Below are 136,756 nucleotides of genomic sequence, written 5' to 3' on the forward strand. Positions count from 1 at the left end.
GGGCAGGATGCTTGTGCAATTGGACTCTTTGTGTGTGTGTGTGTGTGTGTGTGTGTGTGTGTGTGTGTGTGTGTGTGTGTGTGTGTGTGTGTGTGTGTGTGTGTGTGTGTGTGTGTGTGTGTGTGTGTGTGTGTGTGAGAAATGTCATTGCTAGCTTTTAAATTAAAAGCGCACACGATCAGGCACTGGGCTGCTCTGAAATTTCCACAAGTGCCACTCACAGCCCGGCCGTTCTTGTGCGCCTCCGTCAAAAGGAAGGGGTCCATTTTGCTGACACTGGAGATGCTGTTCAGAGTCTTCCAGGGATTAATTCAAGGAGAATCAGTCGAGGCAGAAGAAAAAAAAGAGTTTGGCTTAACAAAACTGCTGTGGAGGAAGAAATGAAAAGCCTCAGGAACAGGAGATGTGGGGTGAAGGAAGGCAGGAGATTTTCCTGGCCATGGTGGGTGTTGGAAACTGAGTAGAGTTTCTGACTTTCCTCAGAGGTCTTCAGGCAGGTGTTGCAGAAAAGGTCCTGGATTCTGCAGAGAAGTTTGGAAAGGAGGCAATGGCTGGATTGGGCCCCACCTTCTCTTGGCCAGGGCCGGGGCTCGTCTGCTCCGGCCAGCCCTCCGGGTATCTCTCCTGGCCCCTTGGAGAGGGGCCTGGTCGGAGGGCACCTTGCCTGAGCCTGGAGCCAAGAGGAGGCACACCTGAGGCCTACCTGGGCTGCCTTGAGCTTGATGCCAGGTGGAGGCGGTAAGACAGAGTCAGGAAGCTTTCTTCCCTCCCCCCTCCCCCTTTATTGGAAGGATTGATTCACAAAGCTGATCTGAAAGAAGGCACCGGAAGGAACAAAAAACTTATTTTGTACCAGTTTTTGCTTTCCCTCCAAGCATCCACTTGCTTTCATCGGGACCTCAAGAGAAGGCAATTGTGGGCTCCAAGCCTCCAGCATGGGGAAAGGAAACGGTGATGCCTGGCCGGAGGTGAGTTGAGCAGCCGTTCAACTTTGCCGGCTGCCTCAATGTCATCCTGCCTGTGTGGTTGCCACGGGCTTCGTGCCATGATTCACAGCTACTGCTTGTTATCGTGAAATGTGAGGTAAAATATCGCCCGGCCTTGAAAAGAGCAGGTGCACCTTAGATGAGCCATGGCATGCCATGTGACAGAGAGACAGACTAGGTTTTGCATCATGAGGGCCAGCTGTCGTTAGAAGGAGGAGCTTCCCCTCCCTGGGCCATCATCATCACGGGAAAGGGGAGCTGCCTCTCACGTTCTCTGTTGTGCTGGAGGCAACTCAGCAACACGTCTTCTTGACTCAATTGCTCCTCAGTCCAGAGTCCGCGGGCTTGAACTTTCCAAGCAGGCTCTGGGCCTCCCGCCTCCAACCAGCATCCCAAAGGCAAAGCCCCGGGGAGTGGGGGATGGGTGGGAAAAGGCAGACGAGGGGAAAGGCACAGGCGCTGCAGGAAATGGAGCAAGGTCGGGGAATGGATCCATTTGGGCTCATGGGGCTGGGATTTGGGGGAGTGAATGAGTGGAAGCTGCTGGGGGGGGGGAGACACACCACTGCAGGTGTCTCCCTGCATTCCTCTGCACCTACATAACCCCCTACACACACACACACACGTACGCACGCACGCACGCGCACGCGCGCACACACACACACACACACACACACACACACACACACACACACACAGAGTATCTGCATGATCTGCAGGTGTCCCTATCAAGGGATCCTTGGAAAGGGGTCGCTTGCTCCAGTACTACACCTGGCTGTCAAGGGGTCTTCTTGTCCAGGGGACCACAGCAGGTTTGTGCCCACAACTGCAATATATAACGTGCCTCCTCTTCCTGCCCCCAGAAACCCTAGACAGCGAGGCTGTGAGATGGGGAGATGTTGTCCACAGAAGGCCGTCTTGCCATTTGCTGAGCCTTTGGTTTTTCTGCTGAGGTCGCCCCCAACACAGCAGAGCCCTCGGACAAGCCTGAAGGCAAGGAAATTTCGGGGGGGGGGGGGGGAGAGAAAATGGTGTTATAGAAACAGCTGACCATCAGAAAAAGAGGGGGGTAGGAAAAACCACAAGAGATCTCAGGCCCCACATCTTCCTGGTTCACAGGCAGGACAGCTAGGATGGCACACAGGTGTTTTAGAGAGACCTCAGGGAGCCCCCTGGAAATAGCTCTTTTTAGCACCTTTCCAGAGGGGCCTCATCCTGACGTCTGCCCGGTCCTCAGCCTTCGGGTGAGCGCCAGCTGGGGCCGGCACCAGCGCCAGCCTTGCCGTGGCTGCTCTGGGCTCCTCCTCATGGGGCAGCGATGTTCTCCCTCTGGCAGCGAATAAAGTGTCTGCAGGAGAACTGGTGACCACGTTTTCAACCCCACGGCATGTGGCAGCCATGGCAAGCTGAGCAGGCCCATTCATGGACAGCAGTGCAAACCAGGCAGGGGGTAGATGCTCTGTGTGTGTGTGTGTGTGTGTGTGTGTGTGGAGATTTTATATTGAAATCTCTTCCATGGGCAGTGAAAATGGAGCTGGCTTCCCAGCTGCTCGGGCATCTGGAGCTGTGCGCGATGGTGCCTCTTGCCTAACAAGAGCGTTCCTAGAAATAACACATCCCAGACAACTCCATCAACTCACCTTGCATTTCTCTGCACTTCTCAGAAGAATGCTTTGGAGCTGGTTAAGCTCCATTACAAAATGAACAGCCTTTTATGCTTTTTAGATGTGTGGATTAATACCCACCCATGAATGGTTGATCTGCTTTCTTTGATAGCATGTCAAGCGCGCAACAAAAGCAGGCCAGGAGGCATCGGTTGGAAAGGTAAGAAACATCACTGTTCACTTGTCGAGGCCATAGATGCCATTTCATGATGCTCAGACGAGGGGAAAGCATGGAGCGTTTCATCTTCAAGAGTATTAGCCAGGCTCAGCCTGATGCTCCATGGCCACCTGAGGCTGGCAGAAATTTCTCCTTTCCTGCTCTGGGTAAAAGTAGATCATCCTCAAGACCACACAATTACCAGTTTGTTTGCTCGCAAGGGAGTCGGCTCGTCCTCAAGGTGCATCAGCGCTGAGTGTCTCCGGGATGTTTTCAGAGTCACGCACAGCAGGCCGAGGATCTGATACTCTTCCTGGGAAGGAGTTTTGAAAAGGTAACAGAATGGTCCAGGGTATCTCACGCTAATGTGATGTGAAATCACCGACCTCTCCACATTGTTGGCAGCTGCATGAGTTCTCCCACCTTTGGGGCTGGAGACACTCCTTGCCTCCCCCACCCCCACCCCCCTCACCCCCCTGGGCCCAGATCTCCTGCCAGTGCAGCCCTTGCACCAATCAATTTCTCCTTCACTGAAGGCCGTTAATTGAAGTGTCGAGGAACCTTTCTCATAGCAGCCACACTCTGCTTGGCAACACAGCTCTTGGCTCAGGCGACTCTGCTGCAAGTGAAGGAAAAGAAGGAAGGAAAGTGGTGGGGGAGGGAGGGAGGGAGAGAAAAAGGCAGGACAACTCGGCCCCAGGACACTCCACGCCGGCTCCCTCCGGCTCCCTCCTGAATCTTGTTGGGAGGGTTTGCGACTTGTGTGAGAGAAGAAGGTTAGGGGGCCCGTCTCTGCCGCGAAGCCGGTCAGCCCCACCATGGACCTGAAATAAACAAGAGAAGCAGTTAAAAGCAGGCAACTATTTTAAGGAAGGACGTTACATCCCAGGTAGAAAAAAAAAGCCTAACCCTAATCCTAACTAGACAAATACACCCTCCAGGAGACAAGAGAGACAGCAAGTGTTTTCCTTGGAGAAGCAGGAAGGGAGGAAGACGAGAGGCCGAGGCTGATAGGCCGGCCCTAAGAAGATGTGTCTCACAAGAGGGGCAGAAGAGAGGGGAGGTCAGAGGGCCAGGCAGGGTAGAGAAGTCTTCTCTGGCCGCCTACGGCCAAATCCTCCTCCCGGTTATTCAGGCCAGACAGAGGCCTTAGAGGAGGAGGCCGGGCTCAGAAATGCCTCCTCGGGTGGCCCTGAGAGTGGGTCACAAGTCTTTCTGCCTTGCTTTCTAGCCAATTTCCTAGATCAAACTCGGATATAAGGGAGAAATCCTGTTTCCTTTTCAGTGACAGGATTTTCTTTAGAGATGCTTGTCTCCATAAACAGATTTGCAAATTAAGCCCCTGTTTTCCTTCTAGTGGCCAATCAAAAAACAAAACAGGTTGGAATGCAAGAGATGGAAGTGAGGGGAAGTATGTATTTTGAGGAACAGATGTCTGTTTGAATGAACCGTTGTCCCTTTTCCAAAAGCCATGCTCAGAAGGTTGCCTATTGCACCCTCCCTGAGTAAAACATTTGCTGTTTCCCTGCCGGTTGACTTAGAGGACGTAGAGGAGTGCCTCAGACTCCCCTCGGGCAGCGGCCGCAGCCGAGCCCCTGGGCTTTCGATGGGCCTTTCCTGTGGCAGGGCTGGTTCTGCTTAAGAATGGGGAGGGGGTGCTTTGGAGAGCAGCCCCTCCTGGAAAGCATGTGGGAGAACTCTTTTTGTGGGGGGGGGGGCAAATGTGGATGGCAGATGATGACAGTCAGCCCAGGATGGAGACTCGCCTCTTTAGCAGAGGAGGAGTGGGGGAGGGCTGTCAGGCAGCCAAGCAAGAAATAATAATGGAAGAAGAAATAATAATGGAAGAGGGGACGCGGGCAATTGCCGTCCTCTCAGCTGATGTCGTGTCCTTGCAAATTGGGAGGCAGCCTCCCTGTCTTGGAGGCTTGCAATCTAGCGGTGGTGGTGGTCGCTGGGAAACAAAGGAGGGAGGCCAAATATTCGGACCTGCTGCTCCTGATGGAAGGATGGTGTGTGGAAGCCAGCAGGAGAGGCAGGAGGTCCCCCCACACACACACTTTGAGGGCTGAAGAAGCACAGTTGGCGCAGAGCCCCAGTGCTGGAGATGGCGGGGCGGAGGTGTTTTCCATGTGAAACATTCGGGGGGGGGGGGAGGGCAGTTCTTTGGGCTTCATCAGAGCGCGTGCCTTGCTGAGCCTCCTTCCAGGCGGGAGGGGTGGGAGGCTTCGAGAGGCACGGGCAAGGCAAGGGCCACGGAACAGGGCTGGGGTGCAGACCTTCGGTGGTCCCCAGAGGGAGGAGGCTAGCCAGATGGAGCACCAGCCCCCCCCCCCCAAGTTATCCTAGCAAGCTCCAAATGACGGGAGTGCTTCCTTTGGGGTGGGAGGGGAGCTAAAGGGTAGGACACATACTGGCTCCAGGGGGCCGACCAGCCCCCCCCCGCCAGCTCCCCTCCCCCACCCCACCCTGCACGGCTTGCACAGCACCATGTGAGCAGCAGCAGCAGCAGCAGCAGGATTTATTTCCCCAAACAGATTAATGCTGCCACACACACACACACACACACACACACACACACACACACACACACACACACACACACACACACACACACACACACACACACACACACACACACACACACACACAGAGAGAGAGAGAGAGAGAGAGAGAGAGAGAGAGAGAGAGAGAGAGAGAGAGAGAGAGAGCTCTTCCACAGTTAGTCACTGCAATATATTGTAATGAAAACAGAAGATTTATTCTTCCATCATTTTATAGCACTTTCCAACATGGGGAGAGAAGTCAGGCTCCGGATTTCCTGAAGAATCACAACCAGCTTGACCCTGCTCTACCGGGGAGGGCTGTTGTGAGGAGGAATGTGGAGGGAATGTGGGGGGGGAGCAACAATGGCAATGGGTGCGGCTGAGGTCAGCCACCTCACTGGACGGTTTGCTTGGGGTGAAGCTGGGGGGGGACTCCTGGAGTTGACTAGAGCCCTCAGGCAGCCTGGAACCCCCCCCCCCCGAGAGTGCCAAGCAGGTTGACGTTGGCCAAACCCTCTTCTAAAGGGCACCTCTTGGAACTGGCTGTCGTGGAGCGTGGCCCCGGCCAGCCTTTCCTTCATGGAGGTCCAGACGCAGGGATCAACCCCCCCCCCCCAATGCCTAACAAGGCGTGTGCTGATGTTCAGTTGCCTTTGTTCCTGGTGAAAAAGGAAAAGGAGGGCGAGGAAGAGGATGGCCCCAGCCTCGGATCAGGCCCAGATCAACCGATGGGGGAGGAGGAGCCTTCAGAGGAAGCCAGTGGCCAGGGCTGCCATTTTCTCTTACGCTGTCTTTAAGAGCCCTTGGAGCTGGAATTCTCATCTGTCTCTAGCATTTCATAAAACGAAATTGCCACGAGACCATTTCCTCTCCAGGGAGCACTTGGCCTCCTTCTTCACCCAGCAACTTCCAGCTAAGGAACCGAGTGTGTCAGAAAGCTTGCCGTTCCTCTCCCCCTCCGACCCCCCCTATAGCCGCCCAGTGCTCCCCCCCCCTCGCTACACATTTTGTTCCACATTTTTGCAGGCTGGTGACCCTGATGAGGTTGGAACGTTGTCTGTTGGAGTTAAGGATCCGGGTGGGTCTTAATGATGCTGACAGCAGTTGCTTTCTGAGGGATGGGGTAGCGGAACCAGCACCCTTTGCAGCAGGTGAAAGGAATGCCACGGCCTTCCCTATGAATTATTCCACCTCCCAGGCTGGATGTCAAAGCAGAAAAATCCTGTTTTATTCGATCTGGAATTTCTCTGGCTGCTGAGCACTTTCACGGCAGCAGTGAGCCAGAGAGAAGTCACGCTGGCTGTGGAAGGTAGAAATGCCCTCTGCTCCTGGCCAGTGCCTGGCGCCAGGCCCTTGGGACCTCTTGCAAAGGGTGGCCTTTTCCCCTCCAAGCAGGTCATGAGATTCCCAGCTGCCTTTCACCCTGAGGCCCCTGACTATTGGACACAAGGATTTGGGGAGGCCACAGGGACTGGACTCAGGTGCAAAGGGACCCTAAGAAAAACAACAGGGTCACCACCCTCTTCCAGGTTTGATAGGTTATGCACAGTCTAGCCTTTTGTTGCATCATCTTGAAAGATGACAAATCATTTTTCTGCCTCAAAAGGAGGCATGCAGCAACCATTGCTGGATGGCAGAACCTTCTGGGTCCCAGATCAAATGACCTCCTGGGATATTTTCTGACTCCGGGGAAAATCCCAGCATAATAACAAGGGTTAGCAATAGGTCTCCATCCAGCTTCCTCTCCTGAACTTTCAAGGGCCTGTGAGAATTCCAGGGAATTCCCTGAATGGGATCAGCCTCCTGACAGTCCCGGCCCGTGGGTGACTTCTTTCTCTGCCGGGACAGGGTGTTGGAGGGGGACAACCACAACCACAACAAAAACCACACCCTTCGGTCAAGAGCAGGGGCCTCTTTTCGGGCACTGGTTCTGATCTACCCCCATAACAGCAGCTGCCCCCACCGCCCTTCTGCACGGCCTGTGGCCAACACAGGGTGGGTGGATGGGTCACTGAGTGGAACTTTTGGGGCTACAGAGGACCTGTCTGGTGTGACCAAAAAGAAGCGCAGCTGGCGGGGCCTGAAGGTGATGCCTGGGGGGAAAGAGGACTACCAGGAGTGCCTGAGAAACGGGAGCATTTCAAAGACTGGAAAACCAAGGGAGCTTCTCCTTGGACATCCGCAGAGGGGGCCCCGGACCTTCGCCCCCGGCCCTATTCGGGTGTCTTTGACCTGCCAAGAATTCCTGGGATGTGTAGAATGGGACAATCCCCCCCCCACTCTCCGGCTTGGGTGTGTGCTGTCCCAGGAGGCAAGGAAACGCCTTGTGAAGTGTGTGTTTGTGTCAAACACCTTGTTTCAGCACACAAGCATATTTGTCGCCTTGCACAAGTGTGTGTGTGTATTTGTGGGAGGGGGGCTCCTGGAGGGGGAGGTACTCACCGGGTAGAGGAGGCCTGTTAATACTCACTGTTAGAACTTGCTGCAAATCAGGACGGCTTGCTCTCCCCGCAGCCACAAAAGGCTGGACCGGAAGGGCAGCAGTAGGGCAGTGGCTCATCCTCTGGAAGCAGGGGTGCTGCACCTGCCACTGCAGGGGGACGTGAGAGGGTGTCCCCTGCTCACTGACTCCTCTCCCAAGACAGAGGCTGCCCTTCCGCCCCCCCCCCCGCACACGCGCACACACTGCCCTTGCTAAGCCACCAAGGTCGCCCAAAGGGAATGCCTGCTGGTGCTGGTGCTGGCACCGGACAGTTTGCTGGCAGGTTGATCGCTTTGTGATTGACTGTAACCCCGTTGGGGTTGTTCTAGAACTCCTCAGAGGCCACGGCGCTGTCAGGGTGGGGGGGGCAGTTTGAGGTGCAAGGCCCCCTCTGCCAAAGGAAGGGGTCCAAGCACAGCGATGCCCAAGTGGGCAGAGGGGTTGCCGTCTACACGGGTCTCCCTCTTCCTTGACCTCTTCTGCACCGAGTCTGAAAATGACCTTTTACTGCTGGACAGCAAGTGGGTGAAGAGCAGAAAGCCAAGCAAGCAGAGGGCAGCTCTTGTTGCAGAAGGGGGGGGCGGGCAGCAAGCGGTTTTGGGAATGTCAGCCCTTGCAGGGGCCAATTTTCATGGGGTCTCTGCGCCTGCACAGCAAGGGTGCAGGCAGCCCATGGAGCTGTTTCACTGCCTCCTGTGAGGCGAGAGCCCCCCCCCCCGAAGTGGAGCCGCCTCTTGGGCTATACACGACCCAGGAAGCTGAAGCGCTGGCCCTGGCACCCCAGTTGGGGGGGGGGGAGGACATCCACGAACCAGAAAGGCCTCCAGCAGGGTCTGGGTTCCGGAAGCCCAGCTGAGGGAGGAGGTTCCGCCTGGAGAAGACGGCGGGTGATCCAACGGCCCTCTTGAAAGGCACCAAGGGGGTGGCGTGGGGAAAAGAGGAGGCCTCTGGCTTGCCCCCAACTCCTGCCACAAGCCGGACTCTAAGCGATGGGTTTGAATGACAGAAAGCAGATTCCACAAGGAAGAACGTCCGGATGCCAAGAGCTGTTCGGCCCTGGAAAGAAGTGCCTCGGAAGACGGAAGAGGTTTCTCCTTGGTGGGAGAAGATTTTGAAGCCGAGTTTGCAAGCCCGGCTCTCAGGGATGACTTTGCTGTGGAGGAAAGGGAGCGGGCCGAGAGGGCTCCCGGGGGGGGGGGCATTCCGCCGCCTCGGGGTTCTTTGAAGGCTGTGGCCAAGCATTAGGAAGACCTTTGGGTGGGGGTGGGGGTGGGGGGGAGAGGCTTGGCTGTGGAATAGAGGGGGGGGCTCTGAGGGTGGTGGCAGGGGCTCTCCCTCGGCCCCTCTGTCCAAAGGCGGCTCTGAGCCCTTCTGTAGCTCCAGGCCAGACCTTGGATTCCCCACCACCCCACCCCCACCCCCACCCCCTCCTGCGGAGCAAGCAGAAGAAAAGGTAGAGGCTGGTCCGGAAAAGATGCCTTTCTCCTCTTTAATTATTCGTCTTGAGAGCAAGTATGTATCCCTTGATGGGAACTCCCGCAGATCATGCGGAGCCATCTTGGCCACGGCTGCCCCACCAAGAAGGCCTGGGCGCTGCCTGTTGCCACCCCCCCCCCACACACACACACACACACCCAGGGGCAACGAGCAGCTGGCCCTTCAGCTGGGACACTTTCCCGCTCCCCTGTGTGGGCAAGAAGCAGCCCCCCTGCATCTGATTATGGGACGGGGTGTCAAGCAGCGCCACCCCCAAAGTGACCCCCTTTCTTTGGGGGGCCACAGGCTCAAGAGTGCCTGGTGCCCTCCTGCCCCACCTTGTCTGGGTGCAGCTGCAAGGCCCTGCCACGGGTGCTGGACACTTCCTGCCCTCCCCCTCAAGGATGCTGAAAAGGGTAAAGAGAGTTGGGGGGGACTTTCCTCCGGCTCCCTTCCCCTCCCCTTCCCCCTCCTGCGTTGGCTGGCGGGCAGATCCCGCTGAAAGGGGGGCGGGGGGGCGCGCGGAGATCTCCCAACCAGCAGCCCTCCTGGGAGCCCCGCAGGCCCTCGACAGCCCCGTCCTCTTCGTTCGACAGGAGGAGCCCCTCGGCTGGTGTTGAGCCTCCGCGTAGAGGAGCAGTCTTCCTCCAGCCAGAGCGAAGTCTGCCCAGGCCCCCTGCGGCCCTGCCCTGCCCTTCCCTCCCCCCCTCCCGGGGCTTCTTCTCGGGCGAGGGCAGCCGCTGAGCTGATGGGGCGCCCGGGCCCGCCTCTCCGCCCTCTGCCCCGAAGAGCGCGCAGCCAGCCCAGCGGAGCCCGAGCGGCCGCCAGGGGGAGGCGGCGCTGCGGAGGTGGAGGACGACGCCGAGGCGGAGGCAGAGGCGGAGGCTCGCCCGGGCTCGGCCTATCCGGTGGCGGCGGGCGCGGCGCTCCTCCTCCGGTTGTTTGCGCTCCGCTGCGCCGCGCGGAGAGAAGAGCGCGGAGGGCGGCGCGCGGTGATGGAGGCGCCTCTGGAGGGGCCTCGCGGCTGGCGGCGGCGCACGTAGCCCAGCGCCGGCTCCCCCGGCCCGGCTGCCGTTGGACTCCGGAGCTTCCCGCCGCAGCGGCGGCAGCAGCAGCAGCCCGCGGTCCTCGCCCTCCGCACCGCCTTGCCTCGCCTCGCTCTGCCTCCTCGCGGGGAGAAGAACCGCCGCTTGCTTCCGCGACCGGCCAAGTTTCCTCGGTGAGTTGGCGGAGGGCGCCCGAGATCTGTCGCAGCCGGCCGGGGCCGGGGCAGCCCTGGGGAGCCGTCGGCGAGGAGGGGGGGGGCCGGGCCCCGCGCTGCTCTCCTGCACGGCGCCGCCGCCGCCCGCTTTCCCTCTCCGGGAGGGAGACCTCTCCACCGAGCCCGCCATGGAGCGGAGCGCCGCCGCCTGCCTGCCTGCCTGCCTGCCTGCCTGAGCTGCAGGTAGAGCGACGCGGCGAGCCCTCCGCCCGCGGCTGCCTGTGTGTATGTGTGTTTGTGTGTGTGTGTGTGGGGGGGGAGTTTGAGGAGCTGGGGTGGCGCTCGCGGCCGAGGGGGCCGGAGGTACGCCAAACCCCGCGCGCCCTCCGCGTCCGGCCGAGGGGCTCCGGCGTGAGGCAGCCGTCGCCGCGGGAGCCGAGTCCCTGGAGGGCTTTTGGCCGAAGCTGCAGCCCGGGGAAGCTTAGGGGGTCTCTCGCCCCCGAGGAGCGGAGGCAGGGGAGGCTAGCGGGGGGGGCGCCCGGCCGCCGCCGCCGCCGCTCTCCGCGCCTCGCCCCGCCGGGGATCCTTTCCCCTCCGAGGCAGGGCTGCGGCTCAACCGAGCCTGCAGCTGGCGCGCCGAGATGCAGCTGCTGCTGCTGCTGAGGCCGCCGAGGGAAGGACGGGGCGAGGGAGGCAGCTCGCTCGCTCGCTCGCTCGCTCGGCGGGCCATTTCGGCGAGATGGCCGAGGCGACCGGCAGGGCGAGCAGCCCCAGCACCCGCGGTTTCAAGCCGGGCGCCCGCCGGAGACTCTCCGCCGCGCCGCCTTGGGTCCGAGGGTCCGGGCTGGCCGGAGGTTGTTCTCGGGTGGCCGGCGGCCGGCGGGCGCGACGTGGCGTCCCCTTCTGCTGCGGCCGGAAGGCAGGCGAGGGATCCCCCGGGACAGCGCAGCCCGCGGACGGTCTGGTCCTCACCCTCGGGCGGGCGGGCGGAGCGGAGCGGTCGCTGCCGCCGAGTCCGTGGCAAGCCGCGCAGATGCCGGGGCTCTGGGGCGCGGGACGGGGGCCGGAGGGTGGGGTGGGGTGGGGGGGCCAGCACGGCAACTGACCACGTTCGTGGGTTCTCGGGACGCGCCCTCCTCGCCCACTTCCTTAGGGAGTCCCCGAATGTCCCCGCGTCTCCAAGCGCGATTCCCGAACGGGGAGGGAAGTCTGGGTGTTGCGGGGAGGGGGAATGTCTCCTCTTGCTGGGCTCGGGGACAGAAGCTGGGTCGGGAAGAGACGAGAAGGAGCAAAGCCTGGACCGTTGCGGGGTTGGGGAGCGGGAGGAGGGAAGGTGGCGCCAGCGCCTCGGGCAGCCCTCCCTCGAGGCCCCGAGCGCACCGGTCCATGGGATGGGGGGGAGACCCTCGCGCCCCCCCCCCGCTCCGCGTCTCTCCGGAGACGGACCCTGGAGCCAGGCCTCGGCCCCCCCTGTTCCCGGGAAGGCGCCCTTGAGCGGGGTTCTCTCCCCTACCTGAGCGTGCGCTCGGGAGCCCCACCTGGCCCCACAAGCGGAATGGCCAGGCCTCCCCCAGCCGGCGGGCCCTGGGGGGGGGAGAGCGGCGGGGGCGGTTGGGGGGCTGAGGCCGAGACTCCCACCCCCCTGCCCCGCGTCAAGGGCTGTCGGGGGAGGCTCTTCCTCACTCCCAGTGGAGCTGGGCGGCCGCCCAGCGCTTGGACAGGTAGCCTCTCATTCTGCGTCAAGGGGCTCCGGCAGCAGGAGGGGTGGGAGGACCCTGAGCCCCCAGGCTGAGGTCTTCAGGCAGCTCGGCCTCTGTGGCGGCGCGGTGGGCCTCCGGCTGCCTCCTTTCCCAAGGGAGGTTATTTTAGTCCCTGTCTTCTGCACAGCCCCTCCCCAAACAGACAGACAGACAGACAGACGGGGACACACACACACACACACACACACACACACACACACACACACACACACACACACACACACACACACACACACGGTCAGTGGCTGTTTACAAGCCAAAGGCCTTCTAGTCAGGAGAGCGCCCCCCCAGGGCAGAGCGGGAGTGTGGGGGCCCTGCTGCTTCCTGCAGCCTCCTGAGTGAGAAGCCCCCTTTGCTGGGCTTGAGCCCTGGGGGTGGGGGCGGGGTGGGGGTTGGGAGCCCCCCCGCTCTTTCACGCAAACCTGACGCGCAAACCTGATGCTCCGCTCAGGCACAGGAGGAGCACAGCACCACCTGTTGCTCTCCCCACCTGTCTCCCTAGGAGACCTGACCTGGAGGCACCCCCCAACCCCAACCCCGTCTGGACCAGGTTTCCCAAGGCCAGGGAAGAGGTGGCTTCCTGTCACATGCTAATAGGGAGCCCATCTCTCTCTTTCTCTCTCTCTCTCTCTCTCTCAAGGGAAGACACGGTGGAGCACATTGCAGCATTAGTTCATATGGAGGGGGTGAGGAGGAAAAAACTGCTTGAAGAAATAGAGAGGGAAGGTGGGTGTTGCTCCTTCCCCCCACCCCACCCTACCCATGGTTGGGCTCACAGTATCCCCTACTGATTTAGAGTCCTAAATGGGGAAGATGGGACCTTCTTGTATTGCAGGGCAGGAAACTCCCAAGTGCTCTGGGTGGCAAACTAGGAGGAGAGACTTTGCCAGGGGTTTTGGCCCACGGCTGCTCCCCCATGGAAAGGTAGCTCAACTCTCGCCCGGGCCCCACGCTGCCTGCCCCGGCCTTCCTGCTTTCCATATGCCGCTGGTCCCCCCCCCCAGTGATCTGCCCCTCTCCCATCTCGCCTGGTTGCTCAGTCCACCCACTGAGGGTTGTGAGGCATATCCCCCCCACTTTCAGCAGACAAGAAGCGTCCACTCCCAAGCTGGCTGATTTGAAGGCCTCTGCAGGTGGCTGGGGCTGCAGGTGTGTGTGTGTGGGGAATGCCCTCCAAGTTCCTGGTTCTGCACCCCAGGTGCTGCTTTGAGCCATCAGATCGGAGGACAAGCAGGGGGGGGGCTTGGCTCCGGGGGTCTGGGTGCCATCAGCCAGCTCCAGTGGGGGCTGAGGAGGAACCAGGTGGCTCGTCTGATGGGACTCCTTTGGGAGCACATGGAGACCCAGACCAGCAGAGGAGCTCTGGCGGAGGGGAGCCCATGGGACCCTGACCTACCTCAGCACAGAGGAACATACCCAGGGGTGCCCTCCGCCCTCTGGGCCCCCGCTGCGGTGCTGCCATCCACACTCATGTTCCCCTCTTCCGACCCCAGGCTCACACCTGCCCTTTTGTCCCTCGGGCTCAGCTTTGACTCCCTTCAGAACTCTAGGAAGGGGGTCTCCCCTCGTTTTGTGGAAGAGTCAGCTCCCTCCCCCCCTCAAAAAAAAGTAGGGACCAAACTCTGGCTTTCTGATGGATTTGAAAGGCCTTCTTGCAAACTCTGTGGCTGTACCGTACATTGCATAACCACCTCTTGCATTGTGCACGTCAGTGTGTTGCTACAGGAAATACTCCTTTGTTGCACTCATTCTGGCTGACGCAAAGGGTTGGAACAGCTGAACTACTGGAATCTCTAAGCAGAGGGGAGGAAGGCAGAAGAGGAGGAGGAGGGGGGGGCTACCAGAATTCGCATAGGGATCTCCTGGGGTCTGAACATTCCTGGTGTCAGGTAGCAAAGCAGATAAAGCTATGAAGCGTGTGCCCATGAATGCGTGAGCGCACCACCACAGAGCACTTACTTGCGAGCAGTCGTTTTGAACGCCTACTGGATTTTGCGTGTCTCCTCCAGGAGGACTCCGTGGCCGAGGGTTGTGCCCTGAGAGGGCTGAGGGCGTCTGCGCGACCTCTTTTCACCTCTACGCTGCATGCATTTCCTGGGAAACTTTTTAAAATCCAGCAGATCCCCAGTGTGGTGGAGCAGAGAGAGCGGTGGACTCAGACTTGGCAGACTTGGAGGGCTTGGATCCCTGCCTGGCCGTGGAGACTCCCTGGTGGTGGGAGGTGGGGGGGGGGGCTGGTGGTAAAACCACTTCTTAAATGTCTCACTGACCTGAAAAGCACTGGCAGTGCCACTAGAAGTTGGTTCCAGCTCAACAGAGTATATGCCCGCAGGTACTTTCGCAAGATCATGCTGCCTCTTTTTATATGCAGAGCAAACCTTCTGATTTTTAAAATACTTTGCAACGTCTTAGGTGCAATGCTGGAGGCGTTCAGGAGAGAACTGGACAACCTTCTTTCAGATATGCTTTGACGGATTCCTGCCTTGAGCAGGAGCTTGGACTCGATGGCCTTATTAGAGGCCCCTTCCGACTCCATGGTTTTAGCATTGCATGAAAAGTGTTAGTTGCCTTTTGGGCTCTACATGAAATAATGAGTCTGGGTTCGGAAGCCCTACTCATTCATTCATTCTTTCTTTCTTTCTTTATCTCCTAGATGTGGTGGAGAGTGACGGGAAGCCAAGCCAGAGCCTGACTTATCCACAGGCTTCCTTCAGGAGTTGGGGACTGCTCACCTTCCAATGGGCCTTTGGGTGACTCAGAAACCTTGGCAGCAGCCAGGATGAGCCCATACCCCTCTCAAGGGCCTTGCATCACTCAGCAGGGGGGTGCTTCTGCTGCTGCCGCCACCGCCTCCACCCCTGCCTCCTAACCATGCTGAAAGTGACCAGACTTTCTCAAGGATCGAAAACATCCCCGTTCTAGTGGGAAGGGATTCGCCAGGATTGCTCTCCATGGTGTCTGCTCTCTTCCAGAGTCTGATCTCTTCCTGCATCTATAAGATCTACAGAGGAATGTTTACAAAGAAATTGGGAAACAGTACAAAGAAGAAAGAGAGTTGCCAAAGCAACAAGGAGCCCGATCCTGCCCACGATCTGGCCCAAGCAAAGAGCCCTAAGCTCTCCAGCGCTTTGAGGAGCACCGTGAAGAAGATCGCCAAGCGCTCCTCCGCCCGCCACTTGTCGAGGGACGCTGACGGGGGCAGCCAAGAGTTCTCCCTCTCCCCCACGTTCAGCTACCGGGTCGCAATCGCCAATGGGCTCCAGAAGAGTGTTCTCCTAGCCCACAAGCATGACGCTCCTCCTCCTCCGGACGTGTCTTCCACCGAGAGCTCCTTTTCGGAGCCCCTGAGTGCCGAAACCACGGGCCTGAGCAGCAGCCGGGAACTTTCCTCCCACGCCATGCCGGTGAGGCGCAACCGCAAGAGCGTGAGCAGCCTCGCCCCTTCTGACGGCAGCTCGGACGGGGAGCGCACCCTGCACAGCCTGAAGCTGGGGGCGCTGCGGAAGTTGCGGAAATGGAAGAAGAGCCAGGAGTGTGTCTCCTCCGACTCGGAGCTGAGCACCTGGAAGAGGTCCTGGGGCCTGCGGAGCAAGTCGCTGGACCGGACGGCCCGCCCGCAGAAGTCCAGCACCCTCGAGCCGGGCTTCAGCTCGACAGGCTGCATCAGCCAAACCCACGACGTGATGGAGATGATCTTCAAGGAGCTTCAGGGCATCAGCCAGATCGAGACGGAGCTCTCGGAACTGCGGGGCCACGTCAACGCCCTGAAGCAGTCCATTGACGAGATCTCCAGCAGCGTGGAGATCGTGCAGAGTGAGATTGAGCAGCTGCGGACAGGTTTCGTGCAGTCCAGGAGGGAGACGCGGGACATACACGATTATATCAAGCGGATCGGGCACTCGGGGAGCAAAACCGGCCTTAGGTTTTTAAACGTGCCCGAGGAGAAGTTTGAAAACCTTGAGCATGTGGTGTACAGAACTTTGGTGGAGAAAATGGGGTTTCCAGAGGCACAGAATTCTGTCAAAATAGAAGTGGCACACCGGATGGGGCAGCCCCGGGAGTGCCCCGGTGCGAAGCCCCGCCCCATCCTGGTTTACTTCGAGACGCCACAGCAGAGAGATTTAGTTCTGAAAAAGTCTTACAAGCTCAAAGGCACTGGGATTGGGATTTCCACTGATATTCTCCCTCACGATGCCAGGGAAAAGAAAGAGCGGACTCTGCCTTCCTCACAGACATACGAAAGTATGGACAGGAAGCTGCTGGCTGTTGACCCCAAAGCTAAGAAGCATGACTGGGAGTCTCCCGACAGCAGTGACAGAGAACTGGAGTCAGATATAAACTGCAATAGTTATGCAAAGATTTCCAAATCGGCGCCCCAGATGAAAAGAAGTCCTGCCAAGGCTCGGGAGGAACCTTTGGACACCCGAGTCCAGAAGGGAGCTTCCGAGGGCAACAGCCCCTCAAGTAAAGTCAGCTACAGCCGAGAGTGCCCCAAAACTGAGGGTCCACGGGAGGAGCCCACGGCTGGCGGCTACTCCACCGCCCACTCTCTCTGGCAGTCACAGAACGACTTTGCCACCTTGAAGCTCAGCCGCTCAGAATCTGATTTTTCTAAGCTCTGCCAGTCATACTCTGAAGATTTTTCAGAGAATCCGTGTTTTGGTAGAACCAGTGGCAGCTCCCTTTTATCTTTCTCTGATCGAGAACTGTGGCAGCGAACGCAGGATAACCGATCCAGCTGGTGTGCTGAGTCTCAAGAACAGGCATCCAATCAAGAAGATGGGAGCCTTTACAGAGTGGGGGACGACGGTGGGAACGCAGAAGCGGCTGACAGTGGAGTCAGCAATGGGCTCATGTGCGTCTCTGGAGACCAGAGTCATTACAGCAACTCTCAGGTCTCCTTGGAAGGTGACTTTTCCCCATGGAACCCAATGGAGCAAGACACAGATCTGGGGTTAGACTCATCCACCCAAGACATGCTGACCTATGACCTGAGCAGCTCTTCTGACCAACAGGTAGACTACGGCCAAATGTCTGATGCCCAGTACGATGCAGAGAATGATGATTTTGCCATGAACAACTCCGCTTCTGATAAGGGTCTTGACAGCGAAAAACAGAGCCCGTGGACCGGCCAGTATGATGACTACCAGGAGATGAATGCCAGCACCCTGTACCAGAACCAGAACAGGGTGCCGACAATGTACCGAAGCCAGAGCGAACTGCCCAGCGATAACTCGGAGGAAGCCCCTCCCAAGTCCTGGCACAGCCGGCTCAGCATCGACCTGTCCGACAAGACGTTCAGCTTTCCTAAATTTGGGAACACTCTGCAGAGGGCGCGGTCGGCCTTGGAGGTGGTGTGGAATAAAAGCGCCCAGAGCCTCAGCGGGGGTGAAGAGAGCGGGTCGTCTTTCATGGGGAGGTTTCGAACTTTGTCGCCGTCAACGGCGAACGAGTCCAGCACCACCCTCGACTCGGACGTTTACACAGAGCCGTATTATTACAGAGCTGACGACGAGGAAGACTACAGCGAGCCTGTTGGGGAGAATGAAACAGATTATGTGGAAGTTATGGAGCAGGTTCTCGCTAAACTGGAAAACAGAACCAGTGCCAGTGAGTTGGAGGAAGAAATCCCGGAGGATGAGCCTGAGCAGACCCCGTACGAGAGCCCGTACGCCTTCTCGCAAGACGGGACGCCCGAGGGCTGCTTCGAAAGCCTGGTGGTTGGTGACAATGACATGATGGAATTTGCGGATGAGGTGACTGTAGAAACCAGAGAGGAAGGAGGCGAAGATGAAAACCAGAATTTCCCAGAGGTTCCTGTCGAGACACCCGTGAAAAAGAGGGTGCGGCCGTCCTTCAAAGAAGCTGCTCTGAGAGCCTACAAGAAGCAGATGAGTGAACTGGAGGAGAGGATCCTGGCTGGAGGTAGGGCTTAGAAGCAGCAAGGGCAGCGGTGAGCCCCGCGGCCACGGCCCAAGGTGGATTTTGTAGGTGCCCGTTTTTTTCTCCTTTAGGACGAGGGGTGTGGTAGAAACTCCTTTTAGCTCCATGAAGAAGAGGGCCGGGATTCCATCCCAGAATCCGGGGCCAGAACCAAATGTGGCCCGTCATGGAAGTTGATCCACAATTCAATTAAGCCCAAAGACACTGTTGTTTTTGCTTAAGTGTCTTGTGAATCAAACAGTTGTGATTTATTTTTAATGCATCAAGCTCTGTGCTAAAGTGAGAATGGGTTTGCATCGTCCATAAAAAAAATTAGGAAAAGGGCAATTACACAAATGCAAGAGGAGGCAATACCTTTATTGGGCCATTAAAAAAAATCTATTTTCATGGGTAAACTCCACTTCTTCAGGTCATGCACCAATAGCTCATGGAAGGTGCAGAAAAATTGTCTCAAACATTCATGACAGGTGTCTGTGCCAGGCCTGCTTCCAAGACATGAGTTCAAAAGCTGGCTGCAAATAGCCCCGGGGGGGGGGGGAGGAGGGGTTGGTCTTGAGCCCTGCCCCTGGTAGCACTGCTGGAATATTCCACCCAGCTCTTCTTGCCATGAAATCTTGGGTGAGGTTTCTGCACTATCCATAAAAAATTGGTGCATAGCCTGAAGAAATGGATTCTACCCATGAAAGCTTGCTGTATGTTCGTTTTTTAGTGGTCTAATAAAGGTATCACCTGCTCTTGCATTTGTGGGTTTACATAGTGGCCAGAATCCTCGTTGTCTTCATGTAAGTTCAAGTTATGTTTACGTGAATTTGCTGGTTGTTATGCCCAAGCAACGAGGATGGCCCTGTTCAGTTACATCATTGATTGAACAGTTCCGGTCATGATCAGTGGCACCAAGTGTGCCTGCGGTGTATCCGTTTTTGCTTTTTGTGTGAATAGGACTTCCATCTTGGTGCAGTTAAAGCTACCGCCTCCATAATCCCAGGTTACACCAGGATTTCAGCCTGTAGGTCCTCAGGGTGGTTCTATGGAGCTAGGGTGAAACACAAAGGCATTGTCATTTGTAAAAGCAGTGACGTAGACCCCAGGTGCATCTGTGCTACACTCCTGCAATGCACTTTATGTGAGGCTGCCCTTATAGACTGTTTGAAATGAGCAAACAGCTGAGGAGCTGGTCGTCCATCAATCAGGGCAATCTGGAATTGGTGCTGCTTCCCATGGCCCCCATCCTGACAGGAACTCAGCATTTGGATCCCATCCCAGCTGTTCAGTGCCCGCTCTGTTGGCTGCCTCTTTGGCTATGTATGAGCCCAGTCGAAGGGTCTAGGCATCACGTCTAGAGCCCGAAGCGCCTTCCACATAGCTGAGACTCTAAGCCCAGCACTGGGTGGGAGGCCCTACTCTCAGGTCAGCCGACAAGAGCCGCTCTGCTCATAGCAAGCAGGAGCATGGCGGGGGGGGGGACCTCCGTGCAGGACCCTGGCGCGTTGTCCCCATGGAACGGCCTGGGCCCTGCCCCTCTTTGCTTTCTGGAGGGCCTTCAAGGTCTGTTCATTACAGCTGGGTTTTGAATGAGTTAGAATAATTTGTTTCTGCTTCACCTGCGGCTGATCTTTTAGTGGGCTTGTTTTCTCTGCTGCTGACTGTTATGCGTCTGTTTCCTCTGAGTGAGGTGGTGCATACCACCAATGCCTTAATTTTTGTTGTTCTTGTATAATCTTGATATATTATTGACCACCCGGGGGGGGGAGGTAATTTGTTTGGGAAAGGTGGCTTGCATTCAATTGAATAACATACAATAATGTTAAAAATTATGCAAATATTATGGCTCATATAATCCAAAGAATATGTGAATTCTTAGGTGGAGCCCTGAAGATATTTCTGGCTGGCTTTGTTTGCTGAACTGGACGGTCATCTTCTTCTTTAGAATAAGTCCTCCAGATCCCAGAACAGGTGTAACGAGGAGCAGGAGGGGAAGCAAGCAGGCTGGTCACTCTTGATATAGGAGTGGAAGAAGGCCCTTCCACTTCTGGCCCCCTGAGTGGAAACTTTTCAGGCAGCCAGACTTGGTTTCTTCATTAGGAAGCCTCCCCCCTCCACACACATACCCCTGTAACTGGTTTTCCAGTAATAGCCAGGTAATGACATTAGAGAGTTAAAATCCGTTTTTATCCTGTGGCGCTGTTCTTGGCTCGCAGATACAGTAGTGAGGATTTGTGGAAGGTGAGCCTGAGGGACATCCGACGTGATGCCCCCCCCCCACTTTTGCATGGGAGGCTACAAGCATCTCCATTTCCTGAAACGGTGGGTGGGCTGCTGAAGCACAGGGTGAAGTAGCCTCACAGGGGCCCCAAAAGAGATGCAGGAAAGCCTCTGGGATCTATGTGGGGAAGGGGCTTTGAGCCTTTGGGGGCCTGGCTTTGGGTGCCTCTCTCAGGCCAGCTGCTGCACCACGGGACAGTCCTCTCCCCCCCCCCGTCAGGCTTCCTCTTGAGATATTTCCATTGCAGTAGAATCCTGAGGGTCCTTCATGTGTCAGCCTTCTCCTGGATGGCGCTCTGTAAATTATGGAGGGAGGGAGGGAGGACTTTTTGGCTCATGCCTCCTAAGAGAAATTCATTCGTTCGGTCGTTCATTCATTCATCACCTGACTTAGTTGAAAGCATTACTCAGGGCATTAACAACAGACATAAACATAAACAATATATCTAAAATATTCCAAATTCCCAGCAGCACGATTAATTAAAAAAAACACAATCAGACAAAAAATAAAGTATGAGATGTAAAAGTTGTTTTTGACCCCAAATAACGCCCCTTCCCCAGCCTGGGGAGTGGGTGGGGGGGATGGGACCTTCCATGGGCTGAAAGATGGAGCATGAGATGATCTTCAGGAATCCCAAAGCCCAAGGCTGCTCCTTGGGGCAGTAATTCCCAATCACACACACACATCCCGGAGTGGCCTGGCACCCAGAGGAACGGGGGGGGGGGACTCTGTCTCTGGCCCAAGGGAAGCAGGGCAATGGTCCGGGGCCAGGCTGGCTTCCCTGCTCCCCCCCCCTTTTTGCTCTCCAGCGACCGGCACCTGTGTTTCATCCCTCCCCTCCACCACTCCAGATTTCCAGCTAGCCCTCTCCGGATCAGAGACGCGGACCTCCTTGATGGCCGCCTTCCCCGCGTGGAGCATCGACAACAACGAGGCCGCTGCCTCCTCCTCCTCGGCTGCTCCAGGCAACCGCACGGCCTCCAGGCAAAGCTGCCTTCCTCGGTGGCTGCTCCGCAGAGTGATAATTTTAGACTCCTATTATTTCCGCCTGGCTTCCTTTGTGCCGTTAGGACTGATTTGGGTGCCTTTCTCGTTACCTTTTCATTCCTACCTCCTAGCAATCAGCCACTAATTAGAGAATTCTTAAAATCCAACTGTCCGTTCCTTCCCACCGACCCGGTCTCACCAAATGTCTGCCATTGCCAGGAGAGGAGGCGAGCAAGGGAACGGAGCTGCTGCCTCCCTTCCCGGACGGCCAGGAGGGAAAGAAGCCACCAGCTGGCCAGCATCTAAGGGGGGGGTGTCATTCGCTGGGGCGGGGCGGCCGGATCCTCAGGCCATGTCCCCCCCCCCATGCCCACGCAGGGAGGCTCCCATCTCCACCAGGCCTGTGCCTCCCTGCCAGGATGCCCTCTCCTCAGGATTTCCTGGCAGAGGAGGTGGAAGGGGTCCTGATCCCCTCAGCTGGCTCTCTCTGCCGCCACCCTGGCAGCCCGGCTCTTGCCGAGGAGGAACCATTCGCGTTCCGTGGGCACAGTGCCAGTCAAGAGTCTAGGCTGGGAGCGGACAGGCTGGCTGGGCGGGGGGGGGGGGGGTTGGAGGGAGGCTGAGCTTTGTAGCCAGTTTTCTGTGTGTAAGGATGTCACCTACCCCTGCCCCCCCCACTCCCTGCCCCCCCTCCCAGGCACGTTCCCAGAGTCGCTTCCACCTTAGCCAGTGACCAGCCCTGAGAGCAGCGGCTGTGTGTGTGTGTGTGTGTGTGTGTGTGTGTGTGTGTGTGTGTGTGTGTGTGTGTGTGTGTGTGTGTGTGTGTGTGTGTGTGTGTGTGTGTGTGTGTGTGTGTGTGTGTGTGTGTGTGTGTGTGTGTGTGTGTGTGTGTGTGTGTGTGCTGCCCTCATTTAAAGCCTACAATGTGTCGCTTCATGGGGTTTTTTTTTTGACACAGGACGCCTCGCGAGTCATTTCCAAACCCTGTGGGAGATTTGCTAAGGAGCCTCGCCTGAGGAGGCCTCGTTTTCAGTGGCCCCTTACTTGAAAGTCCAGGTGTTATTATCCATCCCCCTCCCCCCACCAGCATCACTTGTTAATTATCACTGTACAATTCTATCACTTCTGTTTTAATTAAGCTGTTATAATTGAGTGAATTTCCTTACGCAGCCCAGAGAAAGAGGTTAATTATTACAGTACATCTCGACAATTGACAAAGACTTGCATTAATTACTGGTAGTATTGTACTTTGTTGGAGAGTTTGGCCATCCGCTTTACCAGGCAGCCTGTCCGCCTCTAGGCCCCAAACGAGAGGAGCTTGGTATAAATGGTGGGGGTGGGGGGGTGGGGGGGGAAATGGCCCTCCGTGGCTTCAGCCAGACCGCCCGCCCACCCACCCACCCACCCAGAAAGGAGTCCGTGCCTAGCTTGGGAACATGCCAGGCTTCCTCTTCCTCGCCAGAGACTCCATTGGCCACCGAATGGCTCCCCATGCCTTGGTCCAGCGTCACCCCGGGGACAAAAGCCAAAAGGCAGGAACTTTGCTGGGGGACTGGGAGGGGGGGTTGATGTGCCCTCAAGGTGGAGCTGATTTATAGCAATCCTGAAAGGGCTTTTACAGGGTAAGCGAGATGTTTAAGGAGTGGCTTTACCAGTTCCATGGCAGAGCAGGAATTTGAACCCAGGCCTCGTCTGGAGTCACCCTGTCTTTTAAAAAGGCCCTTTGATGAGCAAGGATAATTCTGCTTGGTGGTTCGCGGTTTCTGTGCCTGGGGATTCCATTGCCCTTTACCTGGGGCTGCCCTTTGGGGGCCGTCCCGAAGAGAGAGCAGCTGGCCGGCAGCTGGAACAGCTGTCCTCGGATTGGAACCACATTACACCCCTGTTAAAGGGAAGGCCGGGGGCGGGGAGGGGCTGCCCACGGACTTCCAGCCTGTGTTCAAGGTCTTGAGGGTGCCGGTGGAGCCCCAGGCAGAGAGAGGGAATGTGTGCCTTCCACGGAAGAGGGTCTCCCCCTGCCGTGGCGGCCCACGTGTGGAAGGCCCCCTTCCGAAGCCCCGCCGGCATCCACTCGAGCCTTTGGAGGCTCGGTCTGCTGGGCTGCAGGGTTAGGCCTTTAATTCCGCGAATTGTCTTAAGTGGCTGGACGTGGGCTTTAGGGTTGCCCTGTGGCTCCTCGGCCTGCCTGACCGTCTTCCGGGGCAGAGGTGGGGCAGGGAAAAGGGTGGCCATGGGGGCAGGGCTGGCATCGCCCCACGGAGATGTGAGGGGGGCCCACAGAGAGCCCACACAGCACCTTGCCTGGCTCCCGCCAGCTGCCACCCCAAAAAGGCTCTCCTGAGAGTCTCCTCTGTCCGCTGGAGCCCCTCCCGGTTGATGGGCCACAGCATTGTGGAAATCGCAAGGGGAGCAAAGCCGAGGGGACCCCAGTGATGGTGTCCCCCCCCCCCCGGATATTTCACCTGGGAAGGCCGGGGCCTTCAGGAGAGACGCAATTGGCATCTGCAGAGCAAGCGGGCGGCCTGAGAGAATCTCGGCCGGCATCGCTGGCTTTTCTATCTGTCTGTATGAAAGCAGTCATGGGGGGCGGGGGGGGGAGGAAGGAGCTCACAGGACTCTCTCTTGTGGGGCACAGAGGCCAAGGCCCACTCAGGACCCCCCCACACACACACACACATACCTCCTTTGCTGCTTCTTTCTTGAGTCTTCACAACAGATTGTTTGGTGCCTGATTTGGTTTGGCTTCTTTCCAGGCCACGTGATAGCCTCGGTCTTGCCACACGTGGCCAGAGAGCTAAGGATGGGGGCCTGCCCCGGCCACCAGCTGCCTCTGCTATCCAATGCATGCCCTCAGGGTTGCAGGGTGGGGGTGGGAAGTGGGGGAGAAGACGTGAGGGTGCCACGTTCTGCTTAGTTGGGCTTGGGCTCCCAAAGGTTAGCCCAGCCGTGGCTCCCCCACTGCCCACCCTCCACAGCCCCCCACCGCCCCCTTCCGAAGCCTGGGCCGCTCTCGCTAGGATGGGAAGGTTTGCGTCGGAGCTGTGCGCCTTTTCTCGAGGACTCTTGGATCTAACCTGTGTGCCCCCCTCTTCTCCTGATTCTCTTTCAGATAGCAGTTCTGTGGATGAAAAGGTTCCCGCATCGCCTTTTTCTTTTAAGGGTTGTGTATTTTGTGGGCCTGTGTTTGTGACTCAGTTGACCTGGTGGGGCCCCCCTCCCCGCGTTTGACTTGTGAGATGCGCATGTTCCCCTCTTCCCTTGGCTTTCCATGCTTCTCCCCACTCGCCGGCGCCCCCACCCCCTTGTCATCCCCCCTCCAGCTACCTCCCACTGATATGCAGGCTCCTTATCCCCCCCCCCCGCCCTGCCCTGCCCCACACACTCCACTGTTGTGGTTCTCTGACGTGTCTCCTAAGTTGTGCCAGCTCAGGGGAGTGGCCCTCGCCAGGCAGGCAGGTCTCTAGTTTTGCTGTCCCGGATGTATCTGGGGGTGGGGGTGCGGGGGGTGGGGAGGAAACCAACCCCCCCAGCCTTGGCCACCTGCCGCCGCTTGCACCCCAGGGTTTAAGGGGAAGTTGTCTCTGCGGGGGGAGAGGGGACGCACAGCCGGGCAGCTAACCGGCTGGCCAGGGTGTTTGTGTGGGGTGGGGTGGGGGGGCTCTCTAAATGCTGGATGTTGCTGTGTTGGTGTTGTCGTCCTTGTCTTCTTGACCCAGAGAAGGGCTGTAGCTTTGGCGCGGAGCTGGCCCGGCTTAGCTTTTCCATCCAGGTGTTCTGTCTGTGGCGCACCTTGTCTGCCTGCTTGCCCCCCAACCCGGCTTGTGCCTGCCAACTAACCCCCCTTCTTCTTCTCCTTCTTCCCCCTTCAAGGCTCGCATCAAGGGCGGGGGGCCCTTGGAGGCATCCAAGCTGGCCATCCAGGCCTTCGTCGGGTGAGTACCGCCCCAGCCCGGCCGCAGACGAGGGCCTGCGTATTTTGGCCTCCCGCCTTTGCTTGTGCCACCCCTGTTTGCCCTCGCTGGGCGCTGTAGGGTTTCCTTGATGTCGTCTCCGTGGGGACTGGCATCTGAGGAGGCATCAGCCTGAGCATTCCCGGACTCTGGCTGAGCCACCCGGAGGGGGGGGGGGGCTGGGAATCAGGATGCTTCCTCTCTCCTGTTAGTGGTGCTGCCTTGTCTCCCAGTTTGAGAAGGCAGACACCTGTCTTTCATAGCCGTGTTCTCCTGGCCATCTCCATGGGGGGAGGGGTGGGGAGGGGGAGGGAGAAGGGAGACCAGCAAAGGTTGGCTTTTTGGGGCATCTCAGTGGAGAAGGACCCCACCTTGGGAGCTTTCCAGGCAGGGTCACGAGTCCCGTCCCCTGCCCCCCTCTGTCCCAGAGGCCCAAACCGCTCTCGCTGGAAAGGCCTGGAAGCTCCACTTGGGCCACTCCATGAGGGCGGGGGTGGACTCTCCGGACAGGTCTTGGGCAGCCGTCCATCTTGGGCTCCACCGTTGCAGCGCCTTTGCCAGCCCTAGCCTGGATCAGACCCAAACGGCAGGCCTCTCGCTCAGGTCCCTGCTTGCATCACAAAGTGACACGGAATAATCCCAGACTTAGACTCGCTAATATAAAATGCAAATGGGTAGCATAACCGACAAGGAGCGGTAAACAAACATGGTTTCACACTTCTCTTCCCAGTCTTCTTCTCGCTGTACGTAGCGGACCTTTTGACAGTGAGCCTGCCCGGGTTCCTGCTTCCGCAAGCGTGCAGGATCAGGTCCCACACCTGCCTGATCCCCTTCCCAGCCCAACCCTGTCCGGCAGCATCTTGAGGCAGCTTCTTAGCAGAGGCTTAACATGATACGACAAGGGTTGCTCTGCTACAGGGGAGCAGAAACTGATATTTTTGGCTGCTGTTAAAGCGCCATTAATCCCTTTTGTGGAAACCCTGTTAAGCATTCTCAGAGGCAGCGTCTGCTGCCGCCGGCTCCATCCCAGGGCATTTGGTGGGGTTTAGTGTCTCTCCCGGTTCTCAGGGAATATTCAGGTTACCCAATGGAGGAAGATAATCAGAATTACCACGTCAGCTGGAAATCCTGATGGATTGGGGCAGGAGGGGGAATTGCTGGGTGTGGCTGAGCAAAAATTCATGGCATTAGGAACGTGTTTCCTGAACAGGTCTCACTCTGCGCAAAGCCCCCCTCCTTCCCTGCTGGTTTTTCTGGGTGGGGGCTGCCAAGCAGTGGGGGCAATATCCCTCCACATCTGCTCTGATTTAGCTGTGTCATATAGGAAGAGAAACTTGCATCAACCCTTCTTGTTTCCACAGGAGTAACTGTTTTAGTTTGTGGAAGAACGTCCAGACAAAAAAAAAATGCAAAAATTAAAAAAAAACGCATAGTACTTCCAAGACTAACTGTTGGGGTGTTTTGTTGTTTGTTGTTTGTCTGGATAGACTTACACTTCCTGGGGGTCACCAGGTGTCAGATGGGTTGGGGGAGAAGGCAGGGAAGAGACGTCCATCTTTCTGCCTTCCCGCCAGGGCAGAGACTGATGTACGGCAGTCCCACGAACCTCTCGGTTCCTGCTGGCAGCTGAGCTGGGCATGGTGCCTCGGGTGCCAAGCCGTCATGCCAGCCTGGGAACAAGGTGTCTTCTCCTGCACTCCACGTTATTGTGGCAATTGAATTTCCCAACATCCTGAACCCTGAGCCGTCTGCTCCGGTCTCTTCCTTTGGCATCTCCGCCCACTTTGAGTGGACCTTTGGCCGGACGTTTGTGCCACCTTGGGCACAGCCCATGGAGGCCAAGTGGCAGCATCCTGTGTATGTTTTGAAACCATGACCTTTTGAAATAACCCTGCTTTTGATGGCCCCAGAGTGCCAGGTAGACAACTTGAGGTGGTGGCACAGAAGTGCCAGTGGCATTTCGTGTTTCGCAAAGACCCGAGGGGCTGAGCCCCTCTCCGCACTCCACGTGGCTCTGGCCCTGGCACCCAGGAGGCAAGCAGAGCAGGTCACTCCGGAGGCTACAGAATTGGCCCCGTAGGGCCACAGGGGGCCCGGGGCTGCCAGATTTCCAGCCCTTGCTCTCTGTAAGCTGGCGAGGGGTCCACTTGTGAGTCATGCCCACCCTTCCTCTGAAGAGCACGGTGAGGGTGCGTGGGGAAGGACCAGTTTCCCCCTTTGCCTTCTGCTCATTTGCTGTCAGCCTGTGGGATGGGGCAAGAGATTTCGGCATTACAGGAGAGTTCGTGTGGCAGAAGACAAACGGCTTATTCAGCAACTGGGCCTCAGGGAGACATGCACATCAAAGAATCAGATTTTTTTAAAATGTTGCCTCAGCTTCTAGTGTGATGCTTCTGCTGAAAGGGCTAAGACAATCTTAGGTGGCACTAGAAACCATTGCTCACATTCCACAGAGCTTTGTTTTTAATGGGCACAGAAAAGCTTAGTGGGCTCCATGATTTCAATGGTTTTTCAGAAAGAAAGAAAAAATCCGTTGTGTCTGCATTTCTTGTTTTCCTCTTTATTGGTTCAGGTTTATGGTTTGTTTGTTCCGTCGATAGCACCTCGATCTTGATCTGGTCCCCTCTCTATTTTCTCCCTGCTTCAGCCCCAACAGTGCCTTGTATGGGATTGACAGCATGCCAGACCTGCGCCGCAAAAAGTCGTTCCCTATCGTCCGAGACTTGGTGAGTTCTGACCCATATGCCGGGGAGTGGGGCGGGGGGCTGGCATTCATGTGAGGACAGGTGTCTTGTTTCCCCAATGCTTTTCCATTCCCTTTGGGGGCCCTGACTGGGCAAAGGGCACCAAAGGAAGCTGGCTTTGGCCCTTCCCTGGATGTGGCCTGGCTCAGAATTATGTGGCCATCCAGAGACACGGCCCCAGCTGGCAGTGCTTAAGGTCCCTCTAGAACCGAGAGACATGGTAGAAAAAAAGATGAGCGGGGGGTGGGTGTGGGTGGCGGCTGCAGGACATTCCCCTGACTCCCAGGGAATGTGCACCCCACTTTGCTCCATTCCCTCTCCCCCCCACACACACACACACAAAGATGGTCTGCCTTTGATGCGGCTGTGCAGTAATTCAGCTCTTTGAGAACTCTGTAATAAATGGAGTTTCCTGCTCTGCCATTGCCAAAGGGCTCCCAAAGAATTCTGAAAATACTGCCGCCTTCACTGTGTACTGACACATTTGACAACAGGAGCCACTGCTGTAGTACAAACATTGCTTTTGCGCTAATTATATTTCTGTGATGCTCGTTAGAGGGATGGAAGGCTGTCGTCCTCCTCCTGAGCGTCCTTCCCCAGGGATGAGTCCAATTTCCCGGGTGAATCTTTTGGAAATGGGGGGACACGGCTGGGCCCTGCCAGGGTTTTGACACCAGTGGGTGGCATCAATCTCCGCCTGTCATCCTCCTTGTCTCGCCAGACTATTAACGCTTTCTCCCATTGCTTTCTCATCAACGCTGGATTTTCCAGGCAATGGTAAGTGCTTTTTTCTTGATGGATGTTTTCAAATGACATAATTAATCTTTAGTATTTCTGAAAAGCTCCATTCCAGAGCATCCATTCACTGGAAATTAGAAATACCTCATCGTGAGCAGCACTTTACTGCTAAGTGGGTTTGCAAAATAGGACTGAAACCTTGTTCCAAAAGAGACGATGAATGGCAGAGCTCTGAAATGGGCAGATTCAGTGGCACGTTCCCTGCTGGTTGCCACGGAAGGTGTTGCCACGGGTGATTTGTTCCGTCCGTGGCCCCCTATGTATGTGGCAGTCCGGAAGATCTCCCTGGGGCCTCCTCTGTACTTAACAGATTCTTTAGTAGGATTTCGTGGTGTCCTTCCACAAAAGGATGCCTCAGAAAGGGAAACGAGGAAGGTGGGTGTCAACTCCCCTGCTCACGATTCAGACGTCTGAGCAAGGAAGACGAGGGGGGCCGTCCCGTGGAGGAGGGGGCCGCAGGATTCCCCTTTTCCTTCTTTATGGCATATTAATTCCTCACCATCGTGTGAGACCTCTCACAGGACTTCCTGAGCGGAGGACAAGGAGATGAGTTGATGAGGAGAGGAAGAGCTTCTTTATTTATTTACTGGAATTAAAAATGAATGAGCAGCTTCCACTGTTCTTTTGGATGCGTGGAGGCCGTCCACTTCCGGATGCTGAAAGATGCTGGGAGGGGGGTGGACTCGCCCCTTGTCTGGGGTCTCAGGAAGGCCAGAAGGCCCAGCTAGGCGGCCTGCGTCGAAGGAGCCTGGTGTCCACAAACGGCCCCTATGGGAGGAGGAACCTTAGTGGCCACGACCCCCATGTGTGGGGCTCGGGTAGCCAGGTGGGGCTCAAGCTCAGCCTCTGACCCTTGTGGCTGGAGACACATTCACAGCCAGGGTTTGAAGCGGGAATCCTGCCTCTCTTCCCCCGTGAGAGAGAGGGAGAGATCTTGGCTGGTCTCTGTTCTGCTGCCAGTCCTGGGGGTGGGGTGGGTGACCGAAGAGGGTCGGTGGCAGGGTGGGAGGCAGAGTGGGGCGCACAGAGTGGACTTCCCCCCACCACCACCAGCTGCTGCTGGCCTGATCCTTTGTGTCGGCTCCCTTTCTGTGTTGGTGCTTTTGCCAGGCCGAGCCGAGGCGAGGTTCCCGAGCTGGGTTTCCACTGAGCTCAGGGGGCAAGTGCTGAGCAGTGCAGGGAGGGAGGGGGGAGAGGAATCTGAGTTGGGGGAGGACAGACCGCTCTCTCTTTTTTTGTCATCGTTTGAGTACCCGGGAGTTGATCCCGGCCGAGGGAAGGACCCCCTCCGCCCTTTGGGCAGGTGAGCAGAGGATGGCTGGAAAGGGTTGCTTTGCCGCCGAGGCTGTGGAGGGCGACTCCCATCCGCAGCTCCCAGCAGGGCCTTGCCAGCCCCCCTCGAGGGGTTCGCTGGGTGGGCTGGCGCCCAGCGCTCTCCGCTGCCCTGGAGAATCCCAGCAAGGGGGCTTCGGGCAGGTGGGGTGGTTGGGAGGACGAACGCCAGGCAGCAAAGTCTTTATTTTGGAAACTGAATCACGGCTGGCTTTTTTCCCCTCTCTTACTGTTTGGCAAAGCAAAAGTTTATCTGTTTAATTTCTCTTCATGAACATATTGTACTTATCGAAATAAAAAAGAAAGATGGAAGCTGAGAAGCAAACAGAATTATTTCAGTACTAATGGTTAGCTGAGGAAATTAATTATGAATTAGTGACACGCACTAGCTAAACTGTAGAGTTTGCTGGTGAGATTCATTTGTTAGCTGTCATACTGCAATAATGAAGCAAGCCAAATAAGACCATGGCATGGATTCTTTCGTACATCGTAATTAGTTTCACAGAGTTAATCATATTACATCCTTCTGTAAGTTTAACTATTGTCAAGGGAAACACAGAAGGCAGGATCGTCTGGAGGAAATGGGCATGGCATGATTTCATTAGGATAAGTGACGGTTTCAAGGCTCAGCCGCCGACGGTGCCACCCACGACTCTGGCTCCGCACTGCAGGAGGAAGCCCCCCCCTTTCCTGAGCCCCTCCCTCAGGGCTCCTGGGGTCTCCCAGTCTTTCCCTTTCTGTACACGATGGGATGAGCTGAGCAGAGCCGGGGAGCAGCGGCTCCAGCATCCGTGCGCGCTCCGGCTTTCTGGGATGGACGTCTTGAACTCAGGCCCCAGAGGGAGGAAAGACTTTGACTGCATGGAGGCTGATCCCGGCAGTGGGACTTCCTGCGGCACATCCTGAACCTGGCCCGTGTGTCAGGCAGCCCTGTTTGGGGGAGGGGGAGCCAGAAAGAGGGGCCAGGCTGGTCCGTGGAGCCCCCGCCTTGCCCTCGCCTGCTGCCTTTTCTGCTCCAGCGGGAGGGGCAAAGGGCAGGCGGAGGGGAGCGCTTTGGGCCGTGCTTGGAGTGGCCCTGTGCGGGCAGGCTCGCCTCTTTCCGAAGCGTCCCCGTGAAAGGGGTCCTGGTGGGGAGGCCGTCAGAGGTTACTCATGGTCGGGGTGGGGGGGCTGGGGTGGGGTGGGGGGGGCTGCTGGTCATTCTGCAGAGGTCCCAGGACAGAAACCAGGCTTGGCAAAAGTCTGCCTCTCTGGCCGGCACGTGGGGACTAGCAAGGCGGGGGCCTCCCATTTTCAAGAGTCATGCAGGCAGGGTGGGGCAAGGATGGGGGGCCCCGGGGGCCCCTAGAAAGGAATGGAGGGGTACCTGGGATTTGGAGGGGGGAGAGGAGGAGGGGGAGGACGCTCCTTTCTGAGCCTTTCCCTTGAATGCCTCCTTTCAGCCAGTGCAGTTTTGGGAGGTCGCTGGGCTGAGAGGTTTCGGCAAGACCAGAGGCAAGAAGGCCGTGCTGTGAATTCGGCAGGAGGTCAGCCCAGAGCCCTTTGGCCGAAAAAGCTGGGCCTCCTTATTTCCATGAAAGCGTTTTCATCCTAGTCCTGAGCAGCCAGGATGAGAGAACTGGGAAGAGGTTTTTACAGGCCATCCCAAATGCTGCCCTGAGGAGTTTGGCAAGAGCCCCCCCCCTTTGAGGAAACATTAAGTGGGCAGTGAAAACAGGCCCAGCTCTTCCCTCAGGTGTCCCCCACACACACACACACACATACACCCCTAACCCTGTATCCTGCCAGGGCCAAACAATGGCCCCAATCCCCCGTTCTTGCCCTGCTTGGCGTTCCTGTTCTTCTCACTGCAAGGTCTGCTTTTTGCAGAAGACGCTGGCTGCCCGGAAGTCTGGGATTTCTCTGGCCATGCTTATCCAGACATCTGTGAACAACGAGGAGATGGTAAGTCGCCAGGAAGGCCCCAGCTGGCCGGCGAGGGCCTGGAGCGTGGCCCGTTTCTGCAGAGCCAGCGGTTGCTTCCTTGAATGGTCAAAAAAGGGGTGTGGGGGTGGGGGTGCTCCTGGTGGGGGCCAGACTCCCTCGGGGCTTCTTCCCCGTCTTCTCTTCCCAACCGTCCTGAGAGGACAGTCAAGCCGAAAGAGTGGGATGGCTCCAACCCCCCCCCCACAGCAGCCCCCCAAGCTCGATGGCCTCCTCAGCCCTGGGTGCAAGCGAGGCCTGCCCCTCTTGGCGCCCTAGACAAGGAGGGGATGGAGGGGAAACCAGGGGGGGGAAGGCAAGGGGGAGCCAGCTGTGCCCAAGATGGGGCGGGCATCAGAGGCAGGAATCCAGAAGCAACGTGTCGGAAGGTCCAGGAGAGATTTCCCCTCTTTTTGAGGGAGTCCAAAGGCCGCTTCGGACGTTTGTGTCTAGTTTTCCTGCAGAGGAACAGTTCTGAGCAGTGGTGATTTCCTCATCCGTGGTGAGAAATCAGGAGTAGAGATCTCGTCTCCCCACCCTCCTCCCCTCCTGCCACCCCCACACACCCCGCTTGGTCCATTCCTGGTCACTTGTGGGCACAGCATCCCCCATCTCTCTCTCTCTCTCTCTCTCTCTCTCTCTCTCTCTCTCTCTCTCTCTCTCTCTCTCTCTCTCTCTCTCTCTCACACACACACACACACACACACACACACACACACACACACACACACACACACGAGACCCCTTTTCTCTCAACCTGCTCGTTGGGATGCGGTCGTCCTTGGGCCTCTGGCTGGCCCACGGCAGTCCAGGTCACAAATTCCTGGGCACGAAGCCACCGTATCGACTGTTCTCCCCTGGCTAATTTTATTTGCTCCTGACTTTGGCAAGGAGGATCTCCGTTTCCTTTTTAAGCTCAAGCTCTCCCTGACTTTTTCCTGACGGTTGAGATCTTCCAAGAAAGGAAGGCAGTGGAAAAGCCCGCTCTTGCTTTTGGTGCAGAGTGGTGCTTGGGGGTGGGGGGTTGGAGGGGGAGAGGCTGGCATCTCATAGGACAGACGTGGCCAAAGACCAAAGGCGGGCCAACCCACTGAACCCACACCCCTTCCTGGTGGCAGCCACAGGGGGGCTTTTCTGAATTTCCCTGCTGCGTTGTGGGCATTTTTGTCTCTGTGTGGCCTGGCCGAGGGAGGGGTTGCGTGGTGGGACGCTACTATGTGAATGGAGGGAATATGTGGCTTTCTCCTGGGCTGCTCCTGGCCTGCAGCCCAGGAGGCAGGATGGGGCCCGTGGGGCAGAGGATGTGTCCCCCCCCCACCTGCACCCCCGCTTCCACCGTTTCCACCACCACCCCAAAGCTTCCTGACTACCTGGCCCTCGGCTGCCTCTGCCCAGGGCAAAATGATCCCCTCCTACACCCTTGGCCCAGGAAAGAGGAGGGTATCCTGGGGCATCTTCCAGCTCCGCTGCCTCTCAGAAAAGGCTCCAAGAGAGCCAGGCAGTTGTGGGGAGGGGTGGGGCTGCTGCGCATGAATGTGGGAGATGATGCTGCCAGGTGGGGCACAAGGAGGAGGAGGAGGAGATGGGGGGGAGCCCAAGCCAGGCTGGTGAGGGAGGGAGGGAGGGCAGGTGCGCCAGAGTTTGTGGGCCCATTTAGGTCGCCCTTGTGCCAAAGGTTTCACAGCAGGGAGGGGAACACACACAGAGAGTGGGCGTTGAAGCCCCCACCCCCTCACCCCCTCTGTGCATCTCTCTTGAGCGCCCGCCTTGTTCCTCCCGTCCCCAGAAAATGCACGTGTTCAAGAAGACCCTGCAGGCCCTCATCTACCCCATGTCCTCCACCACCCCCCACTACTTCGAGGTGTGGACAGCCACGGCCCCCACCTACTGCTACGAGTGCGAGGGTCTCCTCTGGGGCATTGCAAGGCAGGGGATGCGCTGCACGGAGTGTGGGGTCAAGTGCCACGAGAAGTGCCAGGACCTGCTCAACGCCGACTGCCTGCAGAGTGAGTGTCGGGGTGGGGGGGGGGCGTGCCCCTGGGCCTTCAGGAAGGGGACCCCTGGGACTTTCTGGGGAGAGCTGGGGGAGGGGGGGGGCTCTCTGGGAGGGGGGCATGCCAGGCGTAGGGATGCCAGGCCATCCACACACAAAGACGGCTGTCCCTGGGGGAGGATGAGCAGGTGCGCATACGAGACTCACCGCTGGATCGTGGCGCTCCCTCCGCCCCGTCTTCTCCATCCAAGAGCTGCCCCCCTCCTCTTGGGGTCTTCTGGGGAGGGGAGAGATCTTCTTCCGCGCCCAAACCGACCCCCTTTCCCAAGCCTCTTTATTACGTGGGCAGAAGATCGCCCACCCTGTGGGACAGCCTGCTCATGGCTCAGGGTGCTTCAGCCCCTCTCGGCATTAATTCTCCCCCCCCGCACCCCGGAAACAAAACTCTGGCCCCGAAGCAGGAGGAGACGGAAGGCCTGAGGCCCGGGAAGGGTCTTCACTCAGAGGTGCCCGCTCCAACCCATCGTCTAGCTGCCCACAATGCCAAAGAAGGGAGGGGGGGATCCCAGAGAAGGGCCTTGCCAGGGAGCCCCCCCCTGCCCCCAGCAAGGACTGCCTTCCTTAGAGAGGCCTGCTGGCCACCGAGGTCACCGTCTTCTTGGCACCTCTTAGCGCGGGGGGTTTCCGTGCTCTTTGCTCCCCCTCTTGTTTCGGGTCAAGTGGCAGCTGGTGGGTGTGCATCTTGTTTGTGATCCGGTGTTGTGTACTGTTTGGGCATCTTATTTTCCTGTATTGCTATTTTGTATTTGATTTGTACTATGTAAAGGAAACTTTGTCTCCAGTGCCAGAAAAATGGCTAAAGTGTAGCCAAAGCCGGTCTCTAGAACTGTTTCTTGTGCAGGCAGCTAATAGGGGTGCGTATTTGTTGCCCTGCTGTGGTTGTTTCACAAGCCAAGCGGCCAGTCAGGTGACTCCCGTCTCCCTCCAGGAGCCGCGGAAAAGAGTTCCAAGCACGGGGCGGAAGATAAAACCCAGACGATTATCAGCGCCATGAAGGAGCGGATGAAGATCCGAGAGAGGAACCGGCCGGAGGTCTTTGAGCTGATCCAGAAAGTGTTCCAGATCCCGAAGGAAGACTTTGTGCAGCACATGAAGGCCGCCAAGCAGAGCGTCTTGGAGGGGACGTCCAAGTGGTCGGCCAAAATCACCATCACAGGTGAGAGGAGGAGGAGGAGGAGGAGGCGCTCCTTTTGGCCCTGGGGTTCCTGCCTGGCCGGGGGTCGGGGGGGGGGGTTGTCATCCTCATCAGTGGTTTTATGAGCGGGACAGGTGGCCCTGAAGGAAACAGAGCAGGGGGTTCATCTCAGTGTGTGTGCGTGTGTGTTCCTCAGCAATCTCACACCCGGCCGTGGGGAGTTCCTCTGCCTCCCAGTTGGACCACCTGCAGGGGCACGCCTGCTTTGAACGGTGTGTGCCTTTTCAGCACCCGAGGGTGTCTTGAGGAGCTTCCCAGCAGACAGGAAAATGTCCCGTCTCCCCGACTGCCCACGTTCAGGAGAAGACCGAAGGCAAAAGGCCTTTGCACGCCTGCCAGGGACCAGGCGCCGGCGGGGCCCCCCCCCACGCCAGCTGGGGGAGCAGAAGCTGGTGCAACGCGTGGATGCCGGTTACATGGGGACCCTCCAGCCGTTCAGAACATCCTGCAGGGGAGCGTTGGCGCCAGTCGGGATCCTGGTTCCCTCCTCGGCCCTCCCTTTGGCCAGGGGGCTGACTCCCCTTTATTGCCCCCACAGGCCCCAGTTGACGGTCACCCCTCTAGCAGAGGGCATTTGCGGGGGGGGGGGTTGAATCAATTTTGGCTGAACAGGTTGGGAGCACTCTGTTTCCCCCCCCCCCCCCCCGTGACTCTTTTTAAAATTCCTGCCACCTCTAAACCTCCTCCCCCCTCTTCTTCGGATTGTGGCTGCCCAGCCAGGCAAACGTCAGGCGCCCCTTGCAAATACTCGGTATGATTGATGGAGAGCCGTCTCCCTCTCGTGCGAGGGCAGCAGGCGTCTCCCTCCCTCCCTCCCTCCTTCTCTCCCTCCCTCTCTCTCTCTCTCAGCCAAGCAAACCAGGAATCTTGTGTGGCACCTTAATGACCTTGCAGATTTACTGTGACTCCGCTGGCAGCCACTGAAATTTATGCCGTCATAGATCTCCTGGTCTTTAGGAAGCCGGATGGCTCTTTGGGGCCGTCTCGAAAGCCGTGCCTCCCCAGCTCCGTGGGGGCCCTTTTCAGCTCCCCCAGAAACCCGCCTGATCCCCAGCAAGGAGGTCAGTGGCCAGCCTGGGACCCGGAGGAGGAAGAGACCGGGCAGAGGTTGGGCAGTGAGGCTTGGAAGGCTTCGCCTGGCAGGAGGGCGTGGCTTTCCACCCAGGTTCCCCAGGGGTGGGGGGGGGGGTCCCTTTGGGCCTCTGCCGGGAGACCTCCAGCAGGCGCTTGGGTCCAAGCCTTCCTCAGTCCCGGAGGAGGAGGAGCAGGAGGGCCTCCCGGAGAGGTCCAGATGGGGCAGCTGAGCTGTTTCTGTGGCCCCCACTGTCCTTGGGAAGCCTCTGCTGGGAGGATCATCCTTCCCCTACTGTAAAGGACTGTGGAGGCAGGGGTCTTGGCCGAGGAAGGGACCCCACATTTTCAAGGACCTTGCAGTGCAGTTGATTTCTGTGGAGGAGGGAAGCCTTAGATGGACAGGTAGGGAGCGCTGTGGGCGGGCCCCGGGACCACCTCCAGGGTGGGCCTTCCGCTGGCTCTCCCCTCGTGGCCATAGCCCAGCCCCCCCCCACCTTGCACAGCAGGTCCCTAGAAGGCAGTGGCAGCAGCAGCAGCGGTGGTGGGGGTGGTGGGGGTGGTGGTGGTGGGGAGAGATGAACCTGGGGAAGAAGAAGAAGAAGAAGCAGCAGCGTCTCTCCCAACGATCCAGGTGCTTCGCCTTTGATTGTTCTGCAGACTCTGAACATGGTTTTAACATGGTATCATACTAATATATTAACACATTGCTTTGGTGGTGCTTTCACATGCCTTCATGGTAACGCCTGTGATTTTATTGACGGTCCTGTTTTATGTTGGCAAGCCATGCGAAGAGGAATTCTTGCTTGGGGGCTATATAAACATTTGAAGCCAAAAATTAAGAATAAATATTGTGCAAAAGGTGCACAAAACCCCTCCCTCATTCCACTCTGTAAATGGGGAGGGGCAGGCGCTCTCCCTGACAACCCCCCCCCCAGTGGTCAGCAAATGAGAGCAGGCTCTCCCCCTGTTATTAGTGACACTTCTGGACCTTAATTAAGCACTTCTGTTATGATACTTATAGTGAGACACAGCCAGAAAATAAAACATTCTTTTTGGCTGATCTCATTCTCTCTCTCTCTCTCTCTCTCTCTCTCTCTCTCTCTCTGAGTGTGTGTGTGGGGGGGGGGGAGAGAGAGAAGTTGTTTCACTTGGCATTTTGTGGGCCCAGCATGATTTTGGCTGAGATATTGGTGCAGTTATGAATTGCCATGGAGGAGACAAATGACAAGCGCTTGTATTTACAGCAGCATAAACACACATTTGTGTCTGTAAATTCTGGCAGCTACAGGAGAGCTCTCTCTCTCTCTCTCTCTCTCTCTCTCTCTCTCTCTCTCTCTCTCTCTCTCTCTCTCTCTCTCTCTGTCTGTCTGCTGCTGCTGCTGCTGCTGTCAGCCATGACCAGCTTGCCAGACCCTGGGGCGGGGGGCAGCCAGAAAGCAGTGTATTTCTAGGACACGTGGGGGGAGAGGACTGCAGCCAGAGGTGGCTAGAAGAGAGAAACAAGTGGGGCGGGGCGGGAGGGGTCCCATTTCTGATTGCAAAGTGGGCCGAGAGAGAGAGCGAGGGAGGCTTGAGAGAGGCTGTCCCGGTTTGTGGAAGGAAGGGCTACCCCTCGGCCCGAGAGCCCTTTGCTCTGCTGGAGCTGGGGTGGCAGGTGAGGGTGGGTGGGAACAGGGCAGGGGCTTCTCCCAGGCCGCTGGCCACCTGGGTGCGGCGGCCCTGACTTTGCCCATTCCCTCTCCTCCTCGCAGTGGTCTGTGCGCAAGGCTTGCAAGCCAAGGACAAAACCGGCTCCAGTGACCCCTACGTGACGGTGCAGGTGGGCAAGACCAAGAGGAGGACCAAGACCATCTTCGGGAACCTGAACCCCACCTGGGATGAAAAGTTCTACTTGTGAGTATTGCCCGATGCCGGTTTCTTGGGGGTGTGATTGTCGGGCCCTGTGTGACACACCCACCCGCCACGGGTGATGTTAGAAGTCCCCAGCCGTGCATCCACATGGCAAGGCTGCTGGCCAGGGAGGGGCGAGGCCAGAGAAGGGTGGCATGTCTGGAACCCTCCCTGGGAATCCGAAGGGCAAGCGGGCGGCTCATCAGCCCTTTCATCTCTCTGTGTGGGAGGGGCTCTGCGGCGGGGGTTGTCCCCAGCCCACCCCTGGAGCTGGCCGGAGCTGTGAAATGGGTGGGTGCCTTCCAGGATGGCAGGAGCCCACCCCCCAAGCATGGTTCAAGGGCACTGTGAAAACAGGAGGGGGGATGCAGGACCCTCTAGGCATTGCAGGACTACAACTCCCATCATCCAGGGACAATGGAAGCTGCAGCCCAGCAACATCTGGAAGGCCACACCGGTTGGTTCCCTTGCCTGCACTGGAGCTTAAAGCTGGGATGGCTTCGTGGTCCTTAAAAGGGGGCCACATGGAGCCTCCCCCCACCCGCTGCCCAAAGCCTTTCTCTAAGCACCTTGGCCCTCCTCCTCCTCCTCAGAGAGGGGGGGGGGAACTCCCATCTGGAAGGGCTGACTTCTCATTTAGATTGTTTTCCTTCTAACGATTCCCTTTGCTTTGCTGTCACACCGTTTATAAATGCTCCTCCAAGAAAGGAGAGCTTTGCGGGTGAGGTGGACGGACGGCTCTTTCTAGCGGAAGGTGGTGGTCTTGTGCGCATCTCGAGCTCTTAATGGAGCAGAGAAAGCCTCGCTAGAGAAAGCTGCGGTTTGAAGTGTTTTGAATAAAAGATGGCCTCTCAGGCAGGCCGGGTCATGTCAGGAAACGCAGGTTCCCTTCAGGGAGGGGAGGCAAGGCACGGGCGGGCGGGCGGGCGGGGAAGCCTTCGCTGGCAATGACTCATTCCTCAGCTGCACTCCTGGCAAGCCAGTGGGGGCCTCCCGTGGCCGGTGGGGGGGGCTGTGCTTCCTCTGTCCAGGAGCCACGCGTGCCTTTTTAGGGGCTGGGGGTGGAGGTGGGGGTGGGGCAAGCCCAGGGGAGGAGACCCAGCCAGTGCGTTCGCCATGCGTTGAATGGGGGTGACGCCCATGAGCCACCAGCCAGGCAGGAGGAGGGCTGCCGTAGGGCAGACTCAGGCAAGCCCCCCGGGAGTAGCCCAAACCCCAGCCGCCCCGTGGGTCTGCTTGGGAGCAAAGGGAGTAGATTGGCTGCAGAACCTGTCAAGCAGGCGGCATCGGGTGGCACAGACAGGGCTGAAAGGCTTCTGAGGCTTCGGACTGAAAGAAGGGGTGGCAAAGACGGCAGGCATTCCCCCCCCCCTTTGACCAGCCAATTCCCCCCTCGGGGGGGCTGAACTGGCCATCCGAGCCAGGGGCACCGGGCCTGTCCTTTGCTCCCCCCAGGTTTCCTGTGGCTGGCTGCTGGTGCCCCTTCCTATGGACCATGGCCAAGTGGGGTGGCCCCAGTCGGTCATGCCCCCCCCGGTCATTCAGGAGAGCCCATGGGGGAGTTGGTTTTCCTGCAAAATCCCCCCCCCCAGAGGAGCCATCCTTCCAAGGGGTGAGGAACTTCTCCTTTGGCTGCGGGCAGGGCCTGTCTTTCCCCTGCTGCCACCCCACCCCACCCCACCAACCACCCCCACCCTGCCCTCCAGACCCACAGGTTTCTGCCCCAAACTCCTGCATTCCCGTTTCCTGTGTGGGCTGGGCGGAGTGGTTTGGCTGGCTGTCTCTTGGCTGCCATCTGGCACCCAACAGGCAGCAGCAGCTCCCCCCCCCCCCCGCCGCCTGTTCTCTCCCAAATCAGCAAAGAAATGTTAATTAGCGCAGATAACACAAACAGGGGTTGCTTGCCAAAACATTCCAATGGGCCAATCCTGATCTTTTAGCACTGCCTCTGGCAACAAATCCCCCCCCCCGTGGGAGGGGAGTGGGGGGGCTGTGTGGGTGTGGGGGGGTGGGGAGTCCTGGAAGGGGGATGCAAGTGTAATGCACAGGCCAGCCCCCACCCCACCCCACTGGGCAGAGAGGGCCAGGCCGTCAGACTCTGTGCCTGCGTGGATGCTGTGGGCCCCAGGGGTCAGAAGAGGGGCTCCCACTGACCCCATAAGGAATCTTGATGCAGCAGGTTGAGGAAGAAGCTCTGGATGGCCCACCCTCCCCGTCCATCCTGCCCTAGACATGCGCCCTCCTACTAGGCTGGCCACAGAGCACATGCATGTGCGCGCACACACGCACACGCACACACACACACACACACACACACACACACACACACACACACACACACACACACACACACACAGAGAGAGAGCCCCAATAAGAGGACCAGAAGGGCCACACAAGAGGCTTCTGCCAGGACCTGGGCGCGTGGAGCAAAAGGGCCGTGCGGGTCAGCTCCAGACCCCACCGTTGCCCCAGGGGGCAGCCAAAGAGAGACCCCCTGCGCCCCCCCCCTCTGGGAGACCGCTCTGCCCAGCCCTGGCTGCTGCCAGAGGGAAGAAGCGGCCTTGTGGCCCACCCCCTTTCCTGCTAATACCCTTGGATTTAAAAAGTCCCAGCGACTTGGTTGAAGGGCTGTGTCCTCCAGCCTATATGGGGCTCCTGAGATTAATAGAAATGGCCAAGGATTTAAAGCATGCAGCTTTCTGATTACAACTATGGATTTATTTTACATTATGCAAATTGTTTCTCTGGCCCCGCTCGGTCTTGAAATAATCCTGTGTTTCGTTTTGAAGATGGATTGCAAGATGCGGTCAGTTGGCTTGGGGGGAGGGGGGAGCCTGCTCCCTTGCAGAGTAGACCTGGTTTTCTCTCCCTCCCCCCACCCCCACCCCTCATTGCCCTGGAGATGCTTGTTGTGTAGTCTAGAATCATCCACACAGAGGGTGGAAGGACACCCCCCCTCTACGCTCTCACGGGACGGGCAACGTTTGAAGAGGAGCGGACCCTGCTTGGATGCAGGCTCTGCAGGCCAGCTGGTGCCCAGAGGTTTGCCCTCGTGTAGCGCCGCCGATGTGCAAGCAGGATCCTTCAGAAATCCTTGATGGCCTATGGAATCGCCTGCATGCCGGGGCTTGGCTTCTTGGCCTGCCCCCCTCCCTCCCGCATCCCTTGCGCGCAGCTGTAATGGTGTGTGTGTGTGTGTGTGTGTGTGTGTGTGTGTGTGTTGGGGGGGGGCACGACAGATGGAGGGAAGATGCAGCCACCACTGTTGACAGAATCATAACCATCAAGCCAGTTGAAGGCAAGAGATCTCCCGGTGTAAACAGCTGCTGAGCCCGCAAGTGGATCTCTCATGTAATGTGAAGACTGGACGAATGAAGGGGGGGCAGCTTTTGCCTGGCCTCCTTTCGGAGGGTCCCGGGCGGGCATCCTCTTCCCCCCAGGAGGCTGAGCCCCAGGATGAGCTAGAGATGCGGGGTGTGGGGGGGGGAGAAGAAGGAGGCACAACACAAGGAGCTGCCGAGGACAGGGGCTGGGACATGCAGAGAGGGCAGCCCTACCTGAGATGGGAGGGTGGCCGGTTCAACCCCCTCCCCTTCTCCACCCCCCCCCCCCAGCAATGGCTCTCCAGGCCGGCAGGCCGGCACTCCTTCCGCCCCATTGAAACCTCAGGAAACCTGCAGGAAATGCTGCCCCTGGGAAATCCAGGCCCGGTGAGGGAGAGGGTCCCAGCCCGCCTTGGGCAGGAGGCGACAGACAAGAGCTGGGGCCGAACCTCCCCAAGACAGGAGCCGCCTGGCCTGGCCGGCCGTGAGGGCCTCGGGGAGCTCTTGCCCCCTTGGGGACCCCGTCTGTTCCCCCCCCCCACTCTCTCCCTTCAAGGGTGCCGGGCCCCCCCACCTTCCCCCACGTGGGAGGCAACTCTTCGCACAGGGGCAGAGGTGGGGGAGACTCCGCTTGCCCCTTTCCCCGACTGGGTTTTAACCGAGTCCATCCTCTCATTAGCTGGGAGGTGATCATTAGACGAGAAAAGAGATCCTTAACGGGATGCTGGAGAAAGCAAAGTCACCAGGCTTTGTTTACGCCTTGACCTAGATTTGCTCTGCGCTTCTGGCAAGGCAGGAGAGGCAGCTGTTTCCTATGAGTAAGCAGAGACACAGCTCTCCACCTGTCATGGATCAGGACCTGGACCCAACAGGATACATTTTCTGTTTGGATTCATCTCCCGCGAACGCCCGAGGGGAGCCGGCCGACCTCCGGACGCTTCCCTTTCTCCATAGGTGCGCTGCAAAGGGCAGTGGCTGTTCAGGATGTGGCTCTAGCTTTTGAAGTGAGAAACAGAAAGCCTCCCCCCCATACACACACACACACACACACACACACAAACACCCCCCTCCTCTGGCCCCTCTTTGGGTGGCTGAACCCCCAGCCCAGCTCAGCCACTTTCCATAGGCCGGATCCAGCCTGCCTTTTTGGGGTCTCCAGCTTCATAACCTGGGTGGGTTTCCAGCTGCGTCCCGCGTCTCTGAAGCGCGTGGTTTTGTGACACCATTGTTTCCAGGCCAGGGCAGAACCGCTTGTCCGCTTCCCTTCCAGGCCTGCTCGGCCACCGTGTGGGGAAGAAGGGGCTGGGGGCTCTTTCTCCTCCTGGTGGGGCTGCTGTCGGAGGCCTCAGAGAAAGAGGGAGGCCCCCGAGGAGGTGGGTCTCCTGCGGAGAGCAGCCCTTGATGGGGAAGGGCCCCCCCGACGCACACCCTCGTGGGGGACGTGTCCTGCCTTTGCTGCATAAAGGCCCCCCCCAAGGCCTTTCAGCCAAGCCAGAAAGGAGGGAGGGAGGCCCCTGCCTCGGCCCCCCCAGTCCACCCTCAGCATTCACCCCCCCCCGACACCCGCGGCCCTCCCTTTCCAGTGAATGCCACAACTCGACAGACCGAATCAAAGTCAGAGTCTGGGACGAGGATGATGACATCAAGTCCCGCGTGAAGCAGCACTTCAAGAAGGAGTCGGACGACTTCTTGGGCCAAACCGTCATTGAAGTGCGGACCCTCAGCGGCGAGATGGACGTCTGGTACAACCTGGGTGAGTCTGTAGAGTCTGGCCCCCGAAAGAGATCCGGGTGGGGAAAGGGAGGGGGCCCCTAGGAGGAGGGCCCCCCTCCCTCCCTCCCTCCCTCGGCCTCTTCCGGAGGGGACCCCATCCTCTGCCCGCCCACTCCTGGGCTCCCCACAAGCCGGAGGACCTTCCGAGAGGGCCGTGTCCTCTGCCTGGAGCAGTCGTTGCCCCCCCCTTGCCCCCAGTCTGCTCCCGTCCTCACCACCTCAGCCTTCGGGATGAGAGCTGCCGGCCCAGCCAGCCTGGCCCGCCTGCCTCGGATTCCCCTCTCTCTTCCTCACGGGGGGGGGCTACCACCCCGACGGCCCGGGCGTGCGCACACTGTGTGGCCTCTTCCCCCCCCCTTCCCAGCCTCAGTGAACCCAAGAGGGCCCCTCCCTGCGCCTCTCTCCGCCCGACCACTGTGGGGAGGGGGAATGGGGGGCAGGTCTGTGGCCCCCTTTGCCAGCGCTGCCTGGGGGGGGGCAGGATGGTCTCTGGGAGGAAAGGCAGCCGGGAGGCGAGCCCCCTCGGCTCCCGCCAACGTGTCGCGCCTCTCGATCCTTAGACAAGCGGACCGATAAATCCGCCGTCTCTGGGGCCGTCCGGCTGAAGCTCAACGTGGAGATCAAAGGGGAGGAGAAGGTGGCCCCGTATCACATCCAGTACACCTGTTTGCATGAGGTGGGTGTAAGGAGGCCCCCTCCAGGGAATCACTCCCCCCCCCCCGAATACACACACACACACACACACACCCCGACGCACTCAGGCCGAGGCAGCCACAGGTGCCCCTTGCAAGGGGGGGGGAAGGGGAGGGAATAGGTTTGGGGGAGAAGCTGTGGGGCCAGAGAGCAGGTGGGGGGGGGTCAAGACAGGCAGCCTCTGGGCCCTGCTCTTTCCACTACTAAGGCCTCTGCTCAGGGAATTCCCTCTGCTTTGGTTCTGGGGCTTCCCTGGAAGGAAGGCAAGTTCTTGGGTCAAAGGATTAAAGGTTAAGTGAAAAGGCTTTTCCTGGAGAAGGAGGGGGATTCCCCCTCTCCCCCCCCCCCGTTCCCTCCAGTGGCCTCCAGGATGCATCCTGGCTCAAACGCCTTTCGCAGGGGGGTCCACATTGGAGGGCCGTGGCCGGCGTGGGAGCTTCGTCCTGTGGGCAGCAAGACTGGCTGAATTTGGGGGGGGGGGAAGACAAGCTTGGTGGGAGGCCCTTCCCTTTGAGGCCAGCGCTCCCAATGCAAGCAAGGAGGCCTTCCCTTTGCAGAGCATCTTCCACTACCTGACGGAGGTGAAATCCAACGGGACGGTGCAGATCCCGGCCATCAAGGGAGAAGAAGCCTGGAAGGTCTACTTTGACGATGCTGCGCAAGAAATTGTGGATGAATTCGCCATGCGCTACGGGATTGAGTACATCTACCAGGCAATGACGTGGGTAGCCCTGCCTGCTGAGTTGGGAACAAAGGGGCTGCCGGGGGAGGGGCAGGGGGGATGAGGGCAGAGGAGGGGAGGGGAGGCGAGGGGGGAGAGGGCCAGGAGGGCTGGATTAGTAGCCCCAGCCGTGGCTACTAATCTCCCCCCCCTCCTCCCAAGGGCTGCAGACTCGGGCTGTCCTGCAGGGCAGCTCTTCCTTTGTCCAGAGGTGGGTCTCAGTGCCTGGTCCGGCCCAGCTCCCCCACACACACACGTGGGTCGCAGGAATGGATAGGAGGTGTGCTCAAAAACTTCCGCACAGCCCTGAGTGGGGCAACAGCCCTGAGAGGTGGGCTAGGCTGGGAGGGGGTGTGTGTTCTTGGGGCACGCCAGGCACAGAAGCAGAAACCCCAGCCGTTCCCAGAAGGCATACGAGATGGAGCCGACTTGTGTGGGCAGCGTCCAGAGCACAGACCCACCCCCTGAGGCAGCGGCCACCCCCTCGGAAAGGCCAAGCCAGAGGGGCGTCCAGCTGAGGGAGACCGGGCTGCCAGCAGGGCCCCCGCCTTGCTGTGCCCCACCTTGCTCAACAGCTGCCCGCCTGCTTTGCCCCATAGGCATTTCTCGTGCCTGTCCTCCAAGTACATGTGTCCGGGCGTCCCGGCCGTCATGAGCACCCTGCTGGCCAACATCAACGCCTTCTACGCACACACCACGGCCACAACCAACGTTTCTGCCTCAGATCGATTTGCTGCCACCAACTTTGGGGTAAAGGCTTGTTTCCTTCCTTTCCGGTGGCATTGGGGGGTGGGAGGGAGGCTGGGCCCCCACCCACCCAGCTAGACACTTCCAAGAAGCTTTAGTCCTTCCAGGCGGGAGCCTACTCGCTCCCCTCTGTTTGGCAAAGGTTAGGCCTCATCCAGAGTGCTTGAATGCTCTGGTTCTGGATACCGAAGTTTAAGAAGGATTCAGAGAAGATGGAACTAGTTCAGAGGGGAGCCACAAGGGTGACTGGGAAGCAAGCCCTGGGGGGAAAGACTGGAAAAGCTGGGCCTGATTAGCCTTCGGAAAAGGAGGCGGAGGGGTGATGGGAGAGCCCTTGCCAAAGACCTGAAAGGTCCTCCTACAGAGGAGGGGCTTGATCATCCCAGAGGGCAGGACACATAATATTGGGCTCAAGCTACTGATTTAGGCTGAATATCAGGAAAAACTTCCTAACTGTTAGAGCGGTATGACAAGGGAATCCGTGACCTCAGGGGTGGTGGTGGTGGTGGTGGTGGTACTGGAGGCCTTGAAGAGAAAACGGAGCCGCCCTCCGTCAGACCTGCTTTGAATTGGATCCCTGCCTTGAGCGGGCGGGGAGGGGGGGCTGGACCCGACGGCCTTTGTTGGCCCCTTCCCATTCCATGAGTCTGTGGCCCCTCAGGTGCCAGTGTTAAAGCCGGCCACAGCGGCAGTAGCTGGAGATCAGCAAAGCACGGTTCTTCTTGCATGTCAGAATCACACCCTGAGCAGGAATCACGGTCATGCTGTGGTTGCCCTCAGAGAGGGGGCGGACATTTGCCGAAGGGTGGGAGCACGGCCGTTTGTTCCCATCATTGCCCGATGGACGTCATGTGTCCTGTTTCCGTTTTCCTCCTTTCTTCCTTGAGAATAAGGATGACACCTTTGGGAGAAGGCTCCCTCCTTCCTCTGGCGCGAGGCAGGGGCCAAGGGAGGAGGGCCTGGTTTGTCCTGGGGGGCTGGAGAGCGGACAGCTCAGCAGCCCTCGGCCAACCACCTCCTGCCTGGGCCACCACCATCTCCTCCTCCTCCTCCTCTCAGCTCCTTTGGAGCCTTTTAATTTGGAAACTGCCAGGAGGCTCTCTGGTGGGCCTTCAGTGCAGTGGCCGGCCTGCATCCCTCGCCCCCCCCCTCCGCCTTCCGTTTTGATGTCCTGAGGTGAGTATCTGTGGAGTTGCACCCAAATGCATGTTGCCAAGTGCCAGAGTGGTTCCCCCCCCCCTCTCTTTAGCTGGAGCAGCTGGTTGCATGTTTTCTTCCCTAGCCTTCCTCCCAGAGCTGGGACTCAAGACAGCTTTCGATAAGATTTAGAGAAGAGATGCAATTAAAAAAACAACAACACATGCTAGTTACGAGACTCAGTCACAAACAAGCAGGTTATCTTAATAACACTGAAACAGGAGGCCGGGTCTGCCCACCAGAAGGTGAGACCTCAAAGCAGGAGTCTGAGGTGGGCCTTGTTGCCTCAGGGGCAGGCGGAGAAGGGCCCCGTGGGGTGCAGGGGGAGCCCCTTGACCTGAAAATGGACCGGCATCCCCTCTGAGCAGATGCGGGTGCCTTTTTTGACCTGCGTGACCCAAAGGGCGGGAGGGAGGTTCCTGAAGGTGCCGGCTTTGGCCACCTGAGACTCAACTGTCTTCTGGAAGCCCCTTCCTTCCATCCTTCCATCCGGACCCCAGGAGTTTCAGTACAGCTTCTGAGAACGGAGTCCACCCCCCTCACTCCTTCCCTCCCCCACACACACCGGTGCTCCTGATTTTGGGTTGCTTGCCTCCCGTTTGCCCCATGCTCTGAACGTCCCAAAGTTAATCCTCTGATGCCCGAGGTCTCTCGCTCGCTCTTCGCATTTAATGCTAATTGACCATTGACGCAAATGCCAATCCAATTTGTGGCTCAACAGATGGCTATGAGGCCAACCCCATCATGGCAGCCGCCAGCCAGAGATGGAGCTCTGTGGTGACCAGAGGAGGGCAACCAGGATGTGGGGGGGGGGGAGGGAGGGAGGGAGGGAAAACCCATCCTGTACAGATTAGGGTGGGGTGGGGAGGCATGGGTGCATCTGGATGGTCTGCAGCCCCCCCCCTTCCCAGGAATCCCCACTCCGCCAGGTCCTTTCTCTTGCCCCTCTCTCTCCTCATGCCCGGAGGGCCCCTCCAGCTCAGGGGCCTCGCCCTGTGGTGTAGGGATTTCACCCCTTCTGGCTCCTTGTGGCTTGCGCCTGGCTGGCATCCGGTGGCAAAGGGGCCTTGAGGCGAGGCAGGGGTGTCACCTGGAAGGTGCCGGCGGGCCAGCCCGGGCCACGCAAGTCGTTCTGTTTCGAAGGCATGCCTTTGCCCAAAAGGGGGGCTTGCTTTGCAGCTAAGGAAGGTTGGCTCCTGCCGCCCCTTGTGGGGAGCCCGGGGAGCCCAAGGTCCTAAGGAGAGAGGCCGGGTCACCTTCTGGGGGCAGCCTGGGCCTTGGGCAGCTCCCGTCCGGCCTCCCAGCCCGTCCGAGCCCGTCCCTGCTCTGGGCTGGACCCACGGCTGCGGCACTGTGCCTCCTCCCCAGCCATGGCAAGGTGGGGAAAGGGCCGGGCTTTGGAGGCCTGGGCCACTCGCCACCCCCCAGGCCGAGGTCTCTGAGCTGCAGCGGAAGAAGGGGGTTGGGGCACCTTCTCGGAGGGGCAGCGGGTTTTGCACGGAGGTGAGCCTCAGCTTTCGTGGGCCTTTGGGAATGGGCAACAGGGAAGGACCCTCTTGGCTGCTTCTGCTCGCCTAGGAGAAGCCAGAACGCTAGTGGGGCCTCCGAGGTGCCCAGCAGCGCGTCTCTGACCTGCAGGGCTGTGTTTTTACTTCCCACGCAGAGAGAAAAGTTCATAAAACTGCTGGATCAGCTGCATAATTCCTTGCGCATCGACCTCTCCAAGTACAGGGTAGGTGTGTGTGTGTGTGTGTGTGTGTGTGTGTGTGTGTGTGTGTGTGTGTGTGTGTGTGTGTGTGTGTGTGTGTGTGTGTGTGTGTGTGTGTGTGTGTTGCTGACATTCATTCAGGGATGAAGAGAAAGAAGGGCTGAATCAGGGCCTGGGAGAGCAAAACCTCCAGAAGTCCGGAGAAGGCCCTCCTCTTTCCGGCCGGAGCCTCCCTCTGCCCGCACGGAGCTCTCCAGGGTGCTGAAGCCATGAAGGGACAGCGAGGAGGAGGAGGAGGAGGAGGCGACACCCAAGCTCTCGGGGGCTCCTTCTTTTCCAGAGCAAAAGCGGCCTGAGCCGCATGGCGTGGGGAGGGGGGCAGGCCCCTCCCCAAAAGAGACGCTTAGGGCCTTGGAGGGGTGGCAGGGGTGGGAGAGCCCCAGAACAGTCAGAGGAGAGGCAGGAGAGGCTGACATGGCGCCAGCCAGCCAGCCAGCCAGAGGGGGGAAAGAGCGATCCATCCCCCTGTGCATGCCTTTGCCTTGGTGTATGTGTGTGTATGTGTGTGGGGGGTAATCATTCTTTGCCATGGGGGAGGGGGGATACGGTTCTCTTAGGAATAGCAGGATGGGGGCAGAGAGGGTGGGCAGGATTTGCCTACGGGACAGCAGAAAAGGGAAGCCCATGGCTTGCTCATGGTGCTGGAGAGCCATGGGGGGGGGTGTCTCCTCCTGCCACCCATAGGCTGGCATCCAGCAGAGCGTCTCCAGGAGGAGGAAGATGAAGCTCAGGCAGCCCTTCCTGTCTGCAGGCTCGGGCCCAGCATGCATGCGGGGGGGGCATGCATCCCCTTTCGGGGGACCCAGGGGGGTGTTAGGGGAAGCCCTCCAGGCAGCTTTCAGCCCTTGGGATCCCCTTGAGAGGAAGGCCGGCCAGGCCAGGCCAGGCCCTTCTGGGACAGAGCTGCCTTTCCGGACAGCCCCCCCCCTCGGAGCCCTTCCTCACCTGGGGTTGCGGTGGGGATTCCAGGGAGGAAGGCTGGATGGATGGATGGCTACTCAGTGCTGGCCTGCACCAGCCTTTGCCAGACGCCCATCTTCTGTTGTCACCAGGAAAACTTTCCAGCCAGCAGCCCCGAGAGGCTCCAGGATCTGAAGTCAACTGTGGACCTGCTCACAAGCATCACATTCTTCCGCATGAAGGTAATTCCAGGTCTTGTTCTAGAGGTATATTGACCACCACAACCCTCTCCCCCTGCTCCCACCCACAGGATTCCTTCCGGTGGGTGCTTTTTTGGAGGGTTGGTGGGCAAGGGGTTGAGTCCCTTGAGGGGTCTGGAATAGCCTCGCCATAACCTCACGAGGGATTTGGATGGGTGGGTGGGGGGCTTCTGAGGAGCTGAGCCAGAAGAGCCTTCCTCCTCCTCCTCCTCCTCCTCCTCCTCCTCCTCCTCCTCCTCTCAGGTGGCCCACTTCCGCTTGGGTGGAACAGCTGCTTTATGTTCTACCTGGAAATAGGTCATCAAACCTTTGGGGGTTGAGGATCAGCCTCTGCACCGGTTTCAGTGCAACGTTTTTCAAGTTTGAGGCTTCTGATTTTGTGCTATTTGTTTTCAAATTGTTTTAAATATCTTGTGCCTTAAAATTATTTTATAATTTTACTTTGTAACCTGTAAGCCCTGAGATGCTATGCTAGAGAGCAGCCTATGAATGTTTAAATAAACAAAAGGCAAAGCGTGTGGCTGGCGATTTTCCTGCTCCTCCACATCCCCTTGGATTCACCCTGTGGTCCGATGCTCTTCAAGGAGCCCTTCCCTCACATGCTCTCGGGCAGGACGGTGCTCTGGGAGCAGTAGTCCTCCTATGGGAGGCGAATCTAAACCCACCCCACTTCCTCCTGCTAGAGACAAAGGGCCCCTTCATGCTTCCCAGTCTTTAGGCAGATGGGGAAAGCAAAGAGGAGGCCCCATAGCTTTGCTGGTTGCCATGGTTAGCCAGGACAAGGGGACAGCATCGGGGGCACCGGCTGGGCTACCTCCGGGGCCTCAGCTTCCTCTCTGCCGGTGTTTTCCGCACAGGTCCTTGAACTGCAGAGTCCACCCCGTGCCAGCATGGTCGTGAAGGACTGTGTCCGAGCCTGCCTGGATTCCACCTACAAGTACATTTTTGACAACTGCTATGAGTTGTACTCCCAGTTAATGGACCAGGTGAGCCCCCCCCCGATGCTTCTGGGCCCCCTCCCCGCAAGACCCCCTCCTGACCCTGGAGCTCCCCCCAACCTGCCTCTGGGTCGCTCTCGCCTCAACAGCCGGAGCTGGTCGTGAAGGACTGTGGGCGGGAGGGAGGGGGCGACCCCCGGCCTCTCTTGGTGTCCTTCCTGGAAACATCTGGGCAGCCACCACTCAAGGTGGACGCAGCAGGTCCCCCCCCAAAAACAGGTTCCCTGCTGTGAACGCCGTGGTTTTGTGATGAGTAGAGACCAGCCATGTTCAGAGCCGTGAAGGGCTTTATCTATCTATCTATCTATCTATCTATCTATCTATCTATCTATCTATCTATCTATCTATCTATCTATCTATCTATCTATCTATCTATCTATCTATCTATCTATCTATCTATCTATCTATTTGTTCGATTTATATCCCACCAATCTGGTATATTCTACCACTCTGGGCGGCTTACAGAATATCAAAAACAATTTAAAAACATAAAAACATTAGCATACAGCAATAACAAATAGTGCAGGAATAAATAAATGATAAATAGCAAAGCAAAGAAATCAGTAGTTGACAGGAGGGAAGGCCTGGATGTACATCCGTGTTTTCAGTTGGCATTTGAAAGTACCCAGCATTGGGGCCTTGTGAATTTCCAGAGGAAAGTTGCTCCAAAGGCGAGGAGCCACCACCGAGAAGGCCCGACTTCGTGTCTTTTCCCTCTGGGCCTCCCTCGGCGTCAGGCTCCTCAGCCTCACCTCCTGACTCATGCGGGTGATCCAAGTAGATCTTGGTGGGAGCAGGCGCTCCGCCAAGTATTGAGGTCCTAAACCATTTAGGGCCTTATAGGTAAGCATTAGAACTTTGAAGTCAATGTGGAAACGGATGGGCAGCCAGTGCAGTTTAGCCAGAACAGGAGAAATATGTTGGTGTTTTCTCACTCCAGTGAGGAGTCTGGCCACTGCATTCTGCACCACCTGAAGTTTCCGCATCAGCCTCAAAGGTAGCCCCACGTAGAGCATGTTACAGTGGTCTACTCTTGAGATTATGAGCGCATGTACCAAGGTAGTGAGCACCCCCATGTCAAGGTAGGGTCGCAGCCGGGCAATCCGCCAAAGGTCATTTAGTCATTATTCCTATAAAAACTGGCTACCAAGAATCCAGACCCTATTATGGGATCCCTTTCACAAGCAGCAGCCGACAGAAGTCCAAACCCCCGTCTCACTTGTCTCCAGATGAGGCAAAACAGCAGTGGGGGAGGGATGCCTTTGCTGGGGGGGGCAGAAGCCATGGGGTCGATCTTCATCTGTGGGTGGGAAGGAGACTCTTCCCCCCCTCCCTAATTGCTCCGTCCTGAGGAAAACCTTGAGTGGTGAACTGGAAGAGATCCAGCCGGGGGAGGGGGAGGGGTGGGGGTTTGCCACCCTTTCAAGGGAAGTGGGGGGGGGGAGATGCACGCGTGTCCTCAAAGCTGGCTGCTGCAGTGAACCTGACGGGAGGGGAGCGGCTGTGTGATGCAGGACAAGAACCCAGTCCTTGATGAGGCACAATCTCTCCATCCTCTCCTCAGTGCCCTGGAGGCTTCGCCGCCCTCGTTTATCTCTCTGCTTAATCTCTGAATGAGGCTCTCCGACATGTTGTTCATTCACCTTTGCCGCCAGCTTGTGTTTACAAGGGCCAGCTCTCCGCCTCGTGAATGCCAAAAAGGAGACCGTATTTCACAGCCTCTTGGTTGTTTGACGGGCCGAAATGCTCCGGTTGGCACAAGCAAACGTTCTGCTTGGAAAGAGGCTTTCTGTGTAGAATTTCAGGCACATCCCCAAAGCCCTGTTCATGAGTAGGACCCAGCTGTTCCATAGTTCCCACAGCTGGTCCATTTTTCTCCAGCTGTCCAATGAATCCTAGAATCATGGAGCTGGAAGGGGCCTCTAAGGCCATCCAGTCCAACCCCGTACTCGATGCAGGAATCCCAGTCAAAGGATATCTGCCAGGCAGCTCTCTAAATTTCTCTTGAAGGCCTCCGGCGTTGGAGCACTCACCACCTCTCGAGAGAATTGGTTCCATTGCTGTACTGCTCTAACAATTAGGAAGTTTTTCCCGATATTCAACCGAAATGTGGCTTCATATAACTTGAGCCCATTGTTGCATGTCCTGCACTGTGGGATGATCGAGAACAGATCCTTCCCCTCCTCTCTAGGACTGCCTTTCAAACCTTCGAAGAGGGCTCTCCTGTCCCTCCTCAGTCTTTTTTCTCTCAAGGCTAAACAGGCTGAGCTCTTCCCGTCTTTCCTCGCAGGGCTTGGTTTCCGGTCCCCTGACATTTCCATGGCCCGCTTCGCAGCGTAGGGAGCTTAATGTGGCTCCGTGAGGATGGCACTAAGTATGAAGGCGAAGGGACCCCTTCAGCTTTCCTGCATGCCCACCCGCAGAACTATGCCCTCCCCTCCCAGGCGGATGCCCCGCTGCTCCTTTGCAAGGCTGCTGATGGCACCCAGAAGGGAGGCATTTCCACTGACCCGGGTCTTCTCGGGGGGGGGGCATGAAGGTAGCATGAAAGAGGACTCACTTGATAACCCTAGATTTCCACTGCCCCTCCCCATCCCACAAGACTGTGGCTTGGCCTTGGGAACGGCCCCGCTTTGTTCTTTTGCAATGGAGGGATGAGAGGGTCCAGGCTCCTCTCTTGCAGCAAAACCCAGCGAGGAGCTTAGTGGCCCCCTCAGGGCCTCAGGCAGCCTCCTCTGTTGAGCTTTGCGGAGTGAACCTTCCCACAAGCATTGTCATGGGGGGGGGAGAGAGAGAGTGATGTTTGTGTCGGCCTTGCCACTGCAACGTGGAAAGCGGGTTTCTTCCATGGAGACGCACGCACAACGGAAGCCCTTGGCGTGTGGCAGCCACCTAGGTCACTCTTGGCCCGGGAAAGGTGGCAGCCTCATTGTAGGAGACGGTGGTGCCCTAAGAAAGGATGTTTCCGAACAGGGGAAATTATGTTTGGGACGTGGCTTTTCCGAAAAGGGGCGTTTGAAGGCCAGACGCCCAGCCGTGCTGAGCTGGGCAGCCACATTTTGCCTCAGGGAGGCTCTGCTGGCCTCCGTCAGGAGCCGCAGGGGAGGTGGGCTTTGGGTTCTGGTGGAAGTGGCACGATTCCTTCCCTTTTTGGTCTGCAGGGCAAGAAGCAAGATGCTCCTCGGGAGGAACAGGGGCCAACGACCCAGAATCTGGACTTCTGGACGCAGCTCATCACCCTCATGGTCACCATCATTGATGAAGACAGGACTGCCTACACGCCGGTCCTGAACCAGTAAGAGAAAAGAAGGAAGGCCGTGGGCCACGCAGGCTCCCAGCCGGTCCCTTTCCTTTCAGAAGTGGGTGCCAGTTGGCTCTTCAGAGGCTGGGAGGCAGAGCGGGTGTTTCTCCTTTCCTGAAACCAAGAAAACGGCAGGCCTTTGGCTAGGCCGTGGGGTAGCTCTGGCTAGTGACCTGGTGCTGCTCTGTCAATTCCCCCTCATGATGGCCAACAAGGAAAGCTTGTGGCTTCCCCAGAGAAATGGGCCAGGCAAGCAGAGAGCGGGAAGGCCCCCCCCCCCCGCCGTGGAGCAGCTTCAGGGGAGTCCAGAGCTGGGTGCCCGCTGGGCGTGAAGGGGCCCTGGGGTCCCAGGCTGGCAACGCACCTGCTGCCCCCTTGGAGCAAGGCCCCAATCCCCCAACGGCTGTGGCTGCACCGGGCAAGTGAGGGATCCTCCTCATGTTCCAGGGAATTAAGACCAGCAGATAAAGGCAATCTCTGGATAATGTCAAATTTGCAAACCACTTCTGAAAGCAAAATAATCCAGAGAAGATTATCTAGCTTTAACTCCTGGAAAAGGCACCGAAGGCTCTTCCTCTTGCTTCTAGGGAAGCCAGGGTGGCCGGGAAAGGGGATGTGACACAGGCAATTTCCGGGCAAACCTGAATGGCCCCTGAACAGAGTGGCCCTCACCCTGCCTGGTCCCCCAGACCGTCCTCGCAAGACGTTGGCCTCCTCCCTGGGTGGCCACAGGGATCCTCGGCCAGCTTTTCTCGAGGCAAAGGAGCAGACCAACCCCAGCCTCTTCGCCTCTGGCTCCTTTGCTTCCTCCCGCAAAGGACCAAGTCACACAAGCAGACCTTCCTCCCTGGATATGTGTTTGTGTGTGTGTGTGTGTGTGTGTGTGTGTGTGTGTGTGTGTGTGTGTGTGTGTGTGTGTGCTTGGAAGTCAGAGCTGCCTGGGAGGAGAAACTGGCCCTTGGGCCCTTCCGGCTGCCCAGAGAAGCCCTGACTGATGGGGCCCGTCCCCTCCCTGGGCTTTCTTCCAGGTTCCCACAGGAGCTGAACATGGGCAAGGTCAGCGCTGAGATCATGTGGTTCCTCTTTGCACAGGACATGAAATACGCCCTGGAAGGTAAGACCAACTTTCATAGCCGCCTGCGGAAATGCTCAGCCACCACCTCCTTTTCCTCCTCCTCCTCCTCCTCCTCCTTGGAAAAATTCACTAGCAGAACCATGTGGCGAATAAGCCCCCCCGAGTTTTCCTTAAAGAGAAAAGCAGCTGGAGGCTCAAAGAGGAGGACTGGAAGGTGTTTCAGCAGGAACAGAGGTGCTCTTGGCAGCTGGGAACCACCGCCCGGCGGCTGCCCCCCCCATCCTTTGGCTGGCCAAGGAACGGTTCCGTGGCCCGGACCCTCACTTGCTTGTGGGAGGAGAGCCAGGCCCCTTCCTACATTCTGGCGCCAGATATGCCAAACCCCCCCCCACACACACACACACACACCCTCAGCCGCCCACTTCCTCCCATGGGCTGCACACAGGCTACGGGGCTTCTCCTCCGGGGCTCCATCTCAAGGCCCCTCCGTCTCCAGCCAGGGGGGTGCCAGCGAGACCCAGACGGCCTCCTGATGGCCCCTTGCCATCTTGGGTTCCCCGGGCACCTTCCCTCTGTGGCCGGCCGGCCGGCCCTCCCCAGAGGGGCTGACAGAGATGTGGACGAGGTGGGCTGCTCCTCCTGCGCGTGGCGGAAATCCTGCTCTCGGAGCTCGCCGGGGAGGTAGCGCAACACTGTGTCAGCAGAGTCTCCCGCTGCTCCTTCGGTCTTCCCTGGCGGGGCAGGGCAGGGCAGGGCAGAAGCACCGGAGCTGGGCGGGAGGAGCTTCCTTGCCCATGCGCGCTCCGTGTCTTGTCAAGAGATGTGCCGTGTTATTCGTCTGGACACAGCGATCCACCACAGCGAGGGCAGCTTGGCAGGTTGTCAGTGTGGGGCTCGACCCAGCCTTTGTGGTGAAGATGCTCTGAGGTGACGTCTCCAGAGAAGTCTTTGGGGCTGAAGGAGACGAGGAGGGGAGCGTGTGTATGTGCATTTTCGCCAGCCCTCCCAAAGAAGACCTGTCCCAGCCAGCCTCATGGCAGGCCAGAGGGGCCAGGAGCGGAGGCCGCCACCGCCCATAGGAAACCGGTCAGGGTCAGCAGGATCTCTTCCTCGGTTCTCGGACCCGCAGGACAGAGTGGGAGCTGCACTGGCCTTCTGCGCCCTCCGAGACCCAGCGTTCCTCCTCCCCCCGCCTCCGGGGCTGACAGACTTCCATCTTGGGTGGGCTGTTGAGGCCCCCCAGACTTCTACTCCTGGGCGACTTGAACCTCCATGCAGAGGCGCCTGTTGCTGGGGCGGCCTTAAGAGTCCACAGGCGCCACGAGGCTGCCCATTGCCCTTTCCCAGTGGGTCCCTTCTCCTAGGCAGATGGCAGGTCCCGCTTTGGACCAGATGTTCCCGCTTGGGCAGAGACAAGATGGCCTGAAGGTGGGGAGCCTGGAGTCTTCTGCCTTGCCGTGGTCGAATCATCCCCTGCTGAGATTCAGACTTCATACAACTGCGTTCCTCTGCTGGAAAAACGGACCCATTAGAATGCCCCCCCCCCCGCGCAAAAACAGTGGGATCCAAATGATTTCCAGAATGTCTTTGGGGCATCCAGGCTGAAGCTCTCCACTGAGGCCAATTGGGAGTGATGGGGGGGGGCGGCCGGTGGTCGGCTGCCCGGTGTCCCCCCTCCCCCCCTCCATGGGTGATGCTGCAAAAGCATCCCTTCCATTGGCTGTTGTTTCGCTGAACAGCCCAAGATGTAAAAAGGCCAGCCTCCCTTCTGGAGCCCAGGGTTCAAGCCCAAAGAGATCAGCCACCCTGTTCTGGCTTGAACCTTCTCTTCAGTGGAATTTGGACAAGGCCGAGTGGGGGAGAGAGACGGCGAGAGGGGGGCCCTGCAGCTGGCTCTCACCCTATTCAAATGGGACCTCCTTCTTCCATCCCCAGTTCTGCTGGTGTGGGGGGGATGGGACTGGAGAGGGGAAAGGGGAAAGGGGTGGAGCAGCATCTGTGGCTCAGTGCAGGATCGGCGAGACTTTGGGTTTTCCACGACAGCTAAATTCTGTCTCTCAGACCCCATCAGGTTGGGAGCAGTTTCATGATTTAACTCAAGGTTAACCCAGGGGCTGAGCATCAGTTGCCAGCTTGCCAGCAGCAGCACTCAGCGCCCAGATTTCAGTAGCAGAATCCATTCCCCCCCCCCGCCTTCCAGCTGGGGCAGTGTCACATTTCAGGGAGACTTACAAAGGAAAGCAGCGCATCTCATTTACACACTTTCTGATCTCCTGCCTAAAATGACAGGGTGTTTTTAAAGCCTTCTCTCTCTCTCTCTCTCTCTCTCTCTGAAGGAGGGACTGCCGGCTTAAAAAGAGAATTGGCACAGGCAGGAAGGCTCTCCTCTGGCTCACCTTGAGAGCTCATCAGCCGGTCGGTCGGCTCCTTTCCTTCCAGGAGGCTTGAAATTGCCATTTGAACCCGGTTGCCACCTAGTCTGGGGACCAGAGCCCATCCCTGGGGGGTGGGGGTGGGGGAGACCCTCTTCAGGAGGAGCTCAGCGCCGCGGCGGTCCGTTTCCCTGGATAAAGCAACAGAAGGCATGGGGAATGGAATCGCAAGAGCAGGGTTTGTGTGGGTATGAACTGAGTTGTGGGGAGAGGGCAGTTGGTCTCCCCACCCACCACTGCCCATCTTGGCTTGGCTTGGCTTGGCTTGGCTTGGCTTGGCTTGGCTTGGCTTGGCTTGGCTTGGCTTGGCTGGCTTGAGCCTTCTCAGGCTGCCCGCTGTGTCTGCCAGCTCACCAACCAAGCCCCTTTGCTGCCTGACGTCCAGACCCCGAAAGCCGTTCCCTGACGCTTTGTGGCATGAAGGCCTCTGGAAACCCAGCAGTTCTTCGAGGTGGATGTCCAGTGTGATTTATTTTGCCAGGTTTAACATGTGCTCCAGGACACTGTAGTGTTATTTACAGCTGCAGCTTTATTACATATTTTACTTTTATTTTTTTTCATGTTCCATTACAGAGCATGAAAAGCAGCGGTTATGCAAGAGCACGGATTATATGAATTTGCACTTCAAAGTGAAATGGTTTTATAATGAATATGTGCGTGATCTCCCCTCCTTCAGAGACGCTGTGCCTGAATACTCGCTGTAAGTCCAAAGGGTTGTGTGTGTTGGGGTGGGGGCGACACCTTCAAAGTGACAGAATTATGACACCAGGGATTTAGTGGGGGGGGGGAGAGAGAGAGAGAATGAAGCAGGCGTCTCCCGGAGTGTCTCTCCTGCTGTTGGGCTCATTTTCTTTAAATATTCGTTGAGACCCTCCGTGAAGCCAGAGCCCCTTTGGAAGGAGACTCCCCCAGAACTGTGAGCGCCACCTAAACACCTTTTCCTTGACTTTTTTTTTCTGCAGTGAAGCTTGTTCAGAGCGGGATGGGGCGGGTGGGGGGAGAGGGAGAGAAGGCAAGCCTCTTCCCACCGAGCGCGCTCTTCCTCTGTGGCACCAAGAGTATAAATGGGGGTGGGGGGAGGTGGGGGGCAGGGGCTGGCTGGGAGAAGGGGTGGGCGGATAAAGCAGCAGCCCCCCCCCAGGGTGAAAAGGGATGGAAGAGCCACAGAAGCAGCTCCAGAAGGGAGGGAGGGGGGGAGGGAGGATCAAGATGATGGCGATGACAGAGAGGTCCATAGAGACCACTAAGCCACACAGTCACTGGGGGGGTTTTCTGTGCTCCCCCTCTTTCTCCACTTCTCTCTCTCTCTCTCTCTCTCTCTCTCTCTCTCTCTCTCTCTCTCTCTCTCTCTCTCTCTCTCTGTGGGTGTGTGTTTGGCAAGGTTAGAAGTGAAGATCTAGACAAAATGCATATTGAAATGTCATCAAAATCTCTGATCAGTTTCCACCCCACCTCCCTGCCTCACAAGACGATGCCTCAAATGCAATGATTCTAGAAGCTTGTGTAGTCCCTTCAACCAAGAGACAACACAGGTTAAAAGCAAATTAAATGTTTATCCAAAACCCACATAACTGCCACAGGATTTTGAACGGAATTCAAAAACTCCAGTCTCTCCCCTGATTTATTTTAAGGGTGTAAATGTGCTCTGAGTCCTGGCTTATTTTGAGCCCCGTCCATCCTTGATGAGGAAGAGCTTGCCTTCTCGGCTTCTTGACGGGGCTGCTCGGAGTGGGGCAGCCTCTGATGTTCCTGGCCTCCTCTTTCTTCACCCCCCCACCCCCACCCCCAGGTGGTTTGAGCCGTTTGTCCTGCAGTGGCTGGATGAAAATGAGGACGTCTCCATGGATTTCCTTCATGGTGCCCTGGGGAGGGACAAGAAAGATGGGGTGAGAGCCGCCGCCGAGGGCCAGAAAGGGGGGCTGTGCAGTTGGCCAACCCACAGGAGGGTCCTGAGGGTGACCCCCTCCCCCCATTGCTAGCCCCCACCCTCATGACCCTGTGTCTTCCTCTGCTGTGCTGAGGCCTGACGGACTCCTCCATAGCAGGCCCAGGCCTCTTTGAGGTTGCCCTGCTGGGAGGCCATTTGCAATCTTAGGACTAAATAGCCTAGATTAAGAAGGGGATCTTCACGCCAAGGATGTAATGATGCTGGAGGGGGGGGCGGGGGGGAGAGAACCTTGCTCTCCAGAAAAAAGTTACACTAGTATATCAACTAATTAGCCTGCAAGTTCTGTAATTATTCCTGCAAGGTTGTCTTTCTTCAGACCTGGTCTGGAGAGGGCAAGGGGGCTGAGCTGTCCGGCTGCCCCCCCACCGCCGCACCCCTTCCTGCCCAACCCTGGTGGTGGTGGTGGTGGTGGAGGCGGTGGCGCAGCAGCAGGAGCTGCCGCTGTGTCTTCCAAGGGCAGCTTTTCGGGGGGGGCAGGAAGGAGAAGAGGCATCTCTGGAGCAGCCCCCACCATCTCTCTCTCCCCCCCCCCCCCGTGTAGTTCCAGCCGACCTCAGACCATGCCCTCTTCTCCTGCTCGGTGGTGGATGTCTTTACGCAGCTCAACCAGAGCTTTGAGATCATCAAGAAGCTGGAGTGCCCCAATCCAGAAGCGCTCTCTCACCTCATGAGGAGGTTCGCCAAGGTAGACGTTTGTGTCCTCTGGGTGGTGCTGAGGGCTTTTCGGAAGGGGGTGGGAGAAGCAGGATTCTGTCCTCCTGGCACTGGAGAGGTGGGTCGTCTTGACCGGGGACGGTCTCGCAGGTGTGGCAGAGAAGGCTCCCTCGGGCCATTTCCTGTCAAGAGAGGGGCCCCTTTCCCAGCCTCTGGCCTCCCTGAGCCTCTAGAGGAGACCGGCCCCTTGCCCAAAGGCGAACGGAGTCCTCGGCTGGCCAGCCACGAGGTTGGCACCTCTCCTCCTCCTTCGTACCCTTTCCTGCACCTTTCCCAGCTGAGTTGTCCTCACCTGTCGTCCATCCGTATCTGGCCGGTGACCAGCCTTGCAGGGGGTCCGAGGGGTGTGAGATTCTAAGGAGGGGTTTCGCCTTTCACACGTGCGCCCCCGTGAGGTCCCATGGCTGAGCCGTGGGGGATTTGAATGCAGGTCTCCTGAGCCCCTCACGCTACCCACTCCCCACAAGAGCTGGGGCCCTGCCGTGTTCGCTTTGAGGAGGGCGGTGCCCAGCCCTTCAAGTGGGGTGGCGTCCCAGATCTCTGCCAAGGCTTCAGGGCAGGCCAGGGGCAGCTTGGTGCTCTCCTCTGGGCATCACGCCGGAGCCCCTGGCTTGGGCCAGAGTCGGGGCACGCGGCCCCCCCTCGCCCAGGGGCACGCCACTGCCGGTGGGATGTCTGCCACCCCCTTTGGCTGCAGCCCAGCTGAATGTCTGCCTGAAAGGGGAGCACGAATGCACACCTACACACACACACACACACACACACACACATACACACTTACTTCTGGGTCTGCTATTTACCTGCCATTGGCAATGAAAGGTGAATAGTGGTCTCCATGGCGATGGTGGGGGGGCAACCGAGTGGGAGGCTGTAGAGACAGGAGGGAGGGGTGCTTCCCTCTTTACTGCAGTGCTGGTGGGGGGGAGGGTGTGTGCGTGTGTGTGTGTGTGCATCCATAGGCAAGTTGCCCACCCAATGCTGGACGTGGTCCATGGGCTAGCGGTTGGACCCCAACAGGCTGGAGGATGGCCACGATCCCCCTGCGTTGAGCAGCCAGTGGGGAGGGTGTTCCCTTGACCCTTGGGCTGGGTGCTTTTGGGGGGCCGAGACGCCATAGAGAGGTGACACCAATTCTCCACCCTTTTTCATTCCAGACTATGGAGAAGGTGCTCACTCAGTATGCTGTCATTATAAAAAATGATTTCAGCGCTTACTGCGATAAAGAGAATGTGGTGAGTATCCTGGAACGGTTGTTCCTCTTTCCAGTGCCAGGGCGCTCAGCCCTCCTCTGGCCAGAAGGGCACAGGATCGATCCCAGTGGGAGGAGCAGGCCCTCCTGCAAGCCAGACAGCCCCCCCCCCCGGAGGGGTGCAAAACCCACTTCTCTAGGCAGCCTCTGCCCGCTGTGCTCTGCCTGGCCATGGGGAGCCAAAGCGCTGCCCTCCCCAGAGGCTGGTGGGGGGTTTGGGCGGGCAAACAACTAGGGCTGGCAACGGGCGGGAGACACCCCGGGCCTCTCTTCTCCCCCGAATGGGGCCGGCCAGCCTTCCTGCAGCCCCGCTGCGGTCTGGTGCGGGTGGGCAGCCCCTCTTCTGGCCCAAGGCAGGTGGAGGAGGTCCCTTTCCAGGCTGGCCCCTGCCGCTTAGGTGGCTCGAGGACTGCACGCCTCGGAGCAGCTGCTCAAGAGGGGCATCTCCGTCAGCACAGGATCCGTTCAAACCCTATTGCTGCCTTTTTTTATAAGCACTGTTTGTGATTGCTGACCATCACTGAATAATAAATAACCTGAGAGATAAGCCACGGGGAGATTTCGGCTGCTCTTTCCACCCTTTCCGGGAGCGAGAGTGAGAGCGAGAGAGAGAGAGAGAGAGAGAGAGAGAGAGAGAGAGGAGAGGCCACCCGTTGAGCCAGGCTCGGCCCCGCCTTGCAGGGAGGGCCCAAGGGACTCTTGCAGAATGGGTGGGTGAGGAATTTGGGGGGCACAAACATAAAGCAAAGCAAAGCAAAGTGTGCTGCTTATATACCGCCCCCCCATAGCACTTCCAGCACTCTCTGGGCAGTTTACAAGTTAATTATGCAGGCTACACATTGCCACCACCCCCACCCCCAGCGAGCTGGGTACTCATTTTACCGACCTCGGAAGGATAGAAGGCTGAGTCAACCTTGAGCCGGCTACTTGGGATTTGAACCCCAGGTCGTGAGCACAGTTTTGGCTGCAGTTCAGCAGTTTAACCACTGCGCCACGAGGCTCATACAGGCTTGTCCTCGGGAGCTTCTCTCGAGGGGTGGGGGTTGCCTCGCAGAACTGCCCCCCTCCCCTCAGGATGCCGAGGCCCAGAAAGAGCAGCACGGGGGGGGGGGGGGTGCCGCCGTGGCCTGGTTTGCCAAAAGGCCAGGCTCTTGCCCTGCCCCAGGGGGTGCCCCCCCAGCTCGCTTCCCCCTTCCCCAGCCAGGCAGCGCAGGTCTTCCCAAAACCCACCCTCTCTCCGCTCGGCCCGGCCGCAGCTCCGCTTCACAGGCGCTCTTGTATCATCGGCAGCCCTGCATCCTGATGAACAACATCCAGCAGTTGCGGGTTCAGCTCGAGAAGATGTTTGAAGCCATGGGAGGGAAAGAGGTGAGTCTGGAGCCGCCGGACGGAGGCTTTCCGGGGACCATGAAAGGCTTGCCTGAGCCCCATAGGAACCCCCTCAGATGCAGAGGCTGATGGTGGGCGGCAGGGGGCTGGCGGCGGCTGCCAGCAGGGGTGTTACAGCTGGATGGGGGGTCTGCTGAGCCCCGCCGGACCTAGGCGACTTCGGCCTCGCTTGGCCAGGAGGTCCATGGGAGCCCCCTTCCTCCGTCCTGGAGGGACCTTCTCGGGAGGAAACCGGTGCGGACTGGGAGGGGGGGGAGTCTGGCCTGGCTCACCCCCTGGGTGGCAGCGCGGCTGGAGCGGAAGCACACGGGCCCACTTTTTCTTCTGGACATCTGGTCCCATTTCCTGTTCCAGAGGGACGTGAATGCTGGCCCGGCATAGCCCTGGTTGGTGGGCTGATTGGCTGGGGGTGGGGTGGGTCACAAGGCAGAGCCCCCCCCTGCCTCGGTGGAGATTTGGGGGAGTAGAGAGGGTTTTCTCTTTTGTGTTTTAATGTTAGGGAGCAGAACATGTTGATCCGAGTGAGGGGAGGAAAGATCCCTTTTCCGTTCAAATCCCAACAGCCCCCCTGAAGCAGGAAGGAGGGGGTGGGGGCAGGGAGGGGGGGACAGACAGCCTGGAATTCATCATCTCAGGACTCACCCCGCTGCGGGTTGGGGGGGGACTCCTGCTGCTCTTTTGCAACATGGAAGGGGGCAGGAACCGGGAGCAGCCGTCGGGTGGGGTGTCATGTTCTTGGGGGGGGTCATGGGAGCAGCGCAGGTCCTTGGGCAGACCCCCTCGGGCCTGGCCCAGCCCGCCCTGGGCTCCCTTCCGGGGCGCGGCCCTCTCTCCTCGCTCCCTTTGAGGCGTGCGTCTGCTGGGCTGCCTCGGCCTCCGGCCTCCGGTCTTGATGTCTGCTTGCTTCTCTGTGGGCTGTCCTGCCACCGGTTTCTCTTCTGTGTCCTGGCGCTCTGGTGTGGGCGTGGACGGGGGCAGGGGGGGCGGGGGAGGCGTGTGCCCATGCTTGTCTGTAATGTCTCATCCTGTCTTTGTCTAACACCTTGAACTTGCCATTCCTTGAGCAGAAGCAAGAAGGGGAGCGATTTTCATATGAGGTTTGTGCCCGTAAGCATCCGCTGTTCTTCTTCCTCCTCGCCTCCTGCCAGGGGGCTCAGCGCCACTGCACCGCCAGGGTCCCGCGTGCGCATGTGGATGCGTGTCTGCCACCCACAGGCTGTGCGCTCAGGGCCTGAAAGATCCACGGGGCCTCTGGGGCCCTGCTCCAGATCTTTTGAGGGGCAGCAGGATGGCTTCCTTCCCGGAAGGCACACAGCGGCCGAGCCGTGGTTGTCTTTCTAGCAAGGGGGCAGGACAGCAGACCCCCCCACCCCACCCCCCCACCCCCCTTGGCCTTTGAGCTAGTTCCACCCCACGGAGACGGGCCGGTAGTCTTGGCAAGCCGGCTGCGCCGGTGAGGGGTCCCTTTCGATGCACATCTGTGGCCCAGTCCATAAGAGAGGGACCAGGACAGGGAGGGGCATCATCTTTGAGGGTGAGATTGGCACATCTGGGCGCTCTCTCCCACGCGGAGAAGAAGCAGGCTTTCTCGCACACCTACAGCCGTGTCGCCTCACTCACTCCCACAGACGCCAGACCTGCTGTGGATCTCTCAGAAACTTCCCGGGTGGGATGTTTCACCGTCCAATATGGCTTCCACAAGAAAGTGTCCCATCATCAGCTGTGGCCCTGATCCAGCAGGCATTCACGTTGTTCTGAGCCCTGGCTGTTTCTGGGCTGTTCCCCCAGATTTTGCTCTGCCGTGGACCGTGGCCTCTTGGGGGGGTGGGCGCGCTCCCACATCAAAGGCGCAGCTCTGCTCATCTGGTCCTTCCCATTCCTCACAGCAGCACAGGGACAGGATGGAGCCCTCATGGCATCCCCACGCGTCACTCCCAGTGTGCAGAGGCTGGGAGAGAGAGAGAGAGAGAGAGACACGCACACGCACACACACACACACACACCCCATCTCTCGGTTTCCCTCTTCTGTGCCTTAGAAGAAAGCTGCCTTGCCTCCAGGCCTCGCCCTTTCCTTCCTTCCTTCCTTCCTTCCTTCCTTCCTTCCTTCCTTCCTTCCTTCCTTCCTTCCTCCCTCCCGCCCGCCCGCCCTCCTTCCTTCCTTCCTTCCTTCCTTCCTTCCTTCCTTCCTTCCTTCCTTCCTTCCTTCCTTCCTTCCTTCCTTCCTTCCTGCAGAGGAGGGCAAGCGGACGGCTCCCTTGCCCCCCACCCCAGATGTCCACGATAGAGGTGGGAGGCAGAGGCCACGTCCGTGGACAGGTGTTGCTCCTCCTCCGAGCATGAAGCGCCCGTGTTCAGACTGCAGATGAGAGTCCTTGCTTGTTCCTTGGGGAAGCCCAAGCAAGTGCTGGATCAGGCCTCGGTAGCTGTAGCAACCCGCTCCGTTCACCTCTGTGTCACTGTCTGAGTTGGCTGTGATGTGTGTTGGGCTCATGTGCCTGTGCTCAGAAGTCCTCGGGTGTTTTCAGAAATGAAATTAATCCTAGATCGTGGCAATTCTGTCTCTGGACTGTCCGTTCCGGCTGCTGACATCGTTCCCTGGCCAAGTCCCTCCAGAAACGGCTCCTCCCAGGCCCCCTGACCCTTCAGTGCACCATCCCTCACTCTGACCACACACCCTGACCGCGCGCGGGAGGGGGGGTGTCCACGCAACCCCGGGGTGTAGCAAAGGCAGCAGCACCAACTTTGGCAGTGAAATGCAAACGCCGGCACATGGACACGCACTGCCAGCTCACGCTCTCCTGGAGAGCTCTCGGCGTGGCCCGAGGGATGTCTTCTGTGCTCTCCGGGCAACAGAGCCACTGTGGCTGCCCCGCTGGGTGTGAGGGAGGCACACAAGCATGCCACAGTGCCTTGGATGCAGCCCAGGTGTGTGCTGAGTTTTTTGGGCTAAGCCATCTTCATCCGGATACCTCTGGAGTGAAAAAACAAACAAACCACGTCTTCCTCCCCTCCCTCCCTTCCTCTCTCCCTCCCGTGGCAGCATGATTCCCCCCCCCTCCACCCCACCCAAGTCCTCCACCACCACACCTTCTCCTGGCTGAACACTTTGCTTCTCATGACACTTAATGCAAACCAGCGTGGAAACTCTCCTGCCCCTCTCCAGGGCAAAAGGCACACAGCAGGCCTGCTCAGGCTTCCAGGCCGGGTGGCAACCAAGCACCCTTTCTGCACGGGCACTTGGAAACGGGAGAGGGTTCACCTGATTCTGTGGCACCTAGATAGAGGGGCTTGTGGCCTCTGTTTCTACCGAGTGAAATGGTGGCTCTAGAGGAAGCTGGGGAGGTGGCCATGGGTCTGAGCCCCCCCCCACACACACACACACACACCCTGGGCAATCTCCCTGGGACAGGCCTTTGGCGACCCTGCAAGCCCCCTCCCTTTCTGGGCCCTTGTGTGGGAGGATTTCCTGGTGGATTGTGCCCGGCACCTCCTCATCTTGCGGCTTCCACGTTGGTTTCCCATTAATGTCCCCTAACAGAGGAATGTCTTGACTGCCCTTCCTTCCGCTCCTCTGGGGAGTCTCTGAGGAGACACAGCAGGGGAAGCTCATGGCCCTGTTCTCTCTTTCAGCTGGACCCAGAAGCCAGCGCGGCCCTGAAGGAGCTGCAGGCCAAGCTGAGCGGCGTTCTGGATGAGCTCAGCATGATCTATGGGGCCAGGTGAGCTGCTCCCCTGGGGCCCTGTGCCTGGCAGGCCACGGCCACCGGGTCCGGAAGGCCCCACTGCAGAGAAGCCCACGTCACCATTGCCTGGACCTCAGAGCCAGGGCACATTCTGTGCCAATGCTCAGCCAGGCATGTGCCAGGGAGAACCAGGGAAGGACACATCTGGCCCTTGGCCTGCCCAGGGCAGGGCAGGATCCCACCGGCTAGGGCCACGGAAGCAGCCGGCGGGGCTCGGCATCAGCCACGGGAAGCCCTTCCGAGCCCTAAGGTTTTCGGTTTGCCTTGAGAACAGCTTTATAGAAACTGCCTTTTGCAATTTCTTTGCATCCAGAATTGTCAGCGTGGTTTTCAGAATACTCCCCCCCCCACCCTGCAGTCGTGTGAGTGATTTTTTTCCTTGACATTATCGTGTCCTTTCAAGGTGATAGTATGCCTAGCTTTTATAATCTGCTTTGTAAGCGGGGGTTTTTCCCCCTCAAAGGGCAGCTGGAAATATAGTCTGTCAGTAATCAAATAAGGGATATTTCTGGGTGCAGAAGCCATTTTTCAGTCAGTTTGTGTGGTGAGGGAAGGAAGGCGAAGCCACACGAGGAAGACAGAAGCTGTCCCCTTCCCGATGGGCCGGGAGGAGAGCCAGGGGTGTTCTGGCATGACTTTCCCCCACCACCACCCCCGGCCCTCCGCCAAAAAAAAACTGCCACGAGACGCTCAGTTTCCTGGGACCGGGAGGAGTCGGAAGGAGCCAAAGGGGGCTCAGCCAAGCCGCCGAGCCCTTTATGGGACCGCCACGTGGTCCCCAAGGCCACCTGGGTCCGTGCCCGGCTCCTCCACCTCAGAAAGCCTCAGAGGAAAAGGGCACCAGGATGGACTGGATAAAGGAGGCGCTTCCACTGCTCACCTGAGTGGGGAAGGTCCCCCCAGGGGAGGTCGTGGCCTGGACCACGTGGGGCACGGCTGTGGGGGACGTGGGGGGCGGCTTCGGTCTTGCCTCCACAGCGACCTCCTTCCTGCGTTTCCCTCAGTTTCCAGGCTGTCATTGAGGACTGTGTGAAGCAAATGAGTCTGGAGTTGAACCAGCTGAGAGGCAACGGGGCGGCAGCCGCCAACAAAAGCAGCGGCGGCGGCAGCAGCAACGCCATGGATGCTGAAGTGGTGCTGAGACCTCTGATGGACCTCCTTGACAAAACGTAAGCAGGGCAGGGACCTCAGGCAGCCCCATTCCTTGCAGGATGGCTGAGGCAGGGACAGTCGGGGGGGGGGTCCCCACCGCCGCCACCACCGTCTAAGGGCTCTCTCTGGGCGCAGAGGCGCTCAGCCGGGCTCCCCTGCCCGGGACCCTTTCTTCCATTCCCCAAACCCCTTCGGCCCGCCTTAGCCTCAGCCGTCCTTCACGGCCACTGGGAGCCCCCCCCCCCGGCGCTTGGGCCTCTGATGAGAGGATGGCTTTTGTGGCTTTGCAGCTTAAGCGTCTCGGCAAAAATCTGTGAGAAGACGGTCCTGAAGCGGGTCTTGAAGGAGCTCTGGAAACTGGTCCTGAGCAAAATAGAGAAGCAGATTGTGCTGCCACCGCTGACGGACCAAACGGTAAGTGGCCTGGAAGCGCCAAAAGGAAGATGGAGGCCGCAGGCCGTTCTCTGACGGATGGCAGCTAAATGGCTGCTAGTGCACTCCAGCCAGCCCGTGGGCTTCACACGGTAGAAGGGAGGCATGCCTGGCAAAGCCGGCCCCAAGGGTAGGGCAGGGCCTCGAGGCCCTGTTCTGTTTGGTTTGGGGAGAGGGTCAAGGCCATCCCCCCCACCCCTGCTGGACCACGGCAGGCTCAGGAAGAAGGCACCCAGGCCGCCCCCAGTAGATGGAGGGGGCCTCTTCCCCACAGCCCCCCCCCGACTCCAACTCCTCTTTCCTTTCTGTCCTCAGGGGCCCCCAATGCTTCTCAGCGCAGCCAAAGATTTCAGCCAACTCTCTAAGCTGAAGGTAAGGGCGGCCTTCCTCGCAGCCCCGCAAAATGGACGCAGGGCCGCTGCAGGAGCAGGAGGGGTCTCAACACATGGGCTGGGGGGGCAGCCTTTCCCCCCCCCCCGCGGTTCTTGGTCGCGCTCACAGGGCGGGAGACCCCTCGACCCTGGTCTCTCCTCCTGATGCCGGGAGGTAGCCTTTCCAGGGAGAGGGGCCAGGAGGGACACCCTGCCCGGCAGGATCCTCGCCAGAAGAGTCCAGCCGCTTGTGGCAACCAGCGCTTGCCTGCTGGCCTCTGCAAAGGCCCCGGCTGAGAGAGAGAGAGCTCATAGCTGCCGCCGCCTCCTCCTCCTCCTCCTCCTGCTGTTCTCCGCCAGTGGTAGACTGCCTCTCAACATGAAGGCTCCACGAGCACATCCCTTCCAACAGCCAGGGGGAAACTCTTTCCTCTTCCTCCTCCACTACTTGGCGAGTGTTGTCTGAAAACTGCCCCACTGGCCCCGGGTAGCCGTGAACCTCGGCCGCTGTTGATCGTGTGTTAAAAGCCACTCGGTTTGCTCACTGCTGGGCAGAGGAGCAGCTGATGCTCCCCACCGAGGGGGCAGAGGGATGATCCGAGCGCCCGGCGCTCAGAAACGTTCCTCCGTTGCTCCCACCCTTGCATTTCTTTTCAGGACCACGTCATTCGGGAGGACACCAAAAGCCTGACGCTGAGGCAGTGTGCAATCATGGACGTGGTTCTGGCAACCATTAAGGTACCACTTAGTTAACGTCCAACCATAGAGGTCGTCTCAGGTCTCCACATGTTGTTGGGTTCTCTTTGCTTTGTTTTGTTTTGTTTTCTTTTTTAACTTTGCCACAAAAGTGCAGAGCAGACAGTATTCAAATAAGGCACTTCTGTCTGCGCAAATCAAATGCAAGTCTCATATTGACAAGCACGGTGGCGTGTCAATTCCAGCCTCCAGTTTCTTTTAAGCAAATAGTAATCTGTGGCCTTTCATCGCTGTCGTCGCCGCCGCCACCGTCCGCCAAGTGCCTCTGTTTGCAGGCCTCTGGCAGCGTCTAGCCCTTTTTCCTCCCTCTCCATCCCAGGCAGGATGTCTGGAGACTTCCTTTGGGCAATTGTGTTTATTTTAGTCACCCCCAGTCAACAAGCAACCATTTCAAAGTTCGTCCTGCAAGGCAAGGAATTTTAAGAACACCCAAGGTGTAGTTGGAGGTCAGAAGGAAGTAGCATGTTCTGGTATTTCTTTGATCTTTTTGAGAAATTGACTTCAAAAAAGCACAGGAGAGGCCCAGGCTCATGAGATACTTTTTTTAAAAAAAGTTTATTGTGAAGGATACAGTTACTCAGTAACTGTATCCTTCACAATAAACTTTTTTTTAAAAAAAAGTTCCAAGACTTTTAAATCTGCACAACACAAGCGGTCCAGGAGTGCCGGGCTCTGCGGCTGCGGCTGCGGGTGTGTGTGTGTGTTGTGTGTGTGTGTCCTTCCTTCCCGCACAGAGACGACCCAAGCCGTGGGGCTCCCACCACGTGGGGTCAGAGGGGCCCTGAGACCCCTCACGGTTTGGTGATCTGTCTTCCTCAAGGCTGTCAAGGGGGGGTGAATTTCACAGGCCACACCCCCATCGCTGAACATCAATTCTGCCTTGAAAGATGGGTCTAATCAGGCATTTTTGCTCACTAATTGCCAGCTAATTAAGTTTACCTCCCAGCAATTCAACTCTGTTGGCTACCATCCAGCAAAGCTGGGCAGAACCGAGAGCAGAACTCGAGCAGGCTTCTTCGCCGGCGCTTCCACTGGCTCGAGGGGGGGATGATGCCTCCGGGGGGGGGCAGGCAGGCAGCCGGGCTCTCCCGCAGGAGCCATTCACAGAGTGGGCTTCACCTTTCTGTTAGGACCGTGGGTGGGGGAGGCTCTTATCCCAGCGGGGGCAGCAGAGGGAGAGCTCACCCACTAAGGCCTGGGGAGGTGGGGGGGGAGAGAGACCAGGCCAAAGTCTGTGCCCTTTCGCTCCTTTCCCATCCTGGCAGGGCAGTTGCTCAGAGGGCCAAGGCTGGCCACCTTTCCAAGTTCGGGTTCAAGTGGCTGAACGCCTCTCCTCTCCTCTCCTCTCCCCCTGGTTTCTGTTTTAGCAATACTTCCATGCAGGAGGCAGTGGGCTGAAGAAGAACTTCCTGGAGAAGAGTCCGGAAATGCAGTCCCTCAAGTACGCACTGAACCTTTACACTCAGCCCACGGACATCCTGATCAGGAAATTCATTGATACCCAGGTGGCACAAGGTGAGTGGGCTGCCTGGAGCCCGGAGCCCTCCCTCTTGGTGCTGGAGGGGAGCAGGGGGAAGGCCATCCTCCAGGGCCTGCCCAGCAGAAGCTGCACAGCAAGGCTAGTCTTCTGGGCTGATCAACAGCCTCTGCCTCTCGCCCTCCTCCTCTTGAAGGGGGGGGGTGGCCATTTCCTCATGGAGCGCAGAGAGAGAGAGAGAGACGGTGCCGCTGCCCCAGGAGAGATTTCAGGGTTCATGTTTTGCAACTTCAGAGGTCCGTTCAGGTCACTGAGTCTGGAGGAGAACTGGAGAGGCTTTTAGGGGGGCTTCCAGCTGGAGAAGCGGGTCTCCCTCCCCTCTTTACCAGAGCGCGCGCGCACCCACCCACCCAAATTGGCACTCGCTTTCTCCTGATGAGTAGCCAGGTGTCTGCAGGGGAGATGCGGCAGTGGAACAGCTCGCCTCTCGAGGTGGTGGGTGCCCCATGGGACAGCCTTCTGTCCGGGATGGTCTGAGGTCTCCTGCCTTGGGCTCCAGGGGGTTGGACTAGAAGACCTCCAGGGTTCCTTCCAACCCTACCACAATTCTAGGATTCTATGAGATGAGCCACAGAGACCAGCTTTCCATGTTCTACATAACGTGGGCCATCCGGCCAAGTGGGAAAGCGTCTCGCAACCACACTTGTGAGCCAGATCAGACATCTTGCAAAGCAGCAACAGTAGTAGTGGCAGTGGGGTGTGTGTGTGCGGCCGGGGTGAGGGCAGGATGCGACCGTGAGGACGACCTTGACTGTTTGGGTCCCCAAGGCAGGAGCACCTGTTCGGGATCCTCCACATCTCTGCCTCTCTTCCACCCTCTGTCATGGTGAGTCCTGCCTTCTTGAAAGAGAAGAGGTGACTTCCGGGGCATCTTGGAGCGAAGGGGAACTAGGCCCCTTCCCCGTTGGACAAAAGGCCTTGACCTTTGCCTCCACGCTTCAGCAGGCGGCAGGGCACCCAGCCACCAAGATTTCCTCTTCCTCTCGGTCCCCATTCCTCTTTGCATTGCCATGCATGAAGGAAAACTGAGCCACCCATTTCCAGACCTCTGTAGCTCTTCTGTTCAGAGCGGAAGAGGAAGAGGAGCTGAGCTCCTTCCTTAGGCGCCAGTCCTGCAGGATTTCTTCCTGGGATGAAACCAGGGCAGTTTGCCTTCAGAGGGATGGAAACGTGACCAGGACCGCCTGCCCCTTGGGCGCAAAGGCGTTTCTCAGTCCAGAAGATGGCGGTTTCGCAAAGAGAGCTTTGGGGGGAGGGGCAGGCAACCTGGCTTCATTTTATTTGGTTTTTCCTCGTTCAAGGCCCCTTTCCGCTCGCTGGAAATCCCCAGCGGCCAAGACAGCGGAGTCCTTAATCCGCTTCCTCCACAGACAGGGATGAAGTCTTCATTTTCCAATTACTTTCCATTTGTTTACAGTTGTGGGGGAATAATTGAAAAGATCTCCATTGTTCATCTCATTTAATCACTGTGTTTCTAGAAGACAGATTATGCCTCCCCCAAGACTTGCTTTCAGAAAAGCAACCTGTGGCAGGAATTTAAAGACAGCCGCACAGCAGCCTTTCAAAGCTCTTAGGTGCCTCCTGCCTTCTCTTTACCCATTTAGAGCCACCCGAGGCTCCGGCTAGACGCGCCACTTGCCCAGAAGCACCAGGCCTCTGGAGAGCAAGCTGGCCCTGACCCCACCCTTCGGGGTGACCATTTCCCCATCATCCAGGGTGGCCCCCAGTTCCAGAGGCCAGAGGAGGCGGAAGCACCGTTGGGGCACCCACCGTCCCGTCCGTCCCGTCCCGTCCCGTCCCTGACACATTGGCTTTTGCTGGCAATAGAGGTGATGCCCACCCAGCCACAGTCCCAGGAAGTGGCCAGAAGGGCCGGCGGCAGAGGTCACGTGGCACCATGTGGGTCTGAAGAGAAGCCAATCCATCAGGCATTGGCAGAAAAGTCTCATCCAGAGTCGGTGCTGGTGCTGGTTGCTTCCTCCTTTTCTGGAGCTCAGTCCTCTGCTTACCTCAGCTTCTTGGTGGGAAAGAGTTTTGGGAGATGGGGAAGGCCCTTCAGGCTAGGCTGGGGTCCCTGAAATCAGTATCTTCCCCTCTGGGGGGTGGTCACTGCAGGTTGTTTGCTCTCTCTTTCAAAGATGACTAGAGGTGGGGAAGAGGGCCTGTCCTTCTCCTCGATGATGGCAGAGTCCAACCGACTCAAAAACTGTTCCTGGGGGGGGCAGGGGTGGTCTTAGCTGACCGTGTGAAGCCCTGGAGACCCACAGCCTGGCCCAGGACAAGATGGGTTCGCCTGTTTTAGCAGGAGAGCTTAGAACTTCTGTGGAAGCTGAAGGGAAGGCCCGGCCCTGAGGGAACGCTTCACAGGGAACGCCTGTCTCCCCATTTTCACCGAGGGGGGGGCCTGGTCCGCCCTCTGGCCTGTGGGGACAGCCTGAAGAAGCGCCTGCTTTCCTCCACTGGCCAAAGCCATAAAGCCCTTCACTGCAGATGGAGGAGGGAGGGAGGGAGGGAGGGAGGGATAGAGGGAGGGCCATCTTGCTTTCATGTTGCTGCAGTCGGGTCTTCAAAAACCCTGGCAGGGATCCTTCAGGATGCTGATCTTGATGTCAAAGAGCGCAGCTCCTCGGCTATTCCTGAAACTCTTCCCTCTCACTTTGCCCCCCCCCCGCACACACACACAGACACACACGCACCAACCTCACTGCCATCGGAAACCAAGCCGGCACGACCTCCCTCTGAAATTATTTCCTACGCTGCCTCACCACCTGCTTTTGCACCCGGCTGGGAACCTTGCTTGTTCCTCCTCCTCCCCACGGGTGTTTTCTGCTCTCATGGAGACCATCTGGAAAATGACAGAGGCGCTGGAGCCAGAGCCCCCCTCCTCTCTCTCGGGGGAGGGGAGAAAGTGGCCAGAAAGGACCTAGTTTTGCCTCCCAGTTAGGACCGGGGGTGGGGGCCTCATTTCCAGGCCTTCACCCTCTTTCCGGGCTCCCCTTATCTTCTCACGGTTCCTCCTGGCTGCTTAGAGTCAGGAAGGGTTCCCTGCCCCCCCCGTCCAGCCAGTGTTTTCCCTTCCAGAGGCCTGAAGCCCCATCTGGGCCCTCGGGGTGCCCACCCTCAAGACACCCCCTCTCCTCCTCTTCCCCGGCAGGCCAGGCGACCAAGGACGACACCGCCGGGGAGATCAACCTGCAGGTGGACCTGAACCCACAGCCCGGAACGGGGGAGCAGAAGGTCACGGTGAAAGGTGGGTGGCCTGGCCCTCTGACCCCTGGCGGCCCCTGCAGAGGGACCCTGCCCTGGACTGGGGTGCCTTTGGAAAGGCCGTTCCTGGGGTGGGGGGTGGGGGGTCTGTGCAGAGAGGAGGGGCTGGGCTACAGCCCCCCCCAATGGCAGGAGGCAGGCGCCTCCTGTGCCCTCTCCCCTTTGTCTGCTCAGCCCGGGTGTTGCGAGGGGGGGGGAAGCCCTTAGGAAGGGCAGCTTCTGAAGGCGAGGAGGCGAGAGGTCCACCCAGGGCCAGGAGGCTTGGCAGTTTTGAACCCTACGTAGACTTTGGTGTTCTGGGGGAAGGAGGGGAGGTATGGCTTTAAAATGTGGAGGGCGAGCTCTGCTTGTTCTACCCCAAAGTCCTGCCCTGTTGGTGTGGAAGATGGGCATCGGTTATTGGAGGGCAGCAGAGTTCCCCTCAGGGACGTGGTGGCGCTGCGGACTAAACCACAGAAGCCTGTGCTGCAGGGTCAGAAGACCAAGCAGTCATAAGATCGAATCCACGCGACGGAGTGAGCTCCCATCGCTTGTCCCAGCTCCCGCCAACCTAGCAGCTCGAAAACATGCAAATGCAAGTAGATAAATAGGGACCACCTCGGTGGGAAGGTCACAGCGTTCCGTGTCTAAGTCGCACTGGCCATGTGACCATGGAAGATTGTCTTCGGACAAAACACTGGCTCTATGGCTTGGAAACGGGGATGAGCACCGCCCCCTAGAGTCGAAGACGACTGGACAAAAAAAATTGTCAAGGGGAACCTTTACCTTTACCTTGGAGTTCCCCTCACAGGCATGAGAAGAGGGCTTTTGGAACAACCCAATGCTCCTGTTTTGCATTTGGCCGGTGTCTGTTCCGGCTATTTGTGGGACTACCTTAACACACACGCCCCTGACCGGGGCCCATTTGCCTTTTGTAAACGCAAAAGGTGTCGCTCGCTGCCTGCCCCCCCCCCCGGCCTCTTAGCTTCTGCGTAGGGAACAGTCAGAAAGGAGTGACTGCCTTCCTTTCCGTTGTGCCTCTCTGCTTTGGGGGCTCCATCTAAGGCCCTCAACTCTCACCGTCCGTACGTTTGTATAATCAATCATTGTTTTTGTTTGCAGTTATAGCAATTAAAAATCTCAACTGGCAAACGAGTTCCATGTTCCGGCCCTTTGTGGAGGTTTGCCTTCTGGGACCCAACCTGAGTGACAAAAAAAGAAAACACAGCACCAAAACCAAGAGCAACACGTGGTCTCCCAAGTACAACGAGACCTTCCAGTTGTAAGTGCTGCTCTCTGAACGTGGCTGGGCTGGTGGGCGTGCAAAAACTCTGTGTGTGTGTGTGTGTGTGTGTGTGTGTGTGTGTGTGTGTGTGTGTGTGTGTGTGTGTGTGTGTGTGTGTGTGTGTGTGTGTGTGTGTGTGTGTGTGTGTGTGTGTGTGTGTAATTCTGACCCGCTGTGCTGTCTCTCTCTCTCTCCCTAGCCTTTTGAGCAGCGATGAGAGGCCCGGATCCTATGAGCTTCACCTCTCTGTGAAGGATTACTGTTTTGCGAGGGAAGACCACGTCATCGGCATGACCGTCCTCCAGCTGCGTGGCCTGGCAGAGCGTGGGAGCAGTGCCGCTTGGCACCCGCTGCTCAGGAGCATCCACATGGACGAGACAGGGCTGACCATCCTCCAGATACTCTCTCAGAGGACCAGTGACGACGTTGCAAAAGAATTTGTCAGACTCAAGTCAGAAACACGGTCTGTGGAAGAAACTGCCTGAAAAACTCCCCCCCGCCGCCAATAATCGTCAGCGCCAAGATCCGTGACCTCATCTTACCAACGTCTGATTCATGCATGCGTGTGCAACTCTGTGGGAATGTTTAACTCTGTTTCCGTGTTTGCCAGAACATAAAAGTGCTATATTTGCAAGGTATGTCCAAGAGCTGTCAACCTTTTCTACATGTTTGGGTCCTTGACAAAAAAAAAAGAAAAAGTAATTGTTCCAATGAAGTGCCAAAACTGCAAAAACGAGCACATTATTCATGGCATCTTTTTCAGTGTTGATTTTGTCCCATTTCCAGCTCCTCCTCCATTTCCCAATTGCCCCGTGAGGTTTTTTGGGTTGTTCCATTAGCTGTCTCCGTTAATCGACCACGTGGGCCACTCCGCGGCCCCACCCGCCTATCTTGGACGTTTGACCGAAAGGCCAGTTTCCATTTTATGCAAACTCCATTTTAAATCTTACTTCCCAAAAACTTTTTCTACCATAACTTACAGATGCAGTTACTTCAAGGAAGAGTTTGTAATTTTTATAATTGCTAATACAAAGAAATGATTTTTGCATACAAACTTTAAAAAAGAAAAACAAAGGTGGAAATGTTTTGTGCTGACCTTTTTTTTCCAACCTTTCATATTTATCACTGTGAAGAAGAATGCTGTCTGAAGCCAGTTCTCAAGAAGCCTCAGCACGCTTGTGACTGATCTCTTGAGATAACTTTATTCTCCCAAACTGCCAAGGTAACACAACCTTTGTGTTAAAGGGGTGCAACAATTTGCTACAGGCATGAGGGGCAGGGGGGCGCATAGGGACTGACCCTCCCCCACAGAAGGGTCCCCTCTCATTCCAGTTGGAGAACCTCAGCCGGCAAGGGGGGGCAGGCTTCCTCCCCCAGAGAAGTGAGTGATGAATGGGAAAGGCCTTGTGCCCATCAGGAAGATGGGGGGGATGCGCGGGGGGGCAATGGGAGGGGATGCTGGCAAAGAGTGCAGGCAGTCGTCTTTGGCTCAGGGCGCCCAGGATGTCCTCTGGGCAGGTGCTCCTTGGGGAGGCATGTCAAGAGCCACTTTTGAGGGGCTTAATGTGGGAGGAAGCACCCCCACCCCACCCCCACATACACACCCAGGTGCTCTTCCCCATATTTCTACAGCACAAGAGTGGCACAAGAGTTCTAGTACATGACATGCTGCTGGAGGATACAGGGTTAATGAGATGGAAGGTGCTGGTTTGGTGGTTTCCATCTGAAGATCATTCTTAAGAAGCAACTTTTGCTGTTAACATTTTTCACTTTGGCCATTACAGATATAGTTTTACATACTTAGCTGGAATCTCAGTTAAGTGCTTTATTTCTTATTTTTATTTTCTTAAAGGTTTAAAGGTTTCTACTTATGCAACATGCCTGTGTCTTGCACCGAGGCAAAAAATAAAATAAAATAAATATTGATGTGCTATAAATATGTTTCATGAGAAATTGTAAAATAAAGCAAGAAGAAACTGCTTTCCACCTGTCCCCTTCCTCTGTTTTCCCCAGTTCCAGAGAAGCGCTTGAGAGTTGAGGGCGGTTGGAAGGGGAGTCTCCCATTGTCTTCAACACGGAGAAGGTCCAAGGCTGCTCTACAGCTGGGCAGAAGAGGGTCTTGCTCAGAGAGGGTCTACGTATAGGGCTGCTGAGTTCCCTAGGGAGACCAACACCGTCTGATATGAGAACCCCACATTTATGGCTTTCCAGGGTTCAGGGAGTCTGCGGAATACCTCAGCACCACTAGGTCACCTGATGAGATACCACCACCACCGCTGCCCTGCTTGCCTAGCAAGTAGAGGCTTCTCCCTTCAGCTCTCCTCCTCCTCTTCTAGCTCTTGCATTCTTTGGTTAACTTGCCCTCATTGGTGGCACATCTGTCCACCTTTGGGGAAAGAAGAAAACCAGGAGAATCTAGAAACGCCCAGGCTCAGCCCACAGGGCGCCTGCAGGGCTCGGAGCCCAGGCCATGGTGAGTAGCAGAAGTTCAGCCCCAGAAGAAGGAAGCCTGCTTCTGTTGGGACAGAGAAATGCACACAGGGAAAGCACAGGCACCCTCTCCTCCTTCCTGTCATCTCTCTCTCTCTCTCCTCATTTACGGGAGGTCCCCTTGTACACCTCACAGGGAATTCAGGTTAATTCAAAGGTTGAGATTTGGTTTAATCAGGGAGAGAGAGCCTTGTCTGCTCTGCAGCCTTCAACGCAACAGCTCTGAAATAGCAGAAGGGTCCGAGAAGGCTCTAAACAGGCCGGTTGAAGGCGGCCAGAGGATGTCGGCTCCCGTTGGCGAAATGCACCGTTTCCATCCAAGCCTGGGAGGGGGGAGGGGGGGTGGGAGAGGAGCCGCTGCCACTGGGGATGCTGATGGAGCGGGTCCTGCATGCTGTGGCCCCGCTCGATTCTGCCAGCGCCCTGGGACCTTCAAAGGGAACCCCGGCGAGCGTTCCCACCCTTCCTTCCACCAATGGCCCCCGTGAGCGCTCCCTGCCCTCTCAGGTCGTCCTGGGTGCCCCTGTGGAGGCTGTGGGCCCTTCTGCTGCTCTGACTGGGCCGGCGACTGAAAGGCCAGGGACCTCTTCCCTTCGGACACTGGGCAAGTGAGGAAGGGGCCGTGGGTCTCCTGGTTATGGACGCCCTGCCCGCGAGGAACATGCGACAATCAGACCAGACATGGGTGCCAAGGCCAACCTCCTTTAGTTTTTCATCTTCTCCCCCCCCCCCACGTCCCATCTCTTATCATCCTGAAGCTGTGTTTATGAGGCCAGTTATTCTTTGGGGGACCAGAGATAAAATAATGATCTAGTCACCCTTCTCAGCCAGCTCTCAGGGTCTGGGCCTTCCTGGCGCGAGCATGTCTTACAAAAAGAGGGTCTGGTCGTGTGAGAAGGGGGGAGGCCGTGGGCTTCTTGCCAAGGAGGCTGTGTTTGGGGTGCAGGGTTCAGCCTCATGGGCAGGAATGGCTTCTGCTCCCCAAGTGCCACTTCCACAGGGAAGCTCCTGTGACTGACTGGCTAATGCTTCGGCCTTCCTGGGTCTCCTCTGAAGCCCTGCCTCCTCTCTCCCTCCCTGAACACATCAGCTGGTCCCCTCCGAGAAGCCATTTCGTTGCCCCTTTGTTTGTATGTCAGTGGCACTCACTCTGAAATGAGTACGTATATAATGAGCGGATCTGGTATTTTGTTGGGAGTAGATTCATTCCTGTCAAGACCACGCCAGTGCCTTGGGTCCGTGCCTGATGCCACCCCCACCCCCATCCCCTACCCACTGTTTTTTCCCCCGTGCAGGCCGAAAGGGAACCCACAAAAGCTAAACATTGGGAATGCCCAAGGCTGAGGGTGGCATCAAGGCCCGCATGGGGAAGTGCTGAGCCCTTGGGGGCATTGGGATGGCACAGCCTGTTCCTGCTGTCAGCCAAGAACGGCACCCGCCGATCTCCCCCCCACGGTGCTTTCTTTGCCTTCCTGAGTGGCCACAGCCCCTGTCCAGAGGGGCCTCCAGACCCACAGCTGTGGCAGGATTCCACCTGTCCCTCCAGTCAGAGGGGTGGTTCTTGTTTTCCGTTGACCCGTCTTTCTGAGACGCGCGGCAAAGCTGGGCTCGGGGGTCACTGGCAGACCGCTGCTGTTCCTCAGGGGCCCGTTTGGCTCTGCCAGCTCTGCTGCTGGCACCTTGTTTGCTGGTGTCCCCCCACCCCACCCCCCGGAGGCTTCCATCTGGAGAGCACAGGCGGCAGGGAGCGGAACGCAAACAAATGGCTTGGTAGGGCTTGGGCTGCTTGCATTTTTTTCCTCCTGTCTGTTGAATTTTTCCCTAATCAGAAATGAAGTTTGTGGTAGGAGAGAAATACACGGCAATTACATGGGCAATTGAGCTTTATTGGCATATTTTAAAGAAAGAGAAATAGCCGTTAATGCTCTGTTTCCATGGCAGAGGGGCCTGGGAGCATCAGGGTGGCATTTAATGCCAATCGGAAGGATTCCCACTGACACAGATGCAGACGCGGACAGATGTGCTCTCCTACATCTCCAACAACCCACATTTCCTCTCTGTAGGGATGTCTCTTTAACTGTGTATTGCAAAATCTATTATGTCAACTTTAAGTACAATTTTTTAAAAATAAAAGGATTTTTTTTAAACACCCATGAAAATATTCTGCTTACTGCCATGGACTGAACTATAGAGCTTGAGTTTGAAAGAGCCGGGCCAGGAATGACAAGACCTTCTGGAGGTCCCTGATGCACAAGGTCCCTCTACGTGGCCGAGAGGCAAGTACGTCTGACTGTGGCAGGCATTGGGTGGGATTAGGGGCCCAGCTTTGTTCAATTTAACAGTTAGGCTGCCGGGTGGCCGTGCAGTCAAGGCTGGAACATGGCCAACCCCACAGAGGGGTCAGTGGCGGCAACAGGCACGTCAAGGAGGCTGAGGCGGGGGTGCCTTTTTGCCCCTCCATCTCCCAGACGTCAAAGGCCTTCTCATACTCATATGGGTCGCCACTGATCTCCCCTCTGTCCATCAAGTCAGTGTAAATATTCCTCAGAACAGAAATGGCTTCATCAAAGGGGGTGTGTGTGACAGAGGAATATCTCATCCTCCAGTGGACTGCAGTGGACAGATGGACAGACTTGCCCTCTTCCAAAGGAGGTCTGGAACTCCTTGCCTCCATCCCAGGAGCGTCTCTGGGTCCTCCACCAAAGTTTCCCTTTGCCCACCCACATTTCAGTCTCTTCGGATCATCTTCTCCACTTCCTAAACTGTATCACAGGAAAGGAAACTGTATTCTTCCCCCCCCCCATCCAAATCCATTTCCCATTATCCTCTAAACCAGCTGCTTGCCCCATCACTTTCCCCCAGATAAACACCCTGGAAGGTGGGGAGGGGGAAGGTGTCCAAGCCCTTCTTCCATTCAATCACTTCCTGGAGAGGGGAGGGTTAATTTGATTTATTTGGATTTGATATTCACCTGTGGGGGTTCAAAGAAAAGAGGGGGGGCACCAGGAATGAGGGGAAATGCACCAGCAAGGGGCTTTGGCGGCCTCCCCCTCCTTCCACCCTCACGTCCTCATCTGCTCATGAAGGTGATGGCATGTTGGCGGGGGTGGAGTGCGAAGAAAATAATCTTGCTGAGAAGTGCAGAATATTATTGGGCTTCCCAAAATATCCCCGCAGCTCCTCATGCTGCTCCTTGTCTCTGCCCCGTGGGGAATTCTTAAACAGAAGCCAAGGGCCATGTGTCAGCTGAGGATGATGGGCTGGCCACACGTCACCCCAAAGTGCTTCTGATGTGACCTGCAGGCTGGCCACCCCGCACAGAAAACTGCCTTCTCCCCAGCTACACATTAATTAGCTCTGAGTTCTGGCCGGGGATGTGACAGCAGCCTGCCCGTTCCCAGAAAAGTAGGTCGGATCACCGACGGAGCGGTCATCTGTGCTTCTACCAGCAGCGGGTTCCGGAATTTGGTTGGGAGCGATTCTTCTCCAAGAAGACGTCCCTCCTGGGAAGAGCGCCTGGGCGACAGCCAGGCAGGCCCCGGGCATACAGAGCGCTGCTTGCATCCTGTTTTGGGCCTCGTTTAGTGAGATAAGCCCCCCCAAAAATAAAGGCACCTTCTTCTCTTGGCTGAGCAGGAACAGATCTACCTCTGAGAAGAAAGGCATTCCCGCGAATATGGTGGGGGGCTGGTGGGTCTCAACAGATCTGCGCAGGGTGGGTTGGAATGGGGAGGCTGTGAGCAAGGGGGACGATGAGCACAGAGAGACCTAACCCTAACTGCCACAGCCGAGGAGGGCGAAATGCCATGGCTGGTGGGAGAGTTGAAGGATGAGTTACGGGGGGGGGGGCTGTTATTTGGAGAGATCCATTCAATGGCATCCCTAGACATCAGAGCCCCACAGAAGGCCCACACCTATACCTCTGCACCGGGTGGCTCCCCTGGGCAAGAGGCTGGCTCGAGTGTTAGAAGGCCATCATTCCTACACCCCGGCTTGCCCAGCAGAGCCTTTCCTTAGATGGAAAAACAATGCTGCCTGGAAATTACACAGGTATGTTTGTTTCTAATTAGCAAATATTTATATTCTGCCCTTCCTCCTGGGTGTCCACCCTGAACAGTACCTACCCCAACAAATCAAACATTTAAGAAAAATATCATTTCAGTTTACAGTGCAAACACTGAAACTCCCAACATCAGCAATGCAACATCCATTAAAGCATTTTTTAAACAGAGCTTAAAGCAGCCAATTAAAACCACACGGAGCATGCCTTCCCAGAAAGAAAGGTATTTCAGTGAGAAAGCCAGACAGGTCTGGGGCTGCCACCCTAAAAGCCTTGACCCCAGTCTCAAAGGGATGTGCCTGGGAGGGGGGGCGGTTCAGAGCCCAAGAGGGCCTCCAAAGGTTCTCTCCATGACCTGTGTGGGAGACGGTGGTGGTCCTGGAAGAGACCCCTTTGGGGCCTTGATAAACACTGAAGAGGGGGCACCACCCGCATTTTGAAACAAACCCGGGCAAAGGCTTGGGCCCTGGATACCTGAAGGACCGCCTCCTTCCATATGAGCCTACCTGGCAGTTAAGATCTAGCCAGGGGGCCCTTTTGAAAGAGCCCTCCCTCAAGGAGGTAAGAGGGACGGCTTGCAGACAAAGGGCCTTTTCAGCAGCTGTGCCCAGACTATGGAATGCCCTCCTCTGGTGCCGACGCTGATGACATTTCAGCGCCAGGTCAAAACCTTCCTGTTCCAGAAGGCTTTTAATTGAAATAATATTAGCTGTGGGTCCGATGGCAATTTTTATATATATATTAATTGTATTTTAATCGTTCTAAATTGTATTGTATTTTAATTGTTGTAAGCCGCCCAGAGACCTTTGGGTAGTGTGGGCGGCATATAAATTAAATAAATAAATAATAAATTTTTTAAAAGACAGTGTGGTCCGCCGGGGGCCTCTCTCCTGCCCAGAGAGCAGGGAAAGCTCTCCACGCCATTGGAGACTCTGTGCCAAGGCTCAGGACTTTAAAAACATCCAGCTGGTGTTTCTGGAAAAAGAAATGCTCCTTGCACTCAGGGTGCAAGTCGGGCAGGCTGTGTGTGGAGGGGACCCAAGCAAGCAGGACGTCAGGAGGCTGGCTCTCCAGCCCTCGTTCATCTTTTAAGCATTGCTTCCCGAGGCGGCTCTTCAGCCTCCCTGCTCTGGCTCAGCTGCAACACGGCTGCTACAAATTCTTGTCTCCTCTCATGTGGGACCCGTGAGAAACTGCCTGCAAATGAGAAGCAAAGCAGTGTTTAATGAGGCATCCGCCTTGAAAGGGAGCCGAGCAGCATCCTTAACAAGCCTCCCTAGGCTGCTGAAAGGCAGGCAGGAAAGGTGGGACAGCCACGTGGCTGGGGTTTGGTGGCTCTGGTGGCACCAGCATGGCACCCCCGATTCCCAGCTCAAGACGGGGGCCTCCGATGCTGTCTCTGTTGCAAGAAAGGAACTTTCGGACAATAGCTGGGGTGGGAAGCAGCTGGGTCACTTAAACAGGACTGTTATTTCTTCTCAACATCATATATTTTTCATGAATAACACTTCTAAATACTTGTTTTACATTTTTAACTCTTCCCCCTCACCAGCACAGCAATGCTGAGAACCTTCCTTCTTCGCCCTATGATATTTATTAATCCTTCTGTGGCTTCTTAATTGTAATAATTAGTGGCTGTTGCTTATTCTAGCACTCCTTCTCAACTAACTGATGCTTAACCCACTAGGATATTTTTTAGAAAGCACCACAATAAGCTCCCAACAATGCTGATTCCCGCCCCCCCAGAATATCTGCTGTCATCTCTTCAGTCAGACAGCCCTGCAAATCTTTCAACCACTGCTCCTGTGAATCACTTACAATGATATCATGTAAGAGATGATCTACTGAAATATCATCCCTTATATGATATTTCACTATATAAATGTTTGGTTTACGGTTGTTTTTCCCTGTTGCATAAGAGTAATAAATCCTTGATCCCACAGGAATCTGTTTATAATCTAAATCCATGAGTAACTTCCGCAGCACAATTATGTCTTGATTAGCTTGTGCAGCTGCCATTTATCTTACCTCTACCAAAGATGGGTCCTCCTCTTCTTAGGAGAACAAGTTGATTTCTCTCTGAACTCTCTTCAGCCTGTACAGAAGTCACATACTTTCTGACGTCACATCCAAGATGTAGTAGAAGCCACTGCTTTCTATCTCAAGTGTGGCTGAACAAAATACTCCTCAGTAGGCTCTTCCTTGGACCCTAAGCAAAACTTAGCTCTCCACTAACACTCAGTGTCACCGAAGCTACTGACACTCCAGGAGGCAGTGGAAGACAGGAGTGCCTGGCGCGCTCTCTGATCTCATGGTGTCACGACTTAACGACTAAACAACAACAAGAAGAAGACTCAGACATAGCGAGTGATATACTAACCGTCACGGTGCAAGAACCTCTAAGGTTTCTGATTTGGTTCTGAGCACAATTCAGAGATTCTAAGGTGATATAAGACCTTCCTGTTGGCTAATTGATTACATGTAAGGCATACAATCAAAACATAGCAAAAGTGTCTTCCTGATATGTTGCTAAAGATGTCAGAAACCTTTTGGAAAAAACAAAATTAAATAGTAATTCCAAGGTCACTGTTAAAAAGAAAGGCTACTCTCTGGTACTAATTTTTTTTATCAAACAAAATGTAATGTTAATAGATTATGAAAGAAAATACTAAACAAGCCCTCCACCCCCTGGTCTCCTGGTTGAAACTGGCCACTGGTGATTGATCACAATTTTGTTTACTCCTTTTCTAGTTTAATCTGCTGGTGGAAATAATTAATGCTTGAAGCCCATTTATTTCTCTTATTTAAAATCAAGTAAACTCAAGAATGGAGTACAGGAGAAACAGGAAGCCTGGCCCAGAGGCAGCGGGCCCTGTTTTTGCCCATTGCCCTCAGTGCTACAATAGAGCAGGGAGAAGGAACGGCCAGGAAGGTGTGAAGATAGGTTATTGGTTATTTTAGAACTGCAGGAAAATATATTTAGCTATTGGATGTTATACAACCATAATATTGTATAACTTTCCATAACTTCAAACACCAGAAATAGAGCCTCCCTTTTCTACCTTCTTCTCTTCTAGATCCATAAACCACATTTCTGCTGAATGAACTGGTGTGAGCCTCTGGGTATGGTGGGGCTAGAAGCCCAATTAATGTGCAAAGGAACAAAGCTTCCTGCAGCATTTTGAAAGAGGTACAGTATAAACATTGGCTGCTATTTGGCTTTTCTTCTAAAATGTGCACCAACTCCACTTTTAAGCAAAATGCCCTCAGCCCAAATGACAAAAGCATGAGACAAAAGCATTCGGACGAGATGAAAATTAGATTAGATTTGTTTGGTGCTGTCAGAGGCCTGGGAAAGCAGATAAAGCAGGGAGCTTGTGAGGCAAGTGCCCACCCACTGAAAAACCACTCCTATGGAGACAGGCTGGGGCCAATAATTTCCACACATTACCTGTGCAATAAGGATACAACACTGACCCCACACCTGGGTCAACATGGGTGGCTGAGCATTCTCCTCTTTTTGCAACCGATTTCAAATTAATGGTTTCAGGGCTGCTTCACCATCTGGACGATGTTCTGTTAACTTGGGATGGCATGTTTTGTGAGCTGTGTAATCGGGATCAATCAATCTGAGACCTGTGCAGGGCCTCGCTTCCTACTCCCACCTAGTCAAGAGCCGCCATCCTCACCATGCCTTCTACTGCCATGTCTTCTTGGGGTCATCATGCACGCACACATGCATGCACTGCGCCTTAATGGCATGCTCTGCATTCGAGACATGAGCCCCAGTTGTTTCCAGCCTAAGCCCTTCTATGTATAGCACAAACCGGGCCTTGCCTTTGACTGTGGAAGCTTTGTGTCTTAAAATGCCAGATGCGAGAGAAACAGATATAATTCCAGAGTAGCAGAATATTATGGGTCCCTGCAATGATCTGGTGGCAGCATCCTCGTGTATCCCTTGAGAGCATTTGAGTGGAGAGTTGTCCAGTCTACCTGTTTCCTCCTCTGCCCTTCTGCTATGTAAGGCTGCCTGTCAGTGAGATGAGCTTTCCATTCATATCCAGCCTGTGTTGTCAAGTTTGTTTCTTTAATAAAGAAATAACACATTTTCCAAGGGTGGGAGAGAGAGAGAAAGAGAGCCGCCCTTGGGAGGAATTTCTGAAAGCTCTCATTATGTGAGTGACAGCTTTAGTGTCAATCAAACTTTCAAATTATACATTGCTCCTTTCTGGCTGGGTATATCACTTGGCCTGTCATTGGCTAATACTAACCTCAAGACACCCTTAAATTATGGACAGTTGGAACTTAAAAATGAAAATAGAGAGGCTGCCGTTCTGTCAGGGCCACAGCCTGAAAAGTCCTCTTGCATAGCAGTGGTGGAGGAGTGTTCTGTTTTTTTAACACATTGCACCTACCTTTCCTTGGGGACTTCCGAGGAGAGAAAGATCAGCGAGGAGGGACAGGGACCTGTTTCGCTTTGCTTTGGGTCAATGCTTTTGCTTGCCATTATCTTCTAAGCCAGTGTAAAGACTAATCAAAAAGCAGACATTTCAGGAATATGTGTCTCAGAGAGAAAGAGGGCAGCCGCCTTCTGCAGTTGCACTTCAACTGGGATGGAGCAGAGGGGGAAGAATGCAGTGTTGCTCTTGATCACATTGATAAGCACAGAAATCACTGACCATCAAGAGAAAGATTGATTCAGCCTCCATTTTATGAAGCGCAGTACACTGTACACATGTTCTTTCAATAGCTCTTGAGCAGCTATCCCTTAGCTTTTAAAGTCACACACGCCTGACAGGTTTGTTTTATTCAGCCAAACAATTGTTGTGTAGAAGGAAAGTGTCCTGTTGACTTTACAGAAGCTGGCCAATTAGTGCTGGAAGCCAGCTTCAAAGGTAGGCGACAGTACCTGCCCCTTAAGCTGGATGTGGGAAAGGAGATGACAACTGAACAAAAAACGAAAAGCCCAACCACTTCTGCTTTCCTTCTTTGCATTTAGACTGTGGGTCTGACTCCTAAAACCACAAGCTGCTCTCTAGAGGCCATCGTGTCCCATAAGAAAGGAACCAGTAGTTGAAAACCACTTTGAAAAAAAAACCCCACTGAGATGTAATTGATTCAAGCATATTTTGATGCTTCTTGATCCCTGATAAATGGGCTCCAACCAGAAGGGAGTGTTTAGACTCCGGGACAGCTCCTTGTCCTACCTGAGCCATGAAACAATCACACTCTCACTGCCTGACCTACTTCACAGGACAGCCATGGGGGTAAAATGCAAAAGAGAAGAACTGTGTGCATAGCTTCAAGCCATTTGAGGAAAGAAAAATATAACAAATATGGAAATAAAATGTAGAGATCACTTGAGTTATTCATCCTCCACCCCGTGTGTGTGTGTGTGTGTGTGTGTGTGTGTGTGTGTGCGTGCGTGCGTGCGTGCGTGCGTGCGTGCGTGCGTGCGTGTGTGTGTGTGTGTGTGTGTGTGTGTGTGTGTGTGTGTGTGAGAGAGAGAGAGAGAGAGAGAGAGAGAGAGAGAGATGCATCCCTTTTCTGCTCTGCTCCTCCCCTCCCCTCCCTGGGCATCATCCTGCAGTCATCTTGCCTGTAGAGGCAAACAGACTCTTCCTGTTCATTTTACTAGAACCGATGCAAGATAACTTTCCAGCGAGTTGGGCTGAAGTCCCCTAGCCAATGTACAGGTGTTTATATTTCCCTTGAGCACATTGACCTGCAAATCTGTTTTTGTGAAGATGAACAGTGGAAAACCGAACACCACCTTCCTCCCTGCTCCCACCTTCAATGTTCATCTGGTGAACCATCAAGGGAGTTCACATGATGGCTGGGGAAGGCAGGCAACCTGGACCAATTGACAGATGATTTGATTTTTAAAAATGAGCTCCGCTCAGTGCTTGGAGGCCATGCAATATTTTGAACCGAAGTGAAAGACTGGCCTGTAGAGCAAAAAGCAGCGTTCGTCTCATACAAAATTAACCAAGTGATATTTAGAACCTGTTCAGATGCTGCTTGCAACGTGGAGCAAAACAACTGATTCATAGCCTCTTTTGCAAGCATTTCTTAGAAATGGATTTCTCTTGTTCAGTGCTTGGTGTGTAACACAAGAGACAACTATTGATTTCTGAGAAAGGCGGGCAGGGATATGGCAGCGTTGGCCAGTTTATGCATAATAAATGAGGCTGGATTCAAACAGCCCAGCCTGGCTCACTCTGTGGCACCAAGCAGGAAGATGTGGATGTGTTTGTTCAAGGCGCATGCGCATTTTCTTGACAAAGTGGCAGGCCTTGGTGGGAAGCTTGCACGCATTTCCTGACCTGATAGCCTGTGATGTCCACCTCCACTAAACACTGGATCCTGATGAGCCAGTTGGAGGGAAGAGAGAAGAGCTGGCCAGGAAAGAGACTTCGCAGTGTAGACAGGAAGCTCTTCCTTGCTAAGACATCAACAGAACGCAAAACAAGCTCTCCGACATGGAGCCGATTCAGTCCTGTGTAGCTGTTGGTCAGGTTTAGAGTCACGGCCTATGTTCCAGGATGGCTTTACTGTGTTGTTATTTGTTTGGTCAGCACTGCTTAATGTGTCTGACCCTTCACAAGATCCAGATCCACACCCCATACATAGACTTTCCCTCCTGTCATTTGACTTACAGAGACAAAGAGAACGCCCAAGTCATGACAGTAAAGAGGGGAGCGAAGTGCAACGCGTCTGCACTAGATTTACGCCTGTGAGGGTTCATCCAGAATTAGCATCTACAACTGAGCTCAAGGAAGAGGTTTCTACACACGCGCTGTGCCTGACCAGATTTATGAGTCCCTGGAGCCTCCAAAGAAGAAGATGGCTATCTGAAAGGATGGGCCCTTTGCCATGGCACCCAATTGCACACAAGGATAGTTCAGGAGGGAATGGCGATTATTTGATAAATCTTAATCCAGTCCTCAGTCAAAAAAAGAAGAAAGAAAGAAAAAAGCCTTGCATGAATCATTCATAGTGTTGCGCTCAACATCTTATTAAGCAATATTTCCAGTATCGCTGTGTGTGTAAAATAGCTTTCTCTCTCTTTCTCTTTTTTGGAACTATAATCTGATCAGATGCTTCTCTTGACCTGAATTTTAACAATATTTTCAGAGGGATTTGCAGCTCAGCAGGCCTGGGACTGTTAGGAATGCTGTATTTTGCTTAAGAACATCCACAAATGGGGATGGGTGGGTGGTTGCAGTGGGAGGTGTCTGTGTGAGGCAAATGAACTTCCTTCTGCAACAGAATTCTCAATTTGGGCCGGATACTGCAGTTTAGGAGTGCACCGTTCCCTCCAAAAGGAGGCACGGATCCTCAAAAGGAGCCTTCTGCTCCACTTGTCACGCTGGAGAAGTCCTGGCTGTAGCAACACACCCTGATATAGCCTTGCAAGTGGTTTGGGGAAATGACGTGGTTGTGCAAGTGTCTATAAGCAAAATTTCCCATCCCATTTACTGAATCTGAATGGTGGGACATTCAGAGACCCGTCCCTTCCTCTTTGGGGCTGCCCTCTATTTGGCAGAGTCTCTTTAGAGGCCGTGGGAGGGCGTGGGAGGCCCCCGGAGTCTCTTGAGAAGGGCCAAACCGACACAGGTGTGCTTCCAGAGGAAAGGTTTCTTGGGCAATTGTCCGAATCCACGCATGGCATTCAAGGAGAAAACGAGACCCCGTGGCCTCCCTGGGCGCCTCGCCGTCCTGCCTCCCTCCGGCCACCACCACCCCTGGCCTGGCCGGCCACAAAAATCTCCTCAGCGGCTCTGCTTCTCCCTTCGGGTCCTTGCCACACAGTCTGTGGAGAGGATATTTTGCTTCACCTCCAACCTTTTCTCTCCTTCACAGCTGGCTCCGTTTTTTTCCCCTCAGCATGAACAGATGGCTTTCTTTACTTTCTCTCCCATTTTCAAGAAAAGGAGGGGCAGGCAGTTCCCTTCATAATTCCAGTTTTGATCTCTCTCTCTCTCTCTCTGTCTCCCTGACACACAATACAGAGGGGGGTGGGAAGAGAGATTTACAGCACAGAGCATCTTTAGTCAGGTTTTGAGCCAGGCAGATGGTGCAGGGCTGGGTCACTGGCCAGGCCTCCCCCTCCCTGGCACCCAGTCAGTCCCCTGAAGTGGGCTCCCTAATCTTTAACCTCAGAAAAAAAATAAGCCCTTCCATCCTTTCCCTCCCCAGGACTCACAATTCTGCCTGCTTTCCCCTGAGTTGTTCAGCTGCCTCCGGAGTGTTTGTGTCGTCTTCCAGTGTTTTATAGAACATGCCTTTTTTTCTCGTTACTTCATTCTGTTTTGTTTTCAAGTACATATTGATTTTATTATTATGTCAAAACTGTCTCTGATATCCTGACTCCTCTCTTTAGTTTTCACCACTGTTTTTCCCCCCACCTCAAGATATCAAATGATGGCTATCTGCCACATGTCAAATCTTGGGTGAATATTCCCTTAGGGACCCCCATGGCTTCCACTTGGTGGAAAGGGACTATTCCCAAGTCAGAAATGCTGCAAGGCAGAAGGGAGAAGTCTTTAACTACTATACCAAAAATCTCCACCCTATGAATGGGGATTGGCCTCCATTTCAGCTTTAAGCCAGCTTTTGGTGCCGAGACTGCTTTGAAACAGCTGCTCCTCCAAAGTCAAACCCTAGAAGAGGTCAATAAATGTCAGTAAGAGTTCAAAACTCGTAAAATGCTAAATGGTCTCTGCTAACAGGAATCCTTTTCCAGCTGGGCTTTAGAGCCCACTTATTGGTGGGTGGCAGTTGGAGAGGCGGGCGACACGAGGCAGTCACACCCCTTTCTGGACCTCCTTCCTTCTTCGGCCTCTGGGTTTCCACTCGACAGCGGTCACCAGTGTTTGGGTTTTGGGAGTCATATTATACCAGCAGAGGACAAGGGTTTGGTGCGAAGCTGGTGGCGGCACGAGGGTTTGAGGGAGACCTGGTGGGATATTTGTGTCCTTCCCTCCACCCACCCACCCCAGCACCCAGTCGGTCCACTGCCTGCTTCTGTACTTGCTCAACCGGTGACAGCTGTGTGACAACGCTTGGGTGGCTTCTCCTTCTGTTCACTTCAGAGCATCTCCTCTCCAAACGGAGGTACTGACCAGCAAGCGAGTGCATTTGGGTTTTTCTCAGCTGGATTCACCAAGGTCCAACTCGTCCAGAGTTCCACTTCCCGCAAGCGCCTCACAGAACTACCGCATGGCTTTCCCCCTGGTTCACAAGATGTTGCTTCAGTAAGAATGCAAAAGGAAAGTTATTTAAAATCCAGCACGGTCCTTGAGGAAGCAGTGGCATGCTCTTGCTGACATGTATTAATCCAGCCGAGTAGAGGAGCTGTGAAGGAAAGGTTTGGCACTGCAGCACCCTTGTGACAGCTCACACTTTACGCAGAGGCACCCATTACACTCAGGGAGAACTCTTGTCACAATCACTTAGCCTCCCAAAGAGAGTGCATGTTTTCTCTCTCCCTTGTTTGGAAGAACAAGACACTAAGAACAGAAAATGTGCACCCATGGAGAAAGGGAAAGGGGCACAAACAAGAAGGAGGGTCTGAGTGCCCCCCCCCCGGCAGCACAACTATTAAAAAGGGGGCAGAAAAGAAAAGAGGGCAGAGAGAGAGAGAGAGAGACCACATGTAGAAACTCACTGTAATCAACACCACCATTTTGTGCTGATTTGGAGGAAGGTTTTTTTTTGTCCCACAAGCATTTACTTTTCAGGGGGCCTGGGAGCAGAAGAAAGGCATTGACTAGTCTAATGAAGGTGAAAGAAAATCCTCTTCCACCTTTCCAAATGGCAAACTGTTTTGCACGTCTCTCTTGTGGCACCTGTAAACTAGCAGAATGGAACATGTCATGCTCCAAAGAATTCCTTTAACTTTAGCCCAGGCTCAGCTGCTGCTGGGCAAAGGCAGCTGATATCAGACACAGTCGGTATCTAAATTGCCTTTTCTTCCCTCTATGCGTATTAATCACAAGTGACATATTGTGCAGTCTGGATGCAGCCTCCCTCCCTCGAGTTGCATAGGTTTTATTCTTTTGCAAAGGGTCGAGTATCACAGGCACAATACCTGTCAGGAATAGCTAAGCCATATATTTAGAACAAACAGTTGGTGCCAATTATTTTCTGTATCTATTTACATTCCATGTAATGCCTAGCAAAGCAGACACTAGAAGATGTTAGTATAAAGCCACAAAACTAGCCATGGCAGATCAATGTGGCATCTAAAATGAGGTTTAGAAAACTAGAAAAGCCACCATCAAACACTGCTGGGTAAGGAAAAAGGAAATGGCAAAGTTCCTGCTTAAAAATACTAGGTTTCCAGTTGTATGCTGTACGTGTGCCCCCACCCATGCCCTCTCGGTTCTTCCACCTGTGAAAGGACAACTCGCCCTGCAATCGGAGGAAACGGGGAGAGACCTCCAGGAGCGGGGTCCTGCGAAAGGGTGCAGGTCTCTGTTCTGTGACCTGCCAGGCCAGAACAGGAGGGTCAGTTGCTTCTTATCTGCCGCACAAAATCGTAGCCAAAACAGAATTAAACACATTTATGTTAAATGCACCTTTTATTTTTAGTGCTTTTAGTCAGGTTTAACTTGTGTCCTAGGCTACAATCCCGGTCTATAAGGAAAGCATAAGTGAAATATTTAAAAGGGAAGTGTGAACCACAAGCAAGGCACCAAGGAATGTCAGATTGTGAGGTCTGCTGAAATAACACAAACAAGGCGGGCCTCTTTCTCCTTTTGTCCTTTGCAGAGGCCAATGAATAGCACATAAGCAGAAGCTGAAACAGTTCCTTCCACTGCGAGATGACCCCACAGGCCCATCAGCAGACTGATGTGCTCTCTGATTTGAGTGATCATTTCCCATCTTCCTGGACTTTCCATGGAGGCTTTTGAGGGTCCATTCATGAGGCCAAAGCCATTCTTATGGACCTGCCAAGCATGAAATAACAGAGCAGGAGAGCTGGCTTTGTAGCCGGGATGGTATAAACGGGTGCCTCAACGGAGATGGAGGGTTCTTCTCTTGCTCTTAAGAGACTTGCACAAGGAGTTACAAAGATGCATCTCCTGCTTTCTCCTGTATCATCACACTAACGGGAACCAGTCATGAGGAGTTGGGAAGTGTCACCTAAAGATGGATTTCAAAAACTGTGCTACCAGCTTTCAGTTGCTTACCAGTCTCCACATCTATTATCTGAAGAAGCCGGTAATGGGCAAAGAGAGCTTCTGTTAGTCTGGAACTGCACCAGGACAAGAAGTATTAGGTGTCTAATCTAGAATGGAGCCCGCCAGCCACCCTGTCTTTTTAAATCTGTTCTTTTGGCCACGTCCTGTTCTTAGCCTGACAGAGCAATTCCCACCATGGCCCGATGAAGATCTGAGGCACAGTTAGCAACACTTTGCCTCTCCATAACTATCCTATGTGGCAAAGGCAGAGCAAGAGCTTTAATTGGTCTCCCCCACCTCCACCCCCGCTATATTGAATCCGTAGGAAGGGGCAAGCATGGCCGTTGTAGATTCAATGAGACATCAGACCTTTCTTATTCTGTCGTAAGAGTATGAAAGATCTAATGTGTAATTTACATCTAATGCGATGTAAATATTTCTGAGGGAGCACTTCGAGACAACTCAGTAAGGCCTGAGGAGGCTCAGCAGACACCGAGTGCTAACTGATGGAGGTGGGGGTAATGTTGTAGAGCTATTTGGGGGGGGGAGGGAGAGGAATGGGTTGGAAGACACAGAGAGGGGCACGGCTGGCTGGCTGGCTGGCTGGCTGTCACACTACACACAGCAATTTTGTTATAAACTCCACTTGTGGTGACACTTTAGGACATCAGTGCACAAGAGCACCATGAGTAGTAGCGCTGGATCCCAACAAGACATTCCAAAGCGGTTCCCCCTCCCACCGTGGCCCGCTGGGGCTTCTGACACGAGGGACCCGGCACTCTCTTTTGCTTGCCCCTCAGCCTCTGACGTCAGACCCAGACTCCTTGCCTTTCACAGCGGCATCGTTGCGCCCTCCTTCCCCTGGATGCACGGACCTCCCAGCCCCCTGCCTTTTAGCTCACTGACTGAGACTGAGGTGGAGAAAGAAGAAGAAGAAGAAGAAGAAGAAGAAGAAGAAGAAGAAGAAGAAGAAGAAGAAGAAGAAGAAGAAGAAGAAGAAGAAGAAGAAGAAGAAGAAGAAGAAGAAGAAGAAGAAGAAGGCAGGTGTCTGCGCAGCTCAGAACTTCTCCTCAGGTGATCATGGAAGGGAACAACACACCCAGGCCCATAGAGGACAGCAGACAGTAAAGGGAAACAGATGGACAGGGTTAAACATTGCTGCTCCCTCAGGATTATTTTAAAAGTGGATGGGGGCCTCTTAGCAAAGCCGGGATACACGAGCGAGGCAGAAAGTAACATGGCCAGTGGCAGTGCGTGGGGGGGAAGTCCTGGGCCCGACTGGAACGGCTCTTCATTCCAGAAACGGGGGGGGGGGGGATTGTGTGCCATCGCTGTGGGGTGGCTGTTGTGGTACACACACCAGGACTGCTGCTGCTGCTCATGGAGCCCTGCCAGCTACCAACAAAGAGATCGGCTCCACAAAAACTCATCTGGATCTTTTGTTGAAAACAAGCAGGAGATGGAGACGCTCCTCTCGGTTTAACCACCGTTTGTTCTGAATACCCTGTGCCCAAGCATTTATACGGCAACAGCTCAGCACAGAAGCGGCTGAGGCTTTGAATGACTGAACCTTTTTCAAAAAAAAAAACAACTCAACTCAGTACCAATTTCTTTGATCCTTTCCCCCTCCTGCCAGCAACACAAGAACTAGATGCATTTCCTTTCAACGACACTGCCACATAGACTGCATTTTGCCTCTCTAGCAGAATCTGCACATGGACTGGGCGGGGAGCTGATTCTTTTTCTGAAATTTCTGTTCTTAAAAAGCAAGAAGAAGAAGAAGAAGGCAGGAGGTCTGGATGCGGGGAGGGAGCCTGCAATGTTGGCGCCTCCATTTTGGGCCCTGGGAGAAGGGGCAGCGCCCTCTGCAGGGCTCTCCTCAGCGGTGTCTCTGCTGCTCAGAAAGGGACAACCTGCGGTTGCCACCACACTCTCTCTCTCTCGCTGCACGGTCTGGCCTCTTTCAGACATGCACGGGGGGGGGGGGTTTGCCTCTGTGGGGCTGCATTTCCCTCCCATAGACCCTAATCAATAGGGAAAGGAGGCAGGATGGGGACAGGAGTAGCCATCAGCAGCTCTGCGTTACATTTCCAAAAAGTGTTTTGGATTCAGGACCCGAAAGCCCCTGTCCTGCTTTCAGGTGCTGAATCCAAAACACGTTAGTTTGCTGGAACTACATATTCTTTTGAAGAGAAACCTTCTCCTCCTCTTAACGGGCAGTTACTCTTCCTCATTGCTGACTTGGCTCTCCTCTTTCCCAGCCTGCTTGTGTTTGGGGGGCGGGGGGGGGCAGCATCAGAGAAATGCCGGCGGGGGGGGAGTTGGGACTGCAGTTGGGCAGGAGCGGAGGCAGACGGGCCGCAGGACCCTTCCAAGCGCTGGACTTGCCTGAAATAATGCAGCCGCCAGTCCAAGTCTTGGGGAATTAATCGTCCTCAGGAGATGCCAGAGGTGGTGCATAATTCAATTACAAGCCAGTCACAAGGAATACAACACCAGAATTTGGAAGACAAAATGGAGGAGGACTTTTGTGGTCAGCAGCAAGGTGAGCAGGTGCCAGGATCCCTCCGCTACCCAAAGGAATTGCTCCTTTTACTTTTTGGATCAATAGCAATTTATGTTTCAGCAACAGCTATGAAATCCTGGCAGAGCACAATAAGAAAATATATATATATATATATACAGGCAGAAAGCACACTTCAAGTTTCATGTTTCCCCTTTGAGGTCAGAGAGATGAGTCCCTAGCACAGGATCCAGCATCCTCCTCCAGCCCCCCCCCCCCAAACTGGTCTTTAGGCATGCAATAGCGTAAGGCTGGAACCACATGGTAGAGTTCTGTGCGCTGTATCCGTTTTGTGTGTGTTTTAGAACACTTTTATCTGTTTGAAAAAATACCCAGCAAATACAGAAGAAAGTTACCTCCACAGGCTTGGGTGTAAATTGCTGCACTGAGGGTTTCTTTTTTATGCTGCAGAAAAAGATTTGGGATGGGAAGAGAGTAAGGCATTTTTTGCAGGAAGAGAAGGCAGCTGCTGTGGAGCTGGGCCTGTACTCTACACATGCTCAGAGGCATTTCATTTTCCTGTACTGGCAATGAACGTGTGCTGGCACAGTTCTATTGAGCCCTTCCATGCGAGTTTGGCACCTCGGCTCTTGCCAAGTCCCAGCAGAGAAGCCAGCCAAGCGAGTTCCTCCCAAGCTGGTGCACAGACATCATTTCCCTTGGGATCTGAACCCTGGTGAAGCCTCCCCTGTACCAGCCATGAAATACGGAGAGCCCAAAGCCAGTCCTTGTTTCTCATGGACACACCTTGGTGGCCTACCAGTAGGACTCATTTCTTCGCTTTCCACTGGGGTTCGGATGCTGCAGACGGAAGAGAGCTCTCCGCAGCTAATTATAGCCCAATTTAACTCTCAGAGTCAGCACAGAGAGCAGCCTGGGGGAGATGTTGCTTGTCCGACCTTTGCAGTAGCCAGTAACGAAATAGGGCAAATGCAGGATGCTGCCCGGTGGTGGCACCAGGCTCCTCCCGTCTCTCTGGCAGCCGTGGACCCACTCCCTCCACTCCCTGCAGCTGCACCCCGGCCGGACATCGGCAGCAAGGCATGGTGCAGTCCTTCGTGGAGAGCAAAGGAAGGGCAGGCCTGATGCGATGGATTCTTTGCCCAAGTCCTGCTGGCCCGAATGATGGTCATGAGAGCCCTCTCTCTGCTTTCTGTCAGGTGGGTCCTCTTCGGTCTCTTCATGGATCCTGGAGACAAATAGCGGGTTTGGTGGTTGGAGACAATCTCAGTCGCAAGCCAGTATCACACTAGCTGAAACATACTTGTGGTTGGTCTCGCATATTTATTTGTTGCGTTGTTATGCACACATAACATGAAGTCACTTCTAGCTGGCAGTTCACGAGTTGTCACTGGAATTCTCAGGGGTCCACGTGCTTGAACCACAGCTAGTCTGTGCAGCAAAGAGGCCTGGTCTGCCAGCTCTTTATCCTTCTTTTCTCTGGTTCTCATTACAAAGTTGAGGATGTTTGGATCACATAGGTGGCCCAGGATGGGAAATGTTGAGCTTAGGCACCGCTCTTGGTCCACCAGAGATGGAGTCTGAGAGAACGGGCTTAGCAGGCGCCGTGACCCCCAAAGCAGGATCCTGGTCTTCGCCCCACACACGGCTTCCACGAGGGTTTGCTTTTTAAAGCGGGCAGGAGTGTCTGTTGACTAGATGGGGCGGGGTATAAATGCAATAAATAAATAAATAACAATAAATAAGTAAAGCTGCTGGACAATGGCCAGGAGGCCGAAGGCCCCCTCAGTCCCCAGAGTGAGATCACGTGGGGTGTGCCCTGTTGGCGAAATGTTTCACAGAGACACCTCTCTCTCTCTCTCTCTCTCTCTCTCTCTCTCTCTCTGTTTCCGTTCCTGGCAGCCAAGCTCCGCTGCATTACCCTCCATCCCTCCTCTCCCCTGATTAAATCCTAGCCAGGCCGTTCTCCACCACTGCCTCCCATCAGCAGATGAGCAGCTCTTAAGTGAGCATGAAGGGTGGGGGAAAGGGAGGGCTCTTTTTTGCTCCCCCCTCCCTCCTGCAATGGGCTGCATTCTGGAGCCTCCTTTTTCTCCTTAAGAAGGGAATGTGTTTAAATGAACTTGCCAGTAGAGAATGGAGGCATTAATGTTGCTGTTTCAAGGCGGGGGGGGGGGGGGCTCTGTTTCTCCCTATGGAGCAAATAGCCGTTTCCTCCCCAGAAAGGCAGTCTGTCAGCTGCAGTTTGGCTTTTCTCCTCCTGCGAGAGTATGAGACGGACTTCCTGACATTGAACCCAACTCCAGAAAGAGCGAGGGCTGTTAATTCACAGTGCCTACATTCACTGTGTGTGGATGGGGCTGGATATCTGGAAGGTGATACAAGGGGAAAGGTTTCTTAAAAACCCCACCCCCATCCTCAACGCCCCACACCTAATCTCCCCTTAGAAAGACTCCCCACTCCATGGGGAAGATCAGGGGACTGGCCGTCGTCCAGAGCGGGCCGTACCTGGGCAGCAGGCTCCGCAGCAGGTGCGTGAGAAGCCCCTTTACAACCACCTCCAGGCTGTCAAGATGCACCGTCGTCGTTGTAAACACTGGAGCTCTGCATAGGATTGTGGTGTTTGTTTGTTTGTTCGTTGTGTGCCATAAAGCTGCACCCAATATACAAAAAACCCAATGGGTTAGTCTTTAAGGGGCCACCACGTTTTTGTTTTTTTTTACTTCCTATTTCTATTTTGCTTTTACCTATAATACAAGTTACATGAGACATTCAAGTTTTACTGTTTCCTCCTCTCCACCAAGCATCCATGGCTGACTGGGGATTCAAATAAAGCAGGTCCTTCTCTGTCAATTTAGCCTCTGTACCACACTGGCACTCTGATTACATAGGAAATTACATATGAATTAGCATTTGCAGTTTTCCGCCGGGCGCTATCTTCTTCTGACCTCATTTTGAGGAATGTGTAAGTGGCCCTGTTCACACTTACTCCCCTCCAGCTGCATGTAAGTTTAAACATCCTCTACTGCAGACTCCAATTTGCATCTGCTTTGGTGCCAGGGGTGGTGGTGGTGGTGGTGGCGGCGGGGGGGTGGGTGGCTCTCTGGGTGGAAGAGCAGCCAGCGGCTCATTGATTTCAAGTTACATAAAGGTATCTCCTTTGAAACCAGAGTTTGGAGCTCACTCTGGCCATCAGCAGCCTTGATGAGAAGCGAGTGAGGCTAGTCGTTTGCTTCTAAGAGGGCTTCTCAGAGGCATCTGGTCCTTTGGGGTTGGGTTGGGGTTCTTTGGCGCATTTCTGCGGCTCTCCCCTGTTCCGTGCTGTTCTTAGACTATTTGCTTCCTTGGACTTTTAAAGAGAAGAGAATAGAAAGTGTCCCTTTTGTGCTGTGTTCTAAAGGGGGGGGGCTCAAGCGCCTCACTTTATCTCATCTTCCAGCCCTGGGGGGGACCCATGAGGACACAACCCAGTTTGTAACAACACTTCACCCTTACTTGTGCTAAGCTCCTCTCCTGAAGCCTGTACTGAGCACTCATTTAATGTCCCATTTTGAACTTTATCGAGAATGACTGCACTTTGTCAAAGTAGCTCCTACAACACCGTTGACATCCATTTTGATCAATGTTATGGCTGCTTTTTGCTGTTCAATCTGTTTTATCAGTTTTTTATAGCTCATTGTCACCCTTTCTTCTGTTTCCCCCCCCCTTAATCGTCTGTTGCAAAACAAGCTGTCCTTGTTGTTATTGAATGACAGAATATATATGTATTTTCAGAAACAAATTGTAATTTTCTTCTTGGAGACATGTGTAAAATGTTTAATGCCTACTAAGAGTTTTTCCCCCTAATTATGAGTCAGTTGAGTGGATTACTCAAAAAGAAGACAAGATTGTTACTGCAGTTTCAAATTCCTATTTAAACTTGTGGGTGTTGGGGTCGCATAAAATTGCATCTAGTGATAGAGTAAATCATCACATAGAAATGTTAATTAAAGACCCGAACAATTAGAGAGATCAGCCCAGCCTCTTGTGCTGACTTATTTAAGAGAGGGCAGCTAAGGGGGGGGGCTCACTTCTGCTACCCCCCCCCCTCCCCAGAGGGCCCTTGCTTTGGGAATTGACACAGGAAGCAAAGCCAGCTTTCGTCCAAGATGAAAAGAGAAAAGGGAGATGCGCCAACTCCCCAAGAAGCCCCTTGGGCTCCGAGAGTTGGCACAGCTGGCTGAGCTTCAGGTCCTGCGATGCGCAGGGTGACCAACCGGTTGCACAGACCAACGGCGCATCCACTGGGGCCGCTGTGCGGATGCCGATGGGGGGGGTACTGCTGCTTCCGGAGGGGACCGGCCTCAGCGAGGAGCAGGAGATTCCGCTTCACAGAGAATGAGCTGGCAGAGCAACTCGAGGGAGGGCGATGTCTCTGCAGGATTGGTGACTCGGTTTGACAAGCCGGCTGACTCACAGCCATCAGACAAAGCAGGTCCAGGGGGGGTTTCTGTGCCCTGGCCACTCTGGCTGTCAGCCGTCTCCCTGATGTGCGCTCCCCTGACAAGGATGCGCCTCGTTGCCCCATAAGCCTTTCCAGAGGGGCAGGGAAAGGAGGACACCAGATCTCTCCATGTGCTGTGCTGTGCTTTCCCCTGCTAAGCCATGCATCCAAGCAGCTCCCTTCACTCCAGGGAACGGAGGCCTCCCTGCCTGCTTCTCCGCAGATGACACAGATGCCCTCTGAGGCTGCTCTTCCTGACTGATCGGACTGAAGGCCACGAGGTCCAGAACCTGGTTCAGCAGCAGGAGCTTCCTGGGAAACAAGGATCAGGCTGTTCACACAGGAAACGTTATCTGCAAAGAGACAAGAAAGCCCAAGGAAGCAAAACGGGAGGAGGCAGGGGCACATGGGCTCAGTAGTCTTAAGTTTCTCTCACAGATGCTGTTGGATGCGGAGCTGTGGAGTGTGAGACATGGATGCTGAGCTACCCCCAAACGCCTGCAGGCAGACAGGTCTGGGGAAGCCCTCCTTTCACCGCTGGCCAGCTCCATCCCAAGGTGGCTCCAGTCAAAGCTTCCTGAACCAGCATTGCTGCAGTGTATGCTCTTTGGTAGGAGGTCTAAAAATGGACAGGCCCAAATAGGTCTTGACATCAGAAACTTCCTTCTCCGTTTGGATGCAAACAGCTGGTGCTTTTGTTAAGCGTGTGATGCTTTTGTAATTTTATTAGATTTATTGCTAGCATCCTTAATGAGACTATTTTTTCAAACACATTAATTTAAACCCAGATAAATTTTTCCTCCCAGATTACATTTTCCAGCCTGGCTCCCTACCAAAAATGAGTTATTCCCACCACCCCCACCACCCCTTTACTTTAATAATCACGGGCCATCAAGTCAATTCTGAGAATTCTGTTTTCTGGGTTTTTATCCAAAAACGAGATGCTGATGAACCACGCCTCTTTGGCTTCATGGCTGCATCATCCATCCATCCATGGGGTTTGACGGAAGCAGAGGAGGAGGCCTCCTGGAGTATATGAAGGCAGGCACAGCAGTGCTGCCCCCCCCAAGCGTCCAGCCAAACCTTCCTTTGGTGGTAGAGAAGGCAGGGCTGGCCTTCTCAACCCAGAGAGACTTTAACCTCTGCAGCAGCACTGAGGCAGATGGCAATCCCCCCCCCCCAGCCCAAGGCCAGGCACCGGGGCCCCTTCCAGCTTCCCTCTGGGCAGGAGAAACAGCTTGCGGAGGGCTCTGCTAGACCAGGGTGCCCTCCAAATACCTGAGATCTGGAGTTCCATTAACCCCAGACAGAATGGTTAAAGGGGATTATGGGCCATGGAGTCCAGGAGGCCTCCCACTGCCTTCCTTCCATCCTCCTTGGGAGAGCAGGGCTTTACTTGCTCAACAGACAACCGCCAGCCACCCTCACATCTTCCTTACACCTGCGCCATCCGAGGCCTACGTCCCTCCTCACCATTTCTCTTGCCTAAGGAGAAAGCAGCCCTGCCCGACGCTCGCCTGTGGACGCGGCCCGCTCTGCATCCCCTCCATCCCCTCCCCAGCGCCTGAGGTGGCCATGCCTTTTCCTGCCCCACCTGTGGGTGCCACGAAGGTGCCTGGGCCGTTCCCCAGGCAGGGCGAGGCAGGGGTTCTCCGGCCTCGCCAAAGGGAAAGGGCCACCTCTTGAAGCGCCTCAATTCACGGCGGGTCAAGGACCACAGGCACTCGTGGGGAAGCGTAGCTGCGCTGCGCCGTGCCTGCCCTCCCACAACAGCACAGACGTAAGCAATTCCTTCGCCGTCTGTGCCGTGTTTGCTGTACCCTGGTGATGTGTTTTCCAATCAAGAACTTGGTTCTCCTCTGGTTTGGAAAGATCAGCTTAATCCATTTTCATGAGTTACTATGTATTTTCAAAGGGAGAAAGTGAATTTTTAATAGGCTCTGGAGAAAAGCTCACATAGATCAGCTTTAATATTTAAGCATCAAACAGGCATCATTATGGAGCACTGCTCGTAGAGCTGGCTGGTTAAGGGGGAGCTCCTTGCCCACCGCCAGCGCCTTTCCAGACCTGCCTCCCTTGTCTTGTGCTACCTCCTCACAAGACTGGATGCAAAGAGGCAGAAATCCCCACCCCTTCTCCAGGCCCTGGTGGTTTTCCTCTTCCCAAGGGAGGAAGCAGACAGACAGCAGTCCAAACGGGAGAGGAAGACGTGATGAGATGTTGTCGTTGAGGAGGCCCACGGAACTGCTGGCTCCAGCCCAGGAATATCACAAGCTTCTTCAGCTGGCCTCGGATTGAATACCCCGAGGGCACCCCTGCTGTTCTCCAATGCAAAGGAGCCTTGAAAGAAGGGGAAGCGTTAAAAATGGGGACGAGCCACCAGGAGGCGAGAGTCCAACTCATCCCTCCCACAGCCAACACACCACTGTCGCAAACACACGGTGTCCATCTGTGCTCCCCAAAGGTCTGAGTGGGAAAGCCGCTGAGGGCATGAGCTTTTCAAACGGCATTTGAGCCAGACTCACGAGCCGGCTCTTGCTAGCTCTCTACTCTCAGCTACCTTAAGACAGTAACAGCGGCCTATCTTGAAGTGCTCCAGGAACAATTCCTGGAAATGTATTGTGCATGTAAGGCACCCTGCATACCTGAATGCGCCATTTAAGTGATATAAAATGGAAGCCATAATGAAAGAAAGTATGTCTTGTGCAGAAACAACTGGGCACTATTTCATCCATCTTCAAGGGTTTCAACACATTCACTTATCACAAGAATCAGAGGATCTGTACACTGATGCTGATTTTTTTAAAGGGTTGCATCCTAGCACGGTGGAGTGACAGAACTGGTGGCAAATCCTTGAGTCTTCTTACCAAGGCTCCAGAAGTCGTCCTGGGCTCCTCCTGATGACAAGACTACCACCTTCAGAGAGTCGTACCAATGCCGCCTTCTGCTTTCAAGACCTCTTGATTGACACTACCAAGGCATCCCCTCGGCTGCTCTCCTTGCCGTTCCACTCCAGCTGGCCCCTAGGGAAAAGTGGGCTGGGCACTATCCTGCAAGGTTACCTGCAGATTTTAGTTCCAGGCAGCCCAGAACTGTGTGCCCTAAAAGGCCCCCTACTCTGTCAAACGGCAGAAGTGGACTTGATAGAGAGAGAAGGAAAGAAAGAGAGTGCGCTGAGAGAGCCTGTCACCACCATCAGCAAGAATCCTGACTCTTTCCCTTAGAGGTCAGGCAGCCTAGCTTTTCTTGTAAACATCTGTCTGTTCTTTTAAGTATTGCACATTTTTTGAAAAATCCACACATCAGCACATGACTCTAAACAGCTCCCAGAAAAATCAAAATAGATGCATTCTGAGGCCACAAAGATTCCTGCTCGTTTGAGCAGAATTTGCCAGCATGACAGAAAGATTAAGCTTTATCATAACAACAGCAAAAATATTGATTGGCAGTTGACTTCCAAAAATCAAATTTAAAAAGAACTTGGGGAAGGGGGTGGCTGGAGAGATTTCAATGATCTAACAGCAACGCTAGACGTATTACTGTGTCTTTACATACATCATCATTAAATCAAATTTGCCTGCACAAGAGAATGTATGTTATTTCTCTGGCCTATTGCATAGTGGCGCAGTGGTTAAACTACAGTACTGCAGCCAAAACTCTACTCACAACTAGAGATGGGGGTATTCATATACGAATATCCCCACACAGGTAGAAATAACTGTCCACTCATGATTTCGCCGCTGCTGCCAGCTCTGCGGAGGCTTCCTATCATGCCATTGTCCACAATCGATTACCCGCTCCTGGCAGGAGGCGGGATGACAAGCCTCTCTGCCAGGTTGCAGAGTGGGTTATTTTAACTCGTTATTTCCACCTGTGCAGGGATATTTGTATTCGTATACAACAACAACGAATACCCCCATCTCTACTCACAACCTAGGTTCAATCTCAGATAGCCAGGCAGAAGTTCATTCAGCCTTCCATCCTTCCAAGATCAGTAGAGTACCTAGATTGTGGGATGCGTGTGTCCAATGTGTAGCCTGCATAAATTTTAAACTGCCCATGGCAGGTCCAGGGGTAGCATTCCAGTCAGACTATTTAAAATCTTAAAAGATGACGCTGTTAAGGTTCTACACTCAATAGGCCAGCAAGTTTGGAAAACTCAGAAGTGGCCAGAGGACTGGAAAAGATAAGTCTACATCCCAATCCCAAAGAACGGCAGTGCAAAAGAATTCTCCAACTACCGTACAATTGCACTCATTTCACACGCTAGCAAGGTTATGCTCAAAATCCTACAAGGTAGGCTTCAGCAGTATGTGGATCGAGAACTCCCAGAAGTACAAGCTGGATTCCGAAGAGGCAGAGGAACTCGAGACCAAATTGCTAACTTGCGCTGGATTATGGAGAAAGCCAGAGAGTTCCAGAAAAACATCTACTTCTGCTTCATTGACTACGCAAAAGCCTTTGACTGTGTGGACCACATCAAACTATGGCAAGTCCTTAAAGAAATGGGCGTGCCTGACCACCTTATCCATCTCCTGAGAAACATATAGGTGGGACAGGAAGCAACAGTTAGAATTGGATATGGAACAACTGATTGGTCCAAAATTGGGAAAGGAGTACGACAAGGCTGTATATTGTCCCCCAGCTTATTTCACTTATATGCAGAATACATCATGTGGAAGTCCAGACTGGAGGAATCCCAAGCCAGAATGAAGATTGCTGGAAGAAATATCAACAACCTCCGATAATAATAATAATAATAATAATAATAATAATAATAATAATAATAATAATATAATTTATTGTCATTGTAAGTATATACACAGTATATCATACAACGAAATTCACAGACACCCAGAGACCAGACACATGCACACACATAACATTCCCCAAACACTCCCCACCCACTAGAAATCCCCCACTAAAAATACAAACATCTACACCTCAGTCCAAGTAACACAGTCCAACTAATTATTCACTACTGGTGGTCTTTAAGCTCATTATTAATTGCAATTATAGCTCTAGGATAAAAACTATTTAGAAAACGTGTGGTCCGAGTCTTAATTGTTCTATATCTTCTGCCAGACGGTAACAGTTCAAAAAAGTTATAAGCAGGATGGGAAGAGTCTCTCAGGATGCTGTGTGACTTCCTCAGACAGCGGGATGTGAAGATGTCATCCAGGGTTGGTAGCTGGAGCCCGATGATATTCTGGGCAATTTTAATGGTTCTCTGTAGAGCTTTTTTGTCCGCTACAGAGCTACTCCCAAACCATGCCAGAATGCCATAAGTTAGGACACTCTCAATGGTGCTACGGTAGTAGGACAGAAGCAAATGCTGTGATAAATTTAACTTCCCGAGCATTCTCAGGAAATACAGCCTCTTCTGTGCCTTCTTTATTAGCATGTTGGCATTTATAGTCCATGAGAGGTCCTCTGAGATGTAAGTGCCCAGAAATTTAAAACTACCAACTCTCTCCACTTCCTCACCGTTTATGTACAGTGGTAAATGTACATTTCTCTTCCTCCTAAAATCAATTATGAGTTCTTTAGTTTTTTTGATGTTAAGTGTGAGATGATTTTCTTTACACCATAGTATCAATCTTTGTACTTCCTTTCTATAAGCAGACTCATTGTTCTTATTTATGAGTCCCACCACTGTTGTATCATCCGCAAATTTAATAATTGCATTGGTGTTATATAGTGGGGTGCAATCATGTGTGTACAGGGAATAGAGGAAAGGACTTAGCACGCAGCCCTGGGGAGCTCCTGTACTTAGTACCAGGGTAGAAGAATGGTGGGATCCCATCCTTACTGACTGTGGCCTATCTGTCAGAAAATCCTTTATCCAGATGATACCACTCTGATGGCAGAAAGTGAGGAGGAATTAAGGGACCTTGTAATGAGGGTGAAAGAGGAGAGTGCAAAAAACAGCCTGAAACTCAACATAAAAAAAACTAAGATCATGGCCACTGGTCCCATCACGTCCTGGCAAATAGAAGGGGAGGATATGGAGGTAGTGACAGATTTTACTTTCTGGGGCTCCATGATCACTGCAGATGGGGACAGCAGCCACGAAATTAAAAGACGCCTGCTTCTTGGGAGGAAATCGATGACAAACCTAGACAGCATCTTAAAAAGCAGAGACATCACCTTGGCAACAAAGGTCCGCATAGTCAAAGCTATGGCTTTTCCAGTAGCGATGTATGGAAGTGAAAGCTGGACCATAAAGAAGGCTGACCGCCGAAGAATTCGAATTGTGGTGCTGGAGGAGACTCTTGAGAGTCCCCTGGACTGCAAGGAGAACAAATCTATACATTCATTCTGAAGGAAATCAGCCCTGAGTGCTCCCTGGAAGGACAGATCCTGAAGCTGGGGCTCCAATACTTTGGCCATCTCATGAGAAGAGAAGACTCCCTGGAAAAGACCCTGATGTTGGGAAAGCGTGAAGGCAAGAGGAGAAGGGGACAACAGAGGATGAGATGGTTGGACAGTGTCACCAAAGCGACCAACATGAATTTGACCCAACTCTGGAAGGCAGTGAAAGACAGGAGGGGCCTGGCGTGCTTGAGGGTCCATGGGGTCACGAAGAGTCGGACACAACTTAACAACTAAACAACAAGTTCTAAACAAAAATACAGAAGGGAATGCTTCTTAGACCATTACCATCTTGAACAATTAGCTCATCAGAATTAACAACTAAACTTCAGGCACACCACTGCTTTTTTATACAGTGCTTTATTTGAGATACCATTCACCTCCCTGCCTATAAATGCCAGAAATACACAGAGACTCTGTACAAAACCATCCTCTTTCTGCCAGCTTTTTTACTCCCTATACATGGTTTTTTTTTTGGGGGGGGGGCTTCTGGACACAGTGCAACAAATGACTCCTTAGAAAGCATCAACTGAGCAGCCTGTTGAGACTATAACGCAAAAGATACAAGCAACAGCTGGCATTTTACAGATGGGGACACACCTTTACACAACAACAAAAGAACTTGCTTCTGTGAATCACAACCCTGAGAAAGAAGCGCTCTAGGAAGAATCTTCGGTTTCCATGGTGTCCCGCAGCTGCTGGACCATCTTCTCCTCCAACTGTTTGCCTTTGACTTTACATTTTGAAAAAAGAAGGGAAGAAAAAGGGTAACATTTTTAATCACTCACTTCTGGCAGCCCTGCAGCAGGCCCTCCTACACCACACCCCGACACCCCATTTCACACCACACTGCTCGAGAAGTCACCCACAACCACATGTGTCTCACCTGCCTGTGGAGCCCGGATGAGGTGGATGTTCTGCTTGACTTCCGTAATGTCTTGTGCTTTCTGCAGTTCCTTCCCCTTCTTTAGCCTGGGGATGTTTGAGGGGAGAGAAACATGTTTATTCCAACATCAGGCACAAAAGAGCGTGCCCTCTCCTGAAGAAGAAAACATACCTGTTCATAATGAAAGTGGCTTGACGCTTTCGTTTGATCTCCTCTACCCTCTTCATGGCGTCAACTAAAAAAAAAAGGAAAAACAAAACCAGGCATTGTTAAGTTAAAAATTAACTTCTTTTCAATGGAATTTTTTTCAGGCATCAGCCCTCGATGTTAAAAAGTGTGAACTATCTACAAAAAGTGGGCGCAGTGAAGAGAACCAGGCCATCACTGATCCACATCTCCCCTGAGGCACAAAGCCAGCAGAGATGTCTTAGCCCTGCTCCGTCCTCTGTCCGATGGGGACCATCGCTTTGTGGGCTCTTGTACCAAGTTTCAGCAAAACTGCACTCTGCTTCCCGACACAGATGTTTTTGCCCTATTTGGAAAGTGGTTGGGGGTGGGATGCAGGATTATGGCGGGAACTCCACCCCCAGGTATGTGTGCTCACTAGAACGCTGGCCGAGGGGCTCCTGCCCTTGGGAGCCCTGGAAGAGAAGGGCTGCCCATCCATCACACAGAGAGCTCTCTGCCCCAGTGAGACACCGTGGCAGCTCCATAGAGGCTGAGCTGCCGCCCACGGCGTTGACAGGAACTTTACTGCTTAGGAAAAGGAGGCAGCTGAGACTGCTCTACACAGAACTACCAACAACCGTGCACTTGCCAATTGTGGTTTGTCTGTGTATATTTCACCCGTAAGGCATCTGGGCAGCAGAAACAGCCACAAATGGCCGAGTCCACCACAAACGACGCGGCTGCCTTCCTAGCGTGCAAAGGGGTCACCCCTCTGCAGAGGAAAGCAAAAGGCCCGACAGCTTCCAGGAGTGGAAGAAAAAAAACCACCCAGGCTTTCCCGCTGCCCTCTTTTCCGCCCTGTTCTTTGGCCCCAGGTGGCTGGGAAAGCACTTCGGAGGCTCTGCTGCTCAGACAAACGCCGAGGGAGGGCCTTTGGCAGTTGGGAAGGCCAGGCCGCTGGTGCTCTGAAGAAGAAGAAAAGTCGGGGGGGGTCCTCTTCTTCCTCCCTCCCTCCCTCCCTCCCTCCCTCCAGCCACGCCAAACCCCTCTGCCCGTCCACCTAGGAGGAGTCCACGTACCTGTCTTACTCCAAAGCTCTCGCTGATATTTCACGGGTTCATTTCTTCGCTTCTCAAATTCAAACGAATTGTCCTACGTACGTGGAGAAAAGCGGGCGGATGACCACCACCTGCAGTTGCCGGCAGATGCTTCCAAAGAGGAGGTGCCCCCCCACCCTACCCGGGGGGCGGGTTTCAGCCCTTCCGACCCACCGACCGACCGGGAGCCTGGCCTGGCGGACCTGACCCCCCCCCTTCCTCAGGAGCGTCCCCTCCACCCCTGAAGGGAGCCACCAGGCCTGGCCTGACGCCCCCCCCCCGTGCGAGCTCCTTTCCCCTGGAGGGGGGGGGAGAGGGAGCTGCTGCTGCTGCTGCTGCTGCTGCTGCTGCTCGGCGGAAAATCCAAAGCGCCCCCCCTCGCCCTCCAACCGACCCCCCCACACACACCGGTCGCCTTGCACGGCCGCCCCATGACCCTCCTCCTCCTCCTCCTCCTCCTACAGGCGGGGGGGGTCGTGCTGGTTCAGGCCAGCTATCTGGTGCCCCAGCCAGCCCCCACCCCCCACCCAGCCATATTCAGCCCCCCACCCCCCCCCCTCCGGGCTCCTCACCACGGTCAGCTCTTTGCCGGCGCCCTTGCGGAAGGCTTTGGTCCAGCGGACCTTCCGGGGATTCCGCTTCCTCTTGAAGTTCTTGTGGCATTTGGAGCGGCAGAAGCGGAAAGCCTGGGGGGGGGGCGAGAGAGGGGGGGGAGATGATGGAGGGGCCTCGTCGGGGGGGGGGAAGAGGGGGCAGGGGAGAGAAGGGAGGGGCCCGTCCGTCCGTCCCTCCCTGCCTCCCTCCCTGGGCGCTCAGAGACGCCCTCCCCCCTCCCTCCCGTCCCCCCCTCCCTCCGGCGGACCTTGCAGTCGCTGCGGACGAAGAGGACCCCGTGGCCCGGGTAGACCGGGCTCGAGCAGAAGTAGCACTTCTCCACCCGCATGGCCGCGGCCGGGGTCGGCGCCGGAACAGAGAGAGAGAGAGAGAGAGAGGGGCGACCGCACCGGAAGGAAGGAAGGGAGGGAACGGAAGGAAGCTTCCCTCTCGATGCTCCCGCGCCTCGCCTAGAGCGGCTCCAGCCCCCCGTGCGCCAGTCAAGCGCCGCGCCCTCTGGCGGCGAGGAGGCCTCAAGAGCGTCCCGGGCTGAGCACGCGCAGAGTGGACAGCACTCGTGGGGGCGTGCGGGGAGGACGCGGCTGTTGGAGGACGTGCCCACGCGAGGCGCGACACGTGTGAACGGCAGCTTGCGGGAGAACCTCTGCTACGAGATAGCGAGCGGGCGGTGGGGGCAAAGCAGTCATGCCCACCCCGGATGGGGCTCCTGGCGGGAGGGAGGGGGGCCCGGGCAGTACGGGAGCCCCCCCCGCCGCCCCCGCCGCCAGCGAGCCCCTGCCTTCCCCGGGAACGGAGGGCTGCCTAGCGAGACACTCCCAGAAAGGCCTCCCCTTATTTATTTATTTATTTCATTTTGTATTGTGATTTTTTATTGGATGTTTATGTAGTATTCTTGGTTTTAATGTTCTATTTTATGTTGTAAGCCGCCTCGAGTGGTCGTATAGACCAGATGGGCGGGGTATAAATCAAATAATAAATAAATAAATAAATAAATAAATAAATAAATAAATAAATAAATAAATAAATAAAATTATCTTCCTGTGTGGATGATCCCAAAGGCCCCCCGGGCACCTCGGAGGACCCCCACCCCCAAGGCTGCCCCTTTGCCCCCCTTGAATGCACATGTGAGGCAAAAGCCCTTCTCCTTCGAGGAGGGGTCAAGGGCAGCTCCCACCCCCCCACCCCCCCTCCCGGCCCCCCTTCTTTCTCGGAGCCCCCCCCGCCCGCCTGAACTTTCCGCCACAAAGGAGGCCACGAAGACACCGGGAAGGGGCTGCAATTCGTTTTTAATAAAGGCACCTTGCTGTGGCCGCAGAAAGAGAATTTCCCCAGTTTTACAGGTCTGTAAATAAAACACAACATGCTGGCCGCAAAACAGGGCGCTCTCCACCTTCAGCATCGCACCTGAAGCACGTTCCCCGTGGAAGGGGAAAGAAAGGGGCCTTGGCTGCAGTTTTGGCACAGAATTGCCCCTGGAGCCGCCCTTCCAGGCCTCTCTTCGCCTTTTATGAAGCAGACCCGGCGGCACGTCTTCTAGGAGCGAGAGCAAAGCTGTGTCCCCGATCCTTTCGAAACACGCCTTGGCCCCGGTCCCTCCAGGGCTGGCCGCCCGCCCGTGGCTTCTCCCTGGCGGCAGCCCCCCCCCCGAGGACGCCGCCAGGAGCCAGGTGCTCTTTGCCAAAGCTTTCGGCCCGTCCTGCCATCAGCGACCGGGCGCTCGGGTGCCCGTCTGGCAGGAGGGAGCGGGCAGGTCGGCCCGGGCTGTGTCAAGCCACCCGGGGGGGGGGGGAGCGTCCCCGGAGGACTGGCAGCTCCCCTCCCCTTTCCGGGACGGTTCATACAGCCAGTGGCTCTCACGCCTCAGAGAAAGGTTGCTTTGGGGGAATGGCCACAGAACATTTCGGCCTTTGATTGCAGAATCCAGTTGGCACATAAGGTCTCTTGTCGGCTACCAGGGAATTATTGCAATTTCAGTCCCGTCAGCTGTTCCTGTATCCTCAAAAATGAAGGTGATGGTGGGATCAGGTTGCCAAACGCCCCACGGCCTGTTGTGGGCCAGACCCAGCACGGTTTGGTAGATCCTTTGCAGGAGGTTTGCAGACCTCTTGGGGAAGAGCCCGCCAAAGCACAGCACCCAAATGCCCAAGGGCTTCCTGGGGGGTTTACTGCAGCCTTCCCTAACCTGTTGCCCTCTGCGTGTGTTGGACTATAGCTCCCGACTCCCCCCAGCCAGAAAGAGTGGGCAGTGGGTGATGGGAGGTATAGTCCAATGAAGAAGGCTGTCACTCGGGGAACCCTCATTTCTTGCAACCAGTTCCATAGTTCTAAAAGAGGGTTGCTGAACGGTCAACCCCTTTTCAGACACAGCCTGGGCTGTAACTGTGGGGTTGACTGCCTGGGGCTGTTGGAGTGGCACAGGGGGCAGGGAGGGAGGGCGTCATGCAGGTTCTCCTGGCAGGACCCTGGGCGCACCTGCACTTGCCTTTAGCTTCTGGCTCAAAGGCCCAGACTAAAGCTTGTGGGCGAACGGCCATCAAAGGAGCCCACTAAAGGCAAGGGGTGTAAATCTAGCTGCATTGTGGAAATCAGCTGCTCAGAGAGGTACAATAATTGTTTTGGCACATTATGGCAGCAGTGACCCCAAGCCTCCCTTTGCATGCGCACCAACAGAGTGTGAGCCCTTTAAGACCGAGAGAAGCTGCTCCTGGAAACAAGCTGATCCAAAGGTTTGGAGGACAATAAGCAAAAGCAAACAGTTTGAGCGATCACAAGAAAGGATGTGGAATTCTCTGGGAACAAACAGAACAATGCACAGAGAGGGAGCAGGTGAAACTGAGCCAGGAGGTTAATGCACAAAGTCAGGCCTCACCAGGGCAGAGTCAGTAAGACATTTTCGCTCCGACTGAAGGATGTTTTCCAAATGTACACTTGAGACAAAGAAATTTAGCACAAAGCATTAGCTTGCCTTGCATTCCTGTCAAAAAAGAAAGTTTACACATGACACCTCTGTGTTGCTCTGCACGCCATCCCTCTTACCCCATTGACCAAGGGGGAGCGAGCACCCCTGGGGATCAGGCAAGAACAGCTCTTAACTGAGGCAGATGCTGGTTGCTGTGAAGAAGGGCCAGGCTGGTGGCCTGCCCGAAGCCCTCTCTTACTAGGACTTGGTTTCCAGGCGGTGGCTGAGAGCTGAATGTATTTCTTAATCATTCAGACTATGTTTGCTGCATACCCACCTTCCCCCACCTTGGTTTTAATGTTGTGGCTGCAGTAAAAGAATTTGGTCCCAGTGGAGAACAGGGGCTGCCACAGGGTGGAGAGTCTTGAAAACCTAGACAGAGCAGTAATTCTGTCAGCCCTTCCCATTGATCTTCTGTTAATGGCCAGCAAGAGGAAATGGTTGCAAAGCCCCAGTGTGTGTCATTTGAGAATAAACACTGAAGTTGAGGTTTAACAGAGCTTTTCTCGCACATCTATTTCTACGTGTAAAAGCAGGCAGGAGCAGTCCAGAAATGAGGCAAATCAACCTTCAACTGTAATAACATGAAATCCAGTCTGTTTCCTCAACAACTGCACTTGCTTTTATCTTTCTGCTCATTCAGCTGCTCGGTAGAGCTGTGCCCATTGGACTGTACTACCCCTTCCGGGATCCAGGACTTGTCCACACACCGTTCCATGCGCTTCATGATGAGGTCCAGGAGCGTCTCAATGGCCTTGCTTACATTGGTCCCGTTGGCTGCGCTCGTCTCAAAATAAGGGATCCTGGAAAGGAGACATCCGAGAGCGTTACCCCCATGGCGTGCTAAGGAGCTGCAGTATTCCAAAATAACATTTGGGGAAGGAAGGTGGGACCAGAAGCCACTTGACATCGATGATCACACCCTTCCTTGGAAAGACAACTCTCAAGGAGTCGCTTTCCTTCACGGATGCAGCAAGTAGCGGAATTGCAGCCACGGAAAGGGCCACAGCGGTCCTCGAGGGTGGCCAACCCCCAAAGGCTCTTGGGGCACGAGTTATTGTGGACTGCAACCCACAACGTCAGGTGTAAAGCGCTCCTCTTTGTTTGCATGTGTGTACCAAGCCACCCACTTCAGGGACGTGTCCTGCCTCTCCTAAGGTGTCCACTGTCCAGGAAAGCTCACGCTGGCCGAAACGGGCAGGACTTGCAAGAGTCCGAAGATTCCTGCCTGGCTTTCTGCAAAGGGGTAAGAGGGATCCGGCCTCTCTGGATGCTGGCAAATAACAGATGGAGTCCCATGGCCCACCAGCAGGGGGCAGGCCCTGCTGGGCGCAGAGAATGCTGGCAGCTGTCGCCTTTGTTGTTGTTGTTTAGTCCTTAAGTCGTGTCCGACTCTTTGCGACCCCATGGACCAGAGCACGCCAGGCCCCCTCCTGTCTTCCACTGTCGCCACCAGGCTCTCTCAAAAGGATGCCTTCTGAAGAACTATGACTCCCAGGAAGGCCTACAGCTCCCAGGTAGCGCCGCAGCACCTTCCTTGTTTTTGGAAGTACAGCAGATATAGTTTGAGGAGAAGACACCAACAGTGGTAGGTATTTCTGGACTGCCTCTCCCAGATTTCTGCCTGGGGCATTCCTGGGGAGTTCTGGGGGTTGCAGTCCAAAAATACAAACCAGTGCCCCCCTGAGTACCACCCCTGTACAAGGGCAGCCCTTGTGCCAAGCTCCTTGGAAAGGGCCGCCAGATGCCAGGCTGCGCCCAATGCCAGGCTGGCTGGGTCGCCCCTGTAGGAAGCATGCCAAGACGTGGAGAGAGAAGGCCGTTACTTGCCCATGTTTTTCTGCCAGCCCCTTCGCCTCCTCCTCTTTCACCACCCGCTGCTCTTCCAGGTCGCTTTTGTTTCCACACAGAACCACATCAGGGTTTTCGCAATAGGCGTGCGTTTGCAACTGGCCTGGCGAGGAAAGGAAAAGGCTGGGGGTGGCTTGCAACATGGAGAGAGGCAACCCAAGTTCGGGGGGAGGTATGTGTGTGTGGGGGGGGGTTGTGTGGCTCCCACAGAAGCCCGCAAATCACCTGGGGGTCCCTCCCAAACTCTTGAGTCTATTCCCCCCCACCCCCACCCCCGCTTTGCGCCCTGCAGCCCTCTTGCCCTCCACCGCTTTCTCCACTGGCCCCACAGCCTGTCCTCTGATGGGAGACCATGGCCTCCCTTCCCACCCAGGTCCCACGTTCCATCCTCTTCACTTCCCCGAGGAAGGCAGCCCCTCCTCAGGGCCAAAGGCAGGCGCTTGCCCGGATGGATCGTGGGCGTCTCCCTGTCCCTCCCCCTCACTCAAGTCTTCTGCAACAGAAAGGCGAGGGACGGGAAGAGACTTACTCATCCAGTTTCGGACATTGAGGAAGCTTTGCTCGTTGGTCAGATCAAAAAGGAGGAGAAAGCCCATGGCGTCCCTGAAGAAGGCCGTGGTCAGGCTACGGAACCTGCGGAAACACAAGGCGAAGCAGCAGTTGGGCCCCTCTTGCCGGGCTCAGCTGAGCCATCGGCAGCCTTCCAGAAGGGAAGGGATACCGAAATGCCTGCACCATTCCAGATTCCACCTTCTTGTTGTTGTTGTTGTTGTTGTTGTTGTTGTTGTTGTTGTTGTTGTTGTTGTTAGGATAACTTGGGTTGGGGTGTAGGATAGAGAAGTTAAAAAGGGAAAAAAGGGTTGGGGTTGGGGGGGGGAGAAACAAAAATATACTAACATCCATTCTATTCATCTTGCAATATCCAGATTCAAACTTCACTATTCACCAGCCCAGATTCCACCTTAATCTTACTTCATTTTAGCACAAGGTCAGGATAGACCAACAGTGCAAGAATTCAGATGGAAATACTTTGCCACTGATATCAAAGGAGTCAGAAGGGGGATTTAATTAAGACAGGCCAAGCCTACAGTAATCTGAGCAAACCAGAAGGGGGCCCCGGAGGCCTCCTGGCTCTCAGCCGTTGCTCAGCAAGGCCCCTTTGGCCGGCCGGCCATCCACCAAAGATCAAAACTTCGAGAGGCCCCAAGAGAGGAGGGAGCCGAGATCAGCCTTTCCCCGGGACCTCTCCGAGAGAAACCAACCGAGGCTTTGGTCCCTCTCCCTCCCTCCCTCCCTCCCTCCCTCCCTCCCTCCCCACCACCTCAGCCCCCTTCACTGAGAACAGCTCCTCTCCTGAGATGCCAGGAGTTCATCCCTTCTGTCTTGCAAATCCTGTCCCTACGTGTCCCCCCCCCAGTCCTCCCAGTACCTTTCTTGCCCTGCCGTGTCCCACAGCTGGAGATGGATCCTCTGCCCGCGCGTGCTCATGCCGTCTGGTCCGTTGGGTCGGTACACCTGTCGGGAAGAGGACTTGGTGACCTGGCAGGACGCCAGCCCAGCCCCTTCGCTCCTCTTTCTGCAGGAACACCCACCCCACACCCCCTGCCCTCCAAACTGGCTCAGGAAGGCTTGCCCTGAAGCCCCGTAGGAGAGGCGAGCCCACTTCCCCGCCCTGCTCCAAAGCGGAGGGCATGTTCCCGAGGTGGGGGGGGAGCACATGCCCCCTTTTCAGGGAGGGCACCCTTCCCTTGGAAGGAAATTCGCCCGCTGGAAAGGGACTTCTCGTTGGTGTTCCGTTCTAGGGAGGGAGAACCCGGCGGGTGGGCAGGAGAAGCCCTTGAGGGGCCCCGTCTCCACTGAATGGCACCTGGGCAGCACCAGGAGGCACCGCGGCTGGAGTGTGTGTGTGTGTGTGTGTCAGTCCAGTCAGGGGAAGTGTCCTGTCAAGTCTCCATTTGCCTTTGTCCACATCCATCGGCATGTGCTCAGGGCTGCAGACTGACTGGCTGCCCGCTTTAGGTCTTCATTTTATGGGCGATAACGCAAGCGGCCATCCCCTGCTCTGGGGCCCCGCGCAGCCCATTTGGGCCTGTTTCTTCAGGCCTCCAGCCCCTGGTGATGGGGGTGGTGGTGGTGGTGGGGGGGCTCCCCTTTGGGCCCACCACCACCACCTTTTCCAAGGCACACAGAAGGCTCTGCGGTGCCCACAAGCCCATCCCAAAGGTGTGGCGTGTGTTCTGACAGCACAGAGGCAAAGCGAAATGATCGAAAGGACAACGGGAGAACGAAGGGGCTCCAGCTGTTTGGTGGCTGCTCTGGGCAGAGGGGGGGCCTCAAACAGCCCTGCTCCGCTTCAGCCCAATCTCACAACAGGTCACAATTATAGGTCGGAAGGGGATATTCATGTGAAAAACCAAGCTGCCGGAGCAAGCCTGATATTTAAATAAGAGGCAATGGATGGGATTGGAAAGCGGGAAAGTGAGGTTCACGAGGCGGCTTCCGCAGCTGCTTCTGGAGGAGGAAAGGGCCCTGAGCTAACCCAGCCTGCCCCTTTCCCGCTGCCAGCTGCCGCCTTTGCTTTAACAGGATTTGTGCCGCCTGCCTCTTCCCTCTCAGCTGCAGAGGCCAGGCTGATTCCTCCCAAACAGGATGGGGACGCTTAGGGTAATCAGGCGGCCCCAGAAGCAGCCTTTTGCAAGCTGGGGAGGAAAAAAAAAGGAAAGGGCATTTTGGAAAAGGCGCTTGAAGCTGGGCGCTGTGTAAGCCACGAAACGGCATCGTTCCTACAAGCCATCTTCTCTCGAAGGCAATCAGAGCCCGAGGTGGGGAACACTTCTGCTTCCCCCCCCCCGACAATCCCCAGAACGATTGCCCACCTCTGACCACAGGTGAACACGAGCGACGAACGTACACGGGGGAAGAGACTCACCACCCTCTTTTCTCGGAAGTCGATCCCGACAGTCGTTATGAATTTGGAATTGAACTTCCCATCTGTGTACTGGTAGAGGAAACTGGTCTTCCCGACCCCTGAATCTCCCAGGGCTAGGAACTTGATGAGGTAATCGTAGTCCCCATTAGACATAGTGAGACCTTAAATGGCAGCCTGTTGGGACAGCGGGGGGGGGGGGGCGAAGAGAAAGGACATAAGAAGGAGGAAAGCTGTTTAACGCCCCCCCCCCCCGTCGGAAGCACCACCTTCTGGGTTTTGGAAGGCATCCTCTTTTCTCTGCCACCCGCCTGGATTTTTGGCGGCTTTGGCTGGCAGTGACCTCCTGCGCGCATGCGCAGCCCAGCCAAACTCAAGACCCCTGACAGTGAGAGACCCGACCCCTTGGCCCCCTCCAGGCCCGTGAGAAGCAGGTGGGTCAGGTGTCCCCCCCCCCATGGGCCTTCCTCCAGCCTTCCCACTCGAGGGTCTGTCCCCGTAAGAGCATCCCTCGCAGGCCCTCAAAAGCTGTGGACCTGGTTGCCTCCTTGGGAGGGAAACAGGCCCTCCTTCCTCCCAGGCCAGGCTGACAAGGTGGGGGCACCCAGAGCAGTTGACACAAAGGGTGAGGATCCCAGCAGCCTCCAGCTCCCCCACCCCCATTTTCTCTCTCTCTCTCTCTCTCTCTCTCTCTCTCTCTCTCTCTCTCTCTCACACACACAACACACACACACACACACACACACACACACACACACACACACACACACACACACACACACACACAGGCCCTCCTTGGGCAAATATTGAATAAGGCATCTCCACCCTCTGCTCATTTAGGTTACGTCTGAACAGCAAAACCCAGGTGGGCGTTTGGTCTATATCTGTATCTTTATTTGAACCTATTTTATTTATTTATTTGAAATGTGTGGTTGTTTTTTTTTGACCCAAGGTGGCTTACACCAGCAAAATACAATATTTAAAAGCTAAAAACAGGAAATATACAAACATTTCCAAAGAATCAAACAAATGGCAAACTAAAATGGTAAACAAAATCGACACAAAAAAGCGCATTCAAAGTCACCCTGCCGGAAGTGGGGGGGGGGTCCCTTTTCAGCCTCCTCTCTGGCAGAGACAGCCGGCAGACTCAGGGCACCCCCGACTCCCCCAGCCCCGAACCCGGCCCCCCCCCGGGCACCCTCTCGCTTGGGACGCTGCACTTGCCGAGGCTGGCCTGCGCTAGCCAGCAAGGGGCGACCTCCACCCCCCCCGCGCTCGGCCGCCTCTTCTCCCAGGTGGCCTCAGCCGGGGAGGTGAGCATCCCACGGGCCGGCGGTGCTTCCGCGCGCACTCCCGGCACCCACAGCCTCCCACTTCCCCGGCCTTCCCAGAGGCAGGCAGGCGGGCAGGCGGGCACACACCCACAAGCGGGGCTGCTGCTGGTGCTGCTGCTGCCGGGGCTCGGCGCCCGACGTTCCGCAGGGCTGAGACCGGCCTGAGCCTGAAGGAGCGCCCCCCTCCCCTCCCCGAGGATCTCTGGAGCCCAACCGGAGCATCCGGAGCGGCCGCGGTTCTCCAGAGCGGAGCCCTCGGGCGGGAGAGCCAGCAGAGGCTCGGTCTAGAAGGGCAGCAGGGCGGAGGGGGTGGGTCGGTGGAGGGGGTGCCCGCGTTTGGAGGCAGGGGCTGCCTTGGCTGCCAGGAGGGGCTCCTCTCTCACCTGCGCGCCCCCCGCCCCCCCCCCGGGTTGGCCGGCAACCAAAGAGGCCCCCGCTCTCCCTCCCCCCCTCCCCCCCCCTCCCGCGCTAGCTGCCCTCCCACTACCATCCCCGCTGCCCTCCCGAGACGCAAGAGGCTGCCCCCCCCCGCACACACACACACACACACACACACACACACACACACACCCCACCTGCGAGGCGACGCGGCCCTCACCTCTCCTCCTTCGCCTGCCCAAGCCCGAGGCGGCACATCCTCTTCCTTCCCCCCCCCCCCTGCCGGGGGGAGCCCCACCTGTTTCACACGCCGTCCCGCTTACGTGTCACCTGTTTGCTGTCCAGGAGGGGGGTTGGCGGGGGGGGGGCAGAGGGCGTGCCGCCGCCTCCCGCTGCAGCTGCTGCTGCGGGCCCGGGGCCAGGCCGGCCGCCCTCTCCCTCCTCCCGGGGGGTGGCGGCGGGGGTGGGCAGCGGCTCCTCCGGGAGAGCGGGCCCGATCCCTCCGCCAGGCTTGGATGACAGAAAGGAAGGACGGCCGCCGTTCCCCCCCCCGGCCCAAGAGCGGGGCTTGGAGGTGCCCCTGCCCCTTGGAAACACCTGCACCTGGAGGAGCAGAGGAGCGAAGGAGCCTTCCCTGGCCGAGGAGGAGGATGAGGATGAGGAGGCCAAGCCTCAAAGCGGGGGGGGGGGGGGGTCCCCTCACTCAGACCAGTGCCCAGACAAAGCAGGCTTTGCTCCTTTTGAAGAAGAACGAGAGGCGCGTCCTCCCCACCGGGCGGTCTTTGATATTCCTGAAAAGCTTTTTGGGCACATTGAAGCAAAGCCAGAGGGTGGGGAAAGGGTGGATAAAGAGGAACAATAGATTTGGGAAGGGCTGGCGGGATCTCAAGAAGACACTGGGGTTGTTGTTTTTTTTACTAAGCACTGAGGGCAAAATTTGACTGCAATACATTCACTCAAGGGCGGGTAGCGCTTGCCCTTTTCTTGCATAAAGAAACGCCATTTTAAAAAACAAAACAGGGCCAAGCAGAACCGAACTCCACTCCCCCCCCGTAGAAGAAACGGGCTAGGGTGCGCGCCCCCCCCCACCGACGCTCAGAGGTGAACCCACCAGGGAAGGTTAGGAAATTAAAGGACACCCCCGCTTCCGGGGGAGGGGTGCGTTCTCCTTGGCCCTTTTCATGAGGGTTCACCCCTAGGCTTCTTGGTGGAATGGTTGGGAGACACGACCGCTTGTCTCACAAGATGCCCCCCCCCAACCTTGGTCAAGATCCTTGAGCAAACGAGAGCCCCTCCCTCCCCTCCTTCCAAGCGTTGCCCCTTCCACAGTCCCAGACCGTTCTTCCTGGTGTTGAGTCAGGGTCTCTTTCCTTCTGAACCGAATCCATTGCTTGGGGTCCTGCCCTCTAGATCGCACCTCCCACCAGGAGATCTTCCCAGTGTGTGAAGCCGGCTACCGGACCGCCTCTCCAGCATCTCTTCCCTGAGCTAGCCACGTACAGAATTCCTCCGCTGCTCCTTGCAAGGCTTGGCTTCCAGACCCCTTTGCCCTCCTGGCTGGCCTCCTTTCTACACCTTGTCGGCTTGCTAAGATACTGTGTAGGCCAGCCTTGGCCAGAGAGCTTTTCCCTCCCCGAACCTTAAGAAACGAGCAGGAGAACTGACAGGAGATTCAGACACCCCAGCTGGAGCCCTGGGAGGGGGGGCATCTTTAGGACGACGGAAATCCAAATCCGAGCTCTTGCCTCGCCTTCTGAGAGGGCCAGAAAAGATTTCAGCCTCTCCAAATGCTGATCATTGGGCAAAAACTATCCCTCGGGACCTGCTCTTCTCAGTCATCAAGCTGTCAAGTAGGGAGAAACACAGTGGGCTTGGCAGGCATCACCGCGCCGTGCTGGGACCCTGGAGACCGGGCAACATGCACGCAAACGGGAAAAATACCAACAGGCCCTCCGCTCAAGACCGCTGCTTTTCTTTTCCAGACATGATGGAAGAACGGAGGAATTTAGAGGAGGAAGCAAACTGTGTGGAAACGACAGAATGACAAGAAGGATCCGCTCCTTTATCAAAAGAAGAATGCTTTGCCATGGGGTGAAAATAGCTAAAATGGACCTGTGGGATTTCAGCGGAAGAGCAAAGCCAGTCAAAGGAGTTGTAAGAAGGAGGAACCCTGCCAGGGATTTGGAACAACTGATGCGCTCTCTGCAGCTTTAGGGCTGTGCTTCCTACTAATTTTCCAAATTACCATTTAACGGAGATTATAGTCCTCCCTGCAATTTGAAGTGGGAGAGAAAACAAGGGCAAGTCGATGAAGAAAGGCAGGGGAGGGGGTTTGGGTTGGCACCTCCAGGGTGTGTTTTAGGAAAGAAAAGCAATTCTGGCTCTTTTGTGATGAAAATTAAGCTCCACATGGAGCTCTATATTTGCAATAGAGCGAATATAAATAAATGAGGACAGGCCAGTTGAGCAGGTAGGGACGCGCCCCCCCCCCCTTATCCTGCCTGTGTCTCCTAACGAAATTGATGAAAGAACTGCAATTGTTAAACAGAACAAGATAGAAAATATCATTATGCCTAATAAATGCTCTGCTGGAGCATGTATACAAGATTGTGTAAATTAATCACTCTCCCCCACTAGAAGACTTAATTCTGCATACATCTATTTTAGGAAAAGCCACTGTAAATAGCCAGCTTCTCTTCTCAAGCCCAAGATTGTTTCCAGGCAGCCACAGAAAAGGCTGGTGGGACAGAGAAGGTGTCCAGATGCCCACCTCCCATCATTTCCATGTTCGGGTGGCAGTTAACAGATATTCTTGGCTAACAGCAGCGCAGCGCCTGCGCAGTCACTTCCCCCTCGGGCTTTGTTTTCACAAGGAAAGATGAGAGGACCCAGGTGGCTCCTGCACCCGAAAAAGGGCACCCGGCCGAGGGCTCCTGATTTTAGCTGCAAAGAATCACCACCAGGGAAGTGCCGAGTCTCCGGGAAGGCGGCCAGGGAAGAACTGGTGCCTGGAATTCTGGAGAGCCAAGGCTGCCAGTAAGGGGGGGGGGGCTCGGGTTGGCAAGCGGGGCCAGACAGAGCAAAGCTTTGGCTCCCCCAGCGACCCCGGCCTTGGCTCCTGGGACCACCGCCCGCCCGGTCAGAGCTGGCTGGTGCCTCCCGGTCTTGGCTCCGGACTCCACAGAGTCACCGCAGGACCCATTTCCCAGCCTCACGAACACAAACCTGAGGCAGGCAAGCTGGGTGGCCGGCCTCTTGTCTGGCCAGTAGCCACAGTCCAGCCGCTAGCCTGCTCTCCCAGCACTCTGCCCTCCCCTCTGACCTGGCGAGAGGACGCTCTCCCTTCCCTGCCTGGTGTCCACCAACCTTGCCAGGGCTTCCTCGCTTCAAAATGCCGACCGAGCCCCACAGCCCGAAGGAAGCAGCCCTCTCTTGCACCAAGAGGAAATCCTGTACAGCGGGGGGGGGGGATGGACCTCCATCTCCATGGGCGGAGGAAGGGAAGGGAGGGAAAGCGCCAGAGAGGAGGGCCTGCAGACGCAGGAGAGCCCCAGGGCATCCACCACCACTGCTGGCATCGCTCCCCCCCCCCCGAAGAAAAAAGCAATCTGAGCAGCAAAGAGCCACAGGGCCTTCCCCTCTGCAAAACACCCCCACCCACCGCAGAATGCATGAGTGCCTAGAGGGGAGGCTACCCTTAGCAGCGGGGGGGGGGGGGGCTTGCCTGTTTCGCCTCCCTGCCAGACTCTGCGCTGCGCCAGGCTGAGGAAGTGGCCTCACAGACGGCTTATCAGCCTTGGCAGCTAAAACAAACAGCCATGTCTGTCCCTGGCCACATGCCATTTGATCGCCTCACAGGGTGTTTCCTTTGACACATCATCACCGGAGCAGAACAGATCCCGGGCTGAAAGAGCAACCCTAAAGAACCCCCTGCCTGCCCCCTAGGACTTGCCCCCTGACCCGGCCGGAGGATCCTGCCAAAAGCCAGCCAGCCAGCCAGGGCACTCGGGCCAGCCAGTCCGAGACCCCTCAGAACGGAGAGCCCCGCTCACCTGGGGGGCGGGGGGGCCCCCCCTGAAAGTTGCCACACGGCAAAATGCCCACTGCTTGGCTGGGCACCAGTCCCGGGTCCACAGCTCTGGCAGACGGAGAGCAGGAGTCAAAGAAGCCCCCGGAGAATCAAGCCAGGTCAGGCCCACGGCTGGCATCGCCCGGGACCCGATGGAGGAGCAGCTCTCTCTCCAAGGCCTGAGAGGCATCCCCCCCTTCCCACCACCCCCCACCCCTGGGACTCCAGGTGCCAGCCAGCCCTGAAATCGGCCCGGCTTCTTCCTTGGAGAAAGCACCAGAGCAGAACCCTTTGCCTGACAACAGCATCCTCTGCCGCCCCAGCCCCCCCCCTCCCTGACACACACACACACACACACACCGCAGGCCCTTCCGTGCTCTTCCCTTAACCCAGGCCCCAGACCGCAGCCCCCCCTTTCCCCCCCTCCATATCCCCCTGGATTATGCAAAGTGCAAAGAGGAGCCCAGTTCTCCCTCGCCCGCCTGACTGTGGTCGGCCACAGAACGAACCGCCCGAGTTCCTTCCTGTCGGCATCATATGATCCTTTCATAAGGAAGGGTTTCTTTCATTTTGGTGGGAAGCAGGCGCAAGGAACAAGGTCCCTTTTTATCTTTCCCTTAATTAAGAGCCTTACAATCCGGAGAGCCGGCCAGGGCCAGGGCCGACCGACGGGGACAGGCTGGGCACACGGGGACACGGCGCCACGCCAGCCAGCCAGCCGCCGGGAGCCCTCTGTGGCCCCTGGGCTGCAGAAGGCAGGGCCCCGCTCCGGACCCAGCAGCCTGGTGCCCCTTTTCGGCGAGGCTGGAGAAGGAGGCCCTCCTGCTAGGCCGGAGCACGACTGGCAGAGGAGGCTCTCCTGCAGCACTCGGAGGCGCGACGCCCGCCTGGAGGCCAAGGCCTAGCAAGCCATGGGCAGCGACAGGGGCTTCCAAGCGACACGGTCCAAAGGGGCGCAACCACCACGACCCGGACCAGAGTCGTTGCTGCAGCCTCTCTGGGGAAGGGGATCCTTCCAACCTCTCTGGGTGCTGAACAAGCCTGCACAGACACACACACACACACACACACACACACACACAGACAGACCCTGCTGGAGCCTCTTCTCAAGACACCCTCTGCCCAAGGCCACAGCGCAACACCCCGGCAGCAGACAGAGAGAGCCAGCCACCGCCTCCTCCCTCCGCCGCCTGGAGTCTGTTTCCCTCCAGCCCCTTTACTCTGGCCTCTCTGCTGGGGGGGGGGGAACACAACCCCCAGGAGCCCCAGAAAGGAAAAAGCTCCCAGGGAAACGCCCAGAAGACGCCCTCTTCTTGGCCCGCAAGCTCCCCTCCCCCGGCCTCCAGCATGCGTCTCAGGCAAACCCTAACCCTTCTCCCCCCCCGCCCCCCTGGCAGCTCAGGCCAAACCCCAGGGCGCTTCAATCTAGAGGTTTCTTCTTCTTCGTTAAGAGAGAAAAAGGCCCGGTCTTTGTGGTGGGTTCTGGGGTGCCTGAACATCCCTTCGGGTCCGGGCGCTCCGTTCACATCACGCCAGCAGGCTTCCGACTCCTGCAATGACCGAGACGGCATGAACAGCCCTTTGGGACGTCCGGCCGCCAAGTGTCCTTCCTAGCGATGCTCCAAGTCCCACTGAGCTGGGGGGGGGGGAGGGAAGAGGGGCTTCTCTCTCAGAAAGCCAAGCTCAGCTAAGTTAGCTCCTAGGACTACAGTTCCCACAATCCCCCAGGCAGCCTGGCTGGAAAATTAGCTTTGCCAGTGGAGCACGAGGGTGTTTTGGACGGCAGCTGGAAGCGCCGAGAGCAGACGATGGGACCTCCCTGGACGTGACTGCTTGGAAGATTGTGCCCTCCATCTGCGCGGGGCATCTTTTAAAAAGGGGCTTCTCCCCTCAATGGAAGTACAGGGAGACACAGGCAGCCCCTGTTCAGGCAATGCGCACAAAGGGCTTTGGAAGTGTGTGGGGGGCTTTCCAGGGTGGAGGGAGTGGCCGGAGGGTGTGGAGAACAGGCAGGGCTGGAAACACCTACCTGCTCGGGTCCAGAGAGATGGAGGGGAGGGCAGGGCAGTTTCTCGGCTGGAGCTACGGACAGGCTTCCCAGCAGCGAAAAGACGCAGGCCTCAGGGCCAGCTGCTGGTCCATGGGAAGCCGCCAGGCAGGCAGGCAGGCAGCCAGCGCCTCAGGGCCGGGACGCTGAGGCCGAGGGGGGCAGCCGAGGGACGGCTCACAAACCCAGGCGCTCCCAGGCGTCCGTGGTGCGTCCCGGGCAGCTCCTGGCCACCTGCGAGGCAGAGAACCAGCCTGTACCCCGCTAATGACTTTCAGCTGCTTGTCATGTGGTCCGGCTGACGGATCAAGTGATCTGGCGGTGGGCCCTCCGTCCCTCCCCTGCAAGGCCGGCGCTCCTCCTCCTCCTCCCTAAACCTCTGGCCTCACCAGGTGGGCTGGCCCAGAAACCTTTTGGCTATGTACCCCCAGCAGCGCTTTGGGGGGGGGGCACACAACGTGGCTGGCTACGCCGAATCCTGGAAAGGCTGACCAAAGGCAGGCCGTGAGGGGCCAGCAAGCCAGCCCCCCCCCCTTCTGGAGGACCACGGGCCGCAGAACGGCTCCTCAGGGTGTGGGGCCGAGGCAAGTCGACGGGCCCACTCAGCGGCAGCAGGAGTGACCCCCCCCCAAGCACAGGCCTCTATGAACCAATGGGCTCCCCCCCCACCCCTCCACAGGAGGCCACGGCGGCTTCTCCAAGCCCCCAGTTCCTCTGAATCCTAGAACCCAGCAGAGCGGCAGGCAAGCCAAGACCCCAAAGAGTCTTCCCGGGCTTAGCCTGCCTGGCATCTGCAGGACTTGCTGGGGGGGGGGGGAGGCTGGGGGTTCCCTCCAGAGCCCCCCCCATCCCATCTAAGCAACAGCCCACTGACCCATCAGTCTGTGACAAGCGAGGAGAACGAGTCCTTCTCTCCTGCTCTGAATCCTGGGCCTGCTGTCAGGATGGGCCCCTCCAAGCAGAGCCACGCAGGACGAGGGGTGCAGGACCGGGAGCGCTCCGAGCGCGGAAGCCCAGGGCGGCCGCGACTCTGCCAGGTTGCTCCAGCTTCCTCCTGGAGGCGCCGTGGTGGCTCTTACTGGTTCCCCAGTACAGTACTGGGGCAGAAAGTCAGCTCGTGCCAGCCCAGGCATGACTGGGGCTGCCCTCTGGCCAGCTTGGAGGTTCATCCCTGTGGCCAAGCCCCCAAGCACAAGCCCCAGGAGGCCGAAAGCTGCTGGGCTGCAAAGAAAGCGGCCAGGGCGACCCATCATCCACAAGGGCCTCCGACACATCGGCCCACCAGGAGGCAAAAAGGGAAGGGAGCTCCTCCTCGCTGGTCTCTCACGTCCGGAGCAGCCTCGCGCCACCACCACCCCCCCGGAAGGCAAGGGCGCCGCCCCGTGGGGGGGGGGGGGCGGGGAAGCTGCAACCGCGGAGGGAGACCCGAGAGGCGCGTTCCCACGTGCAGCCGCGTCCCGGGCCGCGTCCGCCGACCCTTCCCCGCCTCCAGCCCCCCCCAACCCCGCAAGGGACCCGGCGCTTCGCGAGGGCGGGGGATGGAAGGGTGCCAAAGGGTCCGCCCAAGCAGGAGCCCCCCCCCGGAGGGAAGGAGAGCCCAGCGGCCGCCCCCCCTCCCGCGCCCGGTGGCCCTCTCCCGCCCCCTCCCTCCCTTCCTCCGCCCGCCCCTCCCCCCCGCACGATAGGCTGCCCCCGAGCAGGGAGGCTCGGCCACCTTCCGCCCAGGGCCTTTCTTCGGGACACGCGGAGGCGGCGGGGCCGGGAAAGCTCGGTTTATTTCAGATCCTCCTCCCCCCCCGGGTGGGGGGGGGGAAAGCAGAGCCCCCCCTGCCCCCCCAGTCCGCTCGCCACCCCGAAGTCAGTCAGTCCCGGGGCGCTGCCGGTCGAGGCGCCCTTCAAGCCTTCGGGAGGGGCGCCCCCCTCCACACAAACACCCCCCGAACAAACGGAGAGCTCTCTCTCTTGAGGGGGGGGCGGGCGTCCTGCAGACCCGACACGGGCCATGGGCGCCCATCCACACGTGTTCGGTCGGTCCGTCGGTCGTTCGGGGGGCTTTCCTGGCGGGGCTCCCTCCTCCTCGGGCGGTGGCGGCTCCTCCTAGGGCTGCTCCGGCCTTGGCGGCGGGTCCTGCTCCTCCTTCTGCGGATCGGGTCCCCGCCGTTTCTGGGGCAGCCCTTCCTCGGAGGAGAAGAGGGGCCGGTAGATGTAGATCCCGGAGGCCAGGCCCAGCCCGACGCTCAGCAGGATCCCCGGCAGAGGCAGGCGCACCCGGTACCGCATGCTGCGCGGGGCCGCTCCAGGCACAGGGCGGCTCGAGCGGCGGCAGCAGCAGCTGCATCGGTTGGGCTACCGCCTGCTCCGCTCCCGGACAAGCCCGCGCACGCGGTTCCCCCCCTGAGGCTCCTGCGCAGGCGCAGATGATTTCCCCCGCCTCTCCACTCGGGCGGCCCACCTCTCGCGAGCTCTCTCCGCTGAACTCACTTCGCCCCCTGGCGGAGCTTTTGTGCAAAGCACCACGGAGGGAAAGAGATCCTCTGAGCATGCGCGCCACAAGAGGGGGCGTGTCCTCGGGCCAGCCGTCGCCCGGGGGCTGGACGGGCCCCATTTCCTGCTCAAGGGGCGGCACCTCCCCCTCCAGTTGTTTGCAAACGGGAACTCCTGCAAACACCCAAGAATCGGAAGGCTGCTCTTGCACCAGAAATTAATCTAAAACGTGTCCATTGCTGCATTCATCATGGTGAGAAAAGGCAGGCTCTGCGCAGTAGAGACCGTGGGGGGGGGGCGGGCCATAAAACAGACCGGGACTCGATTGGCCCAGCCGCCCTCAGGAGCTCAAAAGCCTTCCTTCCCCCTCCCAGCGGAGGAAGGGCGGGGCCAAGTCGTCAGCGGAAGTCCTCGCCGGCCCTTCCTGTCCGTCGCCATGGCGTCCGAGCGAGGGGGCCCCCTGGTGCGGCTGCGGAAGCGGAAGTCGGCGCTCTACGGCCCGGAGACCGCCGGCGGCGGCGGCCTCGGTGGGCGGGTTGCCGGTGAGGAGCGGCCCGGGGTCGCGCCTGGCGTGGCTCGTGAGGGCGAGGGATGGCGGGAGTGGGCGCGGGGCCCGGAAGAGGAGAGAGAGCGCGCGGGGGGGGGGCGGGGGTCTGAGCCTTCGGGAAGCCCGGGCGGGGGGGAGCGGGGGTCGTGGTCGTGGATGAAAAAGCCCCCCCCCCTCCCTGGACCGAGTTAAAACAAGCGCCTGAGGTGACCTGAAGAGAAGCCCCCCCACCCCGTTTCCCCCTCAAGGGAGGCCGCAGCCTCCCTTCCCCGCGCGCGCCCCCCGTGAAAACCGTTAGAAGGCCGTTAGAAGGAAGGGAAACTCCCTCAAGGGAAACGGGGGGGAGGGGCGGCCAGAGAGGGGCTCGGCTGCGCCTGCGCAGGAGGCTCAGGGCGGGAGGGTCTCGGCCCTGCTTTTGGTTTTCCCATTTCCCCCCCTCCCCCCGCAGCGGTCTTTGGAGGGGGAAAGAAATCCCTGGTCCTGACGGCGGCGGTGGCGACGAGGCTCCTGAACTGCTTCCTGGTGCAGAGCAGCTTCGTTCCTGACGAGTACTGGCAGTCCCTGGAAGTGGCCCACCGGATGGTGTTCGGATATCCTTCCCCCCCCCCCCCCCCCCAGTCAGCATCCTTCTTGAAGCGGGGTGTCCAGAACTGGATGCAGTATTCAAGGGGAGGCCTAACCGGTGCCCAAATTATGGGGGAGGTAGTATGTACCTGGCAGGGTTTTTGCAGCCTAGCCTTCTGTTGGCGCAGAGACCACCCTGTCCTGCTGGTGTGCTGAATGCTTTCCTTAATGCTTTCTCCAAGTACGGGCATTTGACCTGGGAATGGGCAGAAGGCCTGCGAAGCTACCTCTACCCACTGCTGTTTGCGAGCATCTATAAAGCCCTGCAGTTGCTCCAGGAGGATCGTGTTCAGCTCTTGGTGAGTGGCCCGTTCCTGGGTTGTCCTGGGAGCGCCAGAAAGTTGTCTGGCCCTCCATTCTGTTGGCTTCTCTGCTGACCCAAAGAGACGCAAAGAGCGTTGCTCACGTTGGAATCTGCAGAAGGCAGGCAAGCAGGCAGCTGCTGCTTTGTCGCTGTGTGGGGCGGCGGGGGGGGGGGGGAATTCTGTGCTCACAGTCCTGCTTCTGCTAAGGAAAGGGCCCCCACTGTACACCCAGGAGGAAGTGGCTCTTCTTCCACCTCTGCTCCCTAGCCCTCTTAAGTAGCCAGCAGAGTTTGAGGGGGCAGCAGGTAGCCCGAGGGCCAGTCCGAAAGGCATTGGGAAGGGGAGAGAAGGACCTCCTCACGCCGGAGGCAAAGTACAAACCATCAGGGCCTTTGACGAGCAAAACTAACTACGTTGGCAGAGGTTCGGGCACGCACACACACAGCCCCACATACGCAACCCGTATCGATCACCACCATTTTTGACCCAAGCGAGGCAGGACTTCCTCGGGGCAAAGGCTCAAGGCTAACCCATGCCTGCTGCCCCTCATGTCTTGGTTTAATGACATCAAGGGGGAAAGCAAGTGATGAAAATCAGTGGCTAATTCTGTGTCTTTTTTGATAGTGGAAATATTTAATGGCTTGGGTCTTGTGGACAGGGCTCACATTAGTGCTCCCCCATATGCTATATTGTGACAGCCCGGGGCCACGTTTTGCCAAATATGGAGGAGGCAAAGTACAACCCAGAGGGAGGGGTGGGGATGGGTAACACCTAAGGTAAATCTGGTTGCTCTTCCGCCACCAGCGATGGGCCTGCTTTGGTAGTTTCTCCTTGCCAAGTCAGTGAGGAGTTTCTCCCTACCACATTGCACCCTTCCCTCCCTGCAATAGATCTGGCTGCCTAGAGTGGTACAGGCCCTTCTGGCAGCGCTGGCCGATGTGAAGCTGTACTCCCTGGTGAAGCGGATGGAGAATGCGGAGACTGCCAAGTGGGTGGTGAGTCCCTGCCTGCCCCCCTTCTCTCTGAGGGTCTCCCTGCTTGGGACCAGGACCTTTTGGCTGGGGAGGAGCAGCTCCTGGGTGGGGTGGGGTTGGATGGGGGGAGGAGCTGGGGAGCCTCCTCCTCTTGGCTTTGATGTCCAGCTTGTGGACCTCGCCTTGACCGTGGCGCACCTGCTGTGACCCTCCCTTCTTCCTCCCAGCCCACCTCTGCTCTTCTTCCGAATTGATTTCAGTACTTCTGCCAGCTGAGTTCTTGGTTCACCTGGTACTGCTGCACCAGAACTCTCAGTAACACCATGGAAACGGTGCTCAGCACCCTTGCCCTTTCCTACTATCCCATGGAGGGTGTGAAGACAGGGAGCAGGTGAGGAGCTTTGCATCAGGGCAGATCCTTCCTCCCTTGTAGTTGGGCGATGCAGAGTTTCGAGCCTGGGGAAGTGGCCGGCCCTTCGGACGACATTTCCGCTCAGGGGTTGCCAGGCTTTCTCCTGCTCCCTCCCCCCCCCCCATCAAGCTCCACCGGCCACTTGGTTCTTTGAAGCCCCTCTGGGCAGCCCAGGAGCCCCCCCCCCCTCTCTCTCACCTTGAGAGGCTGGGCAGGTGTCTGTAGACTCCCAGCAAAAGTGAGGCAGAACCAGTTGGTAGAATTTCTCAGAAGGGCCAGGGTGGGGGGGAGAGTTTCTAGAAGGGTCGGGTGGGTTTGCTGTTCACCACCAGGATTGGGCAGTGGGTTTTGTGATGCCAGACAGCTTGTCAAAGCCTCAGCACCCTGCAAGGCACCACAGCCCATTGCCTGCCCACTTGCTTTAAAGCATTTCTGTCCTTTTCTCCCAACTCAGAGCAGCTCATATAAATCATACATAGGAAGGCACACATCCTGTGGCCTCTTTAACTGGGAGCAAGCTGCAGGTAGCACAGAGGGGCTCTGCTCTAAGGAAGATTTTGCTCAAGCTGTGCTGAGCTTTGTGGTCCTGAGCACCCTTGCCTCTTTTCTCCAGCCTTGGCTATTTGACCCTGGTGGCCCTGGCCTTCATCATCCGCCCAACAGCTGCCATCCCCTGGGCCCCCCTGCTGCTCTGGCACTTCTGGAAAGAGCCCCGGAAACAGCACCTCGTCCTGCGCAGGTACCTCCTCATCGGGTAAGTGCCTTTCGGGGAAACGCTTCTCAGCCCTGCCTCCCCCCCCCCCCCCCGGCAGGTTGTTCTCAGGGCCCAAGGTAAAAGCCTTGAAAAAGAACCGGGGTGGCCTCTGGCACATCACTCTCTGTGCCCCACTAGGAAGGGACTGTGTTCCCAGGAAAGCCTGTGGCTCCTGCCACCAGCCACGGCAGTCAGGGAGAGAGGCCCACTGGGCCAGTTGGTGGCAGCCGGGGAGTGGGTGGCGGATGGTGGATGGGCTGCTCTGGCTTTGGGGTCACATGGACTGTTGAAAATGTGCAGATTGGTGCTGGGAGGAAGCCCGATCCCGCTTCTGGGGGGGGGGAAGCATTCCAGGTGGGAGGAAGTCCCCCTCCCCATGTCCCATGAAGGGCCCTCTCTTCTGTTTCAACAGACTGCTCACCTTGGGCTGCTCTGTTCTCATCGACCGGGTGTTTTATGGCAAGGTGAGGTTCTTCTCTCCGGGTTCTCAGATCTGTGTGTGTCCCAACCAGATTCAAAATACTCTGACCCTGGCCAGAGCTTCGAGCGGTGTTTTTAAAAAGGAACTCCTTGCTACTTGATATTCTGGGCCACCTGCACCTTTCCTAGGGGAGAGGGGCAGCTTATTTGTGCCAGTATTTGTACCTTTTTAGCCTGTTCCCGTTATTGGTTAACATTAACATCACAAAAACGTACAACGTAAAACGTTTCTTCCCGAGGCAGTTTGTTCCTGGATGAGTGCCTGGACAACAATCCTCTGATAGGGGATTATACACCATCATCAGTATAATGTTGCCCAGTGTCGTCTTTGTTGGGAGGGCCAGCTAGGGAGCCCCAGAAGGTGCCCGTCCGAGTGACCTTTTGGCGCAGGGCAGGGGAAAAGCCGTTTAACCTTGTCTGGTTGTAAAAACCTGCAGCCATCCTAGATGAGCAGCAGCTCCCCCCTTGTCTTGCCCCCCCCTTGTTCTTCCGTCCCAGCCACCCCTCCCCAACTCGGAACCCCCTGCCAGGCCCAGGGTGGGCTCCACCACCGAGCAGTGTGGAAAGAGCTGACTGTGCAGATGGAAGCGTTTCCTTGACATGCCTGCCTGCCTGCCTTGGAAGAGGGGCTGGCAGGGGGAGGGACAGAGAGAGCGCCCTGGTTCTGCTGTACAGCCCGGCTTCTTGGTTTTCCTCTTCCTGCAGTGGACGGTGGTCCAGCTGAACTTTGCAAAGTTCAATGTGCTGCAGAATGTGGCCACCTTCTATGGATCCCACCCATGGCACTGGTACTGGACCCAGGGGTGGCCAGTGGTCCTCGGCCCCCACCTCCCCTTCTTCGTTCACGGCTGCTTCCAAGCATCAAGGCGGCACGGCTTGCTCTTGGCTGTCGTATTTTGGACTGTGACAGCATATAGGTATGTACGTCTTCCCCGTGCCTGTCTCTTGGCTGGTTAGAGTTGATTGGCTTCTCTCTTGCACTTATATGCCGTTTTTCCACTTGTGCATTTCATGTGGTTTCCTTATCATGTAAAGCAACCGTTTGCCAATCTCTTTAATACAATGGGGAAGGGGAAGGGGAAGCAAGCACATGGTAATCCCGTTCAGGGACCCCTCCTTGCAGACATTTCCACCACTGATGGGGACTGACCCTGTGGAGCAGCGGCTGTGAAGAGGAGCCTGGTGGCAGCTCTAGAGTTCGAAAATAATAGGTTACAGATCACAATTACTTTTGGTAACTCCTTATTACTAGGATGGAGCATCTTATTTGTTTAGAAAAGATCAGAGGCTGTAACTTGTTCTTTTCTTAGTAAGAAGATCAGGATTCTTACCGGAGGAGGAGGGAATTGGAACCCTTTTGCTCCGAGGGTGGGCCATGGATGCCATTCCCAGCCCTAGCAGCAGTAGGATTGTGTCCTGGGGGGGGGGTGCAGTCCAAGGAAAGGAAGTGGCCAATTAAAGTTTAACGTTCTGCATTGGCTTTTGTTATGGTTGGAGCTGCTCTCATGGTGAGATATCAGAGGAAATGAGAGAATTTTTGCTTGCTGTAGGAGTGATGATAGGGGATACTTTGCAAAGAATGTAGGGGAAACTGCTTTGTAAAAATGGTTGATACTCAGAGTAAAGGTACTCTTAAGAATCGTGTAATGATGAGCTCTGAACAACTTGCCCCTGTCTCCTGCGTGCCGGGATGTTGCCTCTGTGGAAGGAGGCAGCTCCATCTGCTGTGCAGGCATTGCTGGAAGATCTGTAGCCCCAGAGGCTGTGCAAAGGAGCAGACTTTTGAGGCAGTGACGTGGGAAGGGCAGTTCCCTTCCCCCCCCCCCCCCCCGGGTGCACCTCTAGCTATGGCAGATCATGAGGACTGGGTGTGGTGTTGGCCCTCTCTTGGTGGAGGCCGGGTGTGCTGGACTTTTCTCTAGGACACGGAGGATTCCTCAGCGGTGACTCCCTCCCTCCTCTCTGGTTGCAGCATGCTGAGCCACAAGGAATTCCGGTTCATCTACCCAGTCCTGCCAATATGCATGGTGGTCTGTGGTAAGTGTTGGGACCTTTCAGGGTCTTGTGAGACGTGGGTCACTCAAGGCCTTTGCCTTCACAGCGAGATCCCATGTGGTCCAGAGTAAAAGGAAGAGCTCTCTGTCCTTGTGGCAAAAGGTGATTTCTCTGCATGGAAGGAACAGAAAACTTTGGTAAGAGACAAGAGGCAGACAACTTGGGGAATTTTACAGAATGGCTTGGTTTGGGGTGAAAACACATTTTAGAAGTATGATGGAATACATCTGAAAAATACCTGCCCTCAAATGAAACTGGGAAGAAGGACTATTAATGCTTTCCTAGGAAAGTAGGCGCTGTGCTTGACTTTCTCCCCACCGTAGGGAACAGCCTGGGAAGCCTTGGAAATCTGAAGGCAATCCTCTCTAACCTGTGTAACTCGTGTAATATGCAAACTGCTCGCAGTTGCTTGAGAAAGGTGTCAGGAAGGTGCTGAAGCTACCTGACTTTCTGCTGTTTTCCTGTGCCCTTCCCCATTTCTTTCCGCAGGGCATTCACTCAGCCAACTGAAGAGGTGGCGGAGGGCTGCCGTCTCCTTCCTGCTGGTCTCCAACACGGTGCTGGCTCTCTACACAGGGTTGGTCCACCAGCGAGGAGCCCTGGATGTCATGGGCCACCTGCGTGGGCTCTGCAGCCCGCCTGCCCCCCGAGAAGGGCCCTCCGTCTTGATGCTGATGCCCTGCCATTCCACTCCGTACTACAGGTGAGATGGGAGGCTGGTTGGCCCGCCGGCCCACCCTCCAGTGCTTCAGGGAAGACTTTGCTCAGCTCGTTAGGGACTTGTCAGCAATGTTCAAATTGGTTTAGGAGCCAGTCTCTGGGGAGAAAAGAGTCCTTGGAAAAAACCTTGATGTTAGGAAGGTGTGATGGCAAGAGGAGAAGGGGACGACCGAGGATGAGATGGCTGGACAGTGTCTGCGAAGCAATCAACATGAACCTGACACAACTCCGGGAGGCAGTAGAAGACAGGAGGGCCTGGCGTGCTCTGGTCCATGGGGTCACGAAGAGTCGGACACGACTAAACGACTAAACACACACACACTCTGGGGAGTGAGTCTGTTGCTGGGCTGAGCAAAGGCCTCTCATGATCGAGTGGTTGGAGCAGAAAGGAAGTATTGCTGTTGGTTTCTTGGCTGACTGGATTCTGCTTGTGGGCATTTCAGCATAAAGAGTTTCCCTCTTTATCCGTGTGGAGGGTGCCAAGCCCAGCCGTCTCCATGCCCTCCCTCATCTCTTCCCCCTTTCCAGAGTATGTCTGGATCTTCTTCTCTCTCTTTTTTTTTTTTTGGCCTCCCTCCCAAATGGCAGTTGGGGTGGGCCAGGCATGTTTCCCCCCACCTCGCCTTGGAGGCAGGCTGGAGGCGCTGTGTGGGCGGGTGGTGGGGGTGGCCTCGGCCTGCCGGGTGCCTGAGCTTTGCCCCTTTTCTTCCCAGCCACATCCACTGCCAGCTGCGGTTGAGGTTCCTTCAGTGCCCGCCTGACCTGATGGGAGAGGCGGAGTACCAGGACGAAGCTGACCGGTTTTACGCAGGGCCCCTTCGCTGGCTGGCGCAAGAGTTCCCGAATGCGACGCTGCTCCCCTCGCACTTGGTCTTCTTCAGCGTCCTTGAGCAGGTCAGTCGGTCTTGTGCACAGCAGGGGGGCCCCTCTCGGTCTTCCTCGTTTGGGGGCCAGGGCACCAGCAGGAGGTGGGAATGAGTCCCGGCTGCCCCAGCAGTCTCGTTCGAGCCACTTCCTCTCCATCCCAGCTGGGAGGGATCCGTTTTAGAGAAGGCAAAGGGACTGCAGTTCAGCGGCACAGCTGTTCTGGGGATGCCCCAGCCTCCCTTGCCTCACCTCCTCCAGCAGGTGCCCGAGAGAGAGGGCAGCAGTGTGGCTTCCCAGCCCTGCCTCCTCTGGGGGCTGCCTCTGAGTGGGCACCTGCCGACGACGGGGCGAAGGAAGCCAGGGTGCAAGCCAAACCTCCGAACTGTGGTTTGCACCCAGTGTGCATGCAACAAACCAGCCTCCTCCCCTGGTCTTTGGGTTTCCCCGTAGAGGAATTAGCCTGTGGCCTCTCACTCCTCAAACTCTCCACGGGCGGCTGTGCTGGCTGCTGGGACTTGAGGCGGGGGTGGGGTGGGGTGGGGGATCTTCCTTAGGGTTCTCCTCCACTAGGTATGGGTGAGTGATTCCTCCACACAATGAGGGCAAATGCTTACGAACAGAGTGAAAGCCTAGGACGGTCTTTTAGGGACCATACAGCGTTTAGGGGAAATCAAGACCCTCGGAGGGCCCAGCACAACTTTGCTTCCCAACTTGCTGCTTTTTCCATGGTACACGGGGGTGTGGAGAGTGGCTCCCCCTAGAGGTCAAACACTCTTTGGTTCTCTTCCAAATTTTTATTGTTCATTCGGCATTTCCCAAACTCATAACCTGTATTGTTTGCTTCCCAGGATATAGCACCATTTTTAGTCTCAAAAGGCTACGAAAGAGCTGCAACGTTCTTTCACACCCATTTGCCCCAAGGACGAATTGGAAGCCACATTTACGTCTACAGAAGGGATCAGAAACCTACGTAGCTGACAGCAGCTGGTTCTGCTGAACAACAGACGGTGGCGAAGGGTGCAAAAGGCACTCGCTCGGGACAACCAGTACGACTTGCTGGCTGGGGACAGCCCCCCCCCCACCTCCCGCTTTCCTCTGTGGATCCAAGTGGCACTCGGGTTGCAGCTCTCAGTGCTGTTGTGCTGCCAGAAATGGAAGCCGCATCTGGCCAGCGGGGCAAAGGCTGGCCTGGCTGAGCTTCCAGTGCCGCTCAACACAAGTGATGCCTGGGTAAACTTTGTAAATAAAATACTCTTTTTTTTTTGCAACTACTTTTTTATTTTTCCCCCCTATCAATCAGTTGCAAATGGGCAGGAACGCCAAAGATAAAAGGTAAATCACGAAGCTGATTCAAAAGCAGCACCCAGAACCACCCCCACCACGAGCTGGCAGGTGCTATCCAGCACAAACACACACAGCACATAAAAGGGGACAGCGAGAAAACACAGAGACTTCTCAAGAGCATGAGATGAAACGAGTACAGCAAAGTATTGTTACTGTGCTGTGTCAGAATCAACAAGTGCAAACTTTCCTATTGTACAAACCTACGGATTCCTGTTCACCCCAGTTTTTTTGTTTTTTTTATTGTAGTAGCAGATCTGCATTCG

The 136,756-nt window shown here is 56.2% G+C and overlaps 5 protein-coding genes and 1 long non-coding RNA gene across 19 annotated transcripts in view; 2 read left to right on the plus strand and 4 right to left on the minus strand.

Annotated features, from left to right (window-relative positions):
• The first annotated feature begins 15,059 nt into the window (after positions 1-15,059).
• Positions 15,060-77,454, plus strand: UNC13C (unc-13 homolog C). 2 transcript variants are annotated; one of them, XM_078381132.1, is made up of 32 exons: positions 15,060-18,197; positions 24,575-24,597; positions 25,336-25,397; positions 28,063-28,141; positions 32,159-32,233; positions 34,038-34,257; positions 35,233-35,460; positions 38,325-38,466; positions 43,370-43,539; positions 44,120-44,235; positions 44,810-44,973; positions 45,573-45,723; positions 48,581-48,649; positions 49,738-49,827; positions 50,703-50,831; positions 54,005-54,138; positions 55,173-55,258; positions 58,225-58,351; positions 59,441-59,537; positions 60,141-60,284; positions 61,468-61,545; positions 62,853-62,930; positions 64,019-64,048; positions 66,582-66,670; positions 67,699-67,863; positions 68,137-68,260; positions 68,594-68,650; positions 69,307-69,387; positions 70,773-70,920; positions 74,097-74,192; positions 75,311-75,470; positions 75,673-77,454. In XM_078381132.1, exons 1-32 carry the CDS (start codon positions 15,224-15,226, stop codon positions 75,956-75,958), a joined length of 6,672 nt encoding a protein of 2,223 aa, XP_078237258.1. In that variant the 5' UTR covers positions 15,060-15,223; the 3' UTR covers positions 75,959-77,454. The 2 variants fall into 2 exon arrangements, with proteins under 2 accessions (XP_078237258.1, XP_078237257.1); XM_078381131.1 differs by lacking the exon at positions 64,019-64,048 and having other exon boundaries at positions 15,110-18,197.
• A 24,715-nt stretch (positions 77,455-102,169) lies between these two features.
• LOC144584652 (uncharacterized) lies at positions 102,170-104,889 on the minus strand. The gene is made up of 2 exons (XR_013539042.1): positions 103,090-104,889; positions 102,170-102,562 (listed from the first exon to the last, which is right to left on the minus strand). It is a non-coding gene; the product is annotated as an uncharacterized LOC144584652 (long non-coding RNA).
• Positions 104,890-107,082: 2,193 nt separating this feature from the next.
• RSL24D1 (ribosomal L24 domain containing 1) lies at positions 107,083-109,772 on the minus strand. Of its 2 annotated transcripts, none has more exons than XM_072982227.2 (6): positions 109,611-109,772; positions 109,324-109,434; positions 108,731-108,803; positions 107,655-107,718; positions 107,484-107,569; positions 107,083-107,330 (listed from the first exon to the last, which is right to left on the minus strand). In XM_072982227.2, exons 1-6 carry the CDS (start codon positions 109,689-109,691, stop codon positions 107,257-107,259), a joined length of 489 nt encoding a protein of 162 aa, XP_072838328.2. In that variant the 5' UTR covers positions 109,692-109,772; the 3' UTR covers positions 107,083-107,256. The 2 variants fall into 2 exon arrangements, with proteins under 2 accessions (XP_072838328.2, XP_072838327.2); XM_072982226.2 differs by having other exon boundaries at positions 109,321-109,434.
• Positions 109,773-110,629: 857 nt separating this feature from the next.
• On the minus strand, positions 110,630-125,515 carry RAB27A (RAB27A, member RAS oncogene family). Of its 3 annotated transcripts, none has more exons than XM_078381192.1 (6): positions 124,910-125,515; positions 117,103-117,276; positions 115,603-115,688; positions 114,703-114,806; positions 114,153-114,276; positions 110,630-113,125 (listed from the first exon to the last, which is right to left on the minus strand). In XM_078381192.1, exons 2-6 carry the CDS (start codon positions 117,253-117,255, stop codon positions 112,927-112,929), a joined length of 666 nt encoding a protein of 221 aa, XP_078237318.1. In that variant the 5' UTR covers positions 117,256-117,276; positions 124,910-125,515; the 3' UTR covers positions 110,630-112,926. The 3 variants fall into 3 exon arrangements, with proteins under 3 accessions (XP_078237318.1, XP_072838326.2, XP_078237317.1); XM_072982225.2 differs by lacking the exon at positions 124,910-125,515 and adding an exon at positions 122,178-122,272; XM_078381191.1 differs by lacking the exon at positions 124,910-125,515 and adding an exon at positions 119,032-119,175.
• A 2,172-nt stretch (positions 125,516-127,687) lies between these two features.
• PIGB (phosphatidylinositol glycan anchor biosynthesis class B) lies at positions 127,688-136,412 on the plus strand. 2 transcript variants are annotated; one of them, XM_020784810.3, is made up of 12 exons: positions 127,689-127,953; positions 128,407-128,548; positions 128,764-128,881; positions 129,778-129,882; positions 130,122-130,252; positions 130,887-131,027; positions 131,440-131,491; positions 132,213-132,424; positions 133,480-133,544; positions 134,052-134,265; positions 134,996-135,176; positions 135,998-136,412. In XM_020784810.3, exons 1-12 carry the CDS (start codon positions 127,848-127,850, stop codon positions 136,121-136,123), a joined length of 1,593 nt encoding a protein of 530 aa, XP_020640469.3. In that variant the 5' UTR covers positions 127,689-127,847; the 3' UTR covers positions 136,124-136,412. The 2 variants fall into 2 exon arrangements, with proteins under 2 accessions (XP_078237112.1, XP_020640469.3); XM_078380986.1 differs by lacking the exons at positions 130,122-130,252; positions 131,440-131,491 and having other exon boundaries at positions 127,688-127,953.
• CCPG1 (cell cycle progression 1) overlaps positions 136,404-136,756 on the minus strand; it is a 10,855-nt gene continuing 10,502 nt past the window's right edge. For all 9 annotated transcript variants that reach the window (XM_078380983.1, XM_078380982.1, XM_078380980.1 and 6 more), the window contains one exon: positions 136,404-136,756. This exon is cut by the window's right edge and continues 322 nt beyond it. The gene's annotated coding sequence lies outside the window, so the exon portion shown is untranslated.

This window comes from Pogona vitticeps, chromosome 12, assembly GCF_051106095.1.
Source record: "Pogona vitticeps strain Pit_001003342236 chromosome 12, PviZW2.1, whole genome shotgun sequence".
In the NCBI taxonomy this organism is placed as follows: Eukaryota; Metazoa; Chordata; class Lepidosauria; order Squamata; family Agamidae; genus Pogona; species Pogona vitticeps.

Coding starts and splice junctions, on each gene's coding strand:
- RSL24D1 (XM_072982226.2), bottom strand. CDS start 109,691: ATGCGGGTGGAGAAGTGCTACTTCTGCTCGAGCCCGGTCTACCCGGGC. Junction 107,719..108,730: donor AGAGCTTTGGAGTAAGACAG/GTACGTGGACTC, acceptor TTTTTTTTTTAG/TTGACGCCATGAAGAGGGTA. Junction 107,570..107,654: donor GCCACTTTCATTATGAACAG/GTATGTTTTCTT, acceptor AAACATCCCCAG/GCTAAAGAAGGGGAAGGAAC.
- UNC13C (XM_078381132.1), top strand. CDS start 15,224: ATGGTGTCTGCTCTCTTCCAGAGTCTGATCTCTTCCTGCATCTATAAG. Junction 38,467..43,369: donor TGGGATGAAAAGTTCTACTT/GTGAGTATTGCC, acceptor CTCCCTTTCCAG/TGAATGCCACAACTCGACAG. Junction 64,049..66,581: donor GGGAGCGATTTTCATATGAG/GTTTGTGCCCGT, acceptor TCTCTCTTTCAG/CTGGACCCAGAAGCCAGCGC.
- PIGB (XM_020784810.3), top strand. CDS start 127,848: ATGGCGTCCGAGCGAGGGGGCCCCCTGGTGCGGCTGCGGAAGCGGAAG. Junction 128,549..128,763: donor GCCCACCGGATGGTGTTCGG/ATATCCTTCCCC, acceptor TGCTTTCTCCAA/GTACGGGCATTTGACCTGGG. Junction 134,266..134,995: donor CATTCCACTCCGTACTACAG/GTGAGATGGGAG, acceptor TTTTCTTCCCAG/CCACATCCACTGCCAGCTGC.
- RAB27A (XM_078381192.1), bottom strand. CDS start 117,255: ATGTCTAATGGGGACTACGATTACCTCATCAAGTTCCTAGCCCTGGGA. Junction 115,689..117,102: donor ACTTCCGAGAAAAGAGGGTG/GTGAGTCTCTTC, acceptor TCTTCCCGACAG/GTGTACCGACCCAACGGACC. Junction 114,277..114,702: donor CAATGTCCGAAACTGGATGA/GTAAGTCTCTTC, acceptor TTTCCTCGCCAG/GCCAGTTGCAAACGCACGCC.